General features: G+C 56.6%; 4 protein-coding genes and 1 long non-coding RNA gene across 12 annotated transcripts; 2 read left to right on the forward strand and 3 right to left on the reverse strand.

Annotated features, from left to right (window-relative positions):
- Positions 1–5435: 5435 nt before the first annotated feature.
- BAK1 (BCL2 antagonist/killer 1) lies at positions 5436–11965 on the reverse strand. 3 transcript variants are annotated; one of them, XM_004424261.3, is made up of 6 exons: positions 11751–11965; positions 9612–9711; positions 8541–8676; positions 8055–8198; positions 6762–6942; positions 5436–6636 (listed from the first exon to the last, which is right to left on the reverse strand). In XM_004424261.3, exons 2-6 carry the CDS (start codon positions 9679–9681, stop codon positions 6532–6534), a joined length of 636 nt encoding a protein of 211 aa, XP_004424318.1. In that variant the 5' UTR covers positions 9682–9711; positions 11751–11965; the 3' UTR covers positions 5436–6531. The 3 variants fall into 3 exon arrangements, with proteins under 3 accessions (XP_004424318.1, XP_087294590.1, XP_087294588.1); XM_087438464.1 differs by lacking the exon at positions 11751–11965 and adding an exon at positions 10666–11650; XM_087438462.1 differs by lacking the exon at positions 11751–11965 and adding an exon at positions 9854–10635.
- A 1038-nt stretch (positions 11966–13003) lies between these two features.
- Positions 13004–17841, forward strand: LOC101394712 (gametogenetin-binding protein 1-like). The gene is made up of 6 exons (XM_004424260.3): positions 13004–13464; positions 14070–14185; positions 14608–14696; positions 14927–15074; positions 16030–16169; positions 17791–17841. Exons 1-6 carry the CDS (start codon positions 13004–13006, stop codon positions 17839–17841), a joined length of 1005 nt encoding a protein of 334 aa, XP_004424317.1.
- A 10947-nt stretch (positions 17842–28788) lies between these two features.
- Positions 28789–36945, reverse strand: LOC147915687 (uncharacterized). 3 transcript variants are annotated; one of them, XR_015554105.1, is made up of 4 exons: positions 36400–36945; positions 34122–34442; positions 32700–32818; positions 28789–29848 (listed from the first exon to the last, which is right to left on the reverse strand). It is a non-coding gene; the product is annotated as an uncharacterized LOC147915687 (long non-coding RNA). The 3 variants fall into 3 exon arrangements; XR_015554103.1 differs by lacking the exon at positions 36400–36945 and having other exon boundaries at positions 34122–35454; XR_015554104.1 differs by lacking the exons at positions 28789–29848; positions 36400–36945 and adding an exon at positions 31582–32576 and having other exon boundaries at positions 34122–35454.
- On the forward strand, positions 35973–102096 carry ITPR3 (inositol 1,4,5-trisphosphate receptor type 3). Of its 2 annotated transcripts, XM_004424259.3 has the most exons (58): positions 35975–36258; positions 50559–50629; positions 61298–61419; positions 63239–63325; positions 63924–64082; positions 64272–64370; positions 64731–64814; positions 67147–67293; positions 67501–67596; positions 68181–68231; positions 68420–68562; positions 69550–69649; positions 69728–69888; positions 70479–70620; positions 72148–72309; positions 72859–73031; positions 73540–73659; positions 74053–74235; positions 75561–75812; positions 75907–76051; positions 76543–76684; positions 77423–77622; positions 78758–78887; positions 79397–79454; positions 80501–80666; positions 81603–81767; positions 81847–81921; positions 82362–82487; positions 83327–83449; positions 83529–83729; positions 84744–84995; positions 85191–85316; positions 85420–85545; positions 87040–87160; positions 87730–87920; positions 88463–88611; positions 88802–88910; positions 89037–89127; positions 89244–89413; positions 90667–90841; positions 91046–91230; positions 91455–91655; positions 91796–91906; positions 92356–92451; positions 92552–92653; positions 92737–92823; positions 93506–93616; positions 93712–93904; positions 94079–94204; positions 94598–94770; positions 95441–95605; positions 96317–96509; positions 96998–97102; positions 97191–97318; positions 98212–98377; positions 99061–99221; positions 100458–100619; positions 101222–102096. In XM_004424259.3, the coding sequence occupies exons 1-58, from the start codon at positions 36170–36172 to the stop codon at positions 101288–101290; spliced, it is 8016 nt and encodes a 2671-aa protein (XP_004424316.1). In that variant the 5' UTR covers positions 35975–36169; the 3' UTR covers positions 101291–102096. The 2 variants fall into 2 exon arrangements, 1 of the variants encoding a protein (XP_004424316.1); XR_015554099.1 differs by lacking the exons at positions 99061–99221; positions 100458–100619; positions 101222–102096 and having other exon boundaries at positions 35973–36258; positions 96317–96529; positions 98212–98349.
- A 1009-nt stretch (positions 102097–103105) lies between these two features.
- Positions 103106–117307, reverse strand: UQCC2 (ubiquinol-cytochrome c reductase complex assembly factor 2). Of its 3 annotated transcripts, none has more exons than XM_087438469.1 (4): positions 117112–117307; positions 116514–116671; positions 107548–107622; positions 103106–103286 (listed from the first exon to the last, which is right to left on the reverse strand). In XM_087438469.1, exons 1-3 carry the CDS (start codon positions 117247–117249, stop codon positions 107580–107582), a joined length of 339 nt encoding a protein of 112 aa, XP_087294595.1. In that variant the 5' UTR covers positions 117250–117307; the 3' UTR covers positions 103106–103286; positions 107548–107579. The 3 variants fall into 3 exon arrangements, with proteins under 3 accessions (XP_087294595.1, XP_004424315.1, XP_087294594.1); XM_004424258.3 differs by lacking the exon at positions 116514–116671 and adding an exon at positions 106399–106468 and having other exon boundaries at positions 117112–117280; XM_087438468.1 differs by lacking the exon at positions 103106–103286 and adding an exon at positions 106459–106468 and having other exon boundaries at positions 117112–117296.
- Between the last annotated feature and the right edge of the window lie 8081 nt (positions 117308–125388).

Below are 125388 nucleotides of genomic sequence, written 5' to 3' on the forward strand. Positions count from 1 at the left end.
AGGGCAGCCGTGAGCACACGGAGGCACCATGGCATGAAGCCGTGGTGCCAAGGAGGGCCCTGAGCAGCAAGGAAGAGAAGTTCATTGAGACATGAATGGGTGTTCTCCTCACCTGAGCCCCTTTGCCCCCAACTTTCCTTCCTCCACGCTCTCCAAGTTACCTCTCCCATTGGACAAAACCCCTCCGGGTCTCCCTGTCAGGCACTCAGGTGAGAGACAAATTCCATAGCATCACATAGCAGGGGAATAGGCTTTTCTGATAGTGTGATTTACAATAAGAAATATATATTTGGTCTTCATCCCTGTCGCTGGCACAGAGCTCCTAAAACCCTTGGAATTTCCTGATAAAAGTGATATATAAAAGTGCCTTTTGTTATTCATAACAAGCCCCTTTCAACCACACCTGAGTTTGTATTAATGACAGGACTTTTGGAAAGTCCCTAGGGATGGAGGGTGGTTGCCAGGGGTACCAAGCTGGAGTACAGGGTTGGAACTTCCAGTGCCCCACCCCTCCCTCTGAGAAAGGGGAAGCTGGAGGTGGAATCAGCCACCAAAGGCCAATGATTTAATCAACCATGCCTATGTAATGAAGCCTCCACAAGAATCTCTGAACTATGGAGTTCAAGAGAGCTTCCGTGTTGGTGAGCAAGAATGCATCCTCTTGCCAGAAGGGTGGCACACCCTGAACTCCATAGGGACAGAAGCTCCTGTGCTCTGGACCCTTCCAGACCTCGCGTAAGCATCTTTTCATCTGGTCGTTCATGTGTATCCTTTAATATCCTTTGCAATAAACTGATAATCTAGTAAGTAAACTGTTTTCCTCAGTTCTGTGAGCTGCTCTAGCAAATTAATTGAACCTGAGGAGGGGGTTGTTGGATCCTCCAATCTACAGCCAGTGGGTCAGATGGACAAGTGACAACCCGGACTTGCGATTGGTGTCTGAGGTGCTGGGTGGGGAGCAGTCTGGAGGGAGTGGGCCCTTAACTTGTGGGACCTGATGCTATGTCCAGGAGTATAGTGTCAGAATTGAGTTAAACTGTAGGACACTCAGCTGGTATCACAGAATCGCTTGGTGTGGGAAAAACCCCCACACACTGGTGGCCAGAAGTGACAGCAGCGCTGCGAGTATGCAGAAAACAGGAGTGTGCTTTTCCTTTACAGCTTTATTGGGGAAAGAGAAAACAAGGAGGTCAGTAGGAAGAGAAGCAGCCGTGGGCCCCCGACCCACCTCTCACCCCATGGGGGGCGAGCCAGGGCAGCGGTAGCTGGGCCTGCTTTCCAGCATGCAATCCCGAGGAAGGGCCTTCCTGCCATCACCCTGCCTTTGCATGCAGCTGGCATGGGAAAGCAGCCTTGTCAACGGAGGAACACCAGGCTGCTTGGTACCACGCAGTCTGGATTTGGGGTGCCAGCCCATTCCAGGAGCTGTCTGCGGATGCCAGTAACTGGACACCAGGCCTGTGGATAGTACTGTGTCCCCAGCTAGCCAGGGAGGGGGCACAGAATACTCAGAATGCTGGAATAGCCCCCAGTCCCGTGGTAAACTGAGCTTGGGTGTGGCCCCTCTCACTGGGAGAAGGAAAAGGGGCTCCTCCTAGCTAGCCCATTGTTCAGGCCACCCAGAATGAAAGTCCAAGGTAATGTGAAGACAATCTTGTCATCACACTACATCACTGCAAGGGGGATTCCCCCACCCCCTCACCAGGATAGCACTTGGCTTTTATCCTGCACACAGCCCTTCTCACACACAGCCTGGAAGTACTGTTACTCAGGTTCCTGGAAACCTCATTCTTTCTCAGCAGACATAGGAACCCATACACCCAAGTCCAGCCCAGCCCCTCCCTTGCACTCTGATTCACAACAAACACAATTCAGAGAGGCTGGACACGCCAAATTCCCCCTGCCTTTCCCTGGCATGGTCCTCCAGAGAATTTAGCAAGAAAATGTTCTCACTCTTGAGGAGGCCTAACCATCTGCCAGGAAATGAATTGGAGAAGTTGTTCTCAGTAGGGTCGGAGGTCAGGTCAGAGAGGTCAGGTGAAAACATGAGAAGGTTGGTGAGCACAGCTTCCTAATTAACCCAGCAGCTAATCATCACAAAAGTCTGTGCTGTGAATTTTGCAAAGTAGGTCCACTGTGTGATGTGATGGAGTAGATGACTTTGAAGAAGTCTCCATGCTGTGTTCTTAGTCAAAGCTGGAACAAGCTGAGGCATTGGGCAGCAGGAGTGATTCCAGGACTGCAAAGGAAGAGCTGAGATAAGTGGAGAGGAATACTGATTTCCACGTTGATTTCAACAATCGATGCCCACTCAAATGTTACTCTCCAAACGCCACACACACACACACACTCACATCCTCCTGGGCATCTATTTGGTGCCTGCCCGCATCCATTGCCAAATTCCACATGCCAGGTGGAAGGAGATTCTGTGGCTTTAGTCCCTTCAGGTATGAAGTGATTTTTCTCAGAAAAGTCCAGTTTCTGCCCATATTAGTCCATTAGCTGATCCTGGTCTCGTGAGGCTGCCCCTCTACCAGATCATTCATACAATTTGCCGGAGATCTGCTTCCAGTCATGTGCTCAATAGGCCAGACCACTGCTTTTCAATCTCTTATCTGGTGGGCTGAATCCTCCTTTTCCATCTTTTATATCCCAGTAGTCTGACGTTCATCTTTTTTTGTGTGTGTGAGGAAGATTATCCCTGAGCTAACATCTGTTGGCAATCCTCCTCTTCGCTGAGGAAGATTGGCCCTGGGCTAACATCCATGCCCATCTTCCTCTACCTTATATGTGGGATGCCTGCCACAGCATGGCTTGACAAGCGGTGCGTAGGTTCTCGCCTGGGACCCTAACCTGTGAACCCCGCGCCACCAAAGCAGAGTGTGTGATCTTAACCACTAAGCCACTGGGCCGGCCCTGGTGTTCACCTTTTTAACATGTCTAGCAATTGGTGAACACATCCCAATTTGCTGATTTACTGGCCCCTGACCTTTGGACACCTCCAGCAATCTTTGGTAACTCCATTTTCTCCCTCTCCCTCTCTCTCCCTCCCTCTCCCTCTCTCTCCCTCTCTCTCTCTCACACACACACACACACACACACACACACACGATTATGAACATCTGTTCTGCTTAGATTGAATTAAATCCCTAAATCCATATTTTACAGGTGTCTTTGTCAGGGCCTTTACATCTGAGGTGTGTACGACTGGAACAGGATATGGTGGTTTCATTTATTTTGATTAACTAATGAATTAATTTTAATTTATTTTAATGGCATTCAGATGGTTAAGTCACTAAAAACTTGTTCAAACAACTTTCTGAGTGGTTTGGGCAAAGGAAGGATTTTCTCATTTGGATGGACATCCAGTGATCTAAAATAAACTTTCTTCAGAGGAGGTAAAACAGCGAACATCAGAAGGTAAGCTGCCGGGTGGGGCGGGGAGGCGCTGGGTACACGGCAGGGCAGGTGTTTATACCGACACTGCACAAAACCGAGCAGATGACACCTGAACGTGCTCCCTTCCCATGGCTGGACCGCCCGAGCCCAGTGGCACCAAAGACTGAAGAATCTAGACCTCTTTGGTGGAAACGACGCTTCAATTTCAGAAGAACCATAAATTTTGAGAATTTGATTTAACTTCCTTAATACCTTCCTTAATACCATCTGCTCCCTGTACCCACAGACCCTGCTTTATTCTGTCCCTGCTAACTTCTCACGCCCTGGTTTCGGCAACTCCGGAATGAGCTTAGATTTCGGTTTTAGAAACTTCATCCCGGCAGAATAGAGGGTGGAATGGAGGGGGCTGGGCTAGACACAAGCCAAAACCTCTTGGGGGCCCCCCCCATGCCTTTCAGCATAGCGTTCCAACTCCTTTCTTTAATGGGCAGACAAGGCCACAGCTCCTGCCACCGCCCACCCACCTTTCTTCCAGCCCCGGAACTAACCGCTCTTCGGCGAAGGCCTCCTCCTCCAAACCCCGTGGGAGGGAGGGGGAGGTGCGCCGGGGGCCCCGCCCACAAGAGGGCACGCTTGCGTGCTCGATGCGGCGGCCGCCATCTTGGACTCGGGCAGCGCGCCCACCTCCAAATGTCCCCCACAGCCGTCTTCAGAGGGGTCGTGCCTCGGCGTTGCGGCCTGCACATAGGGACGGAGGGCCGACCCTACACTGTTTCTTCACCTAACCCCTTAGCGGGCTTGTGCTTGAGACCACCGGCGCCAGCTCCCATCCTTCCAACCTCCACGTAAAACCTGGAGCCAGCATCTTGGTGGCAAGTGCCAGCTCCCCGCCCTTTCCTACCTGGTGACTCTGGGCAGGTACCTCAGTTTCCTTATCTGTAAAGTGGGAGTTTGAGCACCACCCCCACCTTCCCCCGGGTCACCAGCTATATTACCTGCTGATTGGGCTTGGGTGATACATCCTCAGCATGAAGCCGGGTGCATAGTGCGTGCGCCACAAATGTTGTCTATGAGCTATTCCTGCAGGAGATCGTGGCGGGGGGGCGGGGGGGCGGTCTTGTGTAGCCACCACCGTTCCAGCCGCCACTGCTGTCAGGCCCCCTCTCCATGATTGCGTCTGTGCGCGGACTCTTTGAAGACCAGGTCGGAGGGGCAAAGGGATTGGTAAGACACCTTCAAGAGTGGAAACGAAACCTGAGTCCCTTAGGACTTGCATGTGACCGTTTTGGAAGGGTGTCAGAAACACAGACCAGGGTGCCCAGGACTGGAAAGACTTTGTAGATTTTGGAACGTTTAAACGCCCCCACGCTTGTTATTTTTATCATCCCTGGCTGCCTCCCCATAGGGACTCCCATGCAGCACAAAACTAGAATGAAAAGCCCTGTGTGTGTGCTAGCTGTGGGGGACATTTGGAAGAGGGAGCTGGGACAATGTGTCCAGGCGTGGGTGATGGCCCAAGGGAGAGGAATTCAGGCCAGGCCTAAGGTGGCCTGTGGGAGTCCCCAGACACGTGTAGCTGCTCCACCACTCTGTAGCCAGAGTCCAACCGTTTGGGGTCCCCTGACTTCCTAAGGGAGTGGAAAACTTGCCTGGAACCCAAAGAGATGAGGGAAGTGCTGGGAAAAGGGGCTAGAGAGAAGGGGAGGAGCCAAGGCCTTCTAGGGGTCTGGAGAACCATACCCAGCTCTCCACAGGATTCTGGAGGCCCAAGATGAGACCTTAGTCAGTAATAAACCAGGTGAATGTCAGGCGCACCCAGGTTCCCCCAATCCAGCTTGATGGAGAGAGGGGTAGCAAAGGACACAAAAATTACCAAGTGGTTGTGGGGGGGATTGCAGTTTATTTTCAGACACACTCAGAGGGTGGGGGGTGGCCAGTGGGCTCCATCTGCATCCCCTCCCCACATTTGGCTTAATCTTCTCTCCCCTTCCCCTAGACTGTGCAAGATAGACAAGGCACTCCCACCCCCGCCCCATAGGCGGGGCTTAGGGCAGGTGAGGAGTGTAGAGGGTGGGGGGTTGGGGGGTAGAGTTCAAGTATTCACAGTTCCCCACCCACACCCCCAGATTACACTGTACCCAGGCCATGAGGGAGGATCCCAACCCTGAGGTTCCTAGTGATGTTACTAGCCCTTCTCTCACTCAGAAACCTCAAGATAAGCTCCGTACCCCCCTTCCCTGACAATAACCACAGTCCTAAACTCTATAGTCTGGGCAAGGAGGGGGCCTCAGCACTCCCCTCACTCAAGGCCCCTGCTTCCTTATCTAGAGTGTTGGGGGTGGGGCAGGCTTCACTTGTAGTGAACAGGTTGGAAGCAAGGGGTAACAGGTGAGGGGAAGGGAGAGAACTGAGGCCCTCAGGAGGCAGGCTGGAGGGTGCCAGATGAATTCAGACAGCTCTGGTCTGCACCCCCCTCCACCCCCCAGGCCCAGAATCCCTGAGAGTCCAACTGCAAAGGCAATATGGGGTGGGGGGAGTGGGAGCAGGGGGAGCTGAGCAGGACCTCGTCCCCCACCCCTAAACAGTCCTGTTCCTGGGGGACATGATGCTTAGGAAGGGCCAGAACTGGGCTCCAGGCCCAGCTCTCAACTCTGAACTGCCAGAACGGCTGAGTCCTAGGGAACACAGGGGAAGCCTGCTAACCCCCACACCCCAGACATCCTGGCTTGGGCAGAGTAGTAGGGATAGGGGGGAGGGTCCTCCCAAGGGGATTATAAAAGCTAAAACGATTAACAACTTCTTTGGGAGAAGTGGCTCCCAGCCTCTTGCTTCCCCAAGTTATCAGTCTCCCCAGTGCCCAGCAGAGAGGGCTGAGGGGGTCCCAGAGAGCTGAGGGAGGAGACTACAGCCCCTGTCTGACAGGATGGGGCCCATTAGCACCACGCAACATCAGGGCGCCCCTACAGCCTGATTGACCCCTGGGCAGGGACCCTCCAAAGCTGGAGTGCCCACTTGCTAAAGCTTCTGTACAGTTGAGGGGGGGACCCCTGCAGGGGAGGGGGTGAAGGGAGAAGGCTTGGCTGAAGTCCAGGAAAGGGTCTCTGCTGGGACCCCAAAGGGCCCCTCCGGGAGTCATGACTTGAAGAATCTTCGTACCACATACTGGCCCAGCAGAACCACAGCCAGAACTATCACCACGTTCCAGATGGGGCCATTTCCCAGGTCCAGAGCTGCCACCTGCCAGGAGAGACAGAGTGCTCATAGGGGGGCTGGCAGCATCTACAGGCCCCTGGGACCAGGTGGGGCTGAGAGAGGGGCAGCCTCAGCAGTGGGGAGGGGGCTGCCAGTGCTTGGACACTCACCCAGCCACCCCTCTGCGCGATCCACCGGGCAATGCAGTTACGCAGCATGAAGTCGGCCACGAAGTGGGTCAGCTGGCCCAGGAAGCCGGTGAGGCCGCGCTGGTAGACGTGCAGGGCCAGGCGATAGCCGAAGCCCAGGAGAGCCACCACTCGGCCCCAGTTGATGCCGCTCTCAAACAGGCTGTGGGCAGAGCGTCCGACCCCGTCAGTAGAGACCCTCCCCCCTGGAGGCCCTTCAGCCTGCTTCCCCCACCCTGCCTTGTGCCGCCTCCCTCTCTCCCAGCTGGAAAGCAAAATGGCTTAGCTGTGAATCAAGGCGGCAGAGGCTACCCCAGCCTGGCCTCGATTTGGGAAGAGCCTGCGTCTCTGTGAAAGGAGAAAGCTCAGAGGGCACATGAGCGGGATGCTGCCGCTGGGGTGTGGCCCCAGTGCTGCAGGCGCGAAGGGGCACAGAGAGGGCAGAGGGCAGAGCACGCAGGAGGCAGCAGGAGATTACCTGTGGGTGTTGCTGCTGGCCTGGCAGCCCGAGGGACAGCAGAGAGAAAAGGACAGAAGAGGAGGTTAGGACAGGTCCTGGAATCACAGCAGGGTGGGGGGTGGCCTTTAAGGACAAGGGCAGGACGTTGCAGCTGTGAGCACTAATTCTAAATCTATTGCCTGCTCCTGCCTTCACCCCCAGCTTCAAATCTACCCTCAGACTGGCCTCCCTAACCTGGATGGTAACAAGGGCTGACACCTTGAAGTGTGGATGCCGCTAAGCATATTTCCCCTATTTTATGGACAGAGATTGAGGGCTAAAAAGTTTCACAAAGCCGGTAGGTGGCACAGCTGAGATGTGACCCAGGCATTTGGTCTCTTTAAACACCACCTCAGATTGCCTTTCGGATGCCAGATAATAGCACCTGGAAGCCATTTCCAGGAACTGGTAGAGCGTAGCCACCTTATCTTTGGTGTGAAATGTGGTCCCAAATCGGAAGGACAGCTGTGTCCCAGCTGGGCTGGGCAGCTCTGGGGACATCCCCGCCCCAATCTCTCCACAGTCCTGATCTAACCCGAGGTCAGGTCCTCAGTGCCAGCGCTCACAAGAACAGGGAGCTTATGCACAATGAGTCAGGGACCCCTGACGGACCCAGAGAGAGAAAGATGGGGCCAAGACCACGCGTGAGTTAACAACAGACACAGGGACAGCAAACACATCTCTTGACACTGACAGAGAAGCGTGTGTATCCCATCCCACGGGCAGGGCGCAGCGTGGTGGTGACCGTGCAGCAGGGAGACAGTGGCCGGGGCTACCTCGAGGCGATCCTGGTGAACAACTCATAGGCGTTCTCTGCCGTTGGCTGCAGGTGCTTCAGCATGGTCTGGAACTCCGAGTCGTAGCGCCGGTTGATGTCGTCCCCGATGATGGCGAGCTGCCGCCCCACCTGCCCCGTGGTGCTGGAGGACCGGGAGGCAGGCGAGTGAGCAGACAGGCGGGCAGGCAGGCCTGGGCTCACAGCGAAGGGGTTCTACCCGAGATGCCCCTGGCCTTGGGCACCCTCCTTGGAGGCCCTGACAGTATTCTCAGACATGAGGGCTGGGCCCAGGGTCAAGGGGCAGGCATGTGCTAAACAGGGTGCAAGGTCCCGCATGGGGGTGGGAGCCCGCGATGAAAAGGGAGCACCAATGGGAGGACAAGACCCCCCCAGGCCTCCCCGCCTCCCAAGACCGGCACGGCGACCCCATGTGAACTCTGCCTCCCTGAAGGTGACCCTGTGGGCTCAGGGGGCTGCTGCTCACCTGTTAGGTTCTAGGGGCAAGGTGTCCATCTCTGGGTCAGCGGGCACAACCGCGCCCTCCGCCTCCTGCTCCTGCTGATGGCGGTAATAAACGTAGCTGCGGAAAACCTCCTCCGTGTCCCGGGCTACCTGCTCCTCTGAGGATCAAAGCCGGGAGTCAGGGAGGAAGGGCTGGTGGATGGGTCACTGTCTCTCACGGCCACAGGTGTCCTCGCCCGTGGATGGAAGTGTCCCTGCTCGAGCCCTGTTAACACCTGGCACTTACTCTGTGCAGGGCATTCTTCTGGCACTTTTCATTTAATCTTCACAACAGCCTTGTGCAGTAGGTGAGCCCCAGTTTATAGTTGGGGAAACTGAGGCACGGGTGTTTACTTGCACAAGGTCATACAGCTAGAACAAGCAGTGAAGCCAGGATATAATCCCAGGCCTCTGGGCCCCCGAGTTTGTTTGAGCATGTACAAGGGACCCGGCCCTTATGGCTTAGGGAATGTGGGGCCGTAAAAGTCACAAAGGGAAATAGGGACAGACCTGGGAGCTGACCCCAAAGCCCAGGGAACAGCCTGTAGTGGGCTGTGGGCTGCAGGCTTCCCGATGGTCCCGTGGGAAGAGGGAAGAAGGGCAGCCATCTTACTTCCTCCCCAGCAATCCCTTTCCCCGTTTAGCAGACCTGATTCGGTGATAAGCCAACTTACTTCCTTATTTCTCCTCCGGCAGGGACAGGCCAGCCGCGCCCTGCTCTTCTCTCCTCCCCTCCCCCATCCTGCCCCGCTGCCCTGGCATGGCGCTGTGCCCACCTCATGCGCGCTCCCTGGCCTCTCCCAGCCTCTGTACCCTCCCTGGCCCAGACTCCTCCCCACTCCCAGGGCTTAACCTTGACCGAACTCTAGCTTCTAAGGCCAAGGAGCCACCTGCTTTGGGTGGGGAGAGACTGTTCTCATTTATCCAAGGTGAGTAAACTGAGGCAGGAGAGCCTGCCCATAAGTCCTGGCTGACCCTGTCCACTTCTGCTCTCTGCACCCTCACAGACAGCCCTGGTGATTATGGGATGAGTGAGGGGCGGAAAGACCCTTACCCGAAGTGGGGGATGGGGCAGGCTCTCCACACTCCTGCCCGGGGGGACCTGGGCCTTGCCCGGACGCCATTTTTCAGGTCCCAGTGGAGGATAGGTTAGCCTGTGGGGATGGGTGAGAGAAAGCAGAGATGGGGACAAGCAGGGGCCACTGACAAAACGTTCCCACAGCCACATAGGAGGGAGGGGGCCCCCGCTCCCAAAAGACCCCACAGCCCTAGCTCCAGCCACTCCTATTTCACCACCTCAGGTCCTTGTGGAGTCTGCTGCCGGAATCAGAACTCAGAGAGGGTTTCACTGGCAACCTTTCCAGGGAGAACGGGAGACCGGCGCGAGAGAGGCGAGGCTGCCGCGAGTCACACCCAGGGATCTGTCCCCGGCCGCCAGGCCTCCAGGAGGAGGGGCCCCAGCAGTGCCTAGTGGATCTCGTCACACTTCATCTCACTCCTGGGCGAGTGAGGCTGGTTTCAGAGGCTGGGGGCTCTTTCAGCTGCTCCTGGGGCCTCGTGCACCCCACCAACACACGCTTACCGCGGGCTCGCCACCTTCCAGCCAATGACCCATGAAGCCCGTCCTTGAAGGTCCCACTTCCCCTTGGCTGGTCAGAGCACACCTGTTTTCCAATTCAGGCCTGTTAGCCGCAAACATTTCCTGAGCACCTATGGTATACTTCTACCACGTGTGAGCACTCCCCAGGGGGTGCCGGACACTGAAAATGCACATTAACCCAGCAAGGTAAGCATCACATACCCGCTTTACAGGTGGGAAAAGTGAGGCGCAGAGGTTAGTGCTCGAGGCCACCTTGCTGGTCAGGCAGTCAGGACCGTTATCTGAATTTCCGTGAGTCCGTCTACTCAACACACTCACGTCAGATTTATTTTCCAGTTTGTGGACATCAGAGGGTGTCCTATCCAAGGCAGCTGTCCCTGTTTACGTCTGGCCTCTGCTCTTCCCACGCCTGCCTTGCAGTGAGCAGAGGAAGCCCTCAAGAGCCAGGGCCTTCTTCACAGCCCCCAGCCTGCCTCACATATGTACCCCCCACCACCCGCTTGCTCACCGGTCCCAGCCCCAATTTTCCTCTTCATCCAGCCCTGGCCGCAGCCCCGATCTGCTCTATGAACCCTTGACAGAGGGAGTATTTCCTGGACATGAGCTGTTTCACTTTCAGTTTGTACCCCCTTCATTTCCCCTCCACCCGAAAGCTGCCTCCATCAGCGTCCAGGCGAGAAGCACCCCTCCTCCCACCCCTGGGGAGGGCACAGCCCCGCCCTGAGCCACCCCCTTCTCCCTGGGAGGGCCTGTGTACCCCCGCCGGCCTCCCTCTCAGGCCTGGGGCCATTTTCGAAAGTGCCCCAAGAGAAGGGGTGGGGGAGGGCAGGACCACCTGTGCACTCAGCTCTCCACCCCTCCACCCTCTCAGAGCAGGACGGGGAGAAGGCAGAACCCCCTCCACCCCTGGGCGCTTGACCTCAGTAACACAGACCTTTGCCTGGCACACCCCCATCCCGGCTGCTCCTTCCTGAGCAAGTTCTCCCTTCCCTCTCCCCTGCTCCCTGAAACCCGGCAGCCCCAGGACAGCAGGGCCCAAGGATGCTGATGGCACTCCCGGCTCCCTCCACCACCATCCCGGGGGCTCACTGCCAGGGAGCAGGTGGAGCCTCAGAACGGCCCCCCAGGGCCAGAGGCCTTGTGCCAACCTGGGCTCACCCCTGCCCCATCCAAGTGGCCTGAGTTCCTGGTAAGGGGAGTCCACTGCACCCCACTTGCCGGGCCCAGGATGTTCCCAGGGGGAGATGCCTGGCCAGGCTGCCTAGGGGCTCCTGGGGCAGCAGGAAGCACCGTGAAAGTTCTCCCCCTGCCCTTGACCTTGGCTCTGACCTCCACTCCCATCCCCCAGACCGCTAAAGGACCTGGGTCTTTGGCACCCGATTCTCTGGCACCCAGGGTGGAGGCGAGAGGGGAAGCCGTCTGAGGGGCAGCCAGAGGGAGCCCTGGCTGGATCAGGCCCCCAGCAGGGGTTGGCGGAACTGCCCAGGCATTGAGGCCTCCCCCTCCCCACCCCACTCCCTGCAGGCTCGCTGCCCCACCCTGGGCCTGGGACTGCTGAGAGCGGGGAGGATGGGCAAGATCCTCCCGGCTTACCTGCCCGGACCCTGGCCCAGGCCCGGGGCGGCTCAGCGGGGCCGAGGCTGCTCCCAGGGGTATGGTGCTCAGGCCTGGCTTCCAGAACCGGGCGTCAGTGAATTCCTGGTGTCTGGATGCAGCCTCTGCTTCTCCAGGCGCGGCCCTAGGGACCCGCGAGGCTGCGGCGATCATAGAGGTGCCGGCTGCTCCCGGCTCAAATCAGCTCCCTCTAGAGGAAGTTGCTCTGTGGCCGCCGGATACGGATGCACCAGCCTAAAGCCTGGGGGGCGGTCTGGGCTCACACGGCCCAGGGAGCCACTCCCGCCCCCTACCCTCTTCCCCAGGCAGGCGGAGTGGCTCCCCCTCCCCTGCTGGTTTTCAGCCCCTGACTCCCAGCCCCTGTCCTTGATCTTTCCCTCCCTTCCATCAATCAACACCAATAAAAAAGGACGGTGACGTTTCTTAAGCACTACTGAGTGCCCTGCGCTTAAGCAACCGTTGTCTCATTGAATCTTCTCACAACCCTTGGAAGTAGGTGCTGTCAACTACACCCATTTTACAGATGAACAAATTGAGGCTCAGCTGGTTTAAGATACTCTCCCAAGGTCCCTGAGCTGGGTGTATAATCAGGTCTGTAGATGGCCGTGGGGAATAATAATACCAAATTGAGATTCAACGAGCAGTTAAGACATGTGCACCAGGCACCTCGGTGGTCTCTGGAGATACACAATCCTGAAGGTGATAGGCAGGTAAACAGAGAGGAAAACACAGTGGGGTCAGTGCTACCACCTGGGCATGGGCAAGCTGGGTGCTGAGAGGAGGGCAAGGGGAGGACAAATACTATCTGGCCATGGGGAATGTTCTCCAGGACAGAAGCAGCCACAGCTGGAGAAGGACAGCTAGGCGGAGAGAGGTGTGTGCAGGGTGCTTAAGAGCCCCTGCTCCATTCTCGGAGCCCTGGTCCCCCCAGCCTCCTCTGTCTGCCCCCACCCCCATGCCTCCTGGAGCCTCACCAGCCACCCCCTAGTCTGGCTCCCATACCTCCTTCCCCTGCCTCATCGACCCCCTGCCCTCTCTGTCCCCAACTAACCCCCGCCATCATGTCCTCCCCCCAGCCCCCCATCACTCCCCCCACCTGCCTGACCTTTGCCTTCTAGAACTCCTGGAAGTTTCCAACTGGAGGTTTTAATTTGAAAGCTCCTCCTGTTCTTAGCAGTTGGTCCTGGAGTGGCTGCTACGGCCCCTCCCTCTCAGTCAGGGTCCCCCTCAGGATGGAGGCCCCAGCCACAACCCCTCGATCCCGGATTTTGGGCCACTCCTCCATGTTGCGCTTCTTCCGTAGCCTGAGGGGGAGCAAGAGCAGCCCGAAAAGCTCTGACAAGGCACTGTCAAGGCGTCGGGCGTGCCCCTCACAAGAGCACGACGCCATCCCCCTGATGACGGACCACCACCGAGGAGTGGGGAGGAAGGAGCCCAGGCCACCCGCCATAGTGCCCTGCATCCTCTCTGTGGCCATGCCACGGCACGGTCCCTCGGGGCTGGGGGACACGGGGACCCAGACCCCCACCCCCAGGGAGGTCCTGAGGGTCATGGCCCAGGGTGTGGAGGTGAAGTCAGTCCTGCCCAGAGGAAGCCAGGAGGTGCTGGACGACCTGTCTGAGAAGGAGGGGAGTAAAGAGGAGGAGGAGGAGGCAGCAGGGGAGGCCTCCCGGGACACAGGGACCTCAGACAGGTGAGGGGCTGGGCTGTGGATGGTGGGAAGGGGCCTGGGATGGAGCTACTGGATGTAAGCCGGGGGAAGGATGTGGGCCTGAGATGGGAGGACCCAGATTGGAGAGGGTCCAGGAATGTGAGTCCTTGGAGGGGCAGCGGACTGGAACCAGATACCTGGGTGGGGAGGAGCCTGGAGATGGGGGTGTGGGGAGGAGACAGAGACAGGGATGAGGCACCAAAGATGAAAGGGGGACAGGCTGGAGACTGGGAAGGGAGCATGCCAGGCCGGGTGGGCTCCCACTGCTTCCTATCTCTTTTCTGCCCCAGCCACCCCCCCACCTTCCCTCCCACTCTGTCCCTCCCAGTTCCCACTCCCATTTGGACCTGGCACCCACTCCCTGTGAGGAAGGGGGCCCACTTCTCCTTCTGCTCCCCCCCACCCTACCTTTGGGGAGGGATAGCCCCCATCTATGATGAAGACCTCAGAGGGCAGAGCAGGGAGCTGTTGGGAGCAGGAGGATGGAGGGGGCTGAGCAGAGCCTGTGTGAGAGCCTTGGAGGGGCTGGCATGTCCAGGGGCCTTTGCCACATCTCTGGGCCCCACCTGACTCTGCTTTGGGATCAGGAGCCACTTTGCCAGAGCCCTGGAGGTGGAGCAAGGATGCCTGCAGAGGGCCGTGGGGCCACTGGAGGTCAGCCCCGAGGCCTTCCCCAGGGAGGAGAAGGAGCGTCTGCTTGATGGTGAGTCCACGTGGCGGCCACAGGAGTGAAATAGACCCTCTTCCTCTAGGACTCCACAGGATGTGGAGCCTGGAAGGACACGGGACGGTCTGAGGGAATGCTGGAGGCAGACTGCCTGGGTTCAAATCCCAACTCCACTGTGCCCAGCTGTGTGACAGTGGCAAGTTGCTCAACCTTTTTGTGTCTCAGTTTCCTCATCTGTGAGATGGGAGTATAATAGTGCCTATCTCAGAGGGTAGTTGCAAGGATTACATGAGGTGTTCTTTGTAAAGTGTCTAGAACTGTGCCTGGCACATAGTAGGCATTTGCTAAAGAAAACAAGGAGACCCCACCTCAGCTCAGCACCCCCAATGTCCCTGCCCTTCTGGGCCTGGGCTACCCCCCAGTGCTATCAGCCTGTCAGTGACACTGGCCCTTCACAGGAGACCTCAGGCTGGCCTCTTCGAAGGTGGGGGCGACCCCCTGGAACCGCCTCCTCACCTTGTACAAGCAGCTTCAGAAGTCTGCAAAGGTCTGTGGGGCCAGGCTGGGGTAATGGGGGGAAGCCTGGGCGGGGCTCTCCCCACATCTGGCTGGGCCTCAGGAAATGTGGCTGGGCCTAGGGGGCGCAGTGCCCTTTCTTGACCTTTGGGAGCTGTTCCCTGCTGCTTTGTGCTGTGTCTGGAGGTTGGCGGTGGGGGTGGGGCTGCAGGCTGGGGGCCCCACCTTCTCCACCTGCTCAGTGACCCCACATGCCCTCAGTTTCCTCTCAAGGAAGGCTTCCCATCTGAGGAGAAAGGGGAGGAAGAGGAAATAGAGGAAGAGGACAGGTCATTCAAGCTCTGTGTCCCAGGCACTGTCAGCCTCCAGTCACCGCTGCATAAGACCTTTATGTCAACAGACACCGTGGGTAAGTGCGGCGCCCCCACTTCCCCTCCAAACCCGCCTGCAGGCGCAGGGAGCCCCACTTTGGCCAGAGGCTCACGGGTGCGATACCAGTTCTCACCACCAGGTGGTACCAGAGGACCTAAGATGACCACCCGAGAAGTGGGACCAGTGTGTGGCTGGGCTGGAGGCCACGTTAGGTCTAGCAAGGGTCCTCCTCCCTCAGGGTTTGGGAGGCGGTGAGGTGGGGGTTGTGACTGGGCTGTGGCCCCTCGAGCACCACCTTTTCCCAGCCTGGAATTCTAACTCCTTCTGTGGCCACCTCCATCCCTGGTTTTCCCATCATGCACTGCTGTGACAGTGCCCCAAGGGTCCCCTCTCCCAGGGCAGCCCCTGTGCTGCCAGGACATGGTGAGCAGATGGCTCAGCGGTAATACCATAATATGGGGAAATCATTGTTGACATTTACATAGCCATTACTATCAGCCAGACTCTCTTCTATGCACGTTTATTGAAATAGCACATCACAACTGAGGTAGGTCCTATTATAATCTTCACTTCACAGTGAGGAAACTGAGCCACAGAGAGGTTAAGTAACTTGTCCAAGGCCACACAGCTAGTAAGGGGCCAGAGCCAGGACTTGAACTCGGGAAGTTTGGGTGGTTCCAGATCCTTGCTCTTGAGTCAGTGGCTAGAAGAGGGGCAGAGGTCTGCCCCTGGCATGTCTCCCCAGGAGGTAAAGAGAGTCACAGTCATGATGTGGGAGGGAGCCCATGGACAGTGAGGGAGCCCTGGGGAAGGCAGGGGGAGGTGGTGTCCAGCTGGCTCCAGGTGATGGGAGAGGAAAGGGCTATGCTGGGGGTGACCAGGGACTGCACAGGGCTGGCATGAGGTCCAGAGCCGCCACCTCCTCCTCCGGCCCCCAGCAGGTTGCCCCTCCCTGCTCTGACCTGTCTCATGCCCATCTCTCTGGCTCTCAGGTTTCGTGGAGTCAGAGTTAAAGAAGCTTCTGGTAGTGCAGCGAGAGTCCCGCCTTTGGAAGATGGGCAGCCACGAGGGCCGGGAGCTGCTGACCCAGCCGGAGATCACCCTGGAGGAGGCGGGCGTTGTGGACGGCCAGGTACGCCCGGCCTGGCCCACCACCACCCCTGCCTGAGGGCCCCGGAGAGAGTGGGCTGGAGGCCTCCCGTCTCCACGGGCGCCACCGCCTGGGCGGGGAAGGCACCGTCTCTTCTTGCTGGGGTGTTTCTGAGAGTAGGACACTGACCCCCTGCACGCACACTTCTCCATCAGTCTCTCTCTCTGTCCCCTGACCCAGAGTCCAAATGTCCATTTTTAAGTCTTAAGTTTGGCATTCATTTGCTGTGTGGCCTTGGGAAATCCCTTCCCCTCTCTGGACCTCAGTTTTCTCATCTGTACGACAAGGGGATTTGTCTAGGCGGCTGTAAGGCTTTCCTGTGCATCTGTGATTCACACAGCGTTGCTCTTTTTCTCTCCAATTCACACCCACACGTACTCGCGCAAGCACACACACGCAGCTCGGGGAGTTACCCCAGTGTTCACACCAAGGACCACCGACTGCCCACCCTCCTTGACATCGGCCTTCAAGCTTAGCCTGTCCCAGCTTCTCCGAGTGCACCTTGATGGAGCTGTTGTTGAAAAGTGTGTCGATGTCCTTTTCGAGTTCATTTCCATTCATTCATCAGCTCGTCTTTCATTCAGTGGACATTTGCCCCTGGTGGTCCGCGTAGTTCATGAAAGGAAAGAGCCTGGGGTTCTGAGGCCATGGTCTCCAGTCGAAGTCCCTGGTGCTGTGACCTTGAATGTGGGCCTCAGATTCTTTACCTGTGAAAGGGGCTGTGGGAAGGAGCACATGAGCCGAGGGGTGTGTGACTGCAGACTGCAGAGGACACTCCAGCGTGAGGGATTCTGACCCCCCGGGGGGTAGTGAATACCAGAAATACACGCCTGCCGGGCGTTGAGGCCTGCACGCCCGTGTCACAGGGCGCCCCCATGTGCCCTGGGGAGCAAGGCTGGCCCCCCTCATCCCAGACCACACAGGCTGTCAGCTCCGCAGGGCCCCTCGCTTTTGCCTTTTCACGATAAAGGGATCTCTCCTCACCCTTCCCTCCAGAGCCGCCCCCTGAGCCGGCCTGCCCCTGTCCCAGGGGTCACAGTCCTGGAGTAGCCTGAGCACCAGGGGGGGCCCTCGGGGGTTTCTGGGTGGTGGCAAGTGGGGGCCCAGCTCAGCCCTCACTTGAGGGACAGAGGAACCTCAGGAATATCTTCCTCCTGTGGGTGTTTCAAGGGTCCTGTCCTCATCGCCCACCGTATCTACTTCGGGGACACAAGCTGGGGGGGGAGGAAGCCGCCCCCCAGCCTTTGGGGGATGCTGGGGTGCTGGGGGAGGGGCGCTGAGGTGCTGCTGCACCACCCTAGGCTGGAGGGAAGGGTACAGAGCCCCCTTGTATGGTGTCCAGGACAGAGGTGAGGGAGGGCAGGGTCGGCTGGGGTGCCTGACTCCTGGGGCTTCCAAGGACCCCCCAGCCGGAAGGGGGTCCCTGAGCTGGCTCAGGGGTGGTGGACCTGGGCCAGCTGTGGGGACGTGGGGGAGGGCCTGGAAAAGGCAACCTCGGGTGCTTGTCTATGGAGGGTAGGTGGGAAGGTTCTAGGGGTGCAGAGGAGGGAGGGGAGAGCCTGAAGATGCCAAGGCGTCTTCCCTCACCCACTTCTGCCCCCAGCACCTGCTCCTGGAGGAGATGGACGAGATGGGAAACTGGCCTCCGGAGTGAAGCTGGTGCTGGCCCTGAGTCTACCCTGCCCCAGACCCCGGGAACTCACGTAGGGATGCACCTCCCTTCTTAGGGCACATCCAAGGAGCCCCTGGGGCCAAGGGGTCTTGGGATAAACAATGTCCACCTGTCTGCAGGGTGGGCCTGCCCAGCAGACTGTCCCCACCCATCAGACTCAGGCCTGTGATGTTATTAATAAAGCCCAGTTTGACTCAGGCCTCCTTGGCTGTCTGTGTGTGGACCCCGCCCCTCCTCCTCAACCCTGGAACAAGCTCATTTTATCTCCGTCTAACATTTTATCTGTCTAGTCCCCAATCTGTGCCCACGTGCTGCCAGGGCTGCCCCAGCTACAGAGCCCTGGGTTCCAGTGGGGGTCGGGGGAGGCCTGAGCCAGAGCACAGGAGGGTTGATGCACCTGACCTGGGGGTGGGGAAGGACCTGCCACCCAGAGTGCCAGGGGAGCCCCTGCTGCCACAGGACCCACCCCTGTTAGGAGTAGCATCCCTGACTTCCCGCCTTCCTAAGTTCCCAGGCCAGGCTGCAGCCTCCCAGGGAGGATCCGGGAATTCTCCAGCAGGAAGTTCCTGCCCAGCCAGCACAGGGACAAAGCCAGGAAAGCAGCCCTGGGATGGGGGGACGTGCTGGGGGGCTGGGCTGGGGGAAGGTGAGGGGTCCCTGGGGTTGATACTCGGGCCCAGGTTACAGGGGTGGGGGCAGGGCCCTCTGTGATGGGCCCACAGCCCACGCTGTGCCATGCTCAGCACTGGGTGCTTCTGGGGATCTGGGCAGAGGGAGGTCCAGACACCCGGAAGGCCCACCTCCACCTCATCCCAGAGGCAAGGATGGGCTTGAGTTGGGGGCACAGGGGGCTGTGCCCTTACTGGCCGTGGAGGGGGCACCCTCATCCCTGACTTTGTGAGGATCCCGTGGGAGGGAGGGCCAGGCCGGATTTGGACACCAGGAGGTGCTGTTCACCAGGAGGTGCTGCTGGCTCCTGGGAGGTCCCCTGGTTCCTTCCTTTCCGTGCGTCCAGGCTCTGAGCCCCCAGCACACAGGTGAGAGAGAGAGCTCTTGCCCCCCCAGGTCTCCTCAGCACAACCTCTATTTGCAGAAGCCTGTCTGCTCTTCTCCACGCGCCCCGCTGTGTCTAGCCCGCGGCCTGGTGCAGAGGTGAAGTGCAGTATGAGAACACAGGCAGCCGCTCTCCGTGATCACTGATTGATAACAATGGCTGTCTGTTTGGGCCCATGGCACGTGCTTGTGGTGGGGGTGGGGACACTGCAGCCACTTGGTCTCCCGCCCCAGCCCGGCTGGGCCCAGTGGAGGTGGGATTCCCCCCCCCATCCCCCAACCTGGGGAGAGGGGGCAGTTTGGAGAGGGCAGGTGGTTCACAGCGGGCTGGGGGATTTCTCCTGGGCTTCCTGGCCGCGTCCCTGGAAACTTCAGCTCAGGCTTTGAGCTGGGGGCTGGTGGAAGGACCCATCTGGACTGTCCCCCTGAGTCAACCGGGAAGCAGCCTTGTGCCCAGATGACTCACCTGTGCCCTAATTATTTCCTGGCTGTACGGAAAGGTGGGGCCTTGGAGGGTGGCCTGTGGGCTCCCGGGTGGCACCTGGACCCCCTGATGCCCCCACATGGACATAGCCCTCCTCACGGACCCCATGGAGGGGATGTCTATCATCCTTCCCCCTCCTGATAGGCCCCAAACCCTGTGCCGGCCAGACCCAGGCCAGAGGGGGACCTCTGGCCCAGAACATTCCAGGACAGAGCTTCTGCCCCTCCCCACTGCCCTCTGGGTGGGGCCAGCCAGCGGCTCCTGGGCACAGGTGGGCACCACAGTGGGTCGGGATAGGCTGGGCCCCCGCTGGCAGCTCAGGCTCATAGGGCCACTCATAGGCCACCTTAGCTCCTGGGGGCAGGAGCATCTTATCCTTGGACCCCACAAGGGTGGGGCTGCTGGGGAGTGAGGGGGGCAGAAACCTTGGTTCAGTCTGTGGGACTCTGAGCTGATCACTCCCGTCTCTGCTCCTCTCTTTCCCTTTCTGTCAAGTGAAGATCACAGCACCTCCTCGTCCACCCCCGGGGTTCCTATGAACTACAGAGAGGAAGGTCTCGAGGCTCGGGTGTGTGGCTGCTGGTGCTGGGCTGGAGCAGGAAGGGGGTCTGTGGGCTGGCACAAGCATGAAGACATCTTCCTGGGCTCGTTTCTGTGGATGGGCCTGGCCTGACACTCATGAGTGGCAAAGGCAGGGGTGACACGGCCTTGGACCTGCTGTGGGGGAAGGCCCGGCAGGTGAGTCCAGAGGGCTGCGCTCAGGCTCACGGCCAACACCAAGAGAGCCCGGGCATTTCTGGAAGGTTTCGAGGGAAGAACACAGACGCAGCTGTGGGGCAGACCTGAGGACTGGGTGGCATTTAAAGCTGCCTTCCCCTCCTGGGTGTGCAGAATGCATGGGGAGGGCTGCCGTGCACTGCTGGGCAGGTCGGGTCCTGCACCAAGGTGCTTGGCTCAAGAGTGAGAAGGCTCTGAAACCCAGCGAGGGTGCCTCTCTCTGATTTGCTCAAAAGGGCCAACTGGGCTGGCAGTGGCCCTGGTCAGGCCTGCGAGTTTGAGTTGAGCCATTATGTCAGAACTTGGCAAGTCTCTGCTGCTCTCCAGGTTTCTCTCTTCTCCCTCATCTTCTTCGTCCCTCTCTGTTGCATGAGGGGCTCTGTTTCTGTGTATGTCTCTGCTGCTCTCTCTCTCTCTCCCCCCCGTGCTTCTCTCTCTGTCTCTGTCTCTGTCTCTGTCTCCTTCTCACTGTATCTCTGGTGGGATAGAGGTGAGAAAAGCAGCCTCCAGATCCAGCTGCAGGTATTTTGGGGCCAGTGGTGGCAGAAAGGAAGGCAGTGGCGGGGGATGGGGAGCAGGGTGGGTAGTCCCTGGAAAATGTGGGCAGGGTCAAAGCTGGGCATGCCTGCTGGGGAGACAATGGCATCTCCCTCCCCATGGGCTCCTGGGCAGGACCTTGGAGGAAAATGCCACCTGGGGCCCTGTCTAGAGTCGCTGGTTGTCAGTCTTGCCTATCCAGGGGCCAGGTAAGGGCAAAACCACCTGTATTCTTTACCAGGCAGGAAATGAGGTGGAAAGCAGAGAGGCAGTGGGAGGGGACCGGCTGGGCTGGAGCCCCAGCTTCAACTCTGACAAGCTCATGTGACTGCAGACAGGTCCCGTACCTCTCTGAATCTCAGTTTCCCCTTCCATGAAATGGGCAAATCACAGGCTTCTCGTGTGGGCTAGATGAAGTTCTGTTTGGCAGAAACAAATTTTTATTAAACTTTTACTACATCCCATTCCTGTTCTAGGTACTGGGGAATACAGCCGTGAACAAGACATACAAAACCTTCCCTTTTTTGAGCATTTATTATTGCTAGTGGGACGGACAATAGATACTGTATCAGGGAGTGAGGAGTACTATGAGGAAAGATGAAGCTGGGTAATGGGATCCCATTTTAGACAGAGTGATGGGATGGGAAAGCCCTCTCTGAAAAGGTCAAAGGTAAGCAGGGACCACCAGGAAGTGCGGGAGGGAGCCAGGGGGGTGCTGGGGAAAGGGCATTCCAGGGGAGGGAACAGCAAGTGCAAATGCCCTGAGGCGGGAGCAGGCCTGGAGTGTTTGAGGAACAGGAAAAAGACCTGTGTGGCGGGAGGGGAGGGAGAGGGAGAGGAAGTAATAGGAGGTGAAGTCCAGAAGGAAGGAGGAGATGGGGTACTTTGCTGATCTGGGTTTTTGTGGGGGTTATTTTATCAGAGTGAGGAGTGACATGGTTTACATTTAAAAAGTCCTTCTTGGCTGCTGAGTGAGGAAGAGACTGTAGGGGCCACTTAGGAGGCTGCTGGGGTCATGGGGCGATGTGGCCTCCCTGGCGCTGTTATTGTTGTGAAAAGGCTGCTGGAGGCTGCTGGGGGTCTTTGCCACTAGGGAGCGCCCCTTGGCCCGGACCTCTATGCAGGGGACTACCAGTCCCTCCCCCGCCCCAGAGGGTGGAGAGGGGCGGCCTCAGGCGTGGAATCCGGGAAGGGCCTGCGGAAGGCTAGCGGGCGGCGCGTCACGCGTGGGCCACTGCGGCGGAGGCGTCGGTGGGCACCGGCGGGGCGTGTGCACACCGAGGCGCAGCAAGTGCGTCCTGACCACGGCAGCCCGCCACCCCGAGGCTCGGCCGCGCCCCGTCCTGGTGCGCACCCAGGCCAGCGCGCGTCTGGGAGCCGCTGGACCGCAGGGTGTTTCCGCTGCCTGCGGCCCTCCGAGGGCTCTCAGCGAGCTCCGGGCTGCTTCTGCTGAAGGCGGCTTGGTCTAATGTCAGTAGAGCAAGGACAGAAGACACCGCGCTGCCCTCATGAGATTCACAGTTGGGGGTGTCGGGGAACAACAGACCTCTGCAATAAAAATCTGGTGACGATCTTGCTATATAACACAGGTTTGGAAAGCACAGAGCAGCAAGCAAGCAATTCCAGCAGGGAGAAATCTGGAAGGCTTCAAGGAGGAGGCACCATTTGTGATTTGGGCTTGCAGGACGAGGAGGCATTTGACAGATGGAGTAAGGGGAGAAGGTCCTGCCTGCCAGGGGCCCTCTGGTGATGGGACAGTGTCCAGGCTGCACCATGACCCCACTTTCCACCTCTCTGACAAAGCCAGAGCCGCCTGGTCTCTCTCCAGTGCCTCCTTGATCGGGCCTCCGGTTCATGTTTAGCCCTTCACTCCCTGCCATCCCTCCCTCTTCACACTTGCTCTCTGCCCTTTGCTGGGGGCCCAAATCACAGCCACAGATGCCAAATCCTCTCAAAGCTTTTGCCCCACCACCGCCAGGTCTTCCCGGCCCCCCTCGATAGCCCCTGCCCAGCCTCTACAGCTCAGTGTGGGCACCTCCCCTTCTCCTGGAGTCCTCACAGCTCCCAGGCTACGGGACTAATGGGATCTGCGTGGTTACCTGCTCTCCCCTACCCGGGACGGACACACCCTGAAGACGGGCCTGGGGGCTTTGTCTCCATGTCTGCAGCGTCCAGTGTGGTGACTGGCACAGAGCAGGCTCCACACAGGATGCTGGACCAACTGAGCAGGGGAGGGCAGGCGGGAGGAAGAGGCTTGAGGGTAGAGCTGGAGAGGTGGGTGGGGCCAGGTTGCACAGGGCCATGTATGCTAACCTGAGTGGCTGCATCTATCCTCCACTATCCACTACCCTCCATGGGCAGTGGGAGCCATGAAGGGCTGTAGAGCTGGGAGGGTGGCATGGGAAGATGTATAGTGGAGGATGGAGGGGAAAAGGAGGGGGCCAATTAGGAGGCTGTCACAGTTGTCACACGGGGGTGTGGGCCTGAGCTGGGACAGTGGCAGATGGGGTGGAGGAGGACACTTAGCAGTGGTTCTCAACAGGGGCAATGATGTCTGTCTGGAGACATTTTTGGTTTGTCACAACTTGTGTCGAGGGCGGGGGCTGCTACTGGCATCCCCTAGACCTCTCTAGGGTTGGATTCCTCATCTTGATTAAAGGTTATTGGGAGGATTAAAGGGATTAACACATGTTCATGTTCAGAAAAGCGGCTGATACATATTAAGCCCTAGGTAACATGAGCTACTGTTATTTTAAACATAAATCCTCTGTGCAAAGCCCTGTACTGGCTCCCCCTTGCTCTAGAGCCAAAATCCGGGGCTGGCCTGGTGGCGTAGTGGTTAAGTTCATGCACTTTGCTTCGGCAGCCCAGGGTTCACAGGTCTGAATCCCAGATGTGGACCTACACACCACTCATCAAGCCATGCTGTGGTGGCGTCCCACATACAAAAAATAGAGGCAGATTGGCAGAGATGTTAGCTCAGTAACAATCTTCTGACAAGGCCCTTGCCATCTGGTTCGCTGTCTGTCTCTAACCCCTTCTCCTGAGGCCCTCCTTCTTGCTCTCTGTGCTGGCCTCTTTGCTGTTCCTTGCACACACTCAGCCCACTCCTGCCTCAGGGCTTTTGCACTTGCTCGTCCCTCTGCCTGGAGGCTCTGCCCCTAGGAATTTATGCGACTCGCTTCCTTGAGGTGAGAGCTAAGCAAAGGAGCACAACATCTTCTAGTGGGTAGAGTAACCCTCCCACTCCCATCCACACGTGCAAGTGCTTATACACACACGCGCACACTTAAATACCCTTTGGGCACTCGTGCCCCGACATACCTACCCAGGTTGCTGACCTGCCCTGGGCCTTAGGGCCTGAGGACTCCTTGGCCTTCACCGTCACGGACAGGCAGGATGGGGCTGGTGTTGAGGGCCAAGCTCTGTACTCTCAGGGCCCCAGTCTTTGAATATGTAGGGTGGGTGCTGGCTTAAGGTATCTGGGTGTCCCCCAGGGCCTGTAACCTGTGAGGTCCCAGTCAGCACAGGGAGAGAGATCTGTTCTGAGATGTTACCTGTGACAGTTGTTTTGTGTGTGTGAGGAAGATTGTCCCTGAACTAACACCTGTGCCCATCTTCCTCTATTTTATGTGGGATGCCTGCCATAGGATGGCTTGACGAGTGATGCCTTGGTCTGCGCCCGGGATTCGAACCTGCAAACCCTGGGCCGCCAAAGCGGAGTGCACAAACTTAACAACTACGCCACCAGGTGGGCCCCCAACCTATGACAGTTTTAAAACATGGCCCCAACGTCCTTTGGCACCATTCCCAGGGAGAGGTGGGATCTGTGTCCTCTCCCCTTGAATCTGTGGCCGCTTCCATCGGTGAAGCACAGGGGAAGTGATGCTGTGTGGCCGCAGAAGCTAAGTTATAAAAGGCCACACAGGTTCCGCCCGCTTCTCTTCGGACACGCTCTGGGCCGAGCCGGCCCCGTGTAAGAAGCCCGACTACCCCGAGATTGCCCAGCCGGGGAGGCCGCGTGGAGCCGGTCTCATCCACAGCCCCAGCGCCACCCGCCGGCCGTCGGAGGGAGCCATCCTGCACGGCCCGCCCAGTTAGCCTTTCAGGTGACTCCAGCCCGGCGACATCTGACAGCAGTCACTTGAGACCCCAAGTGAGAGCCGCCCAGCCAGGCCCTTTCCCCAATTCCTGACCCACAAACCTTTGAGCAAAATGCGATGGCTGTTGTTTCACACCACTGAGTTTTGGATAATTTCTTATGCAGCAATAGTAATCGGAACACTGGCCCCAAACCTTTCCTGATCCTTCTTAGTCCCCTTCCCACCCTGTCTCCCAGACTGAACGCCTCCTGGACTGGACCCAGGGCCCGGAGATGGCTCCCTGGGCTCTGAGAATGCAATGGGGATGCTGGGGCAGGCTGCCCACCCTCCCCCCAGGAAGTGTTCAGCGTACCCTGATGGCAGTGACCAACCACACACCTGACGGATGAGCCGCTGGGTGGCATCTCTACCCTGGTCCCTCCTGTTTGGCCAGGACCAGGGTGTCCCGGGTGCCCACCACTGTGCCCACGTTGGTCCTCAGCCAGGCCCTGCCCTCAGCCCCTGGCACCCCATGTCTCCAAGGCCCGGCCTCCTGTCCCCCAGTGTGGGGGCTGAGCACAGCTGGAGCCAGATGAAGACAGGACAGTCCATCACTGGAGCTCAGAGCTGTGGGACGCTGGGCCCTTGGACGTGGCTGACATTTGAGTCAATACTGGAACTGCTGACTGGTGTGGGGAGGGTACACAGAGATATCTGTTATCTCGTTGAATACTCGCCACGATCCTCTACGGTTGGTACTTCATTATCCCCATCTGACAGATAAGGAAACTGAAGTTTGGGGAAGTCGTTTGTTCAACGTGAAGAGATAGGAAGTGGCAGGTCGGCCTGGAGAGCCTGTGGGGGTCCCTGTGTATCGACTGCCCCACAGAGAGCAGAGGTCCTGGCATGTCCTCTTGGGCAGGGGGACATTTAAGCTGAGCTTTGAAGGAGGAACAGACATGGGAAAACGACGGAGAGTCCTGGAAAAGGCCTTGGACCTTGGTTTCCTCATCTGTCAAGCGGACATAATAACAGTCCCCCTTTCATTGGGCCATTTGAAGATTAAATGAGTTGGTAGAGACATAAGGGGACTATAAGGTTTAGTAAAAGCTAATTCTTACTGGCTATGGATGGGAACAGTGTGAGCTGTGGGGTGTGGTCCTGGCTGGAGGTCTGAACAGGTTCTGGAGGCAACCTTCCAGCTCTGTGCACTCAGGCCCCTAGGGGAGGGAGCTGGAGAAGCCACACGAAGTTGAGTTAGTCTGGAACCCTTGAATTGGGAGTTTTAGTCAGGCAGCCTGGTATACTCCTCTTTTAAAGAACTCCACAACCTCTGTCACCCAGTTGCCGAATCTTCCATCCCTGACGACCTGGAAGTCCTCCCTGCTGTCTAACCTCTTTTCCTCCTGCTGTGCATTTTGTCTGTTGGGACAAAAGGAGAGGAAATGAACCATGGTGGTTGGTGCTGGAGTCTGCTGGAATCAGGGCAGGTGCAGCCTGTGTGGGGCCCACAGACTGTGGTACCCAGAGGGAACCCAGAGGCCCACCTGGCTCAGGGTGGAGGGAGGCTCCTCCCAGCCACCACTGAGGAGGAGTTTGGGGCAGGGTCTATGAGGGCAAAGGAACAGCCCTCTACCGAGCATAACTCCTGAGTGAACAAAGATCCCCACCCTGGACTCCCTGTCTGGGACCCTCCTGCAGAGTGAAGATTAAGCTGGCAGGCTCTGGGGTCAGGCAGGCCCGAGTCTGAGTCCCACCTCTGTCACTTGTTAGCCGTGTGACATTAAGCAAGACCCTTCACCTCCCTGAGCTTTCCTTATCTGCAAAATGGGGACGGCTTACTAGCTGTACAACCTTCACCAGCCAGTTAGCTAGCTGAGTTTCCGTTCCCCATCTGTGGAATGGGAATGATCCATTAGCTGTTTGATTGCTGTCAATCCCCTCAGCTCTGTGAGCCTCAGTTTCCTCATCTGTAAAATGGGGACAGGCTGAGGCCAGACTAAGCTCACAAATGTAGCCATAGCTCCACCTAGGGGTGGAAACAGGTGTTGGCAATGGTTGGTTACTATCAGCTTTCCCTTTCTGGCTCCCATCCCAAACGACTTCCCTCGGGAACCTTCCTCCCTGCTGCCAGGCCAACCCTGGACAAACACTGAGGGCTGGCTGAGGTGCTGGAGGCCCTCCTGGGAGTGGCTACATTTAGAAAGAGGGCGTAGAATGATGGCCAGGCCAACCAAAGGAAGGAGCTGGTGAGCTCCAGCCTGTCCTAACCCATGTTTGTCAAAGGCCTGCTGGGGCAGGGGCTGGGCAAGGGCTGGGGCCACAGTGACCAGGGCGCGGGGAGCCCTCCCCTCCTGCCCCGTGGAGTGTCGGGCACACAGCACCGACTCTATATTTGTCAAGGGCCCTCCTCACCAGACTGCTGGCCCCAAAGGTCTGAGGCTGGGTTTGTTCATGGCAGACCAGGAGCACCCCTTCCAGAGGAAAGCCCACCCACCCAGCTTATTTTTTTGAGTAAGACCAGATCGGTTGCCAATCTTCCTCTTTTTCTTTTTTCTCCCCAATGCCCCATCACATTGTTGTGTGTCATAGTTGTAGAGTTGTAGCTCTTCTATATGGGACACCGCCTCAGCCTGGCTTGATGAGTAGTGAGTAGGTCTGCGCCCATGATCCGAACCAGTGAACCCTGGGCCGCCGAAACCAAACTTAACCACTATGCCACTGGGCCGGCCCCTAAAACTCTTTTTTTTTCTGTTTTTTTGGTGAGGAAGATTGGCCCTGAGCTAACATCTGTGCCCATCTTCCTCTATTTTGCATGTGGGACGCTGCCACAACATGGCTTGATGAGCGGTGCATCAGTCCACTCACGAGATTGGAACCTGTGAACCCCGGGCCGCCAAAGCGGAGTGCGTGCACTTAACCACTACACCACCAGGCTGGCCCCCCACCTAGCTTTGAAGGCCCCGACCAGGAGGGTTTCTGCGGCATCTGGGCCTCAGGAAAGCAGCCCCTTGCTCAGCACCTTGGGGTGCTTCTGAGCGTTCCCGGGCTGCTTCCAGAGGCTCTGCTGTCTGAGTGGGAGAGGGGGCTGTGCTGTGCCACGCCTCGGTGAGGCTCCTCTCTTCCTCTTGGGGTTGGCCCAGGAGCCCGGTGGGGATGTGGGAGAAGATGCTGATTGCTCAGCCCAGGAATCCCTCCTCTCCCCCCGCTGTTCTCCATCTGGTCAGCAGCCTCCCCCACTGCCCCGGGACAAGGGCCCCAGTGTCTGCTCCGCTCCTGGGCAAACAGCAGGCCTTTCTCTCCCTCTCCCCTCCAGAGCGCCTCGGCCGTGACCCCTCTCTGCCCCCTCGGAAGGGCATGGCACACCCCTCCCTTCACGACCTCTTCCTTCTGAGTGATCCAGAAACAGAGGCTGACAAACCTGGCAGAGGAGCAGGTCCTGTTTGGCGGGGGAAGCCCTATATTTTGGCCATTCCCAGCTTTGGCCAGGCAGCCCAGGCAGGGGCCAGCTTGCAAGGCCTCAGTCCTGCCAAGGTGGGTGTGGGGTGTGGCTGAAGGCCAGGGCCCAGCCCAGGTGGACTTGACGTCATGCTCTTCGTCCCCTACCAGACAAAGGCTGCTCCTGCCTGGCCCTTGCCCCAGGGAGGTTTTTCCTGCTGGTCCCCTTTCCCAGCAGGATCCCAGGGCTGACGTCCCCCACCTTCCTCCTAACCTGCCTCCTTTTTTGGCAAGTGAGGTGTAGAGGCCTGGGCGCGCTAACAGAGGCCTGGGCAGCTTCCCCTTCCTGAGTCTGGAAAGAGACAGAATTGCCAGGGGTTTCCCTTCTTCTCGGAGGCTCCTGCCAAGGTCCTGACCTGGACACAGGGATGGGGTGACCTCACAGAGTGACTGGGAACTGTAATCAGACAGCATCCACTGTAACCTCCACCACTCCCCAACTCCGACTCAGGACTCAGGGGGATTTGCAGCCCAGCCCAGCCCTCCGTACTTCCTCCTCCCAGCCAGCGGGTGTAACGGGCAGTCAATAACTGATTATTGGGGAGGGAACTTGGAGGCCTGATTTGTGGAGATCTCAAGAAAATCTGCCTCGTAAATGGCCCCTCCTTGGTCATCCTCTAAAACAAAATTCCACCATTAGATTGCCATTTCTTTAGATCTACAAGCACTTCTCGTTATTGAGAGCCCTGAGGACTATGCAAACAAAGACAATCACAGAGAACATTTGCTGACTGAGCTAAGTGCTTTACAAAGCAGTCACTTATGTTAGACAGTCTCCATTCACCCTCCAGATCCACTGTCCACTCTGCTGTGCTTGCTCTGTGTCCTGGGAGGCTGGCCTCTACGGCCTGGCTTACCCAGGCTCCCTTGCCTTCTGAGCCAATGCGAGGCCCTGGTGAGAGACTGGGGGGCAGGAAGGGAGCAAGGTCCAGGTGTTTGTTCCATCGGCTCCTTTTCAGGCCTGGGGTGGTAACAGCTCTCTGCAGTGGCTAGCTCTGGGATGCTGCGCCATCTCTCGTTGGGTCCCTCACCCCTGCCCACCCCTCTGCAAGTCGATCCATTCACTAAGGTCTCTTTAATCACCCACTGGGGATGTGTTGCCAGTTTCCTACCAGGATCCTACTAATACAGCTCTGTGTTCATATTTCACACACAAGAACACGGAGGTCCAGAGAGCCTGGGCCAGAGAGCCTCTCTGTACAGCTGGCCAGTGGTCAGAGTCAGGACTCAGTGGGCCTGCTTCAGGACTTCTGCTTTTCACTGTTTGTAAAGGTGCCTGGGGAGGGGTCACACCTACCTGCCCACCACCACTCAGGGGAGAGGGAGAGGAAGGACTGGAGTAGGCCCCTTGGTTTCAGGACTCCAGAACCAGGGGGCTGCTCGCTCAAGAGGCCAAAATTAGAAGGGGAGGGCATCACGCTCTCCTGTGACCAGTGGGAATCCAGCAGCAGATTGATCTCCTCCTTCTCCAGCGCAGGAGCACGTGTGAGGGTCAGCTGGCCTCATTCCTGCGGGCCGTTTCCTCTGTCCCCTGCATGCGGTACGTGGTCAGCAATGTCTGAAATCAATAGATGTGGCACTGAGGGCTGGGGCGTGGGAGGGCACACAGAGCGAGTTCTGTCTCCTCTCAGGCTTCCTGAGAGGGCGAGTGTCTGAGTGGGTGTGAGTGTGAGGATGAGAGTGTGTGTGCGTGTGAGAGTGTGTGTGCGTGTGAGGGGAGGCTCCTAGGGCAGGCAGCCCTGGCTGTGGCTAAGTGGTTGCTGTGGGCTGGGGTGCCCGCCCAGGGCAGCTTATGGTATGGGGAAGGAATTCTCTGGGAACCCCAGCGGGCCGGGGCTGGCACCCCACCCACGGCGGGTGACCGGGCGGTGGCTGCTGCACTGAGTCAGCCCTTCTGGCCTGGCTCCGCCCCGCCTCTCCTGGCCCTGCTGCCATATCGGGAGGGCCAGAGGAAGCCCTTGAGAACTCCCTGTTATCCGCCCCACACCATGAGAAGGCACAGCTAGCGTGTGGGGGGGGTTGCTTCTACCCCTCCCCATCACAGTTGGGGAGGGCTAGAAAGAGTTAAAGAGCAGTCAGAGCCAAGGGTGAAATGTGGAAAGGTGATGCCAACTCTGTTTACAAGAAAGAACCTGAGACCCAGAGAGGTCTGTAGCCTATGCAAAGTCATACAGCAGAGCTGGGAGAAAGTTTCCAGAAGGCTGTTGTGGTGGTAGGGAGGGGGTACATAGTGGTGGAGGAGGCCTAGGGTTCAGAGCTGGTAGCCCCTCCCTATACTACAATTCAGTCTTATCCCCCGACAACACACACACACACAGTGTTCCCTTCTGTGTCCAGGGAGATGGTCTGAGCACCACTATCCTTCTTTCCTCGCCTCCTCAGGTCCAAGTTGGATAGAGAGTGGAGGAGGTGGGTTTCCTGAAGGTCTTTCTGCTGGAGCTTGGAGCTTGGGGGTGAGACTTTGAACATCTTTATTTTCATCTAATTTTGGTTATAGGTTATACCTCCACATAGTCCTAAATCCAAAAGTTTAAAAAAGAAATATGGCAAAAAGTAATTTCCCGCCATCCAGCCCCTGCCCCTCAGTTCCCCCTCCTAGAGGCGCCTGCCATCAGTGGCTTCCTGTGAATCCTGAAATTGGGATTTCTGACCAGAGCTTCCCATTCCCTGTTTTCCCTCTAGGAGAGGCTCCCTTGGGAGGTGGGGCTGGTGAGTGTTGGGAGACACCCAGCCATTGAGGTTGGGGCCTGGACCAGGCAGACCAGTTGCCATGGGGATGGTGGTGGCCTCCTTCCTGGGCCTGAACTTGGCTCCAGCTTAACAGCGTCCCACTCAGCCCACTCAGGAGGGGTGGGGCCCATCGCTTCTCCTTTCTGATTGCTTAGAGCATCCCTGGAAGCTCCTCGCCTCCCACTTGGGGGACCCAGAGCCTGACACCCCAAGCTGGGGCTCCCACAGTCTCTCTTTATCTCCTGGTATAATTTATACACTTTCCCCACCCTCTTTCTCCTTGATACTTCAATTCCACATGGATTTATTAACCACTTCCTATGTGCCCAGCCTGGCCTGGAGACAGGAAGAGAAGCAGACACAGCCTTCTCCGTCCAGGAGCTCTTGGTCTACCAGGGGAGGCCAAAAAGGAGAGAGAGCATTACAATTCAAGATGGCCCACGATGTGTTCTCTGATAGTGGGGGATCAAGACATTCCATGTTAAAAAGCCTGACAGTAGCAAGTGTTGGTGAGGGTGTGGTTCAGTGGGCACACTCCTAGTGGCTGGTGAGAGGGTGAGTTAGAACAGCCACTTTGGAGAGTAATTTGGCAATTCTAGGAAGTTGACAATGCACCTTCCATTGGATCCAGCAATTCCACTTTCTAAGTTCTTGCTCTAGAGTTTTTCAAACTTTTGGACAGGTATCCTTAATAAGCACCTGCTGGGATCCAGAATACACACACCACACACCAACAACAGATACCCTAATACTTACCCTGATGATGTGTGATGCACATAGATATTTTCTAATCAATTTTGAGTTTTAAAAATGCTGATCTTCATCCACTCAATTGATTTCATGACCCATTGATAGGTCTCAATCCCCATAGTTTGAACAACGCTGCCCTAGAGACACTCATGTGTGTATACAAGGAAACAAGAATGTTTACTGCCACACTGTTGTAACAGCAAAGACTTAGGGCTTTAATGGTCACTAACAAAATGGATAAACAAATTGTGATGCGGTCAGGAAGTGGACTATCACCCTGCCGCTCCGTGTACCAAAGGATACACACAGGGCGGTGCAATTCCTATAAAATATAAAACCCTGCAGAGTGATATCATCCATTGTTTATGGATACATCTGTATGTGGTACAAGCATAAAAACTGCATGAATGATTCCCACTCGAATCAGGAGAGTGTTTATCTGTGGAGGGATGGGGAGGGGAATGTAGTAGGGACAGGGGGCGTAAGGAACTTCAACTGAATTTTTAAGGTTTAGTTCTTAAAAAAGTACATTGGAACCAAATTTTGCAAAAATTAAGATTTGCCAAACCTGGAAGAAAGGTAAAGGGCACTCACTCTATTTTTTTTTTTTTTTTTGAGGAAGAGTGGCCCTGCGGTAACATCTGTTGCCAATGTTCCTCTTTTTCTTTTTTCTCCCCAAAGCCCCAGTACACAGTTGTGTATCATAGTTGTAGAGTTGTAGCTCTTCTATGTGGGACACTGCCTCAGCATGGCTCAATGAGCGGTGAGTAGGTCTGCGCCCTGGATCCGAAACTGCGAACCGAGGGCTGCAGAAGCGGAATGCGCGAATTCAACCACTGCGCCACACAGCCGGCCCCATACTCTATTTTTAATATATTTATTTGTATTTAATATTATTATTTCTCTAAGTATTTCATGACAATACTTACAAGATTGGTGCTCCAGTACATCAGGGAAGGAGGCTTTATTCTGACCGTGGGATATAGAGAGGGAGCAGTATGAAAGGAACCGCACAAGCCCAGGTCCAGGGACAGGAGTGGATGAAGGCCTGGGGAAACAAGAATGAAGACACCCGGGGCCGGCCCCGTGGCTTAGTGGTTAGGTGAGCGCGCTGCGATGCTGGCGACCCGGGTTCGGATCCCGGGCTCGCACCGACGCGCTGCTTCTCTGGCCATGCTGAGGCCGCGTCCCACATACAGCAACTAGAAGGATGTGCAGCTATGACACACAGCTATCTACTGGGGCTTTGGGGGGAAAAAATAAATAAATAAAATCTTTAAAAAAAAAAAAAAAAAAAAAAAAAAGAATGAAGACACCCAGTCCTTCCTCGCTGGGGACGCTGTGCTGTTGGCTTTATCCCTCTTCCCTCACACGTTGGTACTAAACTCTCCCCATTTAACAGATGAAGAAACAGAGGCCTCCCTATCTAACAGATGGGAACAGAGGCGGAGAGAGCTGTCACTGGACAGTGGCGGGGCTGGGACTCGGACCCAGGCCTGTGAGAGACAGAGCCCACGCTCTTGAGCAGTCCACAGCATGGCTCCTCCTTGAGGAGCAACCTTTGCGTCTGCTGAGGGTGCAGGGCTGGGGAGGAGTGGGACAGCCGGGGTTGGGTGTGCTGAGCTGAGGCGTGTAGACTTCATTCTGTGGTGATGAGGAGATACAGGGCGGGTTCAAGAGGGGAGCAGCGGAGCGAACTCCCCGGAGCTGTAGCATCTGTTTCTTAAATTTTTTTTTTAACCAACTGAACCTTTCTTTAGACAAATTCTAACTCAGAACCCAGATACACAAAAGAGCTTACGGGGGGTTGATTTAGCTGAAGCAGGCAACCAAGGCCCAGAGCCCAGGAGTGGCTCCTCTGGGGACACAACATGGGCGTCATGCTCCAGAAAAATACCTAGCAGCAGTGTGTGTGGCAGGCGGCTGGCAGTGGCGTCCCTACCAGGACTTCTCCCTCAGATGGGAGTTGTGCTCCCCACTCTGAGTCCTCCTAGTTGGTGGAGGGACAGAGGCTCAGACGGTCCCAGGCTGGGGATGGAGGGAGAACCAGCAGCATATGCTTTGGGCCAGAAGGCCTGACCTCCACCTCCTGGCTGGGGGGACCTCGGCTGAGTTACGGGACCATCTATTCAAATCTCAGGAGAGGAAGGACATGGACCCCTGGATGTGGCTGGGGCAAGGAAGGCACAAGTCCTGAGTGCTGCCACTGGAGAGGGTGTTTCCAGCACATCCCTCTTCCTCCTCGCTCTCTGGGGAAGGGGAAAAAGCAACTGGGCTGAGGCTGGCGGCTTGATCAGAGCCTGGTGCCCAGCCAAGGCCTGGCACATAGTAGGCCCTCAATAAATGCTTACGGAATGAATGCATATGTTTCCCTTGTATCCACGGGAAAGTCACTGGAGGCCTGACTTCTGGGAGCAAGTGAGCTGTTCCAGGGGCTGGCCCTTCCCGGCGGGGCTCCGGCGATGGACAGCTGCGGCTCCAGCGCAGTGCTGGGCAGTGGAAGAGTACTGGGCTGGGTGTCAGAGGCTGGGCTTCGGCTGCGGTTGCCATGCACCCGCTGTGTGACCTTGAGGTTTGGTGCTCCCTTTCTGGGCTTTGGTCATCTCTTTTTGGCAGAGAGGCCTGGATGAGGTTTTTCAAACTGCAGTTTGCGATCCATTTGGTATATTACACTAAAAAAAGTATTTTAGTGGGTCATAATCAGTATTAAAAGAACAAAACAAAACACTGAAATAGAACAGAACGTATCAGAGTGCATCACAGGTCATAAGGGTAAGTATTGTTTTGTGAAACTATTGTTTCACTTATATATAGATGAAGGTGTGGACTGGTCTGATGTAAAATTTACTTGTTACTGCGGGTCTGGTGAAAAAACTGTAAAACACTGCACTCAGCAATCCCAGAGGTGTCTTCCCTTCCCACATTCTAGGGGTCTCTGTGAACATGCCGCACACCCAGGGACTCTTCTCTCCCTCCCCTGGGGTCAGCAGCTGTCTCTTCGCTCTTAGCTGCCTCACCCCTCCCCAGGTCTCTCTTCTTCCTGATTCAAACGAGTCCCCTCCTCCCTTTCTCCCAGGGACAAGCCTCCCCCTTCCCAGGAAGTCAGGGTGGGGGTGGGGGGTTCGGAAGGGAGTAAATGTGATGGAATGAGGGTGGCAGTGGGCACTCTAGCCCAGGAGTTCAAATAAAAGGACAAGGAAGCAAACACCCAAACATTCGGGAACAGAACAGAAAGCAGGCGAGCTGGGGACGGGAGTCTGAGGGCAGGACTTCGTGAGCAAGAGGCTGGCGGCGACACCGCAGCCCGTCACTCCCAGAGGGCCGGCACTAGCCTTGTCATTGTTGGCCCTCGGGTGCGCTATTAACTAGAGAAGGTGGCTTTCTCCCCTGCCGCCTCCTCCCTTTTTAAAAAGAAAGACAGAAGGAGCCAAGAGTTCTGGAGCCAGCTCCTGGAGAGGGAGCGGCTGAGCTGATTCGGAAGTTGGATCTCTTTGTACACAGGAATGCGGAGAGAAAAAAACAAAACCCACCCCATTGCTTCATTTCCCCTCCAAGCCCGAGCACTTTCTATTGTGCAATGAAAAGGCTTTTCACGTTGAGAAAAATGAATCCCGATTTGCGCTGCGCAGGAATGAGACGGCTCTCAGCTGGGCGCGGGGACGGCGCGGTAGCCGGAGGGCGGCCGCCCAGGGCGCTCCGGGTGCTCCGCGCGCGGCTCAAGGTAGCGGGGGCGCTGGACTCCCCCTTCCGCGGGCGCCGCCCGGGCTCTCAGCGACCCAAGGGCCGAGGAGTAGGTAGTCCGGAGAACCCCGAGGGCTGGGCCTCCCAGCGATGGCGGTTCCACGGGTCTCTTTGGGGACTCGCTGGAGCTGGAGCTCCGTCCCGGGGAGCCCGCCGGAGCCCCAGGACTCCCCAGAGTCGCGCAGGGCAGGCGGCTTGCTCGGCGTCCGGGAGGCCCGGCCCGGGACGCGCGAGGGGCGCAGCGCGCGGGGGGCGGGCCGGCGCACATGGGTGCCGGCGGGCGGGCCGCGGATGGGGTGCGGGGGGGGCTGGGTGTGGCTTCCCCGCCTCCCGGGCGGGATTTGCATGTGTGTGTGGCGGCCCCAGACTTCCTGCTCCTTCTACGCTGCAGGTACGCGCGGGCCGGGCCGGGCGGGCAGGCGGCGGGCGCGCGGAGCCGCGGGCACCTCCTCACCCGGACGCCACCACCGGCTCCTGGGCCACGCCGCGCCGCCTTCCGCTCGGGTGCCGCTAGCCCGCCCCGGCCGCGCTGAGCGCCCTGCTCAGAGGTGGGGACGCGCCTCTTCTTGCCCCCACGGTCATCTCGGTTCTCCGCACCAAGCCTGGCCGTGCGCGCTTGGGCACCCCCACCGCCCCGGCTCCCCGGAGGGCCGCAGCCATGAGCGAGATGTCTAGCTTTCTCCACATCGGGGACATCGTCTCCCTGTACGCCGAGGGCTCCGTCAATGGCTTCATCAGCACTTTAGGGTGAGTGAGCCGAGTTCGAGGGGGGCGTGGGCGGGGAGGAGGCGCCGTGGGCCCTGGTGCCAGTTGCCTGCGTCCTGCCGTCGCCCCCCTAGACAGAGGACCTGGACGTCCCCAGCTTTAAGGAGCGGGGGAACGGCTCACCTTCTTTTAGAGAAAGGAAGTGAAATGTTTGCCCAGGTAGGAGTCGGGCGCCCTGCCACAGTTGGCAGGAGGCGCCCCGCTCCGCGTAGCCTCCAGCCTTGCACGCTCGCCTTTCTTCAGAGGCGGCGGAGAGGCCGAGACTTCCTCTGCAGGTGGTCCCGGGGCGGGTGCAGGTGGGTGGCTGGGGCCTGAGTTGGGGCACGGCATCCGGGCCTGGACGTGACCGGCTCTGGGGGCGGGGCGGAGCTGCGGGTGGGGGGTCCTCTAGCTGCGGCTGTCGCACCTTTGAGGGGTCGCACCTTTTTCTCATAGCTCTCTCCTGCCCTGCCGCCCTTCGGTAGGAGTGTCTTCTCAGCCCTCCCCTTCCAGGCGTCCCAGGTTCTGGCCCTCTGCCTGCCTTCTCCCCGCCTCTCTCTCTCAATTTCCTGCGCAACTCATCTGGCGCCCCTGGGTCCCTAGTCCCAGGATCTCTCGAGCACTTTACAAACATTAATTAATTCTGGCTGCCACCCCCCAGGGTCTATGCTGGATAAGCAGGGAATAAATTCAAGTCCCTGGAGAGGGCCAGGCCTGAAGCAGGCATAGGGCAGGAAAGGGATTAGGCAGAGAATGGGTTTATCTTCAGAAGAGCAGTTGGGTGAGTCTCGGGGGTGGAGGGGTGAGAGGGGTGGGGATTAGAGTGGTTCTCCACCTCTACAGCCTGGCCTGAGGGCAGGGCCTGCTCCCTTTGTCCCATTTCAGTCTGGGGACCTGTGTTGTTGTCTCATCCTGCCACCACACCCAGCTGCCCTGTAGGATAAACCCACCCTCCTCTGCTGACCCTACTCATCTGGACACCAGCCAGCCGCAAGGTGCCTCCTCTCTGGGGCCTTTGGAGGACAGCCCTGTCCGCCTCAGCCCGGATCTGGCTCTGGACCGGGCTGGGAGGTGGGGTCACCTGGCTCCTTGGTGTCTTGCAGGGTTGTTGGGAGTTTAGCTTCAGTCTATTGGAGAGAGCGTCCAGCAGGACTGTGGGGATGGGAGGGCTCTGCCAGCAGGGAATTGCAGCAGGCCCCACTCTCCTTATCTTAGCACCTCCAGGCAGCTCATTCTCCTCCCCTTCAGACGTGGAAGCCTCAGCCGCCTGTCCTCTCCCACACTAGATTTGACTTCTCTTGCTCAGTTCCCCAGAGTATGGGAGCGGAGCTGCATCTGTGCCAGCATCTGTGCCGGCTGTCCCCAGAGAGCAATCCCCAGAGCCCTGGCTGCCCCTCTGGCCAGGGCTGCTGCTTGAGGCCAGGGCCTGCACATAGTAGGTACACAGTAAACACCTCTGATAATGCTGAAGGGAGGAGGAGAGAGTGTAGGGGCTATGAGGGACATGGGGGCAGTTGGTGGAAGCCCCCTCCTAGTATCTGAACAGCACTGGGGGCTTTTGGGAAATGACTGTCTTCTCTGTTGCTTAGTGCCTGGCTCAGGGCTGAGCACACAGTGGGTGGTTTTTAAGCTCCTGTGAGATCTGTCAGAATCAAGGAGACATCTTATTCTGGCCTCCACACAGGCCTCATCCCCTCGCAGAGAAGGGATTCCCTCTGTTGCTTCCTGACGCAGCTCCCTCCAGCCTTGGCCCTTCCTTCCCCAGGAAGCTGCTTCCTCCAGTCCACTCTGATCCCCGGGGCAGGACCTGGTGACCTCTGAGAGCCCGTCTACTCCAGGGCTTTTACTCCCGGGGGCCCGTTCCCTCTGCAGACAGCTCCAACAGCTCCCCACGTTCCACCGACGGACGCCTGCCCTGCCAGCCTGGCATTCTAGCACCGGCGCGTGCTCGCCCAAACTTAATTTTCTGTTTTTTTTTTTCACGTCTCCCTTCACACCCTCCAAAGCTCCAGGTGCACCACACTCCTCCCAGTTCCCGGAACCTATCCCCCCCCCCCCCATCTCTTTACCTTTGCCCCCGCCCTTCAGCCAGTCTCCACCTGGGTAAATCTGACCCACCCTCTTAAGGCCTGGTGCAAAGTGGCCTCTTTTGAGAGATCCAGCCCCCCCACCCCGCAGCCTGGCAGGATTAACCCTTTTTCCTCTGTGCTTTGCCCTGCTTTGTACAAACTCCTCTCTGGTGTTAACTGTGTTGTTTTACAATTAGTTGGGGGTTTCTCTGTAGGGCCATCTAACGCTGGGCACTTTGCCAGGATTAACTAATTAATTACACCATTCATCCACTCAGCATGTCCCCGGGCACTGTACTGGGCACTGGGGATGCGGTGGCAGATAAGGGAGCTGTGCGTCCCATCTTCTGGGAACTTAGAGTCAATGGAAGAATGATTTCTGAGCGCTGTAAGCTTAGATAGCTGCTCCAAGTATAGTTCTCGGTCCAGCAGCACAGGCAGCACCCAGAAGCCTGTTAGAAGTACAGAATCTCAGACCCTTGCCTGTCCTCCTGAATCAGAATGTGCATGCTGATCCCCAGGAGATTTGGTGCCTTAAAGTGTGAGAAGCGTTGCTCTAAGTGATTCTTTCTCTACTTCATTCTCTGCTCTGGTCTCCTTTTGTCTTCACCCTGGCTGTTGTGCCCAAGTCTGTGAACCCTGCAGGCTGATCTGACTGAGTTCCCAGGCTAGCCCCATGCTTGGTGACTAAGAGGTGCCCGGTAAGGGCTGGATGAAATGAATTTGGTGAAGACAGGGGCGGCCTTGGTGGGCAGAGGGGCTGACTCACCTGGTGTGGGGAGGTGGGAAGGGGGCACTGGTGGAGGAGGGAGTCTGGGGTGGCCTTCAGATTCTGGCTGGGCTCTGCAGGGCGAAGTAGAGGAGGCCAGTTAGAGCCGCCTTGGTCATTAGAGCTCCCAGTGAAGATTGTACATTAACTCTGGTTTGGGAGGACGGGAGGAGTCTGGGGGGTGGATCCTGGAGCAGGTCGAGACCTCGGCTGGGAAAGGAAAGCAGGTCCACGCCCGTTCTTGGCAGGAATGCGTGGCCAGGGCTACCGCCTCGCCCCTCGCCCTGAGTGGGAGGCAGGAGAGGCCAGGGCTGGAGCGACTGATCAGGGCCAGCGAAAGGTGGAGGATTTCATGTGGCTTCCTGCCGGCAGCTCTGGGGAACTGGCTGTGAGTGTGCAGGGTGGGCCCCTCAGAGTCTCACATCCAGTCCCTCGAAGATCCCTTGAGTGGCCAGAGGGGCGGCCACCAGACCACAGGGAGTAAGTTGGGAGTGCAGGTGAACTGGGTCTTGAAGCTGACCTCCTAGCATTTGTCCAGGTGCCTCTGCCCACCTACGGCCTTGGAGCCCCACCTGGGGGCTCTCAGGGCCTCTGGACCTGTATCACCCAGGGCCGGGTGATCATGGGGAGTAGGGTCCGAAGGGGCCCCTTGGGGGTTCCCTGGCCACCTTCCAGCCTGATCCGCCTTCCCCAAGAGGGTGGGCACTGGAGGTCAGGACCCAGGAAATGTGGACATGAATGCGGAAGACGCCCCAGTTCCCCAGGGGCCTGGCTCTCCCACTTTGTCACTAACTTGCTGGGTGATTTTGTCAAGGCTCTGCCTTCTCAGAGTATTTCCTTCAGCCTGGGTGTCCTCTAAGGTGCTCTGTTTGCACCTGGGAATCCCTCTGGGGTCTTTAAAAAAATTCCAGCTCCCGGGGTGGGCTCGTGGCATAGCGGTTAAGTGTGCGCCCTCTGCTGCGGCAGCGCGGGGTTTGCAGGTTCGGATCCCAGGCACGGACGATGCACTGCTTGTCAAGCCATGCTGTGGCAGCGTCCCATATAAAGAAGAGGAAGATTGGCACGGATGTTAGCCCAGGGCCAATCTTCCTCAGCAAAAAAGAGGAGGATTGGCAGCAGATGTTAGCTCAGGGCCAGTCTTCCTCAAAAGAAAAAAAAAAAACCAAGTCCCATGTCAGACCAACCTAGAAATGTCAACATTTCTAGGCTGGGTTTGAGGGCTGGATTTTTTTCAAGCTCCCCAGTGATTTTAATGGGTACCTGGGGTGGGGATGCCTGATCTGAGGGCCCTCTCAGGCTGACTGGCTGTGAGGAAGCCTATCTCTTGGGTCTGCCTGCCCCTTGCTCCAGAGAGCCAATCTCTTAGCCTTCATCAGACTTCATTAAGTCATTCAACAAAAACTTAGTGAGCACCTACTTTGTGTCAGGACTGTTCTAGTCACTGGAGAATCAGTAGTAACCAGGACAGAGTGCCAGCCTGTTCTAGTCTGTACAGAGGGGAGCTGGGGGTGATGGTCTGTAAGGGCCTTGGACCTTGAGTCTCTGAGACACGTGTAATTCCAGGAGGGGGGTGGGCACTGGCCCTCCCGTGCAGACCGCATTCCCCGGGCAGATTTCAGACCTGCCCTTGGCTTTCATTTAACTGTGATTTCACTGGAACGAGATGTTGGACTCACCCCTGACCTGTGCCCCAAGGCAGGGGCCAGGCCTCAGCTAGGCCAATCCATGCAACTCATTTTTTGAAAATACTTACTTTTTCTGATTAAAAAATAATATATGCTCCATGGAGAAAATTTGAAAAACTTAAATAAAAAATTATCTGGAATACCACTGTGACTTATGTTCATATTCTGGATGTGGACCTTCTAGCCTTTTATATACACAAATAAACATTTATAAAACGATATCGAACTGCACCTAGGGCTTTGTATCCTGTCCTTGGGAGATACATTAAGCTGTCTTTTTCATGCCAACACGCCATTATTATGGCTGCATAGTGTCCCATGGTATGATGTACCGTAATTTATTTAAGCAACTCTAGGATGGGGCATTCAGGTTTTTCTAAATTGTTGCCATTCTAAACAGTCTGCACTGAACATCCTAGTCCATACATGCCCGAGCACTTGTCCAGTTATGCCCTCAGGATAAATTCCCAGAAGTGGAATTCTGAGATCAAAGAGGAAGCACAGCTTTCCCCTCACAGGCTCTTTCTACCTCTGCGTGTCTTTCTGGGCTGGAGGCCGTGGAAACGGGGACCCTGGGCCCGGCGGGTCTGGCTTCATATCAGAAGGTTGAGAGCGTTGTCCCAGGAGCTGGGGGGCGTAAGACCAGCCTTCACTCCCGAGGTTGGGTGTGGCCATGATCGGAGGGGCGAAGTGGGGAGAGGGGCTGTGTGTGGTTGCCTGGGGACAGAATCAGCCCCAAGATTCCACCGTGGGACTCCAGGGACTCAGGCTGCCTCTAACTCCTCGGCCTTAAAGGATCCTGCAGTGGCCACTTGCTCACACTCTGCCCTGCCTACATTCCTGACCCCTTGTCCCCTCCCCTCCCCGACTTGGCCCAGTGGGGCTGTGGGGTGGGTGGGGCCGTGGCTTGGGTTGGGGGTGGGGTGATGCGCTGGATTTTAGGGTGGGGTGGCACCAGCCTTCTGCTCTCAGCTCAGGGGGAGGTTTCTGGGATTCGATTACAGCCCCCCGCCCCCAGCACACATCTCGATTGCCGGATTGCCGGCAGTGCAGCTCCGGGCCTGCTTTCCAGACTTCACCCTGTGTGGAGCTGGGGGGCTCCTCCCTGTAGGTGGAGGCTGTGAGGGAGGAGGGGAGGCCTGGGGGGAGGGGCGGAGAGCAGAGCCCAAATGTCCAGTCAGTTCATCACAGGCCTCTGAATGTGAGCTCTGAGCCCCCTGAGGGTGCCACACTGGTCATCCAGGTGGCAGTGGTACCCAGCATTTGTATCTGCAGTCACAATTCCCCGCAGTGAGGACCCCCGGCTTAGCAAGGCTAAATGACTTGCTTGGGGTCACATAGGGGGTCTGCAGAGAGGGGGCTGCAGGGCCTTTCACACTAGGGACTTCGGGGGCAGAAATGAGGCTGGGCATTGACTACACAGTGAGCCCAGGGTGTGGGCTGGGGATGGGGGTGGGTGGGGACACATTGCAGAGGGGTTTCCACTGGTGGAGACAGGCAGCAGGGACTCATGGCAGGGGACTGAGTAGGGGAGTAAAATGGTCAGAGTGGTGTATAAAGCTGGTACATTTTGGCTGGTAGGCGGGCAGAGCCAGAAGCGGCAGTGAACACAAATCTCAGCCCGGCCAGTTGCAGGTGGCAGACACCTGTGTATTATTTGGTTCGCAAATCCCTTTCCCATCACTCACTCAGCCCTTCCTCCAGCCTGCAGGAGAGCCGTCCTCTCCAGTGTGAGACCCTGACATGGGTGACAGGTGATGTAGGTCATGGGGGGGGGAGAATGAAGTCCGAGCTGCTGCTGGCAGTGGGTGGACTCTGCAGAGCTTTCACAGCGGGTGGCTGTGGCCTTTACCTCTACTGTCACTCTGGCCCCTCACCACCAGCCTGAGGCATAAACATAATTCAGGAAAAGTAGAGAGAACCTTCTAGAACACCTGTATGCCCACTATTTAGACTTAACAGTTGTCCACATTTTGTCATATTTGCTGCATCTATTTTTTGCTGAAGTGTTTTATGGTAAATTACATCCATTACATGGTTTCACCTCTCAATACTTCATTATATATCTCTAAGAAATAAGGATACCATATGTAACCACAGTACTGTTATCACACCAATTAATAATTTCCTAATAGCACCCAATGCCCCATCCATAGTCACAGGTACCCCATTGTCCTCAGTCTGTCTTTGACCATCCGTGTGTTACATTTGATTCTTATGCCTCTTAAATCTCCTTTAATCTAGAACAGTGCCCTGCCCCCCGCCTCTTTCTTTCCCACCATGATCCTGAGCTCCTGACGAGACGGGGCTGGTTATGCTGGAGACTGTCTCACTTTCTGGATTCGTCAGAGCTGCTTTTTGCTGCTGTTTCCCAGAGGGCTCTGCGGGTCTGGAGCCGGGCGGGCTGGGCCCCAGGGCCTGCCCTGCTGACGCTCCGGGAGCCTCAGTTATTACGTCAAGTAGGACAGGCTGGGTCCAGTCCCCAGTTATGGAGAGCAGGAGAGAGGCCTGGGCCCAGCCAGGCCAGTGTGTAAGGCAAGGGCGGGCTCGCGGCCCCTGGTTGCGCCTCTTCTCTTTCTCTTCTCAGATTTCCCTCGTCTCTCCTGCCTCCTGTCCCTCTTCCCCTTGTCCTAACAGATCTGTCTTCCCGTGCTCCCGGGAGCACTGTTGAGACCCCAGCACTTACTGGAGCCCGCCAATCCTGAGAGCCAAGGAACCCAGGCCTGTGGGCAGAGGCAGCATCCTGCAGGCTTGCACACTAGCCAGGGACCTTTATTTCTGTTGGCCCAAGTTTTGTCATTTTTGCTACCTCCATTCCTCAGTGGAGAGACTCTCTGGTTCTCTGAGTGTGTGCTTCCTGTCCTTTCTCGACTTAAGCTCGCTGAAGGGCTGAGCCATGCTTGTTTTAAATTCTATATACTGGCGCCTCGGGTGGCGCAGGTGGATCCTCAGTGAGGAGAGATAAGTAGAGGTTACGTAAGTGGAGGTTTCTGCAGGGATGCAGAAGTGAATGCTTTTCTCTGATGAGCCAGGGGAACCTGGGTTCCTCTCCCAGCATCCCTCCCCACTCCCACCTGGTGGGTGTGACTTTGGGTGTCTGGAGAAGGGGACTCCAAGGCCCCCCTCCAACACCAGCCAGTCCCAGCATCTGACAGAGCCTGCATTGGGAGTGGCTTCCTTGGGTCTGGCCTAGATGTGTGGGGTGGGGGCCAGTGCCCTGGGCTGGGAGTCAGGAGACCTGGGGTCTGGAACTGGGTGTTCCTATAACTTGTTGTGTGATCTGAGCTAGTCAGTTCCCCCCACCCACACACCTCCGTTCCACAGCTGGATGGGGGAGGGGCTGTCTAGGGTCCCTCTGGCATTTCCCCAGTCTGTGACTCCTCCTCCCGAGGCTGTGAAGGTGGCCAAGCTGGTAGGTGCAGGCTTTGATTCAGGCTCCTCTGCTAGTCCCCTGTCCCACTTCTAGCTCCCTTCTTCCTCCTCCTTATCTAATCTTTTTAGACAGCACTGACCCGCCCCACTGCCTTTTCTGTGGCTTCCACCTGGATCTCAGAGTCCACCCTGGGCAGGTCCCTCGATGCGTCTGCCTTTTCGTCTTCCTTCAGACCAAGGTCCTCCTGGGCTGCAGACCCCACGGGCATTTCAGGGACAGCACCCTCCTCCACCCTTCTAGAGCAGAGTTGTCAACCAGCTCCTCTTCAGGGTCCAGGGCAGCCCTTCCCACAGGCCTTACCTCGTCCCCATACCCCCATCCCCTGCCCACTCTGCTGATGCCCTACTAGGCCCACACAGTGCAGGCTCAAACTGGTCTCGTGCCTCCCAGTGGATGGAAGGCTCACAGCAGGGACTGTCCTCAGCCCTGTGGGGGTAGGGGAGCTGGGGGTGTGGGGGGATGCACTGCTGGAAGACATGGCTGCTGTCCTCAGGGCACTCAGCATGGTGGGCAAGAGCTTCCTGAGGGTGGGGGCCACACCAGTGCATAATCGACTGCATAATGGACTGAGTAAGGTGGTGTTGAATGGATGAGGCCTGGGTTGTTTAAGTGGCCCAGGTGGCCCCTTGTACTCTGTGAACCTCACACTGGACTGTGGTAAGAAAGGAATACGGTATTGGATGTGAAAGCGATTTATAGATTAAAACGTGTTCCGCACATTGGAGCGTCGGTTTTTCTAATGTGATCTTGGCTGGGGTCCCACCGGCCCTGAGATGAGGGGCGATGCCTGTGGGGGGAATGGGCAGGGAACTCTGCAGGAGCTTGAAGACGGCGGGACTCCGATATCCGACAGGGCTGCTGCGTGTGCAAAGGCGTGGAAGGGGACGGCGAGATCAGTGGGCTGGCGGAGGTGTGAGTAGGCCCTTTCCTGGACCTTGGGTCCTTCCCCGGACCTTCGGCGGAGACGCCGGAGCTCCCGAGAGGGAGGGTGAAGCGACCAGGCCACCTCCCTCTGGAGAGCTCGGCTCTGGTTACAGCGCCAGGTGCGCACTCGAAGCCGGGCACCTGTGCGGGGCTAGTTTAATAAACACAGATGTCTCCCACGCCAAGAAGGAGAGTGGGGGGGCTACGGCCCTGGACGTGGGTGTCACCAGGTGGGGCGGGGCAGCCCGGGAGGGGAGGAAAGCGCGGGCGCAGGCCGCCCGTCACCCGTCCCGCCACCGGGCGCGCCTGGCCAGGGCCCAACGTCCTGGCAGCGGCTCGCAGTCCGCGGCAGGCCGGGGCGAGGCCGCGCTCGCCCTCCGTCGGCGGCGACGGCTGCACGTGGGGCGGCGAGTTTCGCTCGGCCGCACAGGGGGCGGGGCCGGGCGGCCGAGAGCGCGCGGGGGCGGAGTCTGGGAGGCGGGGCCGGGGCCCGGGGCGCTCGGCTACCCACGCCCGCTTTGCCGCCCCCACACCTGGGTCTGCCCGAAACGGAAGTCCCGGCCTCGCCCTGTGACGCTCCCCTCCGTAAAAGCTTACCTGTCTAGTGCCCTGGCCTTCCGGCCTCCCTCTGGCCTCAGGTCTCCCCGCAGCCCATCTGATAAGGGCTTTCCTGCTAATCTCTTAATGGCTTCGCGCGGCACCCCTCCCACGCCCTCCTGCCCGCTGGCACCTTTGTGGGGTGCCTCAGTCCTAATGAGTAGGTGCGGAGGAATGGAGGGGAGGCGTTTGCGGGGGCACTTGGGGACACTTGGGACTCTAAACATCTTGCCCATGTCCGCCTTCTTTTCCTACAGGCTAGGTGGGGAGCTGCCCTAAGCACCAGACAGGAAATAAAAAGATGAGGGCAAGGTGCCACCCCTTAGAGGTTCTTGGGGAGAGGGTACAGAATGTAGCCCCGAGCTTCCAGGCGATGTTCATTCTGCTGGTCAGGGCCCCACACTTGGAGGACGGAGGGTGTGGAAGGTAGAGCTGGGAGAACCCCTGAGAGACCCATCTACGACTGTGTGTTCCTGATACCTCTGGGAAGCCCCCCTGCTGTTTCCACCCTCCCGCGTGGCATGTTTCTCTGTTCTGGTCCCTCCTACAGACCGTACCTGTCCCTTCTGCGCTGCAGGCCTGGGATGTTCTCCTTCCCAGCCTTGTTTGATATTCTCTGGGAGGCCGTGCTCCCCTCCTGACCAGTCTCTCCCGTTCTCAAAGTGGCTTCAGCTTGCACTCCCAAAGTGTGCCTGCTTTGTAGACCACTGGGCACTGGGGAGGGGCTGAGTTGAGACGGCAGGGCTTCAGAAGCTGTGGCAGAGTGGGTGGGGACAGATGGACATCCACATAATGACCAGGCAGATTTGTGCCAGGGGGATTAGGAAAAACATGCCAGGCATCTGAATCTGCATGTGTTTTTCCTGCACTTGTGACCCAGACGAGGAGTTCCCAGGGGAGGTGTGGAGGGGTCAGGGTGAGGATGGGTTTTCCCTCAGACAGGGAGTCTCTGAGGAGGCGGCCTCCACAGGCCTTGTGCACTGGTCAAGATGGGGGTTGTGGGGGGTCACCGCAGCCTCCTCTCAGCTGCACTGACTTCGAGGATGCCCTGTGGCTGTCCAGCACCCCCGGCAATGCCAGGTCCCAGGCCCTGGCCCACGCTTTCTCCCTCCTCTCCCAAAACTTACCCATCCTGTATCCTCTCCCCTTGGAGCTTTGCTAAGAGACAACCAGCTCGTCTGATTCACTAATGTCTTACAGGAAATTCTATGAATATTCAAAACTCTGCACAGCTCCTGCCTCTTCTTTCACACCTGCTCTGATTGGCCAAGCTCTGACCTCTCCCTTCCGTGAATTAGGACAAAATCCACAGCGGGTACCACCAGTTGGCACCAATGCATATTCTTCATATCATTAGCTCTTCTGAGTATGTGACTTGTCTTCCCAATGAGATTTTAAACTCCCCTGAAGCAGGGACCTTATCTTTTGCTTCTTGTGTATTTTCCTCAGCAGCTAGGAAAAGGAATTAATTCACGCAGTGTGTGCCCGCTCTGCGCCAGGCAGTGGTCTAGATGCTGGGATACAGCAGGGAGCAGAACAAACACATCCCTGTCCTCATGGGTCTTCCATCCCAGGTGGGGGATAGTAACCAAAATAAGTAAGTAAAACATCTAGCAGGCCAGGTGTGATACGTGCTGTGGAGAAAAATGAGGCAGGAGGAGGACCAGGAGTGTGGGAAAGAGCCGTTTACAATTTTAAATGGTTTGGGAGGGAGGGTGTCCAGGGAATGCGTTGTTTGAGCCAATATCTGAAGGAGGTGACAGAGGGAGCCGGGAGGGTGTCTGGAGACAGAGGGTTCCAGGGAGAGGGAAGAGCCAGTGCCCAAGGTCCTGGAAGGTTCCAGGAGCCTGGAGGAGGGCTGTGGGCTGGAGCAGAGTGGGCGAGGGGCTGGGGGAGGAGATGAGGTCAGAGAGGTGAGGGGGATCGTGTAGGGTCTTTCAGGCCATTGTGTGTTCTCCTCTTGTACTCTGCGATGGGTGGTTCTGGAGTGTTCTGAGCAAAGGACTGACCTGATTTGACTTACCTTTTAAAGGGATTGCTCTGCTGCTGTGTGGGGAACAGGCTGTGCAGGGGGAGGGGGGACATCAGGAGACCAAGGAGGAGGCAGTTCCTCACGTCCAGGTGAGAGCCGGAGGGGCCTGGACTGGGGGTTGGTGGCAGTGATGAGAAGAGGTCACATTCCGCACATATCTTAAAGGTGGGGCTCACAGATTAGGTGTGAGGGGTGAGTGGAAGAGGGAAGCCCAGGATTGGTCCAAGGTTTTTGGCCCAGGCAATTGCAAGGATGGAATTGCCATCGACTAAGACTTCAAGGGGAGCCCATTCAGGTGGAAGGACCGGGAGCTCCATTTTGAACAGGCCGAGTTGGGGGTGGTGGCCACCCAAGGGGAGAGGCGGAGTAGGCAGAGAGATGTGTGAGCCTGGAGTCTAGGGGAGGAAGAAGGGCGGAGGTGGATGTGGAGTCATCGTGAGTGTACAAGTGGTGCTCTGAACCCATGAGTGTGGCCGAGGTGCCCTCGGGCCTGCGTGCAGATGGAGAAAGGAAGGGGGCCAAGGACTGAGCCAGTGCTGGAGGCCGAGGAGGGGGAGGGAGACCGGGAGCGAGACGGAGAGCCACCTTGCAGAGCAAGCCGCCCTCTCCCCTCGCCATCGTTGTGATGTCCCACACAGCACCCGTTCTGACGCTGCATGGCCTGGCTTCAAAGCCCAGCTCTGCTACTTGTTGGCTGTGTGTCCCTGGCCACACTGTTTAATCTCTCTGTACTCTGGTTTCCCTGCCTCCAAAATGGAAATAATAACAAAGTAGATGTAGAAAATTAGATAACAAGATATGAAGACATTAGAAACAAAATCCTTCTTTCTATTATTATTACGATGGATCTCACTGTGCAAAGTGCTGGTGATTCCAAAGGGAAAAACACAGGTTCCTGGCCTCCAGGAACTCACGGTGTAGACATGGCAGGTGGTCAAAGTAGAGGGAGACATGGCAGCTGGAGAGGTCAGGACCAGGTGCTGTGGGAACACAGGGGAGGGAGGTCCAGAGGGAGGGAGGGCACTGGCCAAGGAGTGGGAGAGAGAGGCTGAGGGTGGAATAGTCTGTTAGGCCTGGGGCTTGGAGAGTAGCCAGGGGAAGTTGAGCATGAAGGGCATTGCAGGCTGCCAGGACCACGTCTATAGAGATGAGAGCTCCAGGGACCTTGGGATCAACTGGAGGTTTAGCATGACTGGGGCAAGGAACATGTGAGGCTAACTGAGGAGAGGGTGGAGGTCATGTCACAAAAGGCCTTGTTAGCCCATCCAAGGAAGGGAGGAGCAAAAGGAGGCTTTGGAAGTCAGCTCTGTGACTTCAGGTAAATTATTTAACCTTCAAACCTAGTTTATTCTGCTGTAAAATGGCGGCAATGACTAGCCTCTTGGGGAGAAGTTGGTGAGAATTCAGAGGCAACAGTTGTGAAGTGCTGAGATGGAGTTGGCCTCTGAAATGGTGGGTTATCATCATCACTTTTCCTAGAGGCTGGGGTGGTATTAGAGAATTTTATAATTTTATTTTTATTTATTTTTCCCCCCAAAGCCCCAGTAGATAGTTGTATGTCATAGCTGCACATCCTTCTAGTTGCTGTATGTGGGACGCGGCCTCAGCGTGGCCAGAGAAGCAGTGCCTTGGTGCGCGCCCGGGATCTGAACCCCGGGCTGCCAGCAGCGGAGCGCGTGCACTTAACCGCTAAGCCATGGGGCCGCCCATTAGAGAATTTTAAATGCAGGAATGAATAGGTGGATGGGTGGGTGGATGGATGATGGATTGATGTGTGGGTGGATGGATGAATAAGTGGATGGGTGGATGGATGAGTGAGTGGATGGATGGATGGGTGGATGGATGATGGATGGATGGATGGATGGATGGAGGGATGGATGGAGGGATGGATAGGTGGATGGATGGATGGATGGGTAGATGGTGGATGGATGGATGGATGGGCAGGTGGATGGATGAATGGGTGGATGGTGGATGGATGGATGGGTGGGTAGATGGATGGGTGGATGGATGGGTGGGTGGGTGGATGGATGCATGGGTGGATGTCCTCCAGAGATTCAGGATTAACCCCAGCCATGGTTGTAAGGGGGAATTTCAGGCCCTAGGGTAGGCCAAAGAGGAGGGTGTGCAGTGGGCCCTGACTGAGGTTGGGAAGGCACAAAGTTCATTGTCCTGTCTTTGAGACCCAAAGGCCTGTCCCCCTAGTTTGGTGTCTCATAAGCTTCTCTCATCTGTCTGTCTGTCTCTGGTCTCTCTCTGCCTGTTTCTTATCCTATTTATCTTTCTGACTGTCTTTCTGCCTCTCTGTCTCTCCCTCCCTCCCTTGCTCTAACTTGCTCTCCCTCCCTCTCTGTGTCTCTCTGACTTTGTCTCTGTTTCTTTTGGTCTGTTTCTCTCTCCCTCCTCCATTGCCTGCTGTCCTCTCAGGTCTGGGCAGCAAGGTCTCAGGGCCGTGACAGGAGTTACATCTGCCATGTGTGACAGCCCAGACTGACAGCAGACTCCCCCAGACTGACAGCAGACTCCCCCAGGACAGTTCCAGCTCCGGCTATGGGGTTGGGGGTGGGCTGGGTGTGTCTGTGCCCTTCCTGGGGGCTCCCCCACCCCCGCCCTAAGAGACCTTGCCTTTTAACAGTGGTGCCAGGAAAGGGAAAGACTTGGTGGTGGGGGCTTTGACGGTGGTGGAGAGGTTTCTCTGGAGGCCTCCCCGGTGTTCAGGAATCCACTGCCCCAGGGGAGGGATGCTGTGGGGAGATGGGTCTCTGCTCTCCCGCTGACCAAGCTGCCTTGTTCCCAGGCTGGTGGATGACCGCTGTGTGGTGGAGCCTGCGGCCGGGGACCTGGAGAACCCCCCTAAGAAGTTCCGAGGTAAGACCTCTGCTCACCCGCCAACTGCCCTCCTGGGCTGCTGTGTCCTGGACCTGAGACTGGACTCACCCCACCCCATCCAGGCCCAGTGCCGGGTTAGACCAGGCGCCCTGCAGCTCTCACACTGCTATCCGGAATCCCCATCTGCCGCCATCCAGGCACCTACGACCTTTCCCTGTGTTTTCCGGGGGCCACGCCCCACTTCTCAGGGGCACACCCACCTCTGGCGGGGGAGGGGTCTGTTCTCCCCCGAACTCCCTACCAGCCATAAGGCTTTCTTTGTCTGCGTGACTGGGTGTTTTCTGTGGGAACAGGGATGGAAAAGAGAATTTCCCCAGGCGTTGGGAGGCCCAGGGTGAGCGCCCTTCTGTGCTGCGCTGTCATCTGTGGTGAGGGGATTGGAGCCGATGGGCTCCAGGTCCCTTCTCCTGACCTCGGTTGTGTCCTCAGCCCGTGCAGTGTGGACGACTCCTGCCCTAGGGGAGCGTATGGAGCCCAGACCTGGCTCTGCTCTGTGACCCTGGGCAAGTGCCTTCCCCCTCGGGGCCTCTGTGTCCTCTGTGGTCAGTGGGCTCTTCGGCCCCGCCTCGCAGGCCTGGGGGCCCTCGTGAGAATTAAATGATATCCTGCTGTCACCGTGCCCAGCCGGGGCAAGGTGTTATTGTTGTCGTTACCTGTGAGGCTGAGACAGACAGTCAGACAGACGGATCCTGGGCGTGGTGGGCAGGGCCGGAGCAGGCAGGAACACGCCAGCCGGTGGCTGCTGCCACCTCGTCTGCCCACGTGGCTGCTCCTCTTGGAGAGATTAGCTGGGATTGTCCTGGAGAGGGATGCTGGGAGGGGAAAAGGATTTAAGATAATCTTGCGGCATCCTTGGCTGTCTGTCTGCGGGGGCCTTGCCCATCCGTTGGAGCGTGGAGATAGAGAGGGGTCCTCCCAGCCCGCAGAGGGGCGCCATGTCTACTGTTCTGCTCCTGCTTCCATCACGGCCTCTGAGTGGGGTCTTTGCCTGGGGGTCTTAGGTTGGGACATGTCTGGATGTGTGGAAGCACCTCTGGCGCTGGACTTTCCTCCCCGCCATGGACCCCCTGCTTGACACCATCTGGCCCCGCTGCCCCTCTCCTGTTCTCTCCAGCCACACAGACTTCCCTGCTGATCCTCCTGTTTGTCACCCACACTCTGCCTCTGCACCTTTGCACTTGCCGTTCCCTCTGCCTGGAAGGTTCTTACTCCAATATCCACATGGCTCGGGCTCTTAATGGCTTCAGGTCTTATATCCTCAGTGGGGCATTCTCTGACCACCCAAAAGAAAATCGCCCGCCCATCTCCCCTCCCTGCATCCTTTTTCTCCATTCAAAGATCTGACATACTCCACGTATTTTAATTATTTGTTTGTTTATCCTCTGTCTTCCCTGACAGAATGCCAGCTCCCCCTGGGCAGGGGTTTCAGGCTGTCTTTGCAGTGTCTGCCCCGTAGTGGTGCCCGGTACCCATCTGAGGAGTAATGCATGCATCGGGCCCCTTCGGGCTTCCTCCTGCCCCTGCCCCCTCTCTCAGGCCTGGCTGCTCCAGGTCCCATTGATGTGACCCACCAAGAGTCCCCGATTGAGCCCAGCCTTAAAGGCACTGGGCCCAGGCTCTGGGGGTTTCAGGGTGCTCGTGCAGGCCCCCTGCTTGGAGGCACAGCTCTGACCATACCTGCCCCTGGGTCCTGAAGGTTGGCAGTGGGTACTGATGGGGCCTGGGCCTCTCCTGGAGCCAGAAGTAGGAGAGCTCTGAAGCTGCTGACGGAGGGGGTGGATTTCTGCTGTAGCTGAGGGATTTAGGTGAATTCTTGGGAGGAACTTAGTAAGGGAGACAGTGGTGAGGGTCCCAAGGGTGGGCTGTGCCAGGACAGAGAGGGGACTGGGGCTGCAAGAGGAAGGTGTGTGCGTGTGTTGAGGTGTGTGCAGTCTGCTTTGTGGTGTGACAGACAGTGACAGATGGGTGTGACAGAGGAAGAATTACCCTAGAGTTCCAGTGGACAGAGTCTGTGGCCAATTTTTGACAATAAAAAAGCCACTTAGCAGAACAAGTGCTCCTTTGACTTCTCGCCCTCCTCCCCCATCCCTCCCTCCCACTCCCTTCTTTCTCTCCCTCTCCCTCTCCCTTTTCCCGGAGCCTGTGAGCGGGCCCCACCCCAGGACCCGGGGGCTGCCCTGTGGTCCCCCTGGCCTCACTGGGCCCAGCCAGCTCAGAGAGGTGGAAGAGTAGACTCGGCCTCCGGCCTCCTCCTGCCCTCTTCGCCCTGGGTCCTGGCCTGTGGTGTCCTGGTGAGTCAGGCAGAGGCCCCTCTGGACTCCCTGTGGCCCTATTTGGACCTGAGTATAGTCCATCTCCTGGGACAGATCCAGGTCTCCGTGCGGCCCTGTGGCTGGCGGCTATAAGTTGGAGCATTAGAACTTGGGAGGAGAGACACAGCCTCCAGCCTCTTCAGTTTGGAGACTGAAGTCTAGAGGAGAGAAGGGTGCAGCTTGGCCTCAAACCCGGGCTCCTGGCTCTTGTTGTTCCGTGTCTTTGCTGCAGGCACCCCGGCCCTGGAGGGGGGTCCCAGCAAGGGCGTGGGGGCCAAGGCAGGCATTTTAGAAGTTGGCTAGAGGCTGTCAGAGGGATGTGTCCTGAGGCCCCACAAACGCTGCCCCGCCATCCTGGGGTGGCCCGGTTGTTGCTGGGAGCTGTGGTCTCTCCCTCTCTCGCCCCACAGCCCGCTGCCAGTTCCCTGCTGAGCCCCCCTTCACCTGCTGACCCTGGAGGCCCCCAGGCTGGGCTGGCAAAGCCCCGTGGAGCCCCCGACTTGCCTCCATAGGCCCAATTGGCTCCTTGTTTGTGGTTTCAGCTCCAGCTATCTTCGGAGGCCATCCCAAGCCCCGACATGCTCAGGGAATTCTTTCCAGAGTCTGCAGGGTCCCAGGAGGCCCCAGCTGCTGCCGCCCCAATGTGCAGGGCACCCCATGCTGGCCCAGCCTCCCTGACCTCTGCTTTGCTGTGGGGGTCTTGGGTTATGGCTGCTCTGAGTCCCACTCCCTGACCGGGCCCAGGGTCTGGGCATGTTCCCTCCCCCGTGCCCTTTGTCTTTCTCCTCCCTGCCGCTGGGGCACCGGGAGACCCAGTGCAGGACTCGGGCAGCTAGCTCTCACCTCCCAGTCTTCCTCAGGGAAGCTCAGAGCTCACATCCCCAGCTACAGCCACCCTGGGAAAATGTGTAGGGGTCATTTACCCCCCTAGACTGGTGGGGGGCAGGTGCCGGGGAGGGGGCTGATGAGGTGGCCTCTCTGTGTTTGCACGGCTGACCGGGTGCCCGCCCCTCAGCCTTACGCCTCTGCTCTACCCGTCCATCTTGCAAGCCCAGTTTATTGTTATTTTTATTATTATTAAGACATACTTCAACTCCACACAAAAGTACAGAGAAAAATAACACACACCCATGTACCTACTACTGAATTCTGTCAAATCCTTTTTGCCGTGTTTATTTCAGATCTTTTCATTTTTAAAGAGATACCATCTTATGCCTGTGGCCAAAGCCCCCTGCATCTTCGGGCCCCCCCATCCCTTTCCCCTCCCTCTCTCTCCAGAGGTAAACACTCGTCAGAAATTGGTGTGTGTCATTCAGGGGCCTGTTTTTATGTGTTTGCTATTAATACATAGGGATATGTCCATATAGGGTATTATTTTCCATTTTTACAACCCTGTATGGTAACAGTAGCCTTCTGTACAAATTTTTCTGCACTCTTTTCATTCTGCACTGTTTTTGAGATGTATCCACATTGACACGTGTGGCTGTAGTTCATCTGTTTAGTTGCTATGTGATATTCCATTGGGTGAGTAAACCGCCATCCATTTATCGGTTCTCCTGGTGAGGGACATGTAGCTCGTTTCCAGTTTTTGGCACTTGCCAGCCATGCCACAGCGAGCATTCCTGTGCACGTCTCCTTGGGCGCGTGTGCAAGGGTTTCTTGCGTGTGTTCCGAGGAGGGGGCATCCTGGGGGGAGGAAGCTTTTCTGCGCCTTCCTGGAGGGGCTGTGCGTGCTCACGCCCGACAGACCGTGGGTGCGGCCCCCTCGCTCCACCCCCATCCTTGCCACCCTTGGTTTTGTCCCACGTAGATTTCTTCCAGCCCACTGCGTGTGACGTGGCATCTCCCTGTGGTTTTGATTTGCGTTCCTCGGACTACTAGTGAGATGGAGCATCTTTTCATGTTTATCGGCCACTTAAAATTTTATTCTTATTCTTTTTATAAAAGTAATACAAATACATGCTCCAGGATCAAGATGACAGCAATGGTGCCCCCACCTCACCCACACTCACCTCCTGTCCCCATCTCCAGGGGCAACCACATAGAAAATCTAACTAGGTAATTCACTCATATGGTTCAAACATCAAAACCTTGTAGAAATACATATTGAGAGTCTGCTCCTGCTGGCCCCCACCAGTAGTGTCCCTTCAGGTCACCCCTTTCTTTAGTTTCTTATGCATCCTCCAAATTCCTTTATGCAAATACAGACGTATATTCAGATTTTTCCCCTTTTCCTTACATAAAGCTAGCATTCTGTATAAACCATTCTGTTCTTTGCTGTTTTTACTTTATAAATCTTACTATGGATAGATCCTCTTACACATCTTTTCATATTAGTATATAGAAATCTTGAACTTTCCTTCTGTTTTTTTTTTTTTCATTTAAGAACTCATTTTTGTTCCATATCTTGGACAACTATGTGAAAATAGTGTTCCTACAAATTACATAGTTTTAAGGATTTAAAAAATATTTACTTATTTTTTAATTGTGGTAAATATCCATAACATAGAGTTTACCATCTTAACCATTTTAGTATTTTTTTTTTTTTGAGGAAGATTAGCCCTGAGCTAACATCCAATGCCGATCCTCTTCTTTTTGCCGAGGAAGATTGGCCCTGGGCTAACATCTGTGCCCATCTTCCTCTACTTTATATGGGACGCCGCCACAGCATGGCTTGACAAGTGGTGCGTAGGTTCGCGCCTGGGATCCGAACCCACGAACCCCAGGCAGCCGAAGTGGAGCACGTGAACCCAACCGCTACGCCACTGGGCCGGCCCCCCGCCCCCCGCCTTAACCATTTGGAAGTGTACAGTTCAGTGGCATTAAGCGCATTCTTGTCATTGTGCAGCCATCACCACCATCCATCCACAGAACTTTTTTCTTTCTTGTAAAACTGAAACTCTATACCCGTTAAAACAACAGCGCCCCATCCCTCCTCCCCCCACCCCTGGCAACCACCATTCTACTTTCCATTTCTATGAATTTGACTGTTCTAAGTCCCTCCTGTTAGTGGAATCATACAGTCTCTGTCCTTTTGTGACTGGCTTATTTCACTTAGCGTAATGGCTTCAAGGTTTACCCGTGTAGTAGCGTGTGTCATAATTTCTGACTCTCACTCTTACAGCCTCAGAGCATTCCATTATGTGGCTCTGTTGTAATTTATTTAACCAGTCCCCTCTGATGGACCCTTGGGCTCTTTCTCATCTTCATCATTCTTAACATGCTGCAGTGAAGACCCTGTCCCTCGTCATTTTGTACGAATGCAGGTGTGCTCTCAGAATGAATGACCAAGGTGAGATCACTGAGTCGAAGGGTGGAGCGTCTGTGCCTCTGATCAGGACTGCCACTTGCTCCCCACTGGGGTGGGACCATCTCGCACCTCCTCCAGCAGTGTAACATGAGAAAGCAATCCCAGTGAACTCTTTTCATTGTTTCTTCTGCTAGCTACCTCCGAGTCTGCAAAGGTTTTGCTTATTCCTTGAGAATGTAGCTCCCTTGGCCCGCTCCTCCGCTTTCTCTCCTCCCGCCCTCCCCACAGCATCCTGTCCTTCTTGTAGATGTTCCATTACCACCTTCATAAACCCGAGATACACCTTTATTTCTCATTCTGTCAACTCCTCCAGTGCCCTGCCCCCGTCTCCCTCCCACTGCTGCCGCATGCACATTTAGTTTCACATCGTCAAGACTTAATACGCTTCACATTCTCTTCTGTAACCACAACGGAGTCTTTGGTGTTTTGTTCTATAGTTGAGTCTAAATGTTGAAAAAAATTGAAAAAGATGTTTACATTATTTATACAGTGCTTATGCATTATTGCAAGGGTATAACTTTATTCCCTGTGCTCTGTTCTTGTCTCCGATCCTCCACACGGTCCTTTTCAACCTTGGGTGAGCAGCAGAACCATTTGGGGTCACAGGGGTTGGGGTGGGGTGGGGTGTCCCTTTACAAATGCATATTCCCAGGCATCACCCCAGACCTGCCAAGATCTATGGGGGACTTGGGAGTTTGTATTTTTTAAAGCTCCCCCCACCCCTGATGATTCTGTGCGGTGGCAGTGGCTTTTGGGGTGTTACACACCTTAGTCAGTTTCAGGGACTGTCACTTGACTTTATTTACTAAATGAGTATCTTCTTGTCTGCAGCCTCACAAGCCCTGTGTCCTCACCCGCAGGTACGTGCCCCCCAGCACACACAGTCTCTACTGTAGGAAACCCCCCTGGGCCCAGACTTTCTCTTGGCCTTTGCTGCTACTGCTCTCTTGTGGGCCTAGTCTCCTGGCTACCCTTCCACCCTTCCTCCTGTCTGCCCTTCTGCCCTGCAGTTTGGTGAGAAAGAAGGTTCTGGCCCCTTCTGGGGTTCTGACAGGGCTGCCTTTGGGCAAAGAGCACAGCACAGTAACAGCATGGAGATGTGCATAGAGGTGGACCACAGACATTTTAGAGGGCTCAAATCATTCATTCAACAAGCATTTTCTGACATGCATTTTGGGCAAGGCTCTAAGGGAGGATCTATGTGACAGAAACAGATGAATTTGGCAAGTTCCAGGTAGTAAGTTTCCGAGAAAGATATAGAGGAGTCGAGAGCAGGGGGGATCGCTCCCAGCTCCATCCCTCCCCTGGGAGGCCTCAGGGCGGTGTGTTCCCTTCAGACACGGGTTCTGACCCATTCGTGGGTTGTAAAGTCCCTTTAATGGGGCTCAGCCGTCCTTTAAAGAACCGAGTAGAGTAGAATTAGAGTGCACCAACCACAGCGAGGGTTGTTATTGTTTCATTAGTTCTTTCTTCAGCCCTGTCTGTTCTCTTAAATATGTTCAATGAGTTTTAAATTTGGTTATTGAAGCTTTTTTATTTCTAACAATTCCATTTGGTTCTTTTTCAGTCTGCGGTGTCACTTTTTATAGTTTCCTGTTCTCTGCAGGGATCCTCAAGCTGTTTTTATGGATTTAAGCAGAGTGGACATATCTGTTTTACAGATGACGTCTGTGTCTGAAAGCTCTTTACGTCCGTTTCTAGTGTCTGTTTTGTGGGTTTGTTCTCTCGTGGGGTCTAGTTCCCGAGAGTTCCTGGCTGTCTTTGACTGTATACTGGTTATTGCATTTGAAGAACCTGGTATGAGTGGCTGTGGACTAGGAGGAAGACACCTTCCTCCAGAGAGGATGTGCCTATCCTGTTACCAGACTCCTGGGGCCACCACCCGTCCACGACCACCTGAAGCCAAGCTCAAGTTTGGGGTTTCTTGCACCATCCAGGGGATTCCAGGGGGTTCTAGTTCCTGCGAGGAGCTGTTCTACTCCGGGTCAGCCCTTGCCTGGGGTGTAGGCCTTTGGGGTCCCAGCTTATTGAGGGAAGCTCTCCTGTACACTTCCCACCTTCCATGGGCCTGGGCTTGGATTTCAGCCCCTGTCACCTGGTGAAGCTGTCCACATAAAAGTTGACTCTTTTGGAATCAGCAGATACCCTCAGGGTGAAAGTCGCCTGGGTGTTTCTATAGCTCCCTGGTTTTCCTTTTGATCTATGCTGGCCGGATGATTCCTCATTGTCTGTCAGTTCTTTAAGTCTTAAAATAATACACATTTGGAGATCCAGTTGTTTTAGTTGTTTTCTGGTTGGGTTGGTCCAGAACGGATTGTGACCGTGGTTCTCAGCCCTGGCAGACCCGGCGCCCGCCCACTCTCCCAGGGATAGGAAGTCCCCGTATTGTTTCATGGAATAGTGATCCAAAAACATATTTCCTAGGTGGGTCAGGTCAGGAGAGCTTGAGAACCTCTGCTCTAGGGCAACCTGGGGTAGCATATCTCTTTCCTCCTGTTCTCTCTGGATTGGGAGTGGAGTGGGGGATGGGCTGTGGGGAGACCAAGGAGTTCACGGACACCAAGGCCTGTGGTCTCCTGGCCTCGCTGCCCTCCCCTGGCTCCAGGCTCACTCCGACTCGGCCCGACTGTGCTCCTGTCCCCCTCCCGGCTCGGCTCGCCAGACCCGACGCGTGACAGTGTCACTGCCTCCTCCTCCTCTCTCTTGCCCTTCCCTCTGCTGGCAGTGCCTCATCCCCTTCCTTCCTTCAAAGCTAAATTCAGGCCCCATCTCATCACGTGTGAGGGAGTCATTTCTAGATTCATGTGTTCATCTGGCAGACATTCGCTGAGCCCCGAGCTGGGGGCTGGGGACATAGTGACGCGCTCCACTCAGCCTTGCCCGCCTGCCCCTCAGAGTCTGGTGAGGGTGGCAAAAAATGAGCAGATCAGCTGTCAGACCCCGAGCCCCCTTTAATAGTATGAAGTGGGATTCAAAAATACTACAGTCGGTCTGTGTCCATATTTACATAACATAAAATGGGGGGAGCCAGGGCCAGGGTCTGAGGGAGCCTGGAGCCAGGGAGAGGGAGCAAGGCAGTTATAATGCTCTAAGCGTGACAAAAAAGAGAAAGAAAAGGAAAGCCATTGATAATAGAGGAACATATATTTTAGAAGTGACTGTCGGGCACAATAAAGGAGAAGTCAGATTGGCGCTGACTCACAAACACAGCAGCCACGGTGCAGGCACTCGGCACGGCCATGAGCAGTGCATTTTCTGAAAGAGCAAAGATCTCGTGTAAAGTTTGAACACAAAGCACAGCACACATTCCCTCAGTTTAGATCGGAGTTGCATTTCTGGAAAAATCGGTGTTTGCTAAAACCAGGCAAAAGTACTCTGTGTTTCTGCCTGCCCCTCCGGGGCCCAGAGCACTGCCTGTGGGTGTCCACCTGTGAGCGTGCGGCAGGATGTCTGCAGCAGTCTTTATGGTGCAGGCGTCCACCGTCCCTGTTCTGCCCACTAAATGTCAGCCGTGACCTCAGTCATTGGGACAACCAAATCGCTGCCACTATTTCCAAAACACGCTCTGGTGTGGCCCCACTCCCTCCACTCCCACTGGGAACCAGTGGCCTCTAACAAGGCAGTGAGATCGATGTGGTGACCAGGGGACCTGGGGGAGCCAGAAGAAGCGGGAGGACTTCCTGGAGGGGGTGACACCCCAGCGTCTTCTTGAGGGCTGAGCAGAACCCTGTAAAGACACATCTTTCCAGCAAACTGAGTGCTTGTTTCCAGAAGTGACACCTACTCATACTGGTGGTGCCAGGGTGGGCAAGGCAGGGCAGCCCTTGGCCGCTCCATTTGCACGTGGAATTGCCATTTTTTCCCTCCCGTCAAGGAAGTGCTCTCTCCTCTGAAATTTGAGTCACTCAGTTTCTCTTCCTGATGGCACCGGGGGCCTCTGCCAGTTTTGCTTTTAGGAGGGGCCCAGCAGCCCCCCTCCGGGTCCCCAGCACAACCATCTTTTTCCTGTGTTCCGTGCTGCTGGAGGACTGGGCAATCGTGGAGCATGGCCCTGCTGCATTAGAGGATCTTAGCGGCCATGAGCCCACCCCCTTGCCCAGGGTGTGATTGCCTCCTGTGCCAGGGACCTCATTGCCTCACAGCATGGCCCATGCTCTTGTCAAACAGGCCCAGCATTTCACCGCGACCCAGAATCCTCGATCCCCTCCCACACTTTGGAATAGGATTTTCCAACTTGTGCCTCCTTTTGATAAGTAGAAAAATCTGACACCCTTTCTGGAGTTTGGGCTTATGAAAATCATAGGTGTTTTGTCTGCTTTCCAAAATAAAAATTATAATAGTGATCCTGTTTCTGGAATTTTGATTGGCCCTGTCTTAGGTCAAGTTCCCTAGAAGCAGAGCCCAGGATGGGGAGATTACTAAGGCGAGCTCTCAGGGGAAGAGCGTGAGGGAGCCTCGCTCACAGAGGGTGGGGGAAGAGCTGAGCAAGGATGTGGTTTCAGGGGAGAGAAGCCTCAGCCTGAGCCCACAGGGAGCTGGGGCATGACGGGCACCGCAGACAGTCTCCCCGAGGCTGGGCTGTTTGTTATGGGCCTGCGTCAGCCGCTGGATGTGGGCTGCCCTCAGGAAGGGGCGGGGGGACGTAATTGCTCAGGCGTCTGTGGGCAAGATGGCAGTCGTCCAGCGAAGGATGCAGGTGTGAGCTGTCAGCCGCCAGTGTCCACAGAAGCTGGGCACAGACACGCGTAGGGGTGGGAGCCCAGAGCCTCTGATAGATCTCCTGTGGGGGCACGTGTCTGCCTCCCAGGTGCCATCCTGCTCTTAAACCTGCTTCTGGGACTCTCCCTTCTACTCAATCCAGGATGTGCCAGGTTCTATGGGGTCCTTCCAACCACGACCTCTCTACCCCAGGTGGGGCAGGAGGATGGGAGGGATGGGGAGAGCGGAGGTGGGATCTGGGGGCAGGGCTGCAGGCTGGGTTTTCCCACGTGAACCGGTCTCCCTCTCCTTGCCCGCCCTGTGCAGACTGCCTCTTCAAAGTGTGTCCCATGAACCGCTACTCGGCCCAGAAACAGTACTGGAAGGCCAAGCAGACCAAGCAGGACAAGGAGAAGATCGCCGACGTGGTGCTGCTGCAGAAGTTGCAGGTGCGTGCGCACAGGTGTGCACCTGTGTGTGCATCTGGACCCTGGGCGCACACACAGGGCCACTGCTTGTCAGAGCCAACAGGGGCCCCGCGTCTGAGTCCAGTGGTTTCAAAATCCCACTATGCTAGAGATTGGTGAGCGTTGCTGTGAATGAGGTGAGGTGAGGGAGTAGAGTGCCCTCCCAGTGACCCACTTGTCTATATGACCCCTTTGTGTCAATTAGAGGTGCCCCTTTCTCCAGGCTGGCACAGCAGTCTGTATACCAGGGCACATGCTCAGTGAGTGGAATGTGAACTGGATTTCAGCTCCCATCCAGCCCTTCAGCTCAACACCATGGTGCAGTGAACAACCTGTACAACTGTACATGGAGTTACCAGTGGCTCCTGGAGATAGTGGCTCCTGGGAACCCAATTTGAGAATTAGTCTTAACCTGTCCCCTCATTTTATAGAGTTGGAGCCTGGGGCCCTTAGAGGGGACTGGGCTGTCCATGGTCATCCTGCGAGTTTGCAGTAGGGCCTAGATGGCCCCTGGGTCTCTGACCCCCTTGGGTTCCCTGGACACATGGTGCTAGGGCCTAGTGGTTGCTCACAGGCCTCAGGGGCAGTGGTTCACATCCTGGGCAGTCCTCTGGACAGAGCTCAGGGCCCCAAGCCCAGGCCCCATGGAAAAGAGAGTGGGAAGATTTGGTTGTGGTCAGCGACTTTGCAGCCTGTTTCTGAGCCCCTCCCTTGGGCCTGGTGCCCCACCCCCTGTCATGCAGACCTTGCTTCCCTGTGTCCCCTGCCCCTGGCCCCCTGCCCTGAGGAGGTGTGTGTAAAATGGGGGAAGGGTGGGCTGCCCGATAGCTGTGAACTGGACTGGAAAGAGGGGGCCGGGGTGGGCCGCCAGAGCTCTGGTATAAATAACCCCATCTTTCTTCCCGGGCTGGGGGCTGTCACGGGCTTCCTTCCTGCTGCCGACACGGGCCGAGGCTGAACTGGGCGTCTGGCCTGTGCGTAGGGCGTTCACACGTGCACAGGCACATCCTCAGACCCGCACGTGGTCACAGCCACACGCCGTAGGTCTGGAAATCCACATGGTACATGGCAGGGCTCCCAGCAGCCACCCTCACCCAGGCTCAGTCTCGAGTCCTGGGTAATGGGACTGAGGAGAAGAAAGGGGCAGAGGGGCTAGTGCTGCCAGGGAGTGCCAGTCTGATGGAGGAGACAGAGCCTGTCCTCAGGCAGCTTCCAGTCTAATGGGACAGAAGTGTGTAAAAAGTTGCCCTTAATAGGATGTAAACCAAATCCTCGAGGCCACCAGAGTTGGACCCATCAGAGGTGGATGTGGCCAGTCAGGGAGGGCTCCCTGGAGGCAGTGGGCTGGGAGCACACACAGTTTTGGGAGGGAGGGTCCCAGAGGAGTGGGGGTGGAGGAAGAAGCAATGGCAGCAAGCACACCTGCCAGCATTTGGGCTGGGGCAGGGGTGTCTGGTGAGGAACAGCTTTAGGTTGTCTGCCGGGGGTGTCAGGGGCATAGGGGGCCCGAAGGCCTGCAGGCCTGCCCCCTCCAGAGGGAGGCGGGGGGCAGGGGTGAGGGATCGGTTCCCTGGGCTGCATGCTGTACGACCTCGGGCTGCCTTCCACGCTCTGAGCCTCAGTCGCTCATCAGTAGTGGGAGGGGACAGGCTAGATGGCCTGAGAGTCACTGGGTGCAGTGCCAGGAGCTGTGTGTGTGTGTGTGTGCACATGTGTGCACGCACGTGCATGTGTGTGGGTGGAGCTGCGTCCCTCCAGGAGCAGGTCTCTACCCCACCTCCATCTCTGTGTGTCTGCGCAGCACGCGGCCCAGATGGAGCAGAAGCAGAATGACACGGAGAACAAGAAGGTGCATGGGGACGTCGTGAAGTACGGCAGTGTGATCCAGGTGAGGCCTGCCTTATCTCCCCCTGAAGAGGCCCAGGCTGGTGTTGGGGGTGAGGGGTGCCCGCTGACATGGCCTCTGGGGTGTGTGTCCCCAGTGGGTGGCTCCAGGACTGTCCCTGTGACTGCATAGCTGCTTCTGCGTGTGCCCCTTGCTGTGTGGCCTGAGTCGCTGTGCCCAGGGCTGTGCTTCAGCACGGTAGGCCCCAGCACAAATTCTGGAGCCACGTGGTCTGGGTTCACATCTTGGCTCTGCGATGTGGACTGTTACTTACTGTCCCCGTGCCTCTATTTCTCCATCTGCAAAATCAGGCCAGTGACAGTCCTTGCCTCTCGGTTGTTGTGAGATTACACGAGCTACTAGGTGGAAGGTATTTAGAACAGTGCTGGCTTCTGTTTTTGTGACTGCTGGGTGTGCGTGTTTGTGTGTGACGGTGCGTGTGGCTGCGTGTGTTTCAGTCTGCGTGTTTGTGTCTGTGTGTGTGACACTGTATGTGCATCCGGCTGTGAGCCAGGGTCCAGTGGCCCCCCCAGGGTGCCCCTCCCTGATGGGGGGCCTCCTGAGGCCCGGTGACCTCACCCGCGCCCCGCCTCACCCGCAGCTCCTGCACATGAAGAGCAACAAGTACCTGACGGTGAACAAGCGGCTGCCCGCCCTGCTGGAGAAGAACGCCATGCGGGTCACGCTGGACGCCACGGGCAACGAGGGCTCCTGGCTCTTCATCCAGCCCTTCTGGAAGCTGCGGAGCAACGGGGACAATGTGAGGCCAGGGCCGGGCTGGAGGGGCCTGGTACAGGTTGCAGGCCACAGCTCCAGAGGGGCTGCTGTAGGGTCTTTGACGTGGGGACTGGATGAGGTCAGGCCCGTTTCTTAGAGGGGCAGACTGAGACCGGAGAGAGGGCCTGGAGGCCTGGCCCTCCCCCCTCACCCTGCTCCACCTGTCCCCTAGGTGGTCGTGGGGGACAAGGTCATCCTGAATCCCGTCAACGCCGGGCAGCCTCTGCATGCCAGCAATTATGAGCTCAGTGACAACGCCGGCTGCAAGGAGGTGACGGGGGTGGGCCAGCCCTGCAGAGGAGGGGCGTCCACACACCCCTGCGGGGAGAGACACCCCCTCCCTACCAGGGTCTCTCCTCCAGTCCCATCTGGCCTGCTGGACAAACGGGGCCTCCCTGCTCCCCCATCTCCCACCTTCTGCCCCCTTTCTCCACCCCACAGGTGGCAGCCCCAGGGCAGCTGGGCTGGGGTCTGGGACCCCGGCTGGGAGAAGACACCCCTCCTCATGCTCTAATGGGGGCTGGGCTGGCCCTCCCCTCACCCGCTCTCCGGGCCTTCAGCACTGCCCCACTCCCCGGCGGTGGCGGTCGGGGGGCTGCCTGGCCTCACAGGTCTGTCCGCCCTTCCCCAGGTCAACTCGGTGAACTGCAGCACCAGCTGGAAGATCAACCTGTTCATGCAGTTCCGAGACCACCTGGAGGAGGTGTTGAAAGGGGTAAGGACTGGGAGCCTCCCCTCTGCCCCCTGCCTGCTGGCTGCCCAGCCCCGCCCTCACAGGTCCCCCTTCCTGCCTTCCCCCACCTACTGTGTACCCAGCTCTGCTCCGTCTGACCCTGCCCTCCATGCACCTCCTTCTCTGGCTCTGCACCCCCCTCCAGCCTCCCTCCAGCCCCACAGGCCCCCATTCACAGGCCCCAGCTGAACTAGAGCCCCCGTCCCCTAACCTTGGGGTGGGCCCAGATCCTTTGAGCACCCTGTCCCCTCCCCGACGGCTGCTCCTTGGAGCCTGGCCAGGCCTCCTGCCCTTTGCCCTGTGCCCTCTTGGGCAAGGATGTGAGCCTGCCGAGTCAGGGCCTGTGCCCTGGTCCAGACCTGCTGGCATGGTCGCTAAGACATAAGGGCTTGGCAGGTGGGGAGGGGACGAGCCTGCTGGGGGACAGGACTGCTGGGAAATGCCGCAGTAAGACTTTGGGAGGGACCAGAGCAGAGGGAGGAAGGAGGGCTGGAGAGACCAAAAGAGAAACCCCGAAACGTGGGGGGAGTGAGGAAAGTTCAGAGGTTCCTCAAGTGGGGCTGCAGGGCTCAGAACTAGCCTATTGGGGTGCAGGTGGCATGTGGAGGGGCAGATTTGGTGTAGCGAATAGGGTGGGGCTCCTCAGCCAAGGGAATCAGCAGGTACACCTGACCATGACACCTGTTAGAGGGACAGGTGACAGGGCCGAGAGCAGCCACCTCAGGAGCACCATGCGCACTTTGCCCACCCCTGCTCGGAAGCCTGCAGTGACTCCCTTTGCCCTTCTCCCCCAGCTGGGCTGCTCTGTCAGACTTCCCTGCGCCCTCAGGCTGCCTCAGCCCCTCGTGCTCCTCCTCCCCGCCAGCTCCCGGGCTGTTTCCTGTCCACTCATGCTCTGTGCAGAAGCCTTTCCCTCTCTTCCTTAAGCCTGCATATCATCCACACATCAATCAAGGCCCAGCCCATGTGCCACCTCCTCCCTGAAGCCTTCCCTGGTTACACATTCCAGCCTCTGTGTAACACTCAGAAAATGAAGCATTATTGGGCCAAACCCCATGATGCTGCCCAGCGTGGTTTCAGTGAATCTGTCGTGGCTCCCTGGTTAGATTCCAGGCAACTCAGAAGTGAGACTTGAGCGTACAAAGCCCCTTTTTTGGTCTCACCCAGCACTGCCCAGGTTCAGAAGTCAGTAGGTTCTGCCGTAGTAACTGATCCAATCTGTGTATGTTCATTCATTCATTCACTCACTCATGCATTCACTGCACAGATGTTGACTGAGTCCTCTGTGTCCAGCGCAGTGCAGGGAAGACAGAAAATGCCATTACTGATGATAATGGGAGCGCAGCCCTGCACTGAGAGCCTGCTGGGTGGCAGGGCGCTGCGGGAGGACGTGTGGTGGAGAGATGAGGGTGTGGGCTCTGGAGCTGCGGCACGCATTCTTGTCCAATTTGTCACTAGCTATGTGACCCTCGGCAGCGCACTTACCTTCTCTGTGTGCCTGAGTTTCTCCACCTGTAAAATGGGGATAATGATGTCTGTATCCAGAGCGTTAGTGCGAGGATTAGTGAGAAAGTTCATGTAAAGTGCTCGCACAGTGGCTGGCACGTGGGGAGTGTGCAGTGTTACTTCATTATATAAATTATAATCCTCATGATTTCTGCAAGGAGGTCCTAGTATTTTACAGAAGAGGAAACAGGCTCAGAGATGTTAAGGGGCTTCTCCAAGGTCACATGGTTTATAAGAGCAGAGCCAGGGTCCAAACTTGGTCTGTGTCCAAAGCTTCCGAGATGAACAGGCCGCAGTCCCTGCACTCCAGCTGCTCCAGGCCAGCGGAGAGCAAAAGAAATGGGCATGGTCTACCGGTATTCAGACGGAAAGGGCCCTGGGAGAGGTGCAGCCATGGGCCGGGGGAGACCACAGGAGGTGAGATCCCTCCGGCCCTCATGGAGGGGGTGACTTGAGATTGGCCTTTAGAGATCAGGTGGGGTTTATAGAGGTACAGATTGGGGAGGGAGGTGATCAAGGGCAGGTTCCAACAGGAGAAGGCCAGAGAAGGTTCCCGGGTAAGAGCATGTCCGCCCCAGCCTCTGGAGGTTCTGGATTTGGGTCTGGGCTGAGGGCTGTGGGTGGAGGACCTGGCCAAGGGGCCTGGTCCTGGCCGCCCTCTGGTGGGGCTCAGTGCGCATCTCACCCTCTGCTTGCCGGCTCTGGAAGGAGCAAGAGGGGCTGAGCCAGCTGCGCCTGCATTTCGGGCGGGTGGGGTGGCCTCGGGGAGGGTCCTTGTCCATCCTGAGCCCACGCCCGTCGCCCACAGGGAGACGTGGTGCGGCTGTTCCACGCGGAGCAGGAGAAGTTCCTGACGTGTGACGAGTACAAGGGCAAGCTGCAGGTGTTCCTGCGCACCACGCTGCGCCAGTCCGCCACCTCGGCCACCAGCTCCAATGCCCTCTGGGAGGTGGAGGTCAGAGCCCTGCTTCCGTGCCCAGGACCTGGCCCTTCTTGCCAGCCCTCCCTCTTCCCCTACCACCCCGGAGGGTGGGAGGGTGGGAGGTTGACCAAAGGGCCAGGGAGGGGCCAGGCGCCACCTACCCAGCCTCCAGTGCTCCCCTCCCCCAGGCCTCTCTAGGGTCTGAGCCTCCCCCTCCTGCCTCACCCCTGTACCCCCCAGGTGGTGCACCACGACCCCTGCCGTGGAGGAGCTGGCCACTGGAACGGCCTGTACCGCTTCAAGCATCTGGCCACCGGCAACTACCTGGCTGCTGAGGTGCGTGGGGGCATGGGCGTCCTGGAGCTCAGGCTGTGCGTGCACGTGGGCATGCACGAGCATGTGGGCCTGGTGCACGACTGCACACACAGACATGTGTCTGTGGGCCCTGGCTTATCTGCACTCATGCATTTATTTAACAAATATCAAATAAATGCGTGACTATAAATGAGCCTAATTGATATTACCGTGCCCCCACTCTGTGCCAGGAGCAATTCTAAGCACTAGGGGTCCAGCAGTGAGCAAAATTCCCAGCCCTTGTGAAACTTACATTCAACCTCCATGTCTGTCCGTGACGCACAGGCTTGTGTGTATTGGGGTCTTCATGTGTTTGGGTGTACGTGTGTGTGTGTGTGAGTTCATCTGTGGGCCTATGGAGAGGGGCCACGAAGGGCAGAACCTGGGGGCTCTCATTGGTGGCTCCTCTAGGAGTGACGTGGGTTTTGGGGCTGGGGTGGGCACCCCTGGGAGGGTGGGGGCTGCCTGCCCCCTCCCAGGGCCTTGTGTGTACCTTGTTTTGGGGTGCAGGTCACGTGGGCACAGCTTGGTGTCCAGTAGCTCCCTGATCTTGTATCTCTGTCCAGGAGAACCCCAGCTACAAGGGTGACGTCTCTGATCCCAAGGCAGCAGGAGTGGTGAGGACCATAGCAGGGCTCCAGGGCCTGGGGAAGAGTGACCATGAGCCGCTCGGGGGGTGGGTGGTTCCCACAAAAGCCTGGGAGGTGGGCTGGAGGGAGAAGGCCTCTCAGGTGGGATCCCGGGTGGTTTCAGGGGGCCTGAGAGGAGGGAGGGGCTCCTGCCTGAGCTGGGGTCCTCACCCCAGGGTGCCCAGGGCCGCACGGGTCGCCGGAACGCTGGGGAGAAGATCAAGTACCGCCTGGTGGCTGTGCCCCACGGCAATGACATTGCCTCCCTCTTCGAGCTGGACCCCACCACGCTGCAGAAAACCGACTCCTTCGTGCCCCGGTGGGTATGCGCCACCTGCCAGGGGGCTGGCCAGGGGTCCAGGCTGGGCCATCCTGTCTCTGGACTCCCTGTGTCCCCCACTCCTCTGTCCTCCTGAGGTCCTTTGGCCTCGGGACCTGCATGACCTGTCCCTCTGGGGATCTAGCTCTGAGGCCTGTAGGCAGCTGACCACCGTGGACGCCTGCCGTGGGCTGGCCCTGCGTTCTGCACGCTGCATGCTGCCGTCTGCTGGCTGCTCTATCAAAATGCCCTCCCTCCAGTGTTTTTTAGCAGCTGCTTGTCCCAGCTGGTGTGGGCGTGAGAGGCACAGGCTGCATGACAGTTTGTCCAGGGTACACTGAGTGGGGGGCTCGGCCCTGCCTGTTAAGGCCCCCTAACCCTGAGATTCTAGGATGAAACATCAAGAAACTTCCCGGGTGTCCCTCAGGCTTTCTCATTTACTAGTGTGTGACCTGGGCAGCTTACTCGATCACTTTGCCCCGATTTCCCCGCCTGTAAAGTGGGAATAGCAAGTCTGCCCATCAACAGGGCTGACGGAGGAATTAGTTGAGTCACTGTAGGCCTGTGACCCCTTACCTGAAACTCTTGGGCCAGATGCATTTGGAGCTTCATATTGTTTTTCATTTTGGAAAGGTAATTATATTTCATAATCACAGACATGAGTGTTTCTGCTGTGAAACCGACACGTATTGACACTGAATGGCATCGATGTAAACATCCCATGTTTACAAACAAGGCTTGGCTTGTGGAGCACTCTGGGTCTGGTGAGGGCGGGAAGGCACGTGGGCCTGGGGAAGCGCAGCTGTTAGCACGGGGCCTGGGGGCCGTGTCTGCTGGTCCCTGTTCTCTGGCTTGGGCTCCTCGCCTGGAGGGGACCAGTGCCGCTGTCCCACGGCTGCTGGTGTGGAGTCAGATGGACGGTGTGAAGCCATTGGGGGGACGCGCTCCGTGACACACTCCCGTGCCCTGCCCCCACCCCGCCTGCAGGAACTCGTATGTCCGGCTGCGGCACCTCTGCACCAACACATGGATCCAGAGCACCAACGTGCCCATCGACGTGGAGGAGGAGCGGCCCATCCGGCTCATGGTGCGGGCCACCGGGGTGGGGCCGGGCCGGGCTGGGCCCGAGCTGTCCCTCGGGCCCCGCTGACCTCTGTCCTTGCAGCTGGGCACCTGCCCCACCAAGGAGGACAAAGAGGCCTTCGCCATCGTGTCGGTGCCCGTGTCCGAGATCCGGGACCTGGACTTTGCCAACGACGCCAGCTCCATGCTGGCCAGCGCCGTGGAGAAACTCAACGAGGGCTTCATCAGCCAGAATGACCGCAGGTGGGCCGAGGGCCGTGTCCTCTGGGGTGTGCAGTTCATGAACGAGGAGTCAGAAAGGAGGAGCCAGGCAGGCTGCTGGGGCCGGGGAGACAGAGGTGGGGACTGGCCCCCGCCTCCCTGCTCACTCACTCCCAGAACTAAGCGCCTGACAGAGCCATCATTACCCCTGTTTTACTGGTGATGGGACTGAGGCTCAGAGAAGTTATGAGACTTGTCCAGGGTCACACAGCCAGTAAGTGGCAGAGTCGGGACGGAAATGCAGAGCCCTTCACACCAAACACCCCGGTTTGAGTCCTGTTGTTCCTTACCAGATTGGAGTATCCTGAGATTCTTTTGTCTTGGGGCACTTCAGAATCCAGGGTGGGGGGGCAAGGGGTGTGTTTTGAGAGCAGTTTGGGGTGAAGCTGGGGAGAGAATTTGAAGGCCGATGATGGGCTTTTTGCTTTGGACAGCAGGGCCGGCGGGTGACTTGATGTGAGCCGTGTTTGGGGAAGGGCTGGCTGCCCACGGGGGGCAGGTGATGGTGGGTCCTTGGGAGGGGTTCCCAGGGAAACCCCTCACACTCATAATCCCTGTGTCCCTTCCTGAAGATTTGTCATCCAGTTGCTGGAGGACCTGGTGTTCTTTGTCAGCGACGTCCCCAACAATGGGCAGAACGTGCTGGACATCATGGTCACCAAGCCCAACCGGGAACGGCAGAAGCTGATGAGGGAGCAGAACATCCTCAAACAGGTGCCTGTGCATGCGTGGGGGTGGAGGGCACGTCTGGGACCCACAGCGGCAGGCCTGGGGGAAGGAGCTGGGGACAGGGAACAGATGTCTTTTTCACGTGAGTTTGCCTTTTCCTGTCTCTAGTTGAGCTGCACTCTCCCTGCCGTTTTTCATCACCCATTTTAAAAAACCAATATTTATTGAGCACTTACCGTGTGCCGGGCCCTACCCTTAGTGCCCTACGTGTATTGATTCTTTTGATCCTCTTACCCGGGAGGAAACTGAGGCACACAGAGGCTGGAGTAACCTGACACGAGCATACAGCTGGGGAGCAGCAGGGCCAGGATTTGAACTCAGGATGTCGGGTCCAGAACTTGTGCTTTTTAAAACATTTTTTAATAAGTTTTTATTATGAAAATGTTCAAATATTGAGAAAGTCTTGAAAGAATAGTACCGTGAACACTACATCCTCTGCCTGAGTTCAGTTATTCCCATTTTGCCAGTTTGACTTTATATAACTCTACATCCATACATACATCCTTCCTTCCTTCCTTCCACGCATTTCAAAACGGGGCACACCTCACCCCTAAGCTTTTCAGCGTGCATCTCCTAATAAGGGCATTGTCTATATAACCACAGTGCCATCATCATACCTAAGAAAATTAGCAATAATATCCAATCCATATCAGATTGCTCTATCTTTCCCAAAAGGTCCTTTTATTTATTTTATTATTTTTTTTGTGAGGAAGACCAGCCCTGAGCTAACATCCATGCCAATCCTCCTCTTTTTGCTGAGGAAGACCAGCTCTGAGCTAACATCTATTGCCAATCCTCCTCCTTTTTTTTTCCCCCAAAGCCCCAGTAGATAGTTGTATGTCATAGTTGCACATCCTTCTAGTTGCTGTCTGTGGGACACGGCCTCAGCATGGCCGGAGAAGATGTGCGTTGGTGCGCGCCCGGGATCCGAACCCGGGCCGCCAGTAGTGGAGCGCACGCACTTAACCGCTAAGCCACGGGGCTGGCCCCACAAAAGGTCTTTTTAAAGCTTGTTTTTAGGTTTTCTCATTCCATTAGGTTCTGTCTCTTTGGTCTGTTCTGGAATAGTTTTTCACCCCCACCCCACCCCCCACCTTATTTCAGTTTTGTAATTCCATTACATTTTATTGATGAGGCTGGCCTGTGTCTCGTCTCTTAAGCTCTGGCCACGCCGGCCTGGCCTGCCTTTTCCCTTAGCCTCAGACCCCTGAGCTCGGCGACCCTCTGCCCTTCCCCCAGATGCTGAGCCAGGCCGAGGATCCGAGCTGGGATTAGAATTCATGTTGGGGAGAGTGGGCTGAGGCCAGTGTTGGGATTCCGGCCAGGAGTAGGGAGTGAGGGCTGGATCCGGGGCCGATGGTGGGTGGGCTGGGGCGGTAGCCCAGCGTAGAATCAGCTTGGGGTTGATGTCGGGGTGGCTTTGGGGCAGGGTCGGGGGGCTTAGGGTTCCTGGGATAATTAGGGGTGCAGGTAGGTGTGGGGCATCCCTCCTCATTCTCCCCGCTCCCGCAGATCTTTGGCATTCTGAAGGCCCCGTTCCGCGACAAGGGGGGTGAGGGCCCCCTGGTGCGGCTGGAGGAGTTGTCGGACCAGAAGAACGCCCCTTACCAGCACATGTTCCGCCTGTGCTACCGCGTGCTGCGGCATTCCCAGGAGGACTACCGCAAGAACCAGGTGGGCCGCCCGCCTGCTCACCCCGCCCGAGCCCTCCTGCCGTGTGCCCCACACACCTGCTCGCTGGCTCACCCACTCGCTCACTCCCTCGCTCACGCTTCACTTATTCAGCAAATATTTACTGAGGCACATATGTGTGCGGCCGATGTTAAGCCCTGGGGGTACAGTAGGGAACCAGACAGTAGGGCCGGCTTCAGGGTGCACAGCTTGGCTCCCGTACTCAGAAGGGCTGCTGGCTGGGTTTAATGCTCGCTGTTGCCATCTTTAAATTTTTACCCTTTGACCAAGGGTCCTGCTATTTCATTTTGCACTGGGCCCCACAAATCACGCAGCCAGTCCTGCCGAACAGACAAGGTCCCCGCCCATGGAGGTTTCGCTCTGGTAGGGAGACAGACCATGGGCTGAACCACCAGATTGCATAAACCCGCTCTTGCACCCTGCACTGGCTTCCTCTCCTGGACCCCTGCCTTTCTAGGGGCGGGGTCCCCCTCTTGGGGCCTGGAGGCAGTGTCCTGGGGCCCCCGTGACCCCCGGCCCGTGTGCCCCCAGGAGCACATCGCCAAGCAGTTCGGGATGATGCAGTCGCAGATCGGCTACGACATCCTGGCCGAGGACACCATCACCGCCCTGCTGCACAACAACCGCAAGCTGCTGGAGAAGCACATCACCAAGACCGAGGTGGAGACCTTCGTCAGCCTCGTGCGCAAGAACCGCGAGCCCAGGTGGGCCCGCCCCTCCCCTCCCCTCCCGCACCCCCCCTCCTCCCCCCACCCCTGCCCAGGGGATCAAGTCAGCCAGTGCTGGTTGTTAAAATATTGAAAGGCTTCTGCCTCTGTTGGTGAATTGCCGCCTCCCCAGCCCCTCCCTGGGCCCCCTCCCACACGGGCCCCAATCTGGCAACAAGAGGGTTGACTCCTGGTCTAGCAGGAGGCTCCAGACCCTTCTCCCGTGACAAAGTCCGTGCCTTTGTTGATCCAGTTGTTAAATATTTTGAATATCGCTCCCATCCTTGTGCCTCCTTTCCCGGACCCCCTGGACCCCTGTCTGGCCTCCCCTCTGCCCTAGGTGCTCATGGGTTGTCCCTTCCTGGGCAGCTTGGAGTCCTTCACACCCATCTCCAAGCTTTGGAGAGGGAGCTGGTGCTGCCAGCTGGGGAAGGAGGAGGGTGGGCTTTGTCCCCACCAGGTCAGCCTCTGAGCCCCCTCTCCCAACCTGCTGTCACCACCCCAGGTTCCTGGACTACCTCTCCGACCTGTGTGTGTCCAACCACATCGCCATCCCCGTCACCCAGGAGCTCATCTGCAAGTGTGTCCTGGACCCCAAGAACAGCGACATCCTCATCCAGACCGAGTAAGCCGGCTGCCCGTCTCCCACCCACAGCCGGGGCTCCACCCTGCCTGGCTTCCCAGCCTTCTTAGAGCTCGGGCCCCGTCTGGGTTCAGGCTAGAACTGGCAGCGTGCTCTCTGCAGATATGTACCCAGGGCCTGCCGTGTGCCCAGCTCTGTACAGCACTGTGGGGAGGAGGGGAGGGGCACAGAGGAAAATGAGCCATGGCCCCTGCCCCCGAGAAGCTCATGGTCTGTTTGGGGTCCAAGCTGGGGTGGGTCCCACACGGGAGGCAGCATGGGAGCCCAGCTCGGGAGGAGGTCTGTGTGGCCGGCCATGGTCAGGGAGGGCTCTGGGCGTGGGTGGAGTCCTGCCCTGGCCCCCCACTCCCTGTGATGGGTGGCGTTGGTCTGCAGGCTTCGGCCGGTGAAGGAGATGGCCCAGTCCCACGAGTACCTGAGCATCGAGTACTCAGAGGAGGAGGTGTGGCTCACGTGGACTGACAGGAACAACGAGCACCACGAGAAGAGCGTGAGGCAGCTGGCCCAGGAGGCGCGGGCGGGCAATGCCCACGACGAGAACGTGCTCAGCTACTACAGGTGCCCTGGCCCTAGCTCCGTCCCCTCCTCAGTGCTTCCCGTGCCCTCGACCTCTCAGCAGGCCTCAGCCAGTCCTGCCAGGGCTGAGCTCCAACAGCTTCAACTGGGGCCCTGCCTCCATCGCCTGCAGTGCGGCCTCTACCAGGGAGGCCAAGGGAAGGCCGACTCAGGAGTCCGAGGAGCACTGGTTGGCCTTGAGGCCGGGCTCAGCACAGTGACCAGGCCTGAAAGACGCCCAAACCTGGCTCCAGACATATCTATTTAAAAATAAGAGTACTAGATAACACTTATGAGGTGCTCACTCTACACCAGGCCCTATTCAAAGCACTTCACCCGATCACTCATTTAAGCCTCACGACCACCCCGGGAGGTAGGGACTATCATTACCCTCATTGTAAAGTTGGGGAGACAGGCACAGAGAGGTGCAGGAACTTGCTCAACGTTACACAGCCGTAAGTGGTGACCCACAGTTCATACCCAGGCCATCTGGCTCCGAAGCCCACAGTTAGTAACTCAGGGCTCTGAGGAGGAAGCAGAGGGCGTGATGTCACCAGGGCTGAACAAGGCTTCCTCCAGTCCTCCTTTCTTTCTTTTTCTCTGAGGAAGATCAGCCCGGAGCTAACATCCATGCTAATCCTGCTCTTTTTGCTGAGGAAGACTGGCTCTGAGCTAACATCTATTGCCCATTCTCCTCCTTTTTTCTTTTTTCCCCAAAGCCCCAGGAGATAGTTGTCTGTCATAGTTGCACATCCTTCTAGTTACTGCATGTGGGACGTGGCCTCAGCATGGCCGGAGAAGATGTGAGTCGGTGCACGCCCGGGATCCGAACCCGGGCCGCCAGTAGCAGAGCGTGCGCGCTTAACCGCTAAGCCACGGGGCCGGCCCCCAGTCCTCCTTTCTGTAGCGCTTCCATCGCGGTCTCGCACCTCCACCAGCTGCTCACCCTCCCCCCCTCTCTCCCCGTCTTGCCTTCACCCTCCCTGCCCTGCCTTCATCCTCCCTGCCCGAGGCTGGCTCCATCACCACCCTCCTCTCCACTCCTCTCCCAGCCGTCCCTCTTCCCATGAAGACCTGGCCTGGATGCGCCAGAAAGGGTTTTCCTCCTTAGCCAGGAGCGGGGAGATTTGCCAGTCCTCACAATTCCAGGCTGTTGTTCCTTTCACCTCTCTTACTCAGAATTGGGTCCTTTCTGTTATGTGGCTGGTGCTGGGTTTAACTTAAGTCCCTTTGCCACTTTCTTGAGTCCTCGACAAGCCCAGGCCCAAGTGCTAGCAGCCCTCGCGAGCCCCCGCCTGCCGTGTCCTCACATCCTCCCTGCCCTGCAGGTACCAGCTGAAGCTCTTTGCCCGCATGTGCCTGGACCGGCAGTACCTGGCCATCGACGAGATCTCCCAGCAGCTGGGCGTCGACCTGATCTTCCTGTGCATGGCGGACGAGATGCTGCCCTTTGACCTGCGTGCCTCCTTCTGCCACCTGATGCTGCATGTGCACGTGGACCGCGACCCCCAGGAGCTGGTCACGCCCGTCAAGTTCGCCCGCCTCTGGACTGAGATCCCCACGGCCATCACCATCAAGGAGTGAGAGGGGTGGGGGGTGGGGGGTGGGGGAGCCTGGCAAGGCTGGGATGGGAGGGTCTCAGGGACCCTCACACCTCCTCGCCTCTACCCCCAGCTATGATTCCAACCTCAACGCCTCCCGAGACGACAAGAAGAACAAGTTTGCCAGTACCATGGAGTTCGTGGAGGACTACCTCAACAATGTGGTCAGCGAGGCCGTGCCCTTCGCCAATGAGGAGAAAAACAAGCTCACCTTCGAGGTGGGCTGGGGGGCGCCAGGTGCTGGGGCTCAGCCGGGCTCTGGCTTGTCCCCTCCCTGGGCCTCAGTCACCCGTAGGGGTGGGTTGTGGGATCCATGACCTCCCTTCCCTCAGTGCCCCCAGCTAGTGCAGGGGGACAGCAGAGACTGCTGGGATTTCTCCTGGTGCCTGGGAGAGGCTGCCCCAGCCCCTTGCCCACTCACCAGGTCAGCCTGGGGCTGAGTCACAGGATCCTGGCAGGACTCTCCCACCTCCCACCTCCTGCATTTCTGCCGTATTTCCCCAATGGTGGCCTCCTTTGCAGGCCTGTCTTCCTCAGTAACCCCCTAGGGTGGGGCTGCCCTTGTCTGAGACCCTTGGTTCCTAGTCCGCCAAGCCCACCCTCCCAGAGGTCTCGCCTTTCCCCAGCTTAGCCCCGGTTTCCTGTCTTGGCCCCGCCCATCACGTGTTGGCCCCGCCCACACTCACCTAAGCCCCGCCCCCTCCCGCAGGTGGTCAGCCTGGCGCACAATCTCATCTACTTCGGCTTCTACAGCTTCAGCGAGCTGCTGCGGCTCACGCGCACGCTGCTCGGCATCATTGACTGTGTGCAGGGTCCCCCTGCCATGCTGCAGGCCTATGAGGACCCAGGCGGTGAGGCTCTGCCGGGCCCAGGCCCTCCACCACCTGCCCTGGGGGGCCTCAGTCCCCTCCTAGAGCGGGTAGTCCTCTCTGATCAACCCCCCTGTGCAGCCTGCCTCCTGCCTCTGCTGTAAGGGCGTGTCTTTCCGCTCAATTCCCCTCCAACCTCCGTTATATGAGACGGGCCCCTGCCCAGACGCTGTGGAGACCCCGGGTCTGGGCGAGTTGTCTTCCAACACATCTTGGTCTTGAGGGGCGATGATGATGGAGGAGGGGAGACACAGGGCCTGTCTGGAGAGCTTCTAGTCAGATGGGGGACACAGCCCTGCCCTTGAAGGGTGTGAGGAGGAAGGGGGCAATCTGAGGGATGGGCCACCAGGGACATCCTCAGGGATTGCCCTCAGGGACACCCTTAGGCAGCATAAGCTCATCTAAACAAGAAGTGCATTAGAGACTGACACCTGGTGTTTGGTGCTCCCCACACTGTTCCCTCAGTCCCCATGCTCTGTAGCAGCTCTCGTGATTTCCCACATGAGAATTCTCACTGATCTCCTCACACAGTTCACCTTTGCCCTGGTCCTCCCTTCTTTTCCCGGATTTCGCTTAAAGCTCACCTCCCCCAGGAAGCCTTCCTGGGTTAGCCTTGCCCCTTCCTTAGCGTGGCTTTGCCCTGCAGCTGACAGAGACAGAGTTAGACCGGGAGTCCTGCTGTGCACCCTCTGTGACCCCCTCCTGCTCCCCGCTCTGCAGGCAAGAACGTGCGGCGCTCCATCCAGGGCGTGGGCCACATGATGTCCACCATGGTGCTGAGCCGCAAGCAGTCTGTCTTTGGCGCCCCCAGCCTGTCTGCCGGGGCCGGCGCCGCTGAGCCGCTGGACAGGAGCAAGTTCGAGGAGAATGAAGACATCGTGGTGATGGAGACCAAGCTGAAGATCCTGGAAATCCTGCAGGTGGCTGGGCCGGGTCCGTGGAGGGAGGTGTTGGGGATAGGACGGGAGAGTGGGGGCAGGTACGGGGAGGTTGGGCCTCAGATCACAGAATCTGGTACTGGAAGGCTCCACGATGATCGGCTGTCTAGCCCAGTGGTTCTCAAAGTGTGGTCCCCGGACCAGCAGCATCAGCCTCACCTGGGAACTTAGAAATGATCGTTCTCGGGCCCCACCCAAGTCCTACAGATCAGAAACACTGGAGGTGGGCGCCCCGTCTGTGCTGTGGCAGCCCTCCTGGTGATGTGTTGGGCACTGGAGTCTAGCTCTGTTCTCCCATTGTATGGGTGAGGAAAGTAAAAGCGGCGAGGGGACGTTCCCCCGGTCGCAGAAAACCTTTGAAGCAGAGCCCCCAGAGGCAGATAGTCATCCCTGTTCTGAGTCTCGTCTCAGAGACTCAGCCCCCCTCAGAAGGGGCTGGTAGGGTCCTGGGAGGGATAAGGACCCTCGCTCCTGCCTTGCTGCCGGCAGAGGACGGGGAAGGGTAATGCAGTGACCTCCATGGGGACCCAGTCTAGGCAGGGCCTGTTCAGGACAGTCAGAGGATGGGGCTTCTGACTCATGCTGGGGCCTTCCAGATCTGAGTCCTGGGTGTGTCCAGAGGCTCTGCGCCCCATGAGGGTAGAGGCCAGTCAAGAGTGTCTGCAGACGCTGTGTCTGCACCCCACACCCCACTCTCCTCCCTCATAGTCCTCGGTCCCCCTCCCCTGGGGAGCCCCCGGGTCTGTTTGGCCAAGCAGGATAGGAGGATAAGGGTTGGCCTTTGGACCTGGGGAGGTTCATTCCCTTTCCTGTCAGCGTCCAGCCTGGGAAAGAGGGACTGAGTGGAGTGGGCTGGGAGGGGGGTCTCTGCCTCATTCTGGGAGGAGGCGCCATCCCCCATCACTGGGACAGGAGCTGGGGAGAGGGCACCCCGGACCTCCATGGGGAGAGGAGTCTTGATTTTTTTGGTTGTGAGGTCCTGGGGCATCCCTGAACGTCTGTGCTGAGGCCTCCGACTGCTGGAGCTTGTTCAGGGTACCACCTCGCCCCTCCTGGAGCAGGATAGGCCCCCTGACCCCTGGCTGGTCCTCACCCCATCCTCTCCCCGCTCCTCCAGTTCATCCTCAACGTCCGCCTGGATTACCGCATCTCCTACCTGCTGTCTGTCTTCAAGAAGGAGTTTGTGGAGGTTTTCCCCATGCAGGACAGCGGGGCCGACGGCACAGCCCCCGCCTTCGACTCCACCAGTGAGCCCCCGCCCCTGTCCTCAGGCCCAGGGACACACAGCAGTGGGGTGGAGCCTGGGGGACCCCTCAGGGCAGCTCTCCAGCCCTGGCCACGTTTCCAATCTGCAAGGCCTTTCCTCTATTTAATTGCCACGGGGGTGGGGGGCGGGGAGGACAGGCAGGGATCATTTCCTCCATTTCCTAAATGGGGAAACTGAGGCCCATAGAGGAGGACCTTGCCCAAGGTCACAGCCAGTCAGAGGCTGAGCCAGACCAGGACCTGAGTCTCCTGACCCCCAGCCTGGAACTCTGCTTGCCCTGACACTGCCTTCAAGGCAGTGGGGCTGCTCTGGTCCCTGCCCTGGTTGGTCCCACTTCCACTCCAGGAAGGGGTGGGCAGAGGGGCTGCCACAAACCAGTGTGGGGAAGGGGTGGTTTGAGCGACTCCCTGCTCCTCACCCCTGTGCTCCCCAACTTGCCTGCACATGGACCTGCCACCTCCCCCGTCTGGCCCCTCTTTCTCCCCACAGCTGCCAACATGAACCTGGATCGCATCGGGGAGCAGGCAGAGGCCATGTTTGGAGTGGGGTGAGGCCTGGGTTGAGGTGGGGGGTTGTGTGTGGGGTTGGGTGGTGATGCTGGCACAGGCTCGTGACCCCATCTTGGGGTGGTCTGGGTTTCCCAAGCCTGGGGCTGGCCTCTCCCTCTATCATTCCCCCTGTAGCCCCTCACCAGGCTCTGGGGCAGGGGTCCCCCTGGCTTTGTGCTCTGACCCTCCCTTGCCTGTCTGGCCCCAATGTCATCCTGGTCATTCCCCTGCCTCCACTCAGGGCCGTTGTGCCTTTTTCTGCATCGAGACTTGTCCAGGCCACTGTAAGGAGATCCCCCTGTCCCACAGCAGGGAGGAGGGGTGGGGGGTATGCAGCCTGCTCTACAGAGGGCTGGAGTTGGGGGTCTGCCAGGAGTCAGGGGCTCTTAACCATTTCTAGATGCCCTTGGCGTCTAGTGAAGCCTTTGCACCCCTTCTCAGAATGACGTTTTTAAATTCATAAAATAAAGCACATAAAGTTACAAAGAAAACCAATCGCATTGAGATACAGTTATCACAATATTGAAGAAAACAAATCGGAAGTGACAGTTACATGTGTGTCTCTTTATTCACACATTAAATAACGAGCTGTGCCCAAGGTGTCATTGGTACCATTACTTCCGAGTAGTGATGAGTGTAAACGATGTTTCGAGATTTCTGTCCCAGCTCTGAGGTGATGGGAAAACTGAATTTTATTGGTGACAAAGTCACAGGTAACTGCTCACTTTTTTCATTGAAGGAAATGTTCCAGTTTGGTTAGAGGTTGGTAAGATAAAGATGCAGTCCTTTCCCCATCTCTGTTCGTGGCCTCAACTTCTATCCGTGAATCCCTTTGTGGGGGGCCGTGGATCCCATATTAAGAGTCTCTGCTTCAGTTGCTTAATCAGGGGATTCCCGCGGGACCTCAGGGGATGTGGGGATCCCTTGGGGGGCTCAGGGCAGATATGACACTGCAGCTGCTAGTGCGTGGCAGGGAGCATGCTTGTCCCCTTGGATGGCAGGGAGCGTGCCAAGCGTGCCCCCCGGCCCTGTGATTGTGCTGCAGGAAGACCAGCAGCATGCTGGAGGTGGACGACGAGGGCGGCCGCATGTTCCTGCGCGTGCTCATCCACCTCACCATGCACGACTACGCGCCGCTCGTCTCGGGCGCCCTGCAGCTGCTCTTCAAGCACTTCAGCCAGCGCCAGGAGGCCGTGCACACCTTCAAGCAGGTGCCGCCCCCGCCTGAGCACCCCGGCCCGCGGGGGCGCGGGGGAGGCCCAAGGGGGCTTCCTGGGGCTGCCCTGGCCACGCACTGGCCTGCGCTGGGCACTGGGGGTGAACGGTGATGGAGGAGCTCACAGCCCGGGGGGAGCTGAGATGCACATTTGGGGTTCTTGGCTTTGCTGAGCTCCTTAAAGGTGGGGGCCGAGTCTTGGCCTGAAGGCCTGTCGTTTCATACTCTGTGGACAGCACTGACAGGTCGCAAACTCAATCACATGCACCTTTGCTGAGGCCCTAAGTCACGCCTGGCATGCGGTCAGCCCTCACGAAGGTGACTGGTCTTGTTACCGTGATGGCACGGGGTCTCGACAGCTCCCTGGGGAATGGGCCTGGCACTTCACGAGTGCTTGCTGTGTCCCAGGCACTGAGCATTGGGCTTGCGTGCACGGACTTCTCACAGCAGCCCTGACCACGTGGTTACTACTCTCATTCCTCTTTTACAGAGAGGGAAATCGAGGCCCAGGGAGGTTTCCTCCCTTACCCACTGACCCAGAGCGGGTAAGGGGGGAGTCAGGGTTCAGGTCCCTCTTCAGCCAGCATTCAGTGACGCCACTGTGCTTTGCCCTGCCCTGTTCAGAGTCCAAGTGAACAAGTGACATGCCATAGCAGCATGTGACACGAGTCAGTGAGCAACTGAAGCCAGGCGACAAGGCAGCTCATGACAGGGAGTGCAGGGAGGCCTGTGGTCATCAGGGAAGGCTTCCTGGAGGCAATGGACTTATGGCAGTGGACTTACTGAGTAGGATTTGGCTCAGTGGAGAGGAATGGTGGTGGAGTGGAGACGCCAGGAGCAGAGGCCCGGAACAGGGAGGGCACTGGGCGTCTATGAGGCAGTGGACCTGGGAGTGCCCGTCTCCCCAGGCAAGCCCATCCTCGACCTCCAGGTGCAGCTGCTGATCTCGGCCCAGGACGTGGAGAACTACAAGGTGATCAAGTCGGAGCTGGACCGGCTGCGGACCATGGTGGAGAAGTCGGAGCTGTGGGTGGACAAGAAGGGCAGCGGCAAGGGCGAGGAGGCGGAGGCGGGCGCCGCCAAGGACAAGAAGGAGGTGAGCGGGCTGGCAGGGAGCTGGGATGGGGCCCCCGCGAGGGCTGGGCCCGGCTGACCCCGACCCCCTGTGCCCCCAGCGGCCCACGGACGAGGAAGGCTTCCTGCACCTGCCTGGGGAGAAGAGCAGTGAGAACTACCAGATCGTCAAGGGCGTGAGTGGCGGGTCCTCAGGGACGGGGTCTGCGGGCCTGCTGCCCTGGAGGCTCCGGGCCTGGCCTCTTCTGACTCCCTGCTCTGCCGGCCACTGGTCCTCAAAACAGACATCTCCCAGCTTTTCCTGCACATTAAAAACAACCCTGCCAAGGTCCAGATGGAATTATTTTAGAGCTGTGGGAATTTAATGAAATTCCATTCCACAGTCATCTTGTTCTACTTACTTTTATGGGTGGAATGGGGTTTTTAGTGCTTCCCTGCCTTGTGATGATCCGATTCAGCGGCCATGGCCTCCTTCCCCCTTCCTGGCCCTGGTGTGAGCTGGGACTCGGCTGTGGTGGGCAGGGGACTCTGACTAGCCGGGACTCTGACCAGGCCCGGGTGGAGGGGCAGCTTGAGGAGGAGGAAGGGGCTCTGGGCTCATCCTCCCCACCCCCAGATCCTGGAGCGGCTGAACAAGATGTGCGGCGTCGGGGAGCAGATGAGGAAGAAGCAGCAGCGGCTGCTCAAGAACATGGATGCCCACAAGGTCATGCTGGACCTGCTGCAGATCCCCTACGACAAGGTGACCCCTGACTTCTGACCTCTGACCCCCCAGGGCAGCTTCACCCTGAACCTTGACCCGACCCAAACCACACACTAACCCCTAATGCTGACCTAACCCAGCTTTACCCTGACCTTTTACCCTGACCTGTCCTCAGCACACCTTGACCCCTGAATCCAGTCTTAGTATCATCTCAACCTTTGACCCTCTGCTTCTCATCCTGATCCACTTTGACCTTGATTTGACCCCAGCCTCACCCTGATTCTTGACCCTGACCCCAGCTTCTGTCTCCCTCTCTGGTCTAATCCTGATAATCTCGGCTTCATTTTAAGCTTTGACTCTCAGCCTCCTTTGTTTTGACCTATGTTGACCCTAAACTGACCCCAGCCTCTCCATGACCCATGATATCAACTCTGGCCTCATTCTGACCCCTGACTTTGATTCTTTGCCATAGCCTCACCCTGACCTCTTCCCGGACCTGTCCCCAGGCCCACCCTGGCCCCTGACTCCAAATTTACCTCATCTCAAACTTTGACCCTCCACCTCTCACCTTGCCTGACCTTGATCTTCCTATGTCCCAAGCCTCACCCTGACTCCTGACCCTGACACCACCCCAATGTTCACGTGACCCTGACCCTTAGCCTTGCTTCCCCACTCCGGCCTCATCTCCACCTCTGACCCTCAGCCCCTCACACATTCCATATCCTGACCTGGAGGCCCAACTCTCACCTTGAACCCGGCCTCCTTAGGGTCCCAATCCCAAGCCCTGAGCCACCCCCACACCTGTCCGGGCTCAGGCCCCAGACCCGGCCTCGCCTTCCCCGTGTGGTGGCCCAGCACCCTCTCCCCTCTTTGCCCAGGGCGATGCCAAGATGATGGAGATCCTGCGCTACACTCACCAGTTCCTGCAGAAGTTCTGCGCAGGGAACCCCGGCAACCAGGCCCTGCTGCACAAGCACCTGCACCTCTTCCTCACGCCGGGGGTGAGGGCGCCTGGTGGGGCAGCTGGGCGGGGCAGGGCCTGGCCCCGCCCCCTTCCTGACCGACCCCGCCCACCCGCAGCTCCTGGAGGCGGAGACCATGCAGCACATCTTCCTGAACAACTACCAGCTGTGCTCCGAGATCAGCGAGCCCGTGCTGCAGCACTTCGTGCACCTGCTGGCCACCCACGGGCGCCACGTGCAGTACCTGGACTTCCTGCACACCGTCATCAAGGCCGAGGGCAAGTACGTCAAGAAGTGCCAGGACATGGTCATGACTGAGGTGAGGGCGGGGCCGGGGCACACGGGGACTCGGGCGGCGGGCCCCAGAGTTAGGGAAGTCAGTCGTGGATCACAAAAGGAGCACTGAGGTGCTGGACTGTGGAGAGGGCACAGAGGGAGGACGGAGAGCACAGAGGCAGGTCTCGTGGAACTCAGGCTGCGGGCCTCACAGAACTCAAGTAGGGGCCCAATAGAACTTAGGCGCCTCGTAGAGCTCAGATAACAGGCCTGAAAAAATTCCGACACTCATTCCTTCATTTATCACTTATTTAAAAATCATGACGCGCCTGCTGTGTGTCAGGGACCACGGATACCCGGGGAGCTGTCGCGTGTAAGCTCGGGGGGCGGGGTTAGGGCCCACGTCCTTTGTGCTCACTGCGGGCCCAGCATCTGGCACATAGTAGGTACTCAGTAAACACCTAAGTGAAGGATGAAGGGCTGAGTCTGAATCTGGAACAGACGTGGTCTCCGCCCTTGAGCGTCTTAAGGGGTGGAGGGTGGGGGAGAACGGCGCGACCACTAAAGAGAGATGAGGGCCCTAATAACCGAGCCCCCCTGTGCGGGAAGTGCTGAGCGATGTGAATTACTAAGTGCTAGTTTTATATTACTGTGAATAACATAATCGCTGACATGAGACAGATGCAGGGTGTGCTCTGGGAGGGTTTAAATTACACGCTGTGGGAGCATAGGGGAGGGAGGGGGTGAACCGGGCGGGGGTGGATTAGAAAGGCCTTCCTGGAGGAGGCGCCTCTGAGACAAGCCCAAGTGGGATTTCTTTGCTTTGGGGAGGAGGGAACACTTTCTGGGTCCAAGGTCTCTGATGGCAGAGGGCCTGAGACATCAGCCTAGGGCTCTGAGGGCCAGGGGACCCCAAAACTCAGGCAGGGAGAGTTTTCCTGAGTGTCAGCAACGGCTGGGGTCAGAGTCGCAATCTCTCCTGGTAAACGCAGGAGATGGTGGGGCCCAGGGCCTGCTGGACCGAGGGGCTCTGATGCGTGCCCTCTCCTGCCCACAGCTGACCAACGCAGGTGACGACGTGGTCGTGTTCTACAACGACAAGGCCTCGCTGGCCCACCTGCTCGACATGATGAAGGCCGCCCGGGACGGCGTGGAGGACCACAGCCCCCTCATGTACCACATCTCCCTGGTGGACCTGCTGGCCGCCTGTGCCGAGGGCAAGAACGTCTACACGGAGATCAAGTGCACGTCCCTGCTGCCCCTGGAGGACGTGGTGTCAGTGGTGACACACGAGGACTGCATCACCGAGGTGGGCCCTGGGTGTCCTTGTGGGGACACTGGGGACTGGCTGGGGCATGGACAGGAAGTAGAGGCGTGGGGAGGGTGGTGGGGGTGTGGGCCGAGGAGCAGCCAGCAGGTCCGGGAGGGATAGGGGAAGTGCAGAGAGAGCGAGCCTGGGACGGTGGCCCTGCTCGTGCCCTGACCTCCCGGCCCGGCCGCCCAGGTGAAAATGGCCTACGTGAACTTCGTGAACCACTGCTACGTGGACACGGAGGTGGAGATGAAGGAGATCTACACCAGCAACCACATCTGGACGCTCTTCGAGAGCTTCACCCTCGACATGGCTCGGGTCCGTCCCCGTGGGCGTGTGGGCCTGCAGGCAGACCGTGGTGGGCAGGGTCGCGGTGGGGGCGCAGGTGTCGGACGCCCCCTGGCATCTCTCTCCTCCCCAGGTCTGCAGTAAGCGTGAGAAGCGCCTGGCAGACCCCGCCCTGGAGAAGTACGTGCTGACCGTCGTGCTGGACACCATCAGCGCCTTCTTCAGCTCCCCGTTCTCCGAGAACAGCACCTCCCTGCAGGTGAGCTTCGCCCGCCCCGCAGCTTCTGTGCAGGGAAGGGGATCTCAGAACATACACTCTGGGCCGGCCCTGTGGCTTGGTGGTTAAGTGCGCGCGCTGCAATGCTGGTGGCCCAGGTTCGGATCCCGGGTGCACATCGAGGCACCACTTCTCCGTCCATCCTGAGGCCGAGGCCCACATACAGCAACTAGAAGGATGTGCAGCTATGACATACAACTATCTACTGGGGCTTTGGGGGGAAAAAATTAAATAAATAAAATCTTAAAAAAAAAAAAAAAAAAAAAGAACATACACTCATATTTGCTTATAGTGCACAAAGATACAGCAGAAGGACGTACGAGTGTATTAGTAATCTGTGCTGTGTAGCAAATTACCCCCAAATTTAGCAGTTTATAACAACAAACGTTTTACCTCTCAGTTTCTGTGGGTCGGGAATTCTAGGGGGAACTGTACCATAGAACAGGAATTCCTGAATTCACTTGGTGTGAGGGATCCTGGGGGGCAGGGGGCGCCGCACAGCACTCGCTCACCAAGACAAGGTGGGCGTGCCTGCCGCAATGGCCGGCAGAGCCAAGGCGGTCACCAGGAGAGTCTGACGCTCCGAGATCTTTGGTGTTGGCTGGTTGACCATGGTGACCATGGCGTTGGCTAGTTGACCATGTGTCCCTAGAGCTGAAATAGGTAGACAGCCTTCTGACGTCTTTCTTACCTGTATGAGCAGAAGCACTCCAGGCTGGTCACGGGAGAGTCTTAACCCCTCAGTCGGTTCCCAGATCCCCAGACTTGAGCCAGTTCACAGCCCCCGAGCCCTTTGGATGAAAGAGCCAGGTTTCGTTGAGGAAGGAGCTGCTTTACCACCTAAATCATAAAGATACACTAGAAACCAATGAAAGGGGCTACCTGTAGGTAGAGGGGCTGGGGCTAGAGTGGGGATGGGGCTTCTGAGAGTGGTAAATAATGTCGGTCCCACTCTCCCAGCAAGGGTGGGTTTATCTTAACACACGTGTGTTTGGCCCCAGGACCCCTTTGGGACTATGGGACGCTGGTAATTTATGTCCACTTTCCCCACCTCATCGGCCCCAGGGCAGAGTGTGGAAGAATAGGGGTGATGGGATCAAGGGTTGGGGTGAGACTTCTCAAAGTATGCCTTTTGATAACCTTTTGGTTTTTGAACTATGTAAATATATCACATTTTCACATTAATTTATTTAAAAATTTTTTTAAACAAAGAAAAGGGTCAGCAATAGGGCTCTAAGCCCCAGGCCTGGATCTTGGGGAGTTCTCACAGGGCTGCTGTGTACAGTTGGGCAGGTTGTGCACTGCTGAGAGGAAAGGGGGTGCCTTTTTCCAACTGGCACAGAGGCACATGGTAGCTGTTGGAGGCCCTGTCCCTCCACCCATGCCCATGCTCAGTGGGCCCTGGGCCCTGGGCCTGGGGCTGCCCAGTGTGGAGGGTGGGCCAGGCTGCAGTGGCAGGTGTGTGGCCTCTTGCAGACGCACCAGACGATCGTGGTGCAGCTGCTGCAGTCCACCACGCGGCTGCTCGAGTGCCCCTGGCTGCAGCAGCAGCACAAGGGCTCCGTGGAGGCCTGCATCCGGACCCTCGCCATGGTGGGTGAGTGAGCCAGGTGGGTGAGTGGTTGGCTAGCTCCAACCACCCCCCAACATCACCACGGGGACGCCTGCCCCCACAATACACACGTTATCCCTAAGCTTGCCCATCATCTGCTCCCAGGTGGCTCTCAGTAAGTCCTTCTTGGTGTCTGACTGGCATCTTGGCAATTGGGAGAAGCTGTTTGCTCCTCTGAGTTAGTTCCCCAGAGGAGAATGCTGGTGACATTCTCCAGCCAAGTTTCTTGTGCTTGCACATGGTCTCAGGCAGGAGGGAGGCCTGTAGATTGTTAGGAAGTTGGGAAGGGGAGAGACAAGATGGGAGAGAGGAGGGGAGGGGTCAGGGTGCAGCCAGGGGAGAATCAGAGGCAGAAACTCCCTCTTTTTACCCAAGAGGGGGGAAGAAGGCACCTCAGTCCCTCAAGGATGGGCCAGGGTGAGGGTCCCTGCACCCCAGACCCTCGGTCTGGGTCACCCTGTGCCCCAGTGCTGCGGCCCTGAGCCCGGCCCCTTGAGCTGGCTGATCCCCCGACCCCCACCAGCTGCCCATCACCCCGCGCCCTCTCCCCCCAGCCAAGGGCCGGGCCATCTCGCTGCCCATGGACCTGGACGCGCACATCAGCTCGCTGCTCAGCAGTGGTGCCAGCTGTGCAGCTGCCGCCCAGCGCAACGCTTCCAGCTACAAGGCGGCCACACGGGCCTTCCCCCGCGTCACCCCCACCGCCAACCAGTGGGACTACAAAAACATCATCGAGAAGCTGCAGGTGGGGTTGGCTGCCTGGCACCCGCCACGGGAGCCGCCGTGGAAGGGCGTGTTCTCAGGGAGCGCGCCTTCCTGTGCTGCCCGCACTCCCCGGGACGGGGCTGGGCAGCTCAGCTCCTCCTTGGGGGCCGCTCAGGGCAGGCGCTGGGCAGGGGACTGAGAGGATTCATTCCAGGGTTGGCGCTCGTGTAGGGGGTCGGGACACCCCTCCCTCCTGACGGCAGCTTCCCATTTATGTAACATACATCTGTCCACTGTCTCGTTCGCCTGTAGAGGCCCAGAGAGGGCAAGGGGTTTGCCTGAGGTCACACAGAGCTAGAGAAGGGGCTGGGGGAAAAGCCAGGGCTCGCGGCTCCCAGCCAGAGGCTCTGAGCAGACAGACGCCATGCTTTGTTGAGGGCGACTCTGTGGGTCCAGGGCACAGGGCAGTCCATGGGGCTGTTTGGTGTTGGAGTCGGGGGAATGGCAGGCAAGCCGTGGTCATCTCTTGGGCCTGGGCGGCCTGCATCTGGCCTGGCGGTGACCCTGGCATGCCCACCCCAGGACATCATCACAGCCCTGGAGGAGCGGCTGAAGCCCCTGGTGCAGGCCGAGCTGTCCGTGCTGGTGGACGTCCTGCACTGGCCCGAGCTGCTCTTCCTGGAGGGCAGTGAGGCCTACCAGCGCTGTGAGAGCGGGGGCTTCCTGTCCAAGTGAGTGGGCTGCCGGGCCAGGGCAGGGGGCAGCAGGGGCACAGCGGCCGAGACAGGGAGGGGTCTGGCGGGGACTAGATGGCCCACAGGGTCAGAGGGCGGGGGAGTTTCTCCCCGGGACAGGGCCGGGGAGTGGCTGGAGGGAGGCAGCGGGGGCCGCCCCGAGCACGTGCTCCCTCCCGCCGGCCAGGCTGATCCAGCACACCAAGGACCTCATGGAGTCGGAGGAGAAGCTGTGCGTCAAGGTGCTGCGGACCCTGCAGCAGATGCTGCTCAAGAAGACCAAGTATGGGGACCGGGTGAGTGCCCAGGGCTGGACGCCAGGCGGGCCGGGGCGGGAGGTCCGGGAGCTCAGGGCCAGGACTGTTGGGCCACTGGTGAAATGGCGACAAGTGTCATTGTGGCGCCTCGCTCCTTCCCCCCAGGGCAACCAGCTGCGCAAGATGCTGCTACAGAACTACCTCCAGAACCGCAAGTCCAGCTCGCGGGGGGACCTTCCGGACCCCATGGGCACCAGTCAGTACCGCCTCCCCCTGCCATGCCTCCAGGTGGCCCGTTCACCCAGGCCCTGGGCCCTCTCTTCCACTCCCCCGCCCCACCAGCACCCCCTCAAGCACGTTCCCCCACTCCAGGCCTGGACCAAGATTGGTCTGCAATTGCGGCCACCCAGTGCCGGCTGGACAAGGAGGGGGCCACCAAGCTGGTGTGTGACCTCATCACCAGCACCAAGAATGAGAAGATCTTCCAGGAGAGCATCGGCCTGGCCATCCGCCTGCTGGACGGCGGCAACACCGAGATCCAGGTGTGGAGCGGGCGGGGGTGCTGGGGGCTCACCTCCTTCAGGTAGTCCCTCTTACTCAGGACGGGGGACAGTGTGCCAAGTCACTGAGGCCGCGGGTGCCTGGCTGCAGGGCTGGGTGCTGGCGGTCAGCATGAGTCTGGCTACCCATGGGCGGCTCACCTCCCATATCTGCCCCGCGTCATGTGGCCCCTTCTCTGTCCACACACACCCCCTGCTCCAGCCCGGCCTGAGCCTGTCTCCCCATCATCCTGTCCCCTATTTTGTCCACCATTCTTGCCTCTTGGCCTCTGCTCAGGCCTCCTTCCTCCTCTTCCACATCCTCCTCAGCCTTTGGTGCCCAATGAAAGGCCTACCTCCTCTAAAAAGCCCTCTCTGATTGCTTTATCCCTATTCGTTCATTCATTCATTCATTCACTCATTCATTCTTTTGGTAAGTCTGCATTGAGCATTTTCTACATGCCTGGCAGTGTTCTAGGCACAAAGGATTCAGAGGTGAACAAAAGAGAAAATCCATGTTCTCCTGGTACTTATATCCCAGTGGGGACAACAGTCAATAACCATAATCCCCATGTAATATGGAGAACGTGTTGGATGGTGATCATTCAGGCAAGGGGCTTGGGGAGTGCTGGGCTGGGCTACCTGAGATGGAAGGACCAGGGAAGGCCCCTGGGAGGAACGTTTGAATGAAGACCCAGCAGTGAGCATGTGGCAGGTGGGGCGGGCGCACCGGGCAGAGCAGGCGGCTGCCGCAGAGGCCCTGAAGGGGAAGTGGCTGATGTGGCTGGCTGGAGGGGGTGGACGGGGTTGAGTGGCAGGACCTGGGGTCAGAGAGGCCATCATGTGGCCTCGTGGGCACTGTGAGGCCCGGCTTTTCCTCTGGGCGAGATGGGGCAGAGGAGGGACGTGACTTGGACTTCAGAGGGATGCCCTGGCTGCTGTGTGGGGAGCAGACGTAGGGCCCAGAGCAGACGCAGAAGTGGTCAGGAGGCTATGCAGGCCTCCAGCGCCGCAGTTACAGGCTCGTCCCCTCCACCTCTGACAGTCCTGACTGCATCTCCCCCCAGTCTTAGTCACAGGGCACAGGGGTGTCTCTGTTCCCTCAGCCTCAATCTGGTTTGGGCACGTCTGGGGGCCCACCTCTGCCCCATCCTTGTCCCTGCAGCACAGGACAAAGCCCTCTGGGGCCTCACCAAGGGCTGCTTAGCACCAGGCCCCGTGCTGAGCCTGCCCCCCCATCTCACCATCCACCCTAGAAATCCTTCTACAACCTGATGATGAGCGACAAGAAGTCAGAGCGCTTCTTCAAGGTTCTGCACGACCGCATGAAGCGGGCCCAGCAGGAGACCAAGTCCACCGTGGCCGTCAACATGAGCGACCTGGGCAGCCAGCCGCGTGAGGACCGGGAGCCGGCAGACCCCACCGCCAAAGGTTAGAGGCAGGAACGGGGCACGGGGGTACAGGGTGCGGGTGCTGGGCAGGGTCAGAGGGTGCAGGATGAGGGGGTCGAAGGGCAGGATAAGGGCTTGGGGCACAGGGGATGTCTGGGCGGGGGGCTCAGGGTGGGAACACAGGGTGAGGGTGAAGGTCTGGCCGCTGCCAGCAGCCCCAGCCTCACGAGGCCTCCTCCCGCAGGCCGTGTGGCCTCCTTCTCCATGCCTGGCTCCCCATCCCGCTATTCGCTGGGCCCCAGCCCGCGCCGGGGGCACGAGGTGGGCGAGCGTGCGCAGAGCAACGAGATGGGCACGTCCGTGCTCATCATGCAGCCCATCCTGCGCTTTCTGCAGCTGCTGTGTGAGAACCACAACCGGGACCTGCAGGTGAGGCCTCCCGCACGCCTGCCCCTTCCCTGGCCGCCCAGCCAGCCCGTGGCCCCCGGCCCTGCCCTCTGGCCGTGCTCATGCTCTGTGCCTGTCGTCTGTGCCCGGACACCGCTGCTCTGTGGCCGTGACTCCCCCACCCCTGCAGCACGCAGGATGGGTCCCATGCAGGCCTCTCCCTCCCACCAGAGCCGCGCCACGCCCACCCCTTCTGTGCCCTGCAGAACTTCCTGCGCTGTCAGAACAACAAGACCAACTACAACCTGGTGTGCGAGACGCTGCAGTTCCTGGATGTCATGTGCGGTAGCACCACGGGTGGCCTGGGGCTGCTGGGGCTTTACATCAACGAGGACAACGTGGGGCTCGTCACCCAGACCCTGGAGACCCTCACCGAGTACTGCCAGGGCCCCTGCCACGAGAACCAGGTGAGCGTCGGGGAGGAGTGGCAGCCCAGGTGGCAGGGGGGCCTGTGGTGGCCGGAGCAGGCTGGCAGGGGGAGGCTGAGGCCGCCGGAGCCGCCACAGTTCTGAGGGGCCTGCGCCCCGTCCCCACTGCTTCCTGCCAGACCTGCATCGTGACGCACGAGTCCAACGGCATAGACATCATCACGGCGCTCATCCTCAACGACATCAGTCCCCTGTGCAAGTACCGGGTGGACCTGGTGCTGCAGCTCAAGGTGGGGCCCTGGCAGCCCATGTGAGCGTGCGTGGGTGTGCACGTGTGAACATACACTGCGATGTGGGTGTTGAGTGTGCATATGGGTGTGTGTGATGTTAGCAGTGTGTGATGTGTGCAGGTTGCATGTAATATGTGCATGTTTACACGTACACACGAGTGAATGTGTGAGCAAACACTCCAGAAGCACACAGGTTCTGGGCTTATCCGAGGGCCTCCCGTGTACGTGTCTGCTGTCTGGGGGTCGAGTGTGCTGCTGCAGGGTGGGTGAAGGCGGCCTTTGGGGGGACTGGATATGCAGGAGGCTTCTCAGCAAGCCCTGGTGTGGTAGGGAATGGGAAGGCTATGGACATCTTGTGGGCTGGGAGAGGCTGTTATGGAGTAGTCAGTGGAGGGGCTTGTGGGGATGTGGTGGGGGCCCTCAGATTGGCCTGTCCCCCCCTCCTCCAGGACAACGCCTCCAAGCTGCTCCTGGCTCTCATGGAGAGCCGGCACGACAGCGAAAACGCCGAGCGCATCCTCATCAGCCTGCGGCCTCAGGAGCTGGTGAGGCTGGGCTGGTGGGTGACTGGGTGGGGTGTGTGGGCATGGGGATTCCTGCCCTCCATCCCAGGAAGAGGCATTCGAGCAGGCACTGCCCCGCCAGGTGGACGTCATCAAGAAGGCCTACCTGCAGGAGGAGGAGCGAGAGAACTCCGAGGTGAGCCCACGCGAGGTGGGCCACAACATCTACATCCTGGCGCTGCAGGTACCAGCCCCGCCCCGCGGCCCCGCCCCCCGCGGCCATGCCCCCAGCGACCGCGCCCCGGTGACTGCTGCCCTCTCGCTCAGCTCTCCAGGCACAACAAACAGCTGCAGCACCTGCTGAAGCCGGTGAGGCGCATCCAAGAGGAGGAGGCCGAGGGCATCTCTTCCATGGTGGGCCTGGGGACCCGGCTGGGGGTGGGGCGTGGCTTAGACCTAGGGGCGTGGCTGGGCGGGAGATGGGTGGGAGAGCATCTGGAGGTGAGGCTGTGAATTGAGGGCGGGTCTATAACCCGAGGGCGGGGAGGAGGGCAGAGCTGAGGCCTGAGGGCTGGTTGGAATCCCGGTTAAGGCCAGGGGCGGGGCCAGGAACTCAGGGCGGAGCTTCGGCCCAAGGGCGTGGCCTGGGCCTGAGTAAAGAGCTAGGATCCGGGAGCTGGGCTGGAATTGCCTGGCGGGGCTCGGGTCGGGGGCTGGGGGAGGGGGTTTGGGGGGATGGGAGCCAGAATAGTGGTAGCGGTGTCTCGAGGTGGAACGAGGACCTAAAAGTGGGAGGAAGGCTGGGGTGGGTCTGGGAGGCTGGAGCAGGACCTAGGGTGCATCTGGACCAGACTGCAGAGGGCGGCACTGACTGTCCTACAGGATTACCTGACATGGCTCTCCCGCTTCCCGCTCCCGGTTCCCCACTCCCGCTCTGGGGCTGGGTCCTGGTTGGGCAGGGCTGGGTCTGGTCTGGCTGGAGAGTCACTTGCTGGGGTGTAGTTCAGAGCTGGGCGCAGGCCTGGCAGGTGGGGCTCAGGTGCCAAGCCTAGCGGTGGGGGCTGCGGGCCTGACCTCAGCGCCCTCCCACCCCCAGCTCAGCCTCAACAACAAGCAGCTGTCCCAGATGCTCAAGTCCTCAGCGCCTGCACAGGAGGAGGAGGAGGACCCCTTGGCCTACTACGAGAACCACACGTCCCAGATCGAGGTGGGGCCTGAGGGTCAGGGGCCGGTGAGCGAGGGCCGGGAGCTGGGCCCTTGGCGGCCGCAGCCCGGGTGTGACCAGGTGCCGTATGCCCCCAGATCGTGCGGCAGGACCGCAGCATGGAGCAGATCGTGTTCCCGGTGCCCGCCATCTGCCAGTTCCTGACGGAGGAGACCAAGCACCGGCTCTTCACCACCACCGAGCAGGACGAGCAGGGCAGCAAAGTGAGCGACTTCTTCGACCAGTCCTCCTTCCTGCACAACGAGATGGAGTGGCAGCGCAAGCTCCGCAGTGAGAACCGCGGGGCGGGAGGGCGGGTGGGCCTGGAGCTGTTGCCCGCTGCCCCCTGCTGCCTCCCCCGCCTGCTGGGCCTGGAGCTTGCACGGGCGGTGTGGGGCCCACACGGCAGGGCAGAGGTATCAGTCAGGGGCCCCCTTACACCAGTCCCACCACCCTGCTCCCCAGGCATGCCACTGATCTACTGGTTCTCCCGCCGCATGACCCTGTGGGGCAGCATCTCCTTCAACCTGGCGGTTTTCATCAACATCATCATCGCCTTTTTCTACCCCTATGTGGAGGGCGCGTCCACAGGTCAGGAGACAGGGCTGATGGGCAGGGGCCTCGGGGCCCACCATGCCCCCTCCCCAGGTTCGGGCAGATCCTTGGGGTCAGCCAGGCTCTGAGGAACCAGATGCAGAGTGGGGAGAACACCCCATCATGGGGAGACACAGGTGTGGTCCGGACAGACAGGGTCCTTGATCTCTGGAGACTGCGCGTGTGTGCGAGCCAGAGGCCGGACAAGGTGCAGCAACTGGGTAGGGCGTCCTGCCCGAGGCCTAGAGGTGCAGGCGTGACTGGGGGCCCAAAAACCAGGTGACCGGGAACATAATAGGGACGGCTTCCAGGAAGGGGTGGCTCCTTGGGGTCTGTTGGGGCTGTGGTGGGCTTGAGCAAGCCACACTCACCCCTGCTCCCCGGCCTCAGGTGTGCTGGGCTCCCCACTCATCTCGCTGCTGTTCTGGATCCTCATCTGCTTCTCCGTCGCCGCCCTGTTCACCAAGCGCTACAGCATCCGCCCCCTCATCGTGGCGCTCATCCTGCGCTCCATCTATTACCTGGGCATTGGGCCCACGCTCAACATCCTGGGTGCTCTCAACGTGAGTGCCAGAGGGAACCCCACCCCAAACCACCCCCAAGCTCATCACGCAGTCGGACCTGAAGCTGGCCTGCTATCTCCTAGCAGCCACTGCTCTGCCCCATCCCCCTTGACCCTGGGGTGGGATCCCAAGCTTGTTCTAGACCTACAGTTGGGAGCACTCTGTGCCTCCTCCATCTCCCTGGACAACTGGGGACAGCAGGCACTCAGAGGCAGCTAGCCAGCCAGGAGTCACTTTGGAGTGCCAGCTTCAGGGCTGCTGTGCCCCGCCCAGAGGCACTGCTCACATTGTAGACATCAAAGATTTGTCCGTTGTGACGATTTCCTGACAGATGGAAAAAGTGCCCTGAGCAAGGCGGGGCGCCTTTTCATAACTCACCCCGTCACTGTCACTGTAAAGGCCAAGGACGCTCTTCTCTGATCTTCATCCTCCTTTTTCTGTATCTCACTTGCTTCCTGGAGCTGGGGGACCCCAGGGCTTCTCCTCTATTCTAGGCCCTGGGGCCCAGATGCGTTTCTGGAAGCATTTTCATTAATGCTGTGTCTGCCAGGCTGAGACTCCACTGAAGGCCCGGCCTCTGAGCTGGGAACCGGGTGGGCATGGCGGCAGGGAGTGGAGATTCACGGTGGGCAGTGGATCACTGATCCCCGTGCCCTGCACTTGCTCCCAGCTGACCAACAAGATTGTGTTCGTGGTGAGCTTCGTGGGCAACCGTGGCACCTTCATCCGGGGCTATAAGGCCATGGTCATGGACGTGGAGTTCCTCTACCACGTGGGCTACATCCTGACTAGTGTCCTGGGCCTCTTCGTGCATGAGCTCTTCTACAGCATCCTGGTGAGGCCCGCTGGGGGGCTGGGTCAGGGCAGGGGTGCAGGGGCAGTCAGGGCTTCCTGCGAGTTGCCAGCGATTCTCCAGCACCAGTCTCTCTGTCTAGTCCTCTTGCTGCTGGGCTGGGAGGAGTGGATTTCCAGAGTCATCCTCCACCTGACCCCAGCCTGGCCTTCAAGTCCCTGACGGCCACTCCTGGCCCCCGTCTGACCCTTCGCCCCTGTACAGTGGTGGTTCAAGCCTGGACTCTGGAGCCAGACCATCTGGGTTTGCCTCCCACTGTGGTCCCTATTAGCTGTGTAACTTTGGGCAAGTTTCTTAACTGCCCTGTGCCTCAGTTTCCCTATCTGTTAAAACGGGGATAGTTAATAGCACCTAGCTTCTAGAATAACTGTGAAGATGAAATGAGCTAATGCACAAAAGTCACGTAGGGAGTGTCCTGGCGCGCAGCAAGTGCACTGTAAGAGTTGGTCGTCCTCCTCCGCAGTGTGTGGTGCTCGCCTGCCCATTCGACCCCTCATGCCTTCCCCTGGGCGCTTCCCTTTCCTTGGCCTTAGAACCCCAGTTCCTCCAAGAAGCCCCCCGACAGGCCCACCAGCCTGGTTACGCCTGCCTAAGAGCAGACCCTGCTGGAGGAGGCTGTGGGAAACCGCTGGGACCGCAGCCCTTGGGTCCAGCAGTGTCCCCAGCCCTCAAGGCCCCGGCCCTGCCCTGCAGCTCTTTGACCTCATCTACCGTGAGGAGACCCTGTTCAACGTCATCAAGAGTGTGACTCGCAACGGCCGCTCCATCCTGCTGACCGCCCTGCTGGCCCTTATCCTGGTCTACCTCTTCTCCATCGTCGGCTTCCTCTTCCTCAAGGATGACTTCATCCTCGAGGTCGACCGGCTGCCCAGCAACCACTCCAGAGGTCCGGGGCTCCTCTTCTGGGTGGGTGTGGGGAGTGAGAGGGCCTGTGCATGTGGCTGGGGTCAGGACCAGGACCTGGGAGTGCTTATCCCAGGCTCCCTGCCTCAGTTTCTTCTCTTGGGTTCTGGGGAGGTCTAGCTCACACCAATCTGCCTCCCTCTTCCCTGGAACAGACTGAGCGGGTGGGAGAGCCTTGGGTCTCCGGCTCCCTGAGGAGCCACTTGCTTGCAGACCCTGTCATTTGTGTTAAACCCAGTATTTGCAGGGGCTACCTGTGTGCCAGGGTTGAGGGTGCAGACCCCCTTCCCTGCCCTAGTGCACAGCCTGGTGGGAGTAGGGGCATGAGGACCCTTCATTTGTAGCCAGAAAGAGTGAGGAGCTGGTAGGATCTGGGAAGACTTTCTGGAGGATGTGATGCTGGGGACACAACCAGGGGGATGATAAGGCCAGGCATTTAGACTCCTGGTGACCTCGTCCATGTCCGTCCAGCCAGCCCCCTGGGGATGCCACCTGGAGCTGCCACATTTGTGGGCACGTGCAGCGGGGACAAGATGGACTGCGTCTCAGGGGTCTCGGTGCCTGAGGTCCTGGAAGGTGAGGGCTCTGTGTCCCGGGAGTCCAGGTGGGGTGAGGGCGGGGGCAGGTGGCCTAGCCTGGGTGTGAGCAGATGCTCCACTTGCAGAGGATGAGGAGCTGGACAGCACGGAGCGTGCCTGTGACACTCTGCTCATGTGCATCGTCACTGTCATGAATCATGGGCTGCGCAACGGTGGTGGCGTGGGCGACATTCTCCGCAAGCCCTCCAAAGACGTGAGCACCCCCGGCCCCACTCCCAGATCCGTGTGGCCCAAGCCCTGGCCGGGTCAGCAACTCTGAGGGTCCTGCCCTCAGATCATGGCCAGGCAGAGCAGCCTGACCTCCCTCAATCTTCAGTGTTCCAATCCCCACCCATTTGTATCCCCCTTTTCCGGCTTTCCTACCCAGTCGATGTGCAGTTACATCGTTGCTGAGTTGTCTCACCCCAGTCTGCTCAGGCGTCCCCACCCGCTCACTGTAGATGCTCTAAGGAAAGGCCTTGGCAGCCAAGCTTTGCCCTGACTAGGGAAGGCGTGAGTCAGACAGCAGGCGGATCCCAGGGCAATACAGCCTCATCTACGCGGCAGAGCCCAGCCCACGGCAGGGGAGGGCAGGGAGGAAAACAGAGTTGGCTTCATAAGGGGGCCTCAGGATTTGGCTCGGGCCGCCCAGCATTCCCAGAATGGTGGTCTGTCCCTAGTCCCATGGGGGTGAAAAGCCACCTCCCTGGCCAGACAGAGGGTTTCTAGACCGTATGAGGCCAGGCGTCCTGAGGGCAGGGCAGAGGAGTTCAGAGCTGCCTCTTCCCCAGCCAAAAGTTAGGGGCAGACACAAGCCTAGATCCGTGACCTTAGCTCCCCATGCCAATCTCCTTCTACAGGGCTTCGTCCTGGCTGGTCTCCTTTCTGAGTCCGCTCTTTGCTAATCCACACTCAAAGCTCATGGTTGCAATTCTTGCTGCATCAAGAGAGGCTGGGTCCACTCTGCCATCTTCAGGGCCCTGGGCGCCAGAGGCCCTCATTTCCTTCTTCTGGGGTCTGGGCTCCCTCTGTCACAGTCCTGACCCCACCCGCCTGAGTCCTGCCTGCTGGACTCCTGGGCCCAGCCTCCCTGTCTCGCCCCTGCAGGAGTCTCTCTTCCCAGCCCGCGTGGTCTATGACCTCCTCTTCTTCTTCATTGTCATCATCATCGTGCTGAACCTCATCTTTGGGGTGATCATCGACACTTTTGCCGACCTGCGCAGTGAGAAGCAGAAGAAGGAGGAGATTCTGAAGACCACGTGCTTTATCTGCGGTGAGACCTGGTTCCTGCCCTGCGGGGGCTGCAGCAGGTCTGGGGCAGCCTGTGGACTAGGACATCATCTGGGCCAGTGGCAGCTTCAGTTTGGCCCTTCCCAGGTTCCTGTGGCCACCGGGGAACCCAGCCCCATGTTGGTTGATGGCTGTTTGCTTGTCCCAGAACTTGGAGAACAGGACCCTGCCTGAACCTGGAGGCGGAGGAGGCCTCAGAACCCATCCCTTTAAACCCTCTTGTTTACCAATGAGGAAACTGAAGCCCGGTCGGTGGCTCAGGCCTCCAGCCTCAGTCCAGGGCTTTTCCCAACCCTGGTGTGAAGGGCTAGTCCTTGCAGCAGCCACTGCAGGCTAGGGAGCAGGTGTCACCTGTAGGACAGATCCCTTCTCCACTATTCCTGCTGCCCCGGCTTCTCAGAATTCTCGCATTTTCCCCCAGAGCCCTTAGTCGCCATTGCGAGGGCTGCAGTGTGGCAGGGTGGCATCTCCATGGCTGAGTGGCTGGTGCTTTCAATAGAAGTGACCTAAATAGCCCCGAGTGGCTGTCGCATACGTTCATCAGAACTTTCAGCCCAAGGACAGATGCCTCCACTGCATCTCGAGGCCATGGTGTCTGCTCCATTGGGTGGCCCCGCAGTGGCTCTTGGAGGCCGAGGGTTTCATCCTCACTCTCTGCATCCTCAGGTCTGGAGAGGGACAAGTTTGACAATAAGACGGTGTCATTCGAGGAGCACATCAAGTTCGAGCACAACATGTGGAACTACCTGTACTTCATCGTGCTGGTCCGCGTGAAGAACAAGACGGACTACACGGGGCCCGAGAGCTACGTGGCCCAGATGATCAAGGTGGGGCCCTGGGAGGAGCGGCCGCGTCTGCCCGCACTGCGCCAGTTGGACGCTTGTTGAAAGTCTGGCCGGGGAGTGGAGGAGCGGCTGGAGCCAGCCCTTGGCTATGGTGGAGCCCTGCCAGTGGCCTGTGCCGCAGAGGGTCCTCCACACTCTGCACGCTTCTGCGCGGGCTCTGTTGTCAGGAAAAAGCCCATAGCAATCCCGTCAGCCCCAAAGGACGTGCGTGGTGTCCCTGGGCCCGGGGATGCATGATGCTTAAGAGACGTGGGAACAGGGCCAGCCCTACCCATGGCTGCTGCTCTGGGGACCATTCCAAGGGAGCCTTTTCTTGCTTGGCCAGAGGAATGGCAGCTTCCTGAAGTCTGGGTGGTTCCAGGCCGGGAGGGAGCCTGGAAAAACTTTAAACTATCAGACTTAGGAGGAATCAAATTTATTCTATCCAATTTCTATAGTAACGAGAGGAGTGAAGGCAGTGAATATACAAAAAGTCTTGTAGCATTTTGGGGAAGGGAAGCCCATCAGCTCCATCAAATATAGCGTATCTTCACATTACTGTACAACGGAGAAATTGCAGGCTAAAAGGAAAGAGCTATTTAGTGGGGAAAAAAAGGGAGTTCTGTTTGTTTTTTGTCTGTAATTTGAACTGATCTTCGAGTACAGATTTATCTGTTGGTCTGAGAATTCACAGCTTGCGACAAGGAACCAGAGAACTCTTGGTGCCCCCTCCCGCTCCTCTGTCCCAGAAAACGTGGCTTTGCCTCTCAGACACGTCAGACACCAGCCATCCTCCGCAGATCCTCCCGCTCCCTCAGTGTGCCATCTGTCTGACTCGCATCTTCCTAGGGTGTGGGGCGTGGGGCGGGCCTGTCGGGGCGGAGAGGAAGGAAGGAAGGAAGGAAGGAAGGAAGGAGAGTCAAGGTCTGGGTGCAGAGGCCTGCCCTCCACCTCTCGCAGGGTGTTATGAGAGTAAACAGATGGTGCCGATACCAGTGAGGCCGTCTAATGGAAGTCAGCCTGTCACAGTGCTGCGGCCTTAACACCCACAGATGGTTTGCGGCCAGCTCACTTTGGCCAGGGAGGACCCCGGTCCATTCAGATTTTCCCATGACACATCCCTGGGGAGTGATTCTGTCAAGAGTGTGGCAGGAGGCTCCCCCCACATGACTGTTTTTCCAAACGGGGCCTTCCCGGGCCGGGCCCAAGCTTGCTAACGCTGCTGGCGATCTTTTTCAGAACAAGAACCTGGACTGGTTCCCCCGGATGAGGGCCATGTCCCTCGTGAGCAACGAGGGGGAGGGGGAGCAGAACGAGATCCGGATTCTTCAGGACAAGCTCCACTCCACCATGAAGCTGGTGTCCCACCTCACTGCCCAGCTCAACGAGCTCAAGGAGCAGGTGTGCACGCCAGCCCTGTCCTGGCCCCACCCTTGGGGTCCCGCGCTACAGCCTCAGACCGTCTTCGGGGGGTGCTGAGGCCTCATGCCCCCCGTTTCCTGCTGGCCCTGTTCTTGGGTCTGGGGTGGAAGACAGGTTCCAACCCCCTTCCCCTCCATGGAAAGCTAGACTAGGGGTGGCAGCCCCGATCCCTGAGCCCCTGAAAGACATGGCCCAGAGAACCTTAGTGCGGGTGTGGGGCCCTCCCCTTGCTCCTCCCCTTACTCTAGTGGCTGCTAGGGAGTCCCTGGGAGGGGTTCACTGGAGACGGGGGAGGGTCAGGCATCCCCTCCTGCCCAGAGCATCCTCCTCTCCATCTGGCAGTGGCTAAACGAGGTTAGGCAGCCCCTCTTTGAGGTGGAGTGATTTTCCAGCTGCACTACATCAGGGCTTTGTGACACACTAATTGAGGACAGGGGGTTGGGGTTGACATCCTCGCTGTACCCCGAACAGTGCTGAACGGCCACTGAGTTGGCGGGGAGGGTGGGCGCCAGCCCCTCCACAGTGCCTGGGGAGAAGGTGCTGGGCAGCCTGACCTGACCTCCTGGTATGTCTCGTTCTAGATGACGGAGCAGCGGAAACGCAGGCAACGCCTGGGCTTTGTGGACGTCCAGAACTGCATGAGCCGCTGAGCGCCATCGAAGGCCCCGACAGGCGATGCCCATCACTGGAGAGCTGTGACTGAGAACACTGGCCCTTCCCTCGGGTCTGGTGGCCCAGCCAGCCCTCCAGCCTCTCAGGGCCAGGTGCTCCCCCAGCCTCCAGCTCCCACTGTGTCAGACACCCGCCAAGCCAACCCAGGCACTGACTAGCATGGAGGGAAGCCAGAGGGCTGACAGTCCTGCTTAGAGCCCTTAAAAGGACTCAGAAACTCATGGGACTCAGCTTATTACCTTAATGCCTTAGAGGAAGATAAATTCTCTTAAAGGACTATTGCTCTGTCCCTTAAAGCAGTAACTGACATTCCTTTGTATTTCTCCCTGTGGGTGATTAGGAGTGGGGTCACCTCTTTATTCAAGCACTACATTTGGGCTGCTGCCCGCCTGGGGGGGGGTGTGGCCATGCAATTGCTAGTCATTTGAGGGCTTCGTTATTTAACTTATTCACGGGTGCTATGCTCAGCCCTGCCGTGGCCGCATAGCTCCCCCCATGCTCAGATCTGCTGTAGACAGTGTGTAGACCTCACTGTCCGTGTCCAGGCCACCCCTCTGGCATGGCCCAGCTGGACTGGTGACCCAAGGATGGAGAGCCTTGTTCCCAGGACCTGCCTCTTCTGGGCCTCCTGGGGAGGAGATGCACGTCCAGGTGACAAGGCTGGGCTGTGTTAGAGTGGCTGGTTTTTGACTGTTTTTTCTCCTTTTGGTGTAATGATGTTTTACAGATCCTTTGGCCTCAGAACTAGTATGTTAACTGCCTTAAATAAATTAATAGAAACCTAGTCCATTAGAAAGGGACGCTGTTTCCTGTACTCCCGGGTGCTGTGGGGGTAACGTGGCATGCTGGCAGAGGACAGAACATTGGCCCGGCCTTGGGCTCTCTGGAGATGCTGAGTGACATCCTGTCTGGCAGTGATTCCTGACCAAGGGTCCCTGGACAGAGCTGTATTCAGTATAACTGGTTTCCATCGTAATCCTATGTATTTTATTGTGTGCATTTCAAAACATCCTGAGGAGTCTAGGTACAAACGAGGTTAAGGACCCACTTCTACTTCTTCCCAGGGAGGGGTGCTGTTGGCCCCTGCCCTGCCCCGCCCCTTCTCAGCTCTATTCTTGACAGAAGAAAGCTCAGGTAGGGCATCTAAGGTCTACTAGTAAGAGCTAAGTTCCCTGGAGTAATAAGGTGACCCTGTGTGTGTCCCCGGCCAAGGGGCCTCTGGCCTGTGGCCTCCCACAGAATGGGCCCATAGTGCTGAAGCCAGCCACAGCCCGATGCCCTGCCTGGCCAAGGCCTGCCTGTGGCTCCACTCTGTCCCTTAAGCCAACTTGGAACACGGGTTTTCTCCAAGGTCATGGGCAGAGGACCGAGCTCCAGCCTTGTGAGTCAGTAGGAATGAGTGCCAAGCAGGCTTTTCTCATCTGCCATACCACCTCCTGCTGCTTTCTGCTTGCAATAGGGCGCCTTCTGTGGTATTTACTGCTATTTTTGGCTATCTCCCAGGAGCTCCTACAACAAAAGGGAGCCTGAGAATCTTGCCAGGAGCCAGCCAGACCCCTGTTGGCAAGGTGGGGCTCCCGTGGCTGCGCAGGAAGCACCTTGCCCAGAGGCCCCGTCACCTTCCCTTCTCAGGCCCAGATGAGACCCGTGCTTCCTCTCCCTGGGAGACTTCCCTACCCAGGCCGGTGGGCAGGGCGGATGCTCCAACGGCATCCCCGCTCAGGCTCTAGCTTTCTTGAGAGCAACAAGGGCTTCCTTTCTGTGAAGGCTAGACGAGATTCCCAAACTGAGGACAGGGGTAATCAGGGCGGTTTTATTTATGATGGCAACGTGCAAGACTCCACGCTTAGGTACGCGGGCGCGATAAGGAATGAGCCCAGGTCTTCTGCTTCTCCTCGGGACTCCCGGGGGCAAACTTCTCCTGCAGTTTCTTCCACATGCCTTTATTCATTTCTTTAAACTCTTCCAGGGTGTCTGCAAAAGGGGAACACAAACAAGACAGAGAGATTGATCTAAAATTTGATTACATAGATTGGCCCCACAGGGCTTTCGCCATACAAGCTTGCCTTGCTTTTCAGTGTGTTCCTGAAAAGGGGAAGTGTAGACCCAACTTCTGATAAGCAAGTCAGATAGGGTCCTAGAAAAATAACTGCCTGCGTGGACTGAGCACTGGTCGACCAGGACTGTGCTAAGCACGCTGCACCCTCATGGTGGCCTCTGCTCACGTCGGAGCATCATTCAGCATCTAAGCATGGCCTTCGCTGCCCTGCTGCACCTGAGCGGACAAAGAAATGGCACTGCAGTGTCAGCCACACAACCCACATGCCCAGATGCTTTCTCTCAGAACTTGGCCTGTGCCGCACAGACCTTACTATCTCCATTTCTCAGATGTGGAAACCGAGGCAGAGGGAGGTTAAGTAACTTGCTGTGGAGTTGAGCAGGCACCAGGAAGGGAGGTGGACCTAGGTCCAAATCCCTGCCCATCATTTCCCCATTGGGTCCTCTCAGGCAAATTGCTTTACCCTCTGGGCCTCAGGTTCGTCATCTGTAAAGTGGAGATAAAAACGCCTGCCTCGCAAGTTGTGGGAATTAGAGGAACTAATGGAGGACGGACACACACACACACACACACACACACACACACACACACGAACCACACACACAGACACACACACACACGAACCACACACACACACACACACACACACACACGAACCAAACCACACACACACACACACGAACCACACACACACACACACACACACACACACACACACACACACACACACACACACACACACACACACACACACACACACACACACACACACACACACACACACACACACACGAACCAAAGCAGGGTTTCTCAGACTTGGCATTACCGACCTCTTGAGCCAGATAATTCTTTGTTGTGGGGCTGACCTGTGCATATAGGATGTTCAGCCTCTACACCCTAGATGCCAGCAGTACCACCCCGGCCTCTAGCTCTGACAACTAAAAATGTCTCCAGACAGTGCACATGTCCCCTGGGGGGCAAAATCACCCCCAGTAGAGAACCACTGGTCTACAGTCTCTCTAGGGCTCAAGTTCTATGATACCTAATTTTACTTGTATTTTTTTTTCTTTTTTTTGTGAGGAAGATCAGCCCTGAGCTAACATCCATGCCAATCCTCCTCTTTTTGCTGAGGAAGACTGGCCCTGGGCTAACATCCGTGCCCATCTTCCTCCACTTTATATGGGACGCCGCCACAACATGGCCTGACAAGCAGTGCCTCGGTGCGCGCCCGGGATCCGAACCCAGGCCGCCAGCAGCAGAGTGTGCGCACTTAACCGCTACACCACGGAGCCGGCCCCCATTTTACTTGTATTTTGAATTTAGATTTTCACATAATACTGTTTCAATTTCATAGCCTGGATTTTCATCTGTTAACAAAACTTCTGGAGAAAAAGAATAGCTTTTCTGAACAAAAAGGTTGCTTACGTTATTTATTAATACTGTCAGTGGGCTCTTGCCTAAATTAGGACACGTACTGTACCTCAGCCACAAGCCCAGCATCCCACCTGGGACTTTTCCAGAAGTCCAGGTTTTCTTGTGGGGCACAAAATGGGACGCTGAGGGATCCCTGTCCACTTACAAGCCATGAGGCCTCCCTTTAGACTCTCCCATGACCCCAAGCCCAGGGTGGACACACTCGGGGCCCAGACCGCAGCCACATTCCAGACTCACCAGGCCCTCAAGTCCTCTCACTATGAACACTGCGAGGTGTTTTCTTGCCCCGTCAGAGGAAACATTCAGTAAGCTTATTCCACACAGTTGCAACAAAAACATGAGTCTTGCTATGAAAACAAATTATCAGCAAGTTTCCTGGAGCTGAGCTCTCAGCCAGAACGAGCCGTCGCACAGGCCAGTGGCGGGGAGTCTTACATCGCCCCTCCTTCGCTGCGGCCTGTTCTCCAACCCCCAACCCCAACCCCAACCCCAACCCCACAGAGGCTTGACAAAGAGGGCAGAGGCTGGGCCTCTGGAACTTATTTTCATTCTAATTTCAAGTTCAAACTTTGCTCAAACTCTCCAGGGCCCTCACGATGACACTGTTTTAATGCTGGTAATTACATAGGCCCAGGGACATGGGAATAAATTTATATATATTCTTTTAATATATATTATTTTAATATTCTTTTAATATATATTCTTTTAAAAATTGCCAATAAAGTGATCCTGCCTGGCCAAAATATCTTTACCCCAGTTTTCCAGAGAGTTCTGTAATAAAAATAGGATCAAAGTCGACACACAATAGCAGGTGACGCTACCAGGTTTTAATCTGCTCAGGTGAGAGTTTTCTGGAAGGCCAAATCCCCAACACTTAGGTCCTGAAGGCTCAGAGGAATAGGAAAGAGAAATTTCTAGAGTACCAGAAGGCGAATGTTTCAGGGCGATGCCCTCCCAGAAAAGGTTAGCCTATTTTTATATACAGGATCCTTGGCCATAAAAATAGCAATTTTCCAGAACTTGCCTACTTCAACCTGGGTTCCCCCTGCAGTGACAATGGAGATGGGGAAGTAGGGAGGGGGTGAGCTAGGCAGCGTATTTCCTTCCTGGTTAATCGGAGTCTACCAATGGCTCCAACCTACCTAGGTAAGCCCATATCTAACCATCGGCCACGTCCCCTGGGTCGGATAACTCTTAGGCGGATATCCCCATACACGTTTACAGAATGGCTTTTTGTTTTAATTAAAACCCTCGTTTATAAAGCCCCCTTAGGACCATAAAATAAAATTATTTTCCTTCCATCCTGATTTCAACTACTTCCATTTGGCAAACACGTATTCCCTTGGTTGCCTGCTGCCCAGCCTTGAAATGAAAAGCTCTAAAGATGGATTTTCTTTTTTTAAATAATGCCTTTGACCTTCTCCATAGTCTTTGGCCAAAAAGCATGAGCCTTGTAGCTTCAGAATTTCCTCTGGGCTATTCCACAAGACTTTCCATCAAGCAAAGCTGTCTTAGTGGACAAGTCCCCTTGGCCGCTCAAACTCAAAGAATCATTTGCAAACCAGCCAGACAGGGCAACTGTGCTTTCAATACCTGTGGACAGGATCAGCTTGTACTCTTCCACGGACAGGCCACTGAAGCTCGTGTCTCTGGGGCGAGGGTACTGGCACCCGGGGCAGAGAGGAAGACAGAAGGGAAGGGAGAGATTAGTTCTGCCGCACAACCTGAGACCTGACGATCCTGGAGAGAAGCCTCACTCTCTAACCACAGTTCACGGGCCTGCACTGGGCAGTGGGTGGCCAGAGGCCACAGGCCTGGCAAGGAAGAGAGCAGCGCCACCTGGAGGTCAAAGACTCGGCCTCACAAGAATTGGTATCACCGAGAGCAGGCGGCTCCAAGTTGAATGTGCACATGAATCCTCTTGGAAAATGCAGGCTATGATTCAGGAGGGCTGGGTGGGGCCCACGATCCTGCATTTCTAACCAGCCCCCAGGGATGCCCATGCTGCTGCTCACAGACCACACTCTGAGTTTCGAGGGTGTTGAAGAAATCCCCTTCCGTGTAAGTGAGGCATTTGGCCACGTATATTTGTGGAGTTACTGAACACATTTTTCAAGCCTGGGAAAAGCCATGCTAAATGGAATTTGACGGGAATCATGTCAGGGCCAAGGAAAAGCCCAGCTCTGTCTGACGGGACTTTCTCACCTCATCTTTATCACCAGAATGTGGGGAAATACCAGTTCCATCAGAGTGGCCGGGAAAACGTGGATAAGATCCGGCAGTTGTCAGATACACCCAGAAGCATGTACTGGCATATAAAATACATGACTTTTATTCAAAATTATAAATAGGTTTTATTTAGGTGACCTCAAAGCCTCTACCAGGCACCTTTGTTGGCTTGGCTGAAATTACTGCTTACATTTGAAAGTAGCAAAACTGCAATTCTTTTTTTTTCCCCCTACAGTTTGATTTATTTATTTTTTGGGAGAAAGATCAGCCCTGAGCTAACATCTATGCTAATCCTCCTCTTTTTGCTGAGGAAGACCGGCTCTGAGCTAACATCTATTGCCAATCCTCCTGTTTTTTTTTTTTTTGGTTTCCCCAAAGCCCCAGTAGATAGTTGTATGCCATAGTTGCCAAACTGCAATTCTTTACAAAACATTGTATAATCAGATTTTCACTCGTTCTCATTGGTCATCTGCAGGCAGAGAGCTGGGGAAGTAGAGACTGTGGCCCACTCACCTTGTGTTTGTAATAGTTGGAATGGAGTCGTGCTAAACTCTCGTACATCTGATCACAGGCCTCAGGCTCCGCAATCTGGAAAACAGAGAGTCCCGAGGGAGTGATGACGCCAGCCCTGCCACCACCCTTGTCTGTACCTGAGGGAGGACCCCACTGAAAGAGGCCTTCACAGGAGCGGCCCGCAGCTCAGCACTGCTGCTCCCTCCATGGGAAGCAAACTTGGCCTGCAGCTCCCGCCATCAGAAACCACCTTTGTGGAGTGACGGCTCCAGCTCGTCAACTCCCCAGCCTGCAGAAAAACCTCCTCAAGTGACCGGCAAACAAATATTTGTTGAGAATCTGTGCCTCGTGAACCACCACAATAAAAATATAACACTGGCAGGGCACACCTCAGAAAGGGAGCGCGGCGGGCAGTGTGGGCTACAAGAAGCCAGAGAGGGGAGTCCCCATGGGCTCAAGTGGTCAGTGTATGGCAGAAGCGAGACTAGGCTGGGCTCTGAAGGACGCGCAGGAGTTGGGAGCAGAAGGGAAAAAGGAGAGGGCCTTCCTGGTGGAGGGGATGTCGTGGGCAAGGCAGAGGAGGTAGGAAGGCTATCTGCGCTTCCAACCAGCCTGTCTGGCTGAGGGCCTGAATATGCAGGTAAAAGAGCCTGGCCGGAGGAAAAGAAAGAGCTTTTTGAGTTTAACCTTCAATATGAAATGTATTAAATAAAGATTCTTTTATGAAAGGTGGAAAATCACCTGAGCTTTCATCTATGCTAAGGTGGGGAGCTGTTGAAATTTTACAAGGAAACCTGAAGAAAGCAGTATTTTAGGCTGAGACAGGTGAACTGAGGAGAACCAGGAAGGAGAGTCCAGTTAGGGCCTGCTGGAAAGGACTAGGTCCCCAACACTGCGGCCTTGCGAAGAGAAAGGGGAAAATAAAAAAATACCTGGGGTGCTCGAGACAGCGGTGCCCCTGCCGGGAGTTCCAGGGAAGCCGGCAACACGCGGACGACCACGAGAGGTATTTCTCTCTCAGCTCTTTTCAGTTTTCCTTTCCTAGAATTTATCTATAGTTTCTTACATTATTCTGCCAAGAATCCTGAAAGCTCCCCAGAACAAAACTTTCTCTTTTATGTTTCTTCCCAGAATTCAAATGAAGGATTTTTTTCCAACTTAAATCCTTTCTCAAAAAAGGCAGAGCATAAATAAATCAGTAGTTAAGCGCTTTAATAAGGCAGCTCCGCTTCTGCCTCCATGTGCGTGTCAAACGAGGTCCCCACTTTACAGCAAACAAAAAAGACGATGCCATCATTTCATTCTACTTGATCCATCGCCGGGGCCGGGCTGGAGCCACTCGTCCTGAGAATGCCCAGACAGCCATATCAGAAGAGAAAGGACAATGGGCTAGGAGGGAGTCGGTGTTTGCTGAATAATAATCAAAGGCATTATTCGAGTGGATTGGGGCTAGGGGCTGAAAAGAAACAACAGAGGGAAAACCATGAGGCTGGTGACTGAGTTCTGACTCCCTGCTGGGCAGCGTTTCCAGGGAAAGTCCTGGAACAGAATTCTGCAGCACGCTCTTGGGAGGAAGGCATTTTGAGCATTATGTCTTCAGCAGGGCTGTACAACCAAGAGCTAACACAGAAGACAGAAGAGCAGAAGCTACAAGACACAGGGAAAAAGAATGACACCAGCGCCAAGTTCTCAAGAATATTATGTAGATTATCAAACAATTGTGCATTTCGCCTTTTCCTTGCTCTCTTCATACCTGTGCAGGTGCGCTCACTCATAAATTTAGAAGACTGGCACCGAGAGCCTACAGCGTGCTCGGCCCATGTACCGTCTCCACGGCCGTGAGGACGGTGGAGTCCAACTGCCCGGGCTCCAGTCTTGACCGTCACTTCTCAGCTAGGGATGCTGGGCAAATCACTCAATCTCCCCCAACACTTTAAAAAAATTTGCCACATTTGCCTGGTCATTCTCTATCTCTATATCTATGTATTTTTCTCCTGATCCGGCTGAGAGCAAGTTGGAGCACAGACCCCTTCACTCCCTATTTCAGTATGTATTTCCTAAGAACAAGGACATTCTCTTATATAACCACAATTCAGGGATCACTTCAGGACACTTTATCCTGATCCAATACTTTCATCTAGTCCATCGGCCACAGTCCAATTCTGTCAATTGTCTCAGTAACAATCTTTACAGAAAAAAAATCCTTTCGGCCTAGGATCACCTACTGCATTTATCAGTCATGTATCTATCTTCCTTTAGCTGGGACAGCTCCTTGGCCTTTCTTTGTCTTTCAAGCATTGACGTTTTTGAAGCGTACTGGCCAACTTAACCTCTCTTTTAAAAGAAAAGATAATAATAGTCCCTATTTCTGAGGGTGGTGTGGGGATAAACGAGGTAATGCCTAGACTGCTCTGAACTCGGGGCCTGGAACACTATGGAATGTGAGTGATGAGTTTTTGTTACAATTACTAGTAGTAAACACAGGCCTCTCCCTCACAACTACAAGGGGACAGAGGACAGCTCAGGACAATCCTGGTGACGGTGGAATGAAGGGTGCTGGGGGCACGGGGAGGGCCCCTGACGCTGCCAAGGGAGCCAGGGAATGCCTGCCGGAGGGTAAGGGCGGAGGAGGAGCGGGAGTTACCAGAAGGAAGAGGGGGCTCTCCAGGCACAGCACCAGCTTAAGTGGCTGCCCAGGGAATGCAGGTAGGACATTATCAGGATGGGTGCGGCCAGAGAGGGAAGTGATGCAAGGATGGGAAATCGCCAGGGCTTCACTCTGACCTGACCCCGATGGCTCTCAGCGCTCACTGAGCACTCCACGGGGGCGCTCGGTGGGGCTCAGACACCGACGCTTGGTCTCTGCCAAGAGAGTCTGCTGCACCCGTTCTTTCCCTAATGGCCGCTCATCCGGATCGCCCCATCCTATCAGCATCCAACCACCTTCCCACCCAAGCTCCTAGGAGAGAGACTGCCTTCCTCCCAGCGCCTCTCTCCTGGGCTCCCACGGCTGCCGTCACTCCCAGAGACCGCTTCCTGACCAAACCCGCCTTCCGACCAGATCCTCGCCCTCAGAAATCTTGCTGACGGAAGCCCCTCCTGTTTCTCCTTCAACTTCTCTAGTGGCGAGAATTCGGCAGGGGGCCACTCAGCCACCTCCTACTATACCCTCAAGGGGGTGAGCAGGGGGTCCTCTTCCTTCCATCTTCTCCCATCTCTGACAGGGCAGCAGGGCAGACAGGAGGCGCACAGAGGGAGGTGGGGGCCACCTCTGCAGAGCGTTGCTCCTGTGAGAGCAAACAGCAGAGGGTCTGAGTGCGGAAAAACAAAGTGGCTCTCTGGGCTCCCTAACCTCTTAAAATCCCTTCACTATTAAAGAGATAGTCTCCCAGAAATGCTACATAATGCCTGGGGCTCAATTAATACTCTGAGAAGGAACCAAGCACCTGGTTATTTAGATGAACTTGTCACCCAACTTCCCATTTGAGGTCAGAAGGTGTCTGTATGTGGAGGATGTGGGAGTCTGAAGTATGCCAGGTTCTAGCCAAGTTATTACGGCCTAAAGATACGGAGCCATGGCCAATCCTGGGTTTCTAGTCACACCCAACCCTAGCTCAGCAGTTAAAAAAAGTCTCGCTTACTACTTAAAAGAACATCAATAGAAATACTTGTCTAATTCCAGAAGCCTCACCACACACCTGCATGCTACACTTTATTCAGACTCCAGCACAAACATTCCTAAGTTTTGAAATATACAGTTTTCCTGATGAAATGTACTATACCCTTTTAGAAATATTCTTACACACAAGCTTTAAATTACCTGATTTTGCATTCACACCTAACGAGATTACGGACATTTTGGGACTAACAGCGGCACTGGGTTTGAAAAAGGTAGCAGTGGGACATTATGAAAAATTCAGCTCTGCTCCCCAAATGTGAATAAAATAGATGTCCAGCTGACAAAGTGTCCTTTATGGCTCTATTTTGGCTCCTTTTGCACTTCCCTTCTCAGTTGTCAGTAAATTTCTCTTTACTATATTAAACTTTTAAAAATACAAATCTACATCACTGCCGCAGGCACTGATTTCGATTTTCAAAATTGAATTTTGGGTGGTGACAGCAATTGGTACAGCGGCCCCTATTCTAGTCACACAAAGGGACGCATAAGCACTTTTGGGAAAGGGTGTCGCAAATTGCTTTGCTAATTAAGGTAGAGCTGGATTCGGTCCAGGAGGATCTATGAAAAAAGGTTTTCATGACTTGGTAATGAACTTCTGGAATGAGTTCATTCCGTAATGGGAGCCTATTCCCTTCAATTCAATTGAACATCTATTTCTTGAGCACCTACTATGGAGAGTGCTCTGCCAGGGGACTGTGGAGGGACATAAAGGAGACGCCGCCCAGAACCTGGAGAAGCTGTCAATCAAGCTGAGGAGACAAGATATGCACGAACTAAAAATCACACATGGCCCGGGGCAGCGTGTAACTGAGGGCCAGAGTTACAGGAGACCAGAGGCGGGGGCTGGTCACCAGGCCCGTGAACAGGGCAGGGGTGGCAGGGAGGGTCAAGTCTCATTGCAGTGACAGTTCACAGAGTGAGGGGGAGCCAGAGGCCCTCACTCTGAGGAGTGCAGACTTCTGAGCCAGACTTGGGCCTAGGTGGACGGGGATGAGAGGAGTGCCTGAGAGGAGCAGGCATGAGAAGGCAGGGGGACAAGGATGTTTCAGGCAGGCAGAGGCTTAAGCTGAGCCAAGGAGTGCTTCAAGGGCCTGGAACACCACCAAATTCTTAGCAAGCCCCGTGTATTTGGGGGGCAGGAGGGGAGGGGGTGTCCGCAGTGCACTAGGTTCTCACATGTTTAGAACCACTTATGGCCAATTTGGGAGACAATGAGAAGACACTCGCGCTGAGGCCAGGCAAGAAGAGAGACGAAACACAAGCTGGGACCAAGGAACAGAGGACAGCAGAGGCCTCACAAAACTGCCTGCCACTTGTCCAGGAGGCAATAGGCAGACTCAAGGATCTCTGAGTGAAGTGCAGACCCAGTGACAGTGGTTGACCATTTACCCCTCTAGGAGGAGCACCCACATCTTCACACATGCACAGACAACCACCATCCCCTGGTCTAAACACCGCCTTAACTCACCAGCTCCATCCAGAACCAGCAGAGAAGAGATGGAGATGTCTGCATTCCCTCTCAGAGGATTCTCCTCACATCTGTTCTGCAGTGGGTTCAATATTACAACTAAAAGTGCATACTCTGTTCTGAGGCCATTCCTCAAAAACTAGACTTCAGGGGGCCCACTAGTGGGGGTAGGCAGTGTTGAGACGGCGTCACTGTAGCCAGCATAGCCCAGGCAGAGGGCAGCCAGCTCCCTGCCACCCTAAGGAATGCCAAAGACCGGGCCTCGACCAACGGCTGAGAAAACAGCATCATATAAAACCTGTGAATTCTCCTCTGAGGAGTGGGAAATACCATTTACATTACTGCAAACCTCAGACAAAGTTCAACTTCTTTCAAACAGGGCCAATGTTATTTAAACCTGGATATAATACAATTACAAGAACTCCCTGGGGGGTGAGCCCTTCCTGGGTGGCAGCATTTCCAGACTGTTCCTCAAAGCTGTGCCGCTTGCTAGATAAGTGGGTGCTGGGGTGCAGTCAGGGGTCTTTCAGGGAGCTGCCTGTGCACCTAATTGAGCTTGTTAGAAGGCTCTGCTCCTTTCTCTGCACTTAAGTCAACAATTACAGTTGTTCTGCATCTTCCCCCATGTCGTGATTCTTTTATTAAGCTCTCGGGCTGCAGGGAACACGTGTTCTCTTCAGGAAGCTGTATTCAAAGGGGCAAAATCCACAAGCATTAACTTTAAAAAATTACACACCAGGATAGAGGGTGTAAGAGGTGTTAAGTGTGTTCCTGCTTTCTACCATCGCTCCCTCTCGGTGGGTTTCGGGTGGACGGAGAGCCTCCCCAAAGGGCAATTAGAGGTGGAACAAATGGAGGCAGTGGTTTTCTACTCTGGTTTCGAGTCTGAATGATTAATTCGCTTTCTCATGAATTGGGCTTTTCTGCGCTGGTGTCCCACCCGAGGCCCATCTTTCTTTCCGCCCGCACTGGGGAGGTAGTGGCTGGGGCAGAGAAGCAGGTGGGTAAACACAGGAAGCTGTTTAATTCTTTATCCAAACTGTCCATGGTCCAAAAAGGTTTGAGCGGGGAATGAGGGGAAGGGAGTGGCTTGTTCACGGAACAAGAGGCCTTTCTAACATGAAGAAACAACTCGGAAGGAGCAGCAGCTGAGAAAGATCAGGCACCAGGGAGGCAACGCCGGATCAGGGCCGGGAGAGCTGGGTCTGTTTCTCACTTGTCTTGTCACTTAACTCCCAGGGACCCCGCGTAAGTTGTTGTATTTTTCTGACCTTGTTTCTTCATCTGTAAAATGGCCATAGTCATGGCTACCTCACTCTGCTGCACTAATATTAAATTAAATGAGATCACGCATGCAGAAGAGTGCCCTGCGTGTGTTCAGTTATTGTTAAGATGCAGGAAGCCCAGAGGCCGAGAGGAGGACGGCCCACCTGTCTCCTCAACAGGAAGAAAGAGGCTGCGGAGCAGAGCCGCCTCCCGCTCCAGGCCTGTCTGTCTGGCAACTGGCATAACCAAGGGGGCGTCCACCCCAGTCAGCCAACCGGGTCGAATCCCGCCGGCTGCCAGCTCCATGAAGAGTCTATCAGAACTCCCTTTCTTTCCGAAGGTTTTTCTAAATGATCCGGGGGTGTCAGGGGGAGTGACTCACAGTGTTGTTCTCTATTCCAGCAAGGGGCTGCTCCCCTACAAAATGATCACAAAGATTTACTAAGCCCAGGCGCGTTCTTAGGTGTCATCGGGATGAGGGAGCCCGACAGTGGTCCTGAGTAATGTGCCCGCTGCCATCATGATGCACTGCTTCTCTCCACCAGGGCCGCATCCATCAGCTCCTCCGCAACCATCAACCCAGCCATGACTTGCATCTGCAGCCATGACTCAAATCTGTGTGGGCCTCCGACTGATCAGAGTTATCTCCCTAGGTGATGACAAAGGACGACAGCTCCCAAAGAGAAAGCTCTCCTTCCTTTTTTGGCTCCTCTTATACTGACAGTGAAGTAGGGAGTGTCACACTCTCACCTCCCTAACGGTCTAGCCTCTGTCGGCCTCTCTGCTGGCTGGTTTCACCCCCTGAATTTCGTTAGAGGAAGTCATGCGTCTCCCCGACTATAAGCTCCCTGGTGGGCAGGACCAGGAAACATCCCTCTTGTGTAGTTCCTGCAGTTCCCCCACAGTAAGCTCTCAAACTTAGGGCACAGAAATACTCTCTCTCACTCTTCACTACTTCTCTCCATCTAGTTCTGCTGCATCTGCAACTATATTCAAATGATTTCTGTCTCATGAGCCATAAGCAATCATTTATCTATTCATTCAGACATTTACTGTCTTTTATGTGCCAAGAGCTATACTAGACACTGGGGGGGAGAAAGATAACGGCACCATCCCTATTCTCAGGAAGCTCAAACTCAGATACGTAGGGAGCAGAGCCCTAGAAAGTCTATCGGGTTTGCAGAGTTGGGACTAGCTATGATTCTTGCCTTCAAGATCCTTATGCTTTGGGTCAGTGAAGACCACTGTGAAAGGTGTGAGGGCTCCCAGTGTAGTGCAACCCCCCAGCTTCCCCACAGAAGCCTGGGCCACACACTCCATCTATGCCCACCATCCAATCAGCGATCCAGTTACAGTGATAACACTGGGCATGTTCTTGCTCCAGTAGGTGGGCTGGCTTGGTTCTGTGTTGGGCTCAGTTGCAAGAAAACATGTTCCTGCTTTGACAGGTCATGGCCCAGTTTTGCAAGTCATTTCTTCAGGCTGTGTGTGCATGTATCTCATTTCATATCTCTGACCTCTTGCCTGAGCCCCAGGCAAATATCCCACTGCCTCCTTGACATTTCCACTTGGAAGTCAGTCTACCTGGCATCTCAAGTTTAACGTGTCTAATACCAAACTCAAGATGTTCTTCCCACAGCCCACCTGTTCCTCTTTTAGTCTTTCCCATCTCAGTAAATGACACCATCTTCCACCCAGTTGCTCAGGCCAGAAAAATCTAGGTGTGTCCTTGGTTCCTCTCTTTCCCTTTACTCCACATCAACATATCAGCAAGTCCTGCTGACACAACCTTCACACTGCAACCCAAATCCAGCCACTTCCATCTCCTGGGCTGCCACCATCATCCAAGCCACCACCCTGTCTTCCCTGGGCTACCAGAGTAGCCTTTTCTCCAGCCTTCTTGTTTCTGTTTTTGCCCCCTATAATCCCTTCACCATATACAACTGGAGTGATCTTTTAAAAAAAGTAAGTGGAGTCACATCAGTCGCCTGACTAAACCTCCCTAACGGCTTCTCCCTGGCCTTATGCTAAAATCCAACTCCTAACCAGAGCCTCTAAGGCCCTACTGTGCCTGGCTCCTGGCCTCCCCTGACCTCAGCTCTTGGCAAACTCAATCTCACTCACTGCCCTCCAGTCACTCTGGCTTCCTTTCTGATCTCTAACATACCAATCTGTGTTCTGCCTCAGGACCTTTGCACCGCCTGGAATGCCCTTCCAACCAAGTGTACATCGTTGGCTCATCTTCTTCCCTTAGGTCTCATCTATGTTACTCCTCAGTAAGGCCTTATCTGACTATCATAACTAGCATTACCCTTTTGTTATGCTACTCTGTTTTATAACCATCATGGTCCTTATTTGAACTGTCTTATGCGTGTCTACTTGCTTACCATGTCCTGAACTAGAATGTAAACTCAAACTTCCTGTGGGCAGGACCTCATCTGTCTAATTCCACGCTGTCTCCCCAGCACCTAGCGCAGGTCCTGGTCTGTGGCGGATGGTCAATAAATAGGTACAACATGAATGCAGGAATCCCAGGGCTGCTGCAGCACCAACCTGGAGGCAAGCGAGAATGCAGGTCTCCTACTCACACACAGGGGCGGACGTGGAGAACCCAAACCTGCTGCACCGGCGTACACGGGCTCCGGAAGCACAGAAGGGCTTAGCGGGGCCCCACAGAGGTCCTTTGGGATCAGCTTGGTCAGTGCACAGCACTGCGAGGTAATGGCACCGTGTCAGGGGAATAAGCCTGCGACTGTCACCCCTACACCTGGTGCTGTGCGCCTCCAACCCGGCCGCACCCTGAATCACCTGGAGAGCTTTAAGAAAACACTGAGGCCAAGACGCCACCCCCAGAGATTGACTCAATAAGGCTGAAGGGTCCCAGGCATCTCGATTTTTACAAAGCTTCTCCGGTAATTCCCAGGTGCAGCCAGCTGAGGGCACTAAGCAGACATCAGGGTCGTCACTCTTGGTAGTTGCCCGGGGCGGGGGGGGGGGGGTAAGGGGGCCCGTGCGCACGTGCGGCCAGGAGGGAGGCGCGCGCATGCGCGGGCCTGCCGCTAGCCCGCCCGTGGGCCCCGCCCCTGCCTCGTCCTTTCCTCCCCTCGCCCAGCCGCCTTCCCGCCGCAGGCGGACCCCACAGTGCGGTCACCTGGGTGTTCTCTCCCTCCCGAAAGGCCTGTGCTACCCGCTGCCGCAGGTAAGCGCCCAAGTCCCGGCCCCGTTTGGTCTCGTCCACTGGCCATTCCTCACAGAGCTTAAGGAAACGCCGGTAGCGACTGGCCGCCATTTTGGGCCCCGCTTTTCCCCGCCCCTGAGGGAGGAGTCTGCGCGGACAGATGGCGCTTGCGCACTGAGTTTCGCGGACTTCCCGAGGAGGGGCGGGAAGGAGGAGTGAGCATGCGCGACAGTGCGGGCGCCCCGCTGCTCTCCGGGTGGGGACGCTGCTCGCCTGTTTCTGCGATCCGAGCTGGGTCAGTCTCCGTCCTTCTGGAACCGGCCCAGCTCCCAGGGGCGAGTCAGACGTCGGGACCCCTGGGACGGCTTTGCGTCTCCTTTTCAATGACTGCACAAGCTCTAGACTGAAAAACCCTCCTCCGAGACCACTGCTAATTTGCATAAACGAACACATTTGCATATAAATACAGGTTATTATTCGATGAAGATCGCGTAGCGCGCACGTGGTTCGCACCTCCCACCCTTCTCTCCGCTCACAGCCCGTGTACCTGTCTGTACCACTTGGTACTCTGCCACAATTACTGCTTTAGTGCTCCTCAGCTATAGTCGCTCTCCCGAGCCTCTCTTAGTATCCCTTTTGAGCGCCCCCTCCCAAGCCAGGCGCTTTTCCCCAAGGCACGGATTTCCTAGCTTGAGCAACGACAGCTGGGAAAAACTTGATTCAGCCTGAAAAAACTTTTTTGTTTTACTAAGCCATCTCTTATATATCTCCAGCTGCATCCTCTTGTGGAATGTCCTGATTTTTCTTTTCAAAAGATACGCCCAACCTTCCAGATTTTCCTTAAGAAAGCCTCAGCCCCCCTCTGCTTCCTCACTGTCCTGCGTTTAGCCAGGCATCCCATGCCTACAACGCTTGGCCTCCCCGAAACCTCTTCCTTCACGCCCCACCTGCTTTGTAAAGATGAGTCCAGGAGACTCCTGTCTTCAGTAGGGGAGTGAACACACAAGCAAAACACAGAGTGAAAGTGACAAGGGCTTCAGTTGAAGTGTTAGAGATGCTAGGGAGTTTGGGGAAAGGAGTCTTACTTCTAGCTGTTCAGAGTAGGGAGAGAAAGATCCGGGATGGCTTCTGAAGGCCATGGCATTTGGGCTGGGCCTTGAAGGGTGGTTAGGATTTGGATCACTTATCTGAATGGAGGAATGGAGGGACACTGAGGGGCAAGAGCCAGGCCTGGGGCAGGAATGGGAGAGAGGAAGTGGGAGGAGTTTAATCTGAGGAAAGATCGCTGGGTAGTTTTAACAGAGAACAGCTTTGAATTGTTCTCAAGTCTAAGAGTGAAGTCCTATTGAATGAGAACTTCTGGGGACCCAGGGTTTGGGATGCCTGCTTGAGGTATGTGAGGTGAGGGGATGCCCACCTGAGGTAGGAGAGCTCAGGGAGGGAGGAAAATGAGGCACTCAAGGGCACCTGTGCCCTGTTTCCAGCCCAGCAATACCTCCCTGCTCCATTTTCACTGTCAGCTGCGTTTATAGCTACAAAGGTTTGATGGCTTCCCTGAGGCCCAAAGGGCAAGGATTGTATCTATTTACTGTCAAGCTCCAGGCACCTAGGGCTGTGCTGGGTACCCCGAGGGCTTGTCGTTCTGCCTGAGGCCCCACCACAAGCTGTGGCTTTGAAGAGCACCTGGCTGGTGACAGCTGTCCTGGGAAGCAGGGACTGAGGTCCCTCTGTCTTCAGCAAGAGGAAGAGTAACATTAGGGGGCAGTGAATGGGTGTCACCCCATTTGAGACACTAGTGCAATGAGATGTTGAGAACAGCTGGACGCCAGGGGAAACCCAAGCCAGCGCCTCCTTCTAAAGCTCTCCTTTCCCCAGCACAGCGTCTTCTTCTGGGTCATGCTGTGGTTGTCCCAAGTTCGGGCTGCCCTCCCCACCTCTCTTCCCCCCACTGAAGGCTTATTTGGCATGTGGCTTAGCAGTGAGGCTTTGGAGTCTGACAGGCCTGGGTTGGATTGTGGGCTTGCCCATTCATTCATTCATTCATTCATCTATTCATCTAAGACTATCAATATAATTTGTGGAGGCCCAGTGCAAAATAAAAATGTGAAGCTCCTTGTTAAAAAATTATTAAGAATTTCGAGACCGTAACAGCAGAGCATTAAACCGAGTGTGGGGCCCTTTGGAGGGCAAGGCCCTGTGTGACTGCACGGGTCACACACCCGTGAAGCCAGCCCTGAGCTCCTTCCACGCGTGGACAAGACAGGTGAGGGCCTGATCCCAGGGGTTTTACATTTAAGTGGGAGAGGCAGACAACAACTGAGCAAACGTAGAACAGCAATAATAGTGCTTTATGTGTACTAAGTCACTTAATAAATGAACAAGATGATTTCAGTTGTGATGATGTCAGAGAGATCAAGTTGGGGTGCTGGGTCCATAGTGATTGGGGCAGCAGTGGGGTCTGGGTGGTCTGGAGGGGCTTGGGTTTGGGAGAGATCTAAGTCACCTAAGGGGCAAGATAGGCTTCCAGGAGAGGGGGCGGCAAAGACCTTCGGAGCAGCCAGCCTTGGGTGGGTTATTTAATTGCTCTGAGGTTCAGTTCTTCTTAAAATGGGAATTATAGTGATAATTAGCACTTACTGAGTATTCGCTCTGTGCCAGGCACTGTTCTAAATGCCTTACACAGATTGACTCATTTAGTCCTCACAGGGGCTCTCAGAGATAAACCAGTACTCCTGTTATCCCCATTGTCCAGAGGTGGAAACCGAGGCACAGAGAGGATAAGGACTTGCCGAGGTCTCCAGCTAGTAAGTGGCGGAGGCAGGACTTGAACCCCGTGCTCTCACCCATTCCATCAGGATGCCTCTTCAGGCCTCCTTGCCGCGTTGTCGCTGTGAACTGCGTGCATGCTGTGTTTCTGTGTGCGTTATAGTTTCCCGAGGGCCTCTCGGGTCCTCTCTGGCCTTGTTTTACCTGCCCCCCGCCCCATGCCTGTGGGTGGCTGGAGCCAGTGTCTGGGCTCACTGGCGTGTCAGTCACCCAGTGCCATTCTGGGCACATTAATAGACACTGCCTGGAATGTGGCTCTGTGGTGCCAGCCCCTCAGGGAGTTGACCATTTTAACACCCACCTGCCGGCTGTCACTCATTCCACACTGAATGCAGCCTCCCCTGGCTCATTGAACCCGCCTGCCAGGGCCGCACCTCCTAAGCCACTTGCAATGGGTATTGGGGCTTGATGGAGCCCTGGTCGCTCTTTATAGAAACAGGCACCTTCATGGGGAGGAGAGAAGAAGGAGGGAGCGCTGCTTCAGTTTTTCAAATTATAGTGATCCCAGCAATTGAGACACCGAATTGCACATTTAAATTGCTTGAAAGTAAAAATATCATTTTGTAATGCTGGTGTTAATAATGTAAACATTAAAAAGGAATTAAATACTTAGCTGTATTGTGGGGCACGATTGCCTCATTTTTCTTCTTTCAATTTATTCAACTGGAGGAAATGATTGGCTGCAATACCCAGATATGTTACCATAAAAAGTGGGTCTGGACTTGCATGAGAGCAGTTAGTCATTTAATGCCCCTGTGGAAAGATAGCAGAGGGGTCGCGCTGGCAGTAGATTGCTGCCTTATTCTGGAGTTGAGCTTTTTTTCAAGACACGCAGGCCTCCCTCCCTTCACTCTGCTCTCTGGTTGATGTCACCTTAGAGAGGCCTTCCCCACCCCGGGCCACCGCCCCATCACTTGTGTCCCCTTTTGCCTTAAAGCGCTGTCACTATTTGACAGCAGGGCCTGGTGCACAGTAATCTCTCACTCAGTGAATCTGAAGAGACCAGACGACATTAGAATATAAACCCAGGTCTCCTCACCCACCTGTCCCCACACCCACCCCTGCCTCTATAGGACACCCATCTTTAGGGGGCTGAGGGAGAAGGGTGAAGGGCAAATCAGGGGCAGGTAGATTTCTGGATTTTGCTCTTGGGTTAGCTCTCACGCTTTCTGTCCCATTTAAGGGCCGCTTAGTCACAGAAGGGGGAAGTTGGGAACAATGCAGAATGAAAAGCACCCAACCTGGCTGCAAGTCAGTCTGCCTGGCTGGCGCTCAACTTGGTATTGTCCCAGAGCTGCGTTCTGTCCTCCCTCCCTCCCGTCTAATTCTTGGCTCCCACGCCTTCGTTTTAGTTCTTTCCCTCATCTTCTGTTTTATGTTTTTCGCGAAAGAGGATGCAGATTTAAATCAAAAGTCAGAAGTTTAGATCATTTTGAAGAGCTGCTGATGAGTGGTCTTGCCTTGCCATTTGTTTTATTAGACTGCTCCGTGCCCTTTCCAGCGTGGTCTGAAAGGCTCCGCGCAGCTGGGAAGAGTGATGGGGCTGCCAGGGTGCTGCCCAGAGGCCCAGGGCTTCCTGACGACATTGCATTATAAAAAAGCTGTAATAACATTCTGCTCTTTAGCTTCCTCTTCAATCACACAGGGGACACCAGGGGACAGAGGTGGGGCTCGGTGACTGTCTCCCAGGCTGCCCTTGACCCCCTGCCACTGGTGGGGAGGTCAGGAGCAGGTTGCTCTTCCATATCACCTGTCTTGAGGACCAAGTTAGAGTTTCTGTGGGACAGATGAGGAAACTGAGGCAGGGAAGATGCTAAGCAAATCAACCCACACTCTGGGCACACTTATTGTATGGGGATGTGGCTACGGGAAGGATCTGGATCAGAACTCACAGCTCTGGCACTGCCAGGCCCCTCCCATCCCCTCCCGCCCCTGACTTGTTCTTTATGTCTCTGCTTCTCCCTCCTTAAGCCAGGTATCAATTTGACATGAGGGTTATGGAGAAACAGGTTATAGTAGAGACTGGCTAGATTCTCATTGATGGTGCTCAGGGCAAGCTGCCCCAGGAAGCACCACTCTGGTATGCGGATTATTTCGAGCTGAAGACAATAAGGATATTTGACCTTCCCCACTAACTGCCTAGAGAATCTGGCATGGTGGCTCATTCCTGGAACAGATCTTCTATCATGATGGCTATAAAGATAATGTAAAATAGATGTTACAATGGGAGGGGCACCAAGCACCTTTTATCAAAAAACTCTATCTCTCCCTGACCAAATTATCAATAGATGACCCTGAAAAGAATTGTCCTTCTGCCCTCTGAAGTCCCAGGCCACTACCCACCCCCAACACGTTCCTTCGTCTTTAGCTGCAATACTTAAGCAAGCAGCTTAGACAGAGGGACGAGTTGCTCATTTCTGAGTTTCTCCCATGAATACATGTTATAAAACTTGGTATTATTTTCTCCTGCTAACCTGTCTTGTTGATTATTTGGCCAGCCAGAAGAACCTTAAGGGAAAGGGCAGAGGGAGATTCTCCCTCTTCCCCCTACATCATCAAACCCATTTCCTCTTCCTAGGCACACAATTAAACCACATCTCAGTCCCCTGGCATCCAGGTAGGGTCGCATGACTAGTTCTTGCCCATGGAATGTAGGTGTGCCTTCTCCATGCTGTCTGACTTTTAGTCCTTGTGGTTGAAGATGGTGGTGTCACAAGATGGAAGGAGCCTGGGTCCCTGGATGACTGTGTGGAGCAGAGGCTCTCTGCCGACCACATCGGATTCTAATGTTAAGTGACTGATATTTGGGGATTGTTTGTTATAGTGGTTAGCCTACTCTGACTAATACCTGTGTGTTTCTCAATTCAAAAAAGAAGAGAGCTTCCCAGTCTGGGTGAGGGAGGCCAGCCAGGAGGCTCTTACAGTGTTCCAGGCAACAGGGAGCAGTAGAGGTGGAAGGTTCAGAGGTCCTTTCTGGTTCTCACGTTCTGGGGTTTCTCCATTTCCATCCTACTCTCTCTCAGTGCCCCTGTACATCAACGCCCTGTGGCCAACACAGACCACTTGCTGTTCCCTGAGCAGAATGCTTGATTCCCCATTCCCATGCTCGTCGATCATATTCCTGGAACACCTGCCCTTCTTTATCACCTTTCAGACTAGCCTTCCTTTCAAGACGCAGCTCAAACACCAGCTCTCTGATCACCCCTTGTGGTGGTGACCCTCACTGTGTCTCCTGTCCTGGGTAGCGCTCTGCACAGCTGAGCCAATGGCCCCCACCCCCTGTTAAAGCATCCATGATATTTTCATATGAGGGTCTTTACTCTCTCATTAAATCATGAGGTTCTTAAGGATAATGTCACGATCCTCATGCTTCCTTGTTTCCTATACGGGCCCTAGCACTGTGTTGTATGTACCAGGCATTCGGAGGGTATTTGTTGGATGGATGAATAGAAGGAAGGAAAGAAGGAAGGAAGGAAGGGAGGGAGGGAGGAAGAAAGAAAGGAAGGAAGGACAGATTCATGAAATCACAAACAAATGAATGAGCTACTTGGCCAGATTTTCAAGTGTCTGTACCATCTGGCTCGCTCCATTTCCCTACTCTTCATTTCTACTACTCCTAACCACAAAAACCCTATTCTGAATGGGTTGGTCTGTCCATAGACTCATGAGCCTGCCAACTTTCCCTTCCTTCCACTTCCCATCCGCCTACCATCTCCCAGCCCCTTCCACACTCCCGTCACCCTTCAGGGCCCAGATGAAGTCTCACCTCCTGCAACAGTTTCCGTGATGACTCTGCTCTCAGTGAACCTCTTCACCTTTAAATTATAGGCCTGATCATCTGCACTACAAGATTAACCCTCGCTGTCATTGGGTACTGATTTGTGTGGTTTGTTGTCAGTTCATGTAGGTTGTTCTTGCTTCCTCAACTAGAATCTAAGCTCTCAAGAGCTGGATCTTCCACAGCGCTTAGCAAAGAGATCAGCACAGAATAGCTGCTCAGTACAAGTACACACTTGCTGATGGCTGGCTATCTAGGGTCCCCTCACCGCTGTTGCCTTTTTTAAGTAAACTCAGATTGGAAATCAAATACATACGTACTCATCACCTTCTCTTCTTTCTATATCTTTCTGTTCTCCTCCTTCTTCCCAGATTCCCAATAATTGGGTGGGCTCATTCAACCGAGTTTCTGAATCTGCAAAGCTTTGCACAAGTTTCCGGACCACAGTGGCCCCTCTGAGCCCAGTAGTCCAGTAAGAACAGTCTAAAACCGGTAGCCAACTGTGCCCCTTACAACAAATTGTACTTTTTTTTTTTTTTTTTTTTTTTTTGCTGAAGAAGAGTTGCCCTGAGCTAACACCTGTTGCCACTCTTCCTACTCTTTTTGCTTGAGGAAGGTTAGCCCTGAGCTAACATCAGTGCTAGTCTTCCTCCGTTTTGTATGTGGGTCGCCGCCACGGCATGGCTGACGAGTGGTGTAGGTCCATGCCCGTGATCTGAAACCGTGAACCCCGGGCCACCAAAGCAGAGTGTGCTGAACTCAACCACTACGCCAGGGGGCCGGCCCCGACAAACTGTACTTTTGTCTGGGACATCTTCAAGAGGAGGTGGGAATTTGGGCCTTAAATGATTTATAGAGGAGGAAGAAGGCCTCATATGTGAAGGGCACCATGGGGTGAAGGAGTAGCTGAGAGAGGGGGCCTTACGTGGGCAGGAATAAGCACCCAGCCCACGGAGAGCGGTTGTAACACAGTTAGTGATGTGGGTGGCCAGCCCTGAAAGACTTGGATTCCAGCTGATCATTCCCACCCCATCCTCAGGCAGGTCCCACAACACCCAGGGCTGAGAAGGGGGGAGGAATCAGAAGCTAAGCCAGGGAGCTTTGGACTTGGTTGATGTGGTACCAGATTCTCAAGGAAGTGGCCCAGAAAAAGCAGTATGTAGGGCTCCATTTGTCATTAGCAAATATTTAGTTTTCGGCCAACTCCCTTTTGCCACTCAGCATGCTTTGACTCAGCTTTCCCACCATGGGCACAGAGCATGCAAATTAATCACGTCATTACCTCGGCCAAACATAATTAGGGAGGTTCACTTTCTTTGAAATCCATGTAATGTACCCCAGAGCTAAACAAAAGTTTTTTTATTATCCGGGCCGCTCTTTCCTTCTATTAGTGTGGATTTTGGAAAGTTGATGGTAATTAGCCATGAGAATCTAGAAGATATTTAATTTGCATTGTATAAGATTCAAATGAAGGGACCACTTACTTCTCAAGTCTGGGGCCTGCCTTGCAGAAACATGCACATATTTTGTTAGCTACCATTTCCCACCCAGGCTCCCTGAAGGACTGCAGGAAATCAGTGAACTGTCCTTGCTGTATACTCTAGTCACTCATAAACTGAAACTACTGTACGGTGTGATGATCAGAA

This window comes from Ceratotherium simum, chromosome 13, assembly GCF_057802395.1.
Source record: "Ceratotherium simum simum isolate JZ-2026a chromosome 13, ASM5780239v1, whole genome shotgun sequence".
Taxonomy (NCBI): Eukaryota; Metazoa; Chordata; class Mammalia; order Perissodactyla; family Rhinocerotidae; genus Ceratotherium; species Ceratotherium simum.

Bases quoted from the DNA above. Each gene is read 5' to 3' on its own strand.
- ITPR3 (XM_004424259.3), top strand. From the start codon at position 36,170: ATGAGCGAGATGTCTAGCTTTCTCCACATCGGGGACATCGTCTCCCTG. The intron at 77,623-78,757 runs GTGGCTGGGCCG...CCGCTCCTCCAG, and splicing joins AGATCCTGGAAATCCTGCAG to TTCATCCTCAACGTCCGCCT. The intron at 89,414-90,666 runs GTGTGGAGCGGG...CATCCACCCTAG, and splicing joins GCGGCAACACCGAGATCCAG to AAATCCTTCTACAACCTGAT.
- BAK1 (XM_004424261.3), bottom strand. From the start codon at position 9,681: ATGGCGTCCGGGCAAGGCCCAGGTCCCCCCGGGCAGGAGTGTGGAGAG. The intron at 8,677-9,611 runs GTAAGGGTCTTT...TTTGATCCTCAG, and splicing joins TGCCCCATCCCCCACTTCGG to AGGAGCAGGTAGCCCGGGAC. The intron at 6,943-8,054 runs GTAGCCCCGGCC...CTCTGCCCACAG, and splicing joins TTCACCAGGATCGCCTCGAG to CCTGTTTGAGAGCGGCATCA.
- UQCC2 (XM_004424258.3), bottom strand. From the start codon at position 117,249: ATGGCGGCCAGTCGCTACCGGCGTTTCCTTAAGCTCTGTGAGGAATGG. The intron at 107,623-117,111 runs GTGACCGCACTG...TCTGTTTTCCAG, and splicing joins GGGAGGGAGAGAACACCCAG to ATTGCGGAGCCTGAGGCCTG. The intron at 106,469-107,547 runs GTGAGTGGGCCA...CCCGGGTGCCAG, and splicing joins CCAACTATTACAAACACAAG to TACCCTCGCCCCAGAGACAC.
- LOC101394712 (XM_004424260.3), top strand. From the start codon at position 13,004: ATGGAGGCCCCAGCCACAACCCCTCGATCCCGGATTTTGGGCCACTCC. The intron at 13,465-14,069 runs GTGAGGGGCTGG...CTTTGGGATCAG, and splicing joins GACACAGGGACCTCAGACAG to GAGCCACTTTGCCAGAGCCC. The intron at 14,186-14,607 runs GTGAGTCCACGT...GGCCCTTCACAG, and splicing joins GAAGGAGCGTCTGCTTGATG to GAGACCTCAGGCTGGCCTCT.